Source organism: Phragmites australis, chromosome 11 (genome assembly GCF_958298935.1).
Source record: "Phragmites australis chromosome 11, lpPhrAust1.1, whole genome shotgun sequence".
Lineage (NCBI taxonomy): Eukaryota > Viridiplantae > Streptophyta > Magnoliopsida > Poales > Poaceae > Phragmites > Phragmites australis.
The window spans coordinates 10,495,299-10,639,477 of NC_084931.1; the positions used below are offsets into that span (position 1 = coordinate 10,495,299).

Sequence of the window (144,179 nt, forward strand, 5' to 3'; positions counted from 1 at the left end):
TGGTATAGAATGTTTGACAGTTAATGATAAGATTCAACAAGTTTGAGATAATTCATTGGAGAGAATATCTCTTTCATTCTCCGTAAGGCCATGTACAGCCGGACGCTAACCAGAAGCGCTAGGATCCTCCGTATCCTCAAGATGTGATGGGCTGGACGGAAGGTGACTCATGCTACCGAGAGAGAAACAAATCAGGTATGTGGGCCACCTTAACAGTGTGGTCAGTCTAGCTCCACCATTTAATTATAATAATCTTTGATTAAAAACTACTCTCTTTTTATTATTTATTTTATTTTATTTGGACTCTTTATTTAGATATTTTGCTTCCCAAACCGTATGGAAATTGGACTACTAATTTTTCATAAGTTTTAATTCCGAATTTATCTATTTATTAATCGGATTTGATATATACTCTTTGGTTTAATCTAGACCATTAGATATTCATAATAATTAGTGGTCTAGATTTTATTTTCTGATTAACATGATAATTTTGTGATCTTGAGAGTAAATATGATGACTCTTTTAACACTCAAATAATAATATAATAGATTTACGGAAGAATAAAAGGGAAAGTTTGGATTTAGCTGGCGATGGAGACAGAAAGATACGGAGTTTAGCAGTCGGTACAGTAGTGATTAAGCAAAGTATAGCATTTAAAGATTGTCACGGCCCCACTGGAATGTGTAAAGGCTAAAGCGTGCAACGCCACCTGAGAACGGACAAAGGAAAGTACACATCGTGCAAAGCAGCATGTTAACATCATGGATTATTTTTCTGTAATCCTTGGCGTTACACACTTACACGCTTGTGTTTCTTTCTGAAACAATGGACGAAAGAAATTGATCAGCAACAAGCATGTTGCTTTAACATGGTTGCAACTGCAGGGCCTTTGGAGAAATTAACAACGAACATGTGTTGCTTTAATATGGTTGCAACTTCTGCCACTTTGGACGAAAGAAATTTGGAGGAAGATGGTAGCAACTCGAACAAAATGGTGATTGCTCCGTTATGATATTTTACTGCTGCAGCTGGAAGCCATGGTGAAGGATGTGTTCATGTTGCCCCTCTGATCACCGGCAATGGCTCTGAACGGACTTTCAGAGTGGCTAAGACGAGCGAATCCGGTCGGTCTCTGAACTGCCAAAGAGCAGTTTGAAATTTTGAGCCTTCAGTTGTTCAGACTTACGTCTCGTTTGGTGGAGCTCTGAGAGCTGATTTCGTGCTAGAATTGTTTCTAACGTTGCCAAACGAGATGGTTGGGGAGTGATTCCGCGCGATAATCACTTCCCGTTTTGTATAGCGATGTGAGAATTGAAAAAACTAGTTTTCACCTGATTCCCGACTGATTCTCCTCAATTTCAACACAATATTCTCTCAAAAATCACTTCCACCACTAGCATATCAAACGATTTTACAAACAGAATTATTTCCACCACAAAATCACTCCCACTCTACTTCTATTGTAGAATCACTCTCACCACAAAATGAGGTAAAACCTTATTTATCAAATTATACACTGTGGAAGGCACTATGATTCATAAGATTACTAGTAACAAGCAAAAGAAGAGGCTAGATTGGCATGGTAAGCTTCACCGTGTGGCTGTATGCTCGATCTAATGGCTAGGGATGTGACTCATCGTGAAACTAACAAAAACATGTCAACTTGCAAGAAAAACAAGAAGCTAGATTAGCATGCGCGGCAGCAAGGTTTCTGTGCGTACGTACCTGAATCCGGCAGATGTAGTATTCGTCGCCGAAGAGCGCCCTCAGCCCGTCCACGGGCTTCCGCGCGGCGCTCCGCGGCGTGTACGCGACGCTCAGGGCCACCAGCGCCCGCACCCTGTCCGGCCGGAAGAGGCACAGGCTCCACGCCGTGAGCGCGCCCCAGTCGTGCGCGGCCACGAACACCTGCTTCTCGCCGAGGGAGTCGATGAGGGCCACCAGGTCGCCCACCACGTGCAGCGCGGTGTACTGGTCCGGCCCGCCTGTGGGGACGTCGGAGTCGCCGTACCCGCGCAGGTCGGGCGCCACGGCGCGGTACCCTGCCGCGGCCAGCGCGCGCATCTGGTGCCGCCAGGTGTACCACACCTCCGGAAAGCCGTGCAGCAGCAACACCGTGGGGGCACCCGTGGCCGGGCCGGCCTCCGCCACGTGCAGGCGCACGCTGCTGTTCAGCTCGACGGTGCGGTGCGTGATGGTTTGGTCGGCGTCGGCGGCCATGATCTCTTTCTTGGGCTTGGCGCAGAGGCAGCAGCAGGAGCAGAGGTCGCGGAGACAGGCTATGATGACCATAGACGGGCCGGCCTTGAGACGCTAGAGAACAGCTAGTGCGTGCAAGTGCGTTTGTTGGGGCGCAGGAGGGTACAGTACAGATACCGCTCTTGGAGGGGGGACCGGCGACGTGACGTGACGATCGGCGAGGGGCCGGGTGAGCTCGTCCTTTCATTCGCCTTGCTTGCGTGCAGTGACGGATACAGAAAAGTTACGGAGGAGCTTATCTTCTTTTCTCTTCTCCTCCTCTACCTCACCGCTCCCTCCTTTTTCAAAATACGGAGAGATTTTTCAAAATACGGAGAGAGATCTTGAGGGGTCGACAAAATCCAAAATTAAACAATATACGTGACCGTATTTATTGAAATAGATGATATATCGTCGTATTTATAATTTTAACGTTAGTATTCGGCACTGTATTTACCGAAAATTGATTTTCGATACATCGTACCTCAAAAATATCATATTTAGCACATAATGTGCCGAATATGATACTATAGCACCGTATTCGACATGTGCCGAAAATGGGGCTACATGCTAATATTCGGCACACCTCGCGCATGAACAATAATATCAGTGCGTTTGAATTTCGCTTTCCTTCTTCTTCAAAACGGTGGTCTTCTGTTACTTTAAAAATTTTAAAACTTTTTTTACGTGTTTCATAATCCATATGCAACCCATTTTAATTGTATTCACTGAAAAATCCTTTGTATATTTTAAACTAAAAATCTCAAAAATACTATTTTTATAACTTTTAATAATTGTTAGTGTCTCAAATAAATTCTCAAAAATCTAGAAAAATTCACTAATATTCTTCTTATGTGATGGAATAATTTCTAAAATTATTCACAGTCCTAAATTATATGATGAAAAGTGAGTTCCTTTGTAATGCTTTATTTATATAACAAATGATAAAAATGCATATAAATGGAGCATTACAAAGTAACTCACTTTTTTATCATATAACCTAGGGCTCAAAATAATTTTAGAAATTAGTTGATCATATAAAAAGAATATTAGTGAATTGTTTTAGATTTTTGGTAATTTATTTGAGACAATAATAATTATTACGAGTTATAAAAGTAGTCTTATTTGGAGAATTTTAGTTTAAAATATACAAATGATTTTTCAGTTAATCCAATTAAAATGGGTTGCAAATGGATTATGGAACACGTAAAAAATATTTTAAAATTTTTAGAGTAACAGAAGACCACCGTTTTGAAGAAGAGGGAAAGCATAATTCAAACGTGCTGATATTACTGTTCATGCGTGACACTGTTTATGATAGAATATGGCACTGTGCCTCGTTTTCAGCACACCGTGTGTCGAATACGGTGCTATAGTGCCATATTTGGTACACTGTGTATCGAAAATTAATTTTCGGTAAATAAAATGCCGAATACGAATGTTAAAATTATAAATACGACGATATATTATGTATCTCGATAAATATGATCACATATATTATTTAATTTTGAATTTTTGCCTGAGGAGCTATAAGAGAGTGGCAGTCGCTCCTTCTCTATCTCATCTCCCTCTTCTTCTTTTTCAAAATACGGAGAGAGAACTTGAGGGATTATAGGGGTGTGGCGGTCGGAAGGGCAGCCCCACCCGCCCCTGAAGATCTGCCGCTACGTGAAATGGAACTCGCTGTCAATCACCGGTGATGCACGTGTCGGTTGCAGTTGGTGGCTTGGTGCCGGAGCCGTGTCCGCCACTGGAAAGCGTGTTGCACGTGTGGGCAAGTCCGCAAGTGTGTGTTCAGCTGCTAGTTTGGTTGCTGCTCTGAATTTCGATGCTCAGTTTGTTAGGGCAAAGTGTTATAAAAGAAGCCGCTACTCGCAATTTGACTGCGACTTTTTCATTTAAAGAATATATTTTTAGGTACAAGAGACTCATACACATCCATGGAAAAAAAATTCGGTCGATTTTCGCCGAAAATCAGCAATTTTTGGTCCTATCGGCCACCCTCGATATTTAGTTTACCGGTCGAAATATTCAAATTTGATCTAAATTTAACAAATTTGATTCAAATTTGACCCGAAATAAGACCGAAATTTCCTGAAAATCAAAGATATCGGCATTACCAATGGGGTCCTTTTTTTTAAATCTGAAAGTCTGAACCATGCACATACCACACTCACATAATATGTACACACATGCGTGCGTGTCCATCACACGTTAAAAAAAAGATTAGGATGCTCAAGATCTCCAGTGCGTAGGAACGTGCAGTATTACTGAACACACACTTATGTACTCTAACGTAACCCGAGCGCAAGTGCGAAAGCTAGGAGTCGAACTCCTGACCCAACGGCTCGCACACTGCCAGCGAACACACGCTCGAAGTGAGTTCGTATTTGAAAAAAATGTTTGATGACAACACAGGACCACTGATAACATGTGCTAATTTCGTCTTATAAGGAAAAGAAAACATATATTTTGTTCCAACGATGAGAAAAGCATCTCTATGCTAATAAGCAATTCTAAGTGGATAGGAAACTTGAGCCTTGGATTTGCTAACAACTCTAAGTGGATAGGAAACTTGAGCAGTTTCGAGGGCAGCTAGGAGAAGAACATTTTTTTTCAAGCCGCGAGCCACCGTGCAAGCCAGGCTTAATTGATGGGAAGGGAAATATTTTCACATGATGTACACGAATGATTTATCATAATCGTTTATTTATATTAAAATTTATACTAGTGAGATAGATGAAAAAATCATAAGATATATGATAGAATTAATGAATGGATAAATATTAAATGAGAGAAATAGACGAATGAGATTAAATATGCGTGTATAAATAAATGTGGAGTTACATTTCCTCTGAGAAACTGCATATGTTCTTTGCTTCCAAAATAAGATTGTAAAATATCTCAAGTTTTCAGCATCTCCAAGTATGAAAAATATAAAAGTTGCATCGGTTCCTTCCTTCGAGCATCACGAAAGCTACGATCCCGCTTAACGTCTTTATCTAACATACATCTCGGTTAAAGTCTTAAAAGCTGGTAATGTGCAAAGGTATAAGTGTTTGCTGATGGTGTGTAATACTTGGTTTCTTCAATAACGTCTTTATCCAACATACATCTCGGTGGAATAGATCAATATCATTTTCTTCATATGGATTAAATCACACGTACGTCAAACTGACATCATGGCATTTTAAGTTGATTGTTTAATGTGACAGCCTAATTTTCCTCTCCTCTCTCTCACTTCCAAGTGGGCCCAACCGTCAGAATCATCTCCCCTTCATTTTTTCTGTAGCGCCGGTCACCGAATTAAATTCCATTGAGACCGCACCCCAATCAATACCTTTAACCGTCGTTTGAATGCACAGATGGTAACCGGAGCCACCGAATTGAAGAGGAGCATCAAAATAACAAAGGAAAGAAGACGGAAAAAGAGGAAACGAACCTTAATCTTCCGCCCGCCATTATTCTCCCGATCAGTTGATTCAATCTCCTCCTCTTTGTCTATAAAACTCACGATTGAACCCCGCCGCACCCAAAACCCCAAGTCTCGTTGTCTTTGCACCACCTGTGAGCACTTGTGTCGTCGCCGAACTCCGCCGAGCCACCCTCGTCATCGTTGGGTTGTTCCACGCCTCCCTGACTCTGATCGAGCTCACAGCATCGTTCGCCAACCACATCTCGTCGTATGTGACTGCTCACCGTCTAGTCTCATCGCCGCCACCAAGCTCACGTCGCCGTCGAACCATCACAGAGCTCTATCGTTGACGCCGTGCTTCTCCGATCTTCCCTCCCACATTCGAGCCATCAAACGGGGTTGCCCGCCTCTTCTCTTCTCGTCTCCTTCTGCCACCCGCCGTCGACAACCAAGCCATGCTGCGGCGTCTCCACTCCGCTCTAACATCGCGCCGCAGCCCAAACTCACCGTCGACTTCGATCAGAGCCGAAGCTGAGGTTGATACCCCCTTCTACTGTCGGATATGATGCATCCAGTTTGCATTAGATCACGCGTACCATTTCATGTGTGGTCGATCTCGTCCGTCCGATTAGGCATCTAGGGTGTACATTTTTGTGTGACATGGCAGGCCAAGTCAGCAAACTAAGCCAGTTGGTGTCCACGTTAGCGTGATGATGTCAACTTACACAGTAATAGGATTTTTTCTTTAGAAAATAATTCACGTAAATTTGATATTTCGAAAATAGGTTTTGTTTTAATAGAAAAATTCCAAAAAATAGAAAATAATTTAGATAAATATTTTTATATGTTTTTAGCTCTATTTTTATTTTTGTAAATGCTATTTAATGTTTTTCTTGTGTAAAAAATATTGCAAAAATGTTAGAATAAATGTTTTATTTTGGAAAATGGTTTAAAAATATAGATTAATTTTGATAATTTTTAAAAATATTTTCTTTGATAAAATAAATGCTTTTAATATATTTTGTTGCATATAAAATTAGTTTTAATTCTAGAAAAATGCAAATAAATTCTATAAAATAATTTTGGAAATTTTAAATAAATTTTTTATACCTTTTAAAAATTAGGTTTAATTCCAAAAAATAGTGTCGTCATTTTAAACCGTTTAAAAATTTGTTTAGCTGTAGTTTTCGCATCGTGGCTCCTTTCATTTGGCTTTGTTCTTAGTGTGTTGTTCTCTCCGCGTGTAGACGATCTTGTCCAGGAGCTGTTCGAGAATTTTCAAGATCAAGACTTTATTAACTTTTAGCAGCACTTAGGAGAAGGCAAGTGTCCTTGAACATTTTATGCCTATTTTTACAAAGTTTTGTTTTACAAATTTCATGCTGGTCAAACATGATATTCCATGATTATGGTTTACTAGTTTTCTCTAATATTTCTTGTAGCCGTAGTTTTGGTTACAATGTTATGGGTAGATTATGCTTAGTGTGGCTTATTCATGGGCAACATAGGCAAATGATGACTTTTGATTAATAATGTGAATCATGATGATAACTTTGGTAAAAATATTTAGTCTTGGAAAGTAGGGTCTAGGTAAGTTAGCATGTTGGTTGGCCTGTGGATGTGTTCTAGGCAAGACGGTTGGATATTAAGATATTGGTTATCTCTTTGTGTTAGATGATGGTAGTCTTGCTTAGACCATGTTAAGGATCAGTTCGTAGAGCGACCACCCATAAAAATAGCACAACCACGAGGCTTATATGAGTACGACTTGGTCAAGTAATTAGAAGTTCTTCCAGTAGTGTATGAGCCAGATGGAGGTGTAGGGACAAAAGGGTTACTCACGAAACTACCAGGCACAAGAGGGGGCTTCTGGAGTGGAGGTTTGTCACACCCGGTTTTAACGGCCAAAACCAAGTGCGGCTTATGTGTACCCAGGAAGTTTAACACACGTAAGGACGTCATAGGTGAAGTAACAAAAGCAATACTTTATTTAATTAAATGTTCACTTCTTACAAAAAAAAGACTTCACCTAAGCAACCTCAAAATTAACCTAAACGACAACATCTAAACGACGGCAGCGGGACGAAAACATTGGTGACTAATACTCCACAGGCACTGTCGGTGAATCAGGAACCAGGGGTCCCCGAATCCCGAGGCCAGGCCAGCAATCCGCCAAGTGGCGCCATCCCGCGGGGTCACCTCCGCGAGGTAAAAAAGACTAAGTCCCGAGAGAGGGCGCTCGGGGCCACAGTCAGTGGTCTCCGAGTACCCGGGTTCCCCGATGATCTGCGAAGACTAAGTGACCGGGAAAAAAGTGCTCGGGGAGGTGAATAGTGACCCCCGAGCACCCAAGTCCCCCGACGACCAGGAGAGCCGAGTGCCCCGGGGACCCAACGAAGGAAGTTCCGGGAGAGAGTGCTCGGGGCTGCGAGCAGTGGCCCCCGAGCACTCGGTTCCCCGAGGATCCGTACAGTCAAGGCCGAGAGAAAGTGCTCGTGCCGTGAACAGTGGCCCTCGAGCACTCGGTTCCCCGGGGACCAAGAAAGGGCGTTCTCGGGAGAGAGTGCTCGGGGAGGTGAACAGTGACCCCCGAGCACTCGGTTCCCCGACGGCCCAGGAAGCCCCTCTGTCAGTGGCCCCTACAGGGGTCCAGCGATGAGGTGTCAGCTAGTGAAACGCCCGAGGCCGTATTTAAGAGCGCACGTGGCATGTCACCTCCAACTGCTTCTGCCACGCTCGGTGTCAGTTCCTGCCATATTCTGGCTGAAGGGCGTGGGGACATTTAATGCATGGGTCCCATCCCGCGCTATCCGGCTCGCCTCGGGATAGCATCGCGAGGCGCGAGGCGTTCCATCTGCCGCGCTGCTGAGGCAGGCGAACAAGACGGGGCGGGCACGCTGGGCCGCTCTGCGGCTGCCCGGTGGGCCCTCTCTATGGCGCCCGTTGCCAGCGCCATCATGACGACTGAAGATCGGGCACGGGGCGTGTTTTCAACCCCAGTCACTTCACACAGAGACTATGATGACACCTTTTCCATTTATGGCACCTTGGAACTCGTGCCCTCCCATTCGGGGCACGCTACCACCGGCGGGTATTTAAAGCGGCCAGCAGCGTGGACAAAGACAAGCTCGGAAGGTCTGAAGTCTGAGAAGGGCGAATTAATTGATAGGCAACGCTCGAACTCTCAGACAGGCACACACAGAGTCCAACAGAGATCGAAGAACACCTTCGTACGAGCATAGGAACCGAAGAGCAAGGAGCCCCAGGCTCTAGGATAGACAAACATTCTTGTAACCAGCACATTCCTGAGAGACATTCTCAGGGCATTTATAGCATCCACACAGGAGTAGGGTGTTACGCGCAGTGCGGCCCGAACCTGTATAAAAATCCCCTAGCGCATTTACTCTTTTCTGCATTGGATCATTCCTCACCACCTGCCATTGCATTCATATCCATTTATTTCTCCAGCAAACACATTCAGAATCATCCCCCCGGCCGAATATCTAAAAAGGGGTCCCTCAGGATCCCTGCGATAGGAGCTAAACCTCCGACAGCTGGCGCGCCAAGTAGGGGGGTTGCATCCCTGAATTTGTTTTTTTGTTTTCTCCTACAGAAAAAATGGCTGGTGGCCATCGTCTCCAGCTCCAGCTCCAGTGAAGAAATGGAGCCCCTCGCTCAGGAGGCCCCAGTCGCTGCTGCTTCCCAGCAGCAGCCACGATCTGCACGCACGTCGTTCCCCTCTCAGGGGGACCATGGCGCCGGGCCCAGCAGGGCAGCCACCGCCGTCGCCGGTGCACCATCCAACCCCTAGCAGGTGGCCGAAACTCCTGCCGCCAGATCCATGTCTGGACAGCGTCGGGCACTGCTGCGGCATAGGCTTGCCTTCGGTGAGGCCAGTCCTGGGAGTACGCTGCTTGCGGCGCAAACCCTCCTCAGGCACCCGCCAGTCCAGGTGGCGGGGGAAACCCCGGAAGGCCGCTGGCTCCAGGAGGTGGCCGCCTTAGTCGGCACGGCCCACCGCCAGGTGCTGGCCGAAAGTTCCCACGCTACCTCACACCGCGGCGCAGCCAAGACCGGCCCATCATCAGGCGGCGACCGCACTGGCCGGGGGGCCTCCAAGCGGAGCACCGCCCCCCTGGCCACTACCGGAGCTCAGGACCTCCACTTACACCTCAACGAGCGGAGGGGCATCGAAGACGCACACGTCACCCTCGAGCGCCAGCGGGAGACTCGGCATGAGGCTGAAGCCGAGGACCAGGCCTCCTCCTTGCCCGCCCATGATCGCCGGGGCTCCCTGGCTCGCCGGCGTTAGCCACCTAAGGGCGCTTCCTGCGCCGTAGGGTACGGCACAGGCTGTCGTGCCTTCACCAGCAAGCTCCGCCAGGTCAAATGGCCCACCAAGTTCCGGCCGAACTGTCGGAGAAGTACGACGGGTCCATCGACCCCGTCGAGTTCCTCCAGATCTACACCACTGCTGTCCAAGCAGCTGGCGGTAGTGAAAAGGTGATGGCCAACTACTTTCATGTCGCCTTGAGGGGCTCTGCCCGCTCTTGGCTTATGAACTTACCCCCAGGATCCATCAGCTCCTGGGATGATCTTTGCCACCAGTTTGTGGCTAACTTTCAGGGCACATTCACGCGCCCCGGCCTGGAATGCGACCTCCACGCCGTCAAGTAGCAGGAGGGGGAGATGCTGCGATGCTTCATACAACGCTTCAGCCAGGAACGTAACACCATCCCGCGGATAACCCCCCACGCTATCATTGTCGCGTTCCGGCAGGGTGTCCGCGACGAGCGGATGCTCGAGAAGCTGGGCACGCATGAGGTTGAAACCACCGCAGAGCTTTTCGCGCTGGCCGACAAGTGCGCTAAGGCGGTGGAAGCTCGGGCATGGCATGTTCCGCGCCCTGAGCATCCCGCCGCCGATCAGCTAGGTCCTTCCCGCTCCGACAGGCGGGAAAAGAAGAAGAGAAGGAGGCGGGAGGCTGTCCCCGTCGAGCCAGTCCAGGGCCCCGCCCGTGGGCTGGCCCAAGAACCCGACCGCCGGCAAGCACGCCGGGCGGCCGTCGACAGACGGCCTGCGCCCATGAGGGCTCCGGCCCGAGCCTCTCCTAGGGCTCCGGCTCCCGCAAGGGCTCCCGCTCTGGCAAAGCCCCCCGCTCTGGCAAAGCCGGGGAAGTGGTGCCAGATCCACCAGACCAGGTGGCATGACCTCACGGAGTGCCGTACGGTCAAGGGCCTCATCGAGCATCGCTAGAGGGACCACGAGGAGCCCCGCAGGGGTGGCGACGATAGAGCCACCCCCAACAACCAAGAGCTTGGTTTCCAGGAACCCGAGCACACCGTCGCCTTCATCGACGGAGGCGCATACACGCCCTCCTCCCGCTGTAGTGTCAAGACCATGCGGCGCGAGGTGTGCTCGGCGACCCCGAGCGAAGAGGCCGCAAGGCCCCTGAAGTGGTCGGATGCCCTGATCACGTTCAGCTTGGCCGACCACCCCGCCAGTACTGCAGGCGTGGGGCGACTACCCCTGGTAGTGTCCCCCACCATCTGCAATGTGAAGGTCAGCAGGGTGCTGATCGACGGGGGCGCAGGCCTTAACTTCCTCTCCAGGGAGGCTTTCGAGAAGCTGCAGGTGCCCTCCAGACGCCTAAAGCCGTCGCTCCCCTTTTACGGGGTGACGCCCGGGCACTCCCTGCCCCTCCGGCAGGTCGAGTTACCCGTGACATTCGGGAGCCGGGATAACTTCCGGACGGAGAACGTCATCTTCGATGTCGTGGAGCTCCCCCTCCCCTACAACGCCATCCTCGGGCGCCTGGCGCTCGCTCGGTTCATGGTGGCCACGCACTACGTGTACCTCACGGTTAAGATGCCGGGCCCAGCGGGCCCCATATCCATGTCCGTCGAGACCAGCAGCGCCGTCTCCTACGCCGAGCAGTTATACTCGGCCTTGGTCTTAGCTCGAGCCGAGGTCGAAGGTCATCCAGGGGGCCCGGGACCCTCTTCATCCAAACCCCGACTCGCTGCCGACGCCTCCGTTCCTACGAAAGAGGTCGTGGTGGGCGAAGACGCCTCCCAGGTCGTCCGAATCGGCGGTGACCTGGGCGACAAATAGGAAAGCGCGCTCGTCGCCTTCCTCTGGGTTAACGTCGATATGTTTGCATGGCAGCCGTCCGATATGCCCGGGATCCCTAGGGAGGTGATCGAGCACCACCTGGCTGTGCTCCCGAACGCACGCCCGGTGAAGCAGAAAGTCTGGCGGTAGACGCCCGAGCGCCAGAAGTTCATCCGGAAGCAAGTCAGTAAGCTCCTTGACGCCGGATTCATCCGAGAAGTCCTCCACCCCGAGTGGCTGGCGAACCCAGTCATCATCCCGAAGGCCAACGGCAAGCTCCGCATGTGCGTGGACTACACCGATCTAAACAAGGCTTGCCCAAAAGATCCTTTTCCTTTACCCCGCATAGATCAAATTATGGATGCAACCATGGGATGTGATCTTTTATGTTTTTTAGATGCAAACTCTGGTTATCACTAAATTCGCATGGCCATAGAGGATGAAGAAAAAACTTCTTTTACCACTCCGGTGGGGACTTATTGCTATGTATCGATGCCTTTTAGTTTGCGCAACACTGGGTCTTCTTTCCAGCGCGCTGTCCGCATCACCCTTGACTTGCAGGTTGGCCGCACTGTCAAGGCCTACATCGACGATCTCGTGGTCAAGTCCCGAGACCGCGCCACCCTGCTTGAAGATCTTGTCGAGACTTTCAACAGTCTCCGCACTACCCACTTGAAGCTCAACCCCGAGAAGTGTGTCTTCGGGGTACCTGCGGGCAAGCTCCTCGGTTTCTTGGTCTCCAGCCAAGGGATGGAGGCCAACCCAGAGAAGATCCGGGCCATCGAGCAGATGTGACCCCTGGCTCGACTCAAGGAAGTGCAGCATCTCGCCGGCTGCATGGCGGCCCTCGGGCGCTTCATCTCCAAACTTGGGGAGCGAGGACTCCCCCTCTTCAATCTCTTGAAGAAGACCGATCGCTTCGACTGGACGCCGGAGGCCGAGCAGGCTTTTCGCGATCTAAAGAAGTATCTCACCTCGCCGCCCGTACTGGTGGCCCCCTCCGATGGCGAGCCACTACTGCTCTATGTATTGGCCACTCCTCAGATCGTGAGCATGGTATTTGTGGTGGAGCGCGATGAGTGCTCAGGGTAGGGTGCTGGGTCCCAGCTCCCGACCGCCCCCGAGCACTCCCCGGTCCTCTTGGCTCCCCCCGAGAAGGGGGTCGAGCCCGAGCACTCGGCTCCCCCCCCCGAGCAGGGTGTCGCGCCCGAGCACTTGGCTCCTCCCGACCAGGGAGTCGAGCCCGAGCACCCGGCCAGCCCCAACCACGTCACCGAGCTCGGGGGCTGTGACAGGCCCTCGGATGAAGCCGCAGTCCGGGCCCGCCGTGTACAGCGACCGGTATACTTCGTCAGTGAAGTCTTCCGAGATGCCAAGACAAGATACCCCCAGGCCCAGAAGCTGCTCTACGCCGTGCTCGTTGCTTCCCAGAAGCTGCGCCACTACTTCCAGGCGCACAAGGTCTCGGTGGTTACCACGTACCCACTGGGGCCCATCCTCCGGAACCGAGAAGGCACCAGGCGCGTCGTCAAGTGGGCGGTGGAGCTGGCGGAGTTCGACCTGCACTTTGTCAGCCGACAGTCGATCAAAAGCCAGACGCTCTCTGACTTCGTGGCAGAGTGGATGCCCGTCGCCGAGGTCGACCAAGAAGAGATTTCTGCATATCCCGGGCACGATGCGCCCGGGTACTGGATTATGCACTTCGACGGTTCCCTCATGCTGAAAGGCGCGGGGGCCGGAGTGGTTCTCACCTCCCCAACGGGTGAAGAACTCCGGTACGTCGTGCAGCTGCAGTGGCGGAATATGAGGGCCTCATCGCTGGCCTCCGGGCCGCGGTGGGCCTCGAGATTCGTCGTCTCCTAGTCAAGGGAGACTCCCAGCTGGTGGTCAACCAGGTATCAAAAGAATACCAGTGCACGGATCCTCAAATGGCGGCGTACATGGCGGAAGTCAGGAAGCTGGAGAGGCACTTTGACGGCCTGGAGCTGCGGTACATCTCTCGCCGCAACAACACTCTGGCCGATGACCTCTCTCACCTAGCCTCTTCCCGTGCGCGTGTCCCTGCCGAAGTCTTTGAAGAAAGACTCACATAGCCTTCCATCCTGCTTGTCGAACAGGACGAAGGGAAAACCTCGAGCCCAGTTCAGGGGACCCCGGTGGTGCCTTTAGTGGGAAGCCCCGACAGGGTGCCGCCGCCTGGCGAGTGCGCTGTGTTTGCTGGCCGTTCTCAAGATGCCTCGTGGATGGACGAGATCCGAGGGTACTTGAAAGAAAAGTTCCTCGCCGGGGATGATGCCTCTGCTGAAAGAATTGCTCGGCAGTCCAAACACTATGCCGTAGTAGATGGGGATCTCTACCGGCGCGGCGCAGGCGACGTCCTCCTGAAATGCATTACCCGAGTAGAAGGCGGCGAGCTTCTCACTGAGGTCCACGAGGGCGAGTGCGGTGGCCATGCATCGTTCCGCACGTTGGTCGGGAAGGCCTTTCGGTAAGGTTTCTACTGGCCTACAGCCCTCCAGGATGCTTCCGAGTTGGTTCGGCGCTGCAGGATGTACCAGTTCCATGCAAAGCAGATTTACCAGCCAGCTCAGGCTCTTCAAACCATCCCCCTGTCATGGCCCTTCACGGTCTGAGGGCTAGACATTCTGGGTCCATTCCCCCAAGCAGTCGGGGTCTATGAGTACCTCTATGTCGCCATCGACAAGTTTACCAAGTGGCCAGAGGCGGTTCCAGTCATCAAGGTGATCAAAAACATGGCTCTCCAGTTCATCTGGGGTTTTACCAGTCGCTTCAGTGTCCCGAACCGGATCATCATCGACAATGGCACCCAGTTCACAAGTGCCCTGTTTGGGGACTACTGCGAGGACCTCGACATCAAGCTCTACTTCGCCTCTGTCGCTCATCCTCGGAGCAATGGGCAGGTCGAGCGCGCCAACGCAGAAATACTGAAGGGGCTCAAAACCCGGACCTACAACGTGCACGCAAAGCACGGGAAAGGGTGGATCGACGAGCTGCCTGCCGTGCTATGGGCCAATCGGACCACGCCAAGTCGCGCTACTAGGGAGACTCCTTTCTTCCTTGTGTACGGCGCTGAGGCGGTCCTCCCCTCCAAGCTCACTCTTGGCTCCCCTCGGGTGCATGCCTACTCTGAAGGCAAACAGGAACAGCGAAGGCGCGACGACGTCAACTACTTGGAAGAGCGCCGACGGCGTGCCGCCGTCCGAGCAGCCCACTACCAGCAAAGTCTGCGGCGCTATCATCAGCGTCACATCTGGGCCCGGTCTCTCGAGGTGGGGGATCTAGTTCTCCGACGCGTCTAATTGCGCGAAGGAAGGAATAAACTGTCCCCTATGTGGGAAGGCCCCTTTACCGTGATCGGTGTCCCGCGAAAAGGCTCCTTTCGGCTGGCTGCAGAGGACGGGCAGCCACTCTCCAATGCATGGAACATCGAGCACCTGCGCAAGTTCTTCCAGTAGATGGCATGTATGCGTGCTCAGGCCAACCAGGCCAGGGGCTTCCCCCCCCCCCCGCCCAAGTTGGCCGGGGGGGGGGGGGGGGGCGGGCTACCACTAACCGGGTAAGTCACCCAGACTTGTAAAAATTGTCAATTATCAAGACAATATATATGTTATCAATGTCCAGTTCTTATGTCAAATTTTATTTTTTCTGGAAACGATATGTTTAATCTGTCTGGTGAGATGCTCGATTGTGCTCTCTCCTTTTCCCCGTTGATAAAAGAATCCCGATCAGTATGCGCGCGGGCAGTTGCCACTGACTTATGTCTATCGTGGTAGGCTATGGTGTTCGGTGTCGTGGCAGTCCCCCGGGCATCACCGAGTCCCTGGGGTTCTCGGGTAATCCTATCGCTCGAGCAAAGAGTAGTCCGGAGCCTAGGCCCCAGGGGCGGGCTGTCGGTGCTCGATTTGGTCTGTCATACCCGGGCGCCATCGAACCATAGGACCTCTGGGTTATGCCTCTGCCTGTATAGTTCGCCGGTCCGGGTATTCGAGAGGTCTCGGGTCGAAAATGAGAGCAGCCTATAATGAGTACCGCACTAACAAAGCGCGCCAAGCAAAGAATCTTTCTATTTTCTCGAATCACAGATCAACAATCAAGAACAAAAGCAGCTTGACCGCGAGGGCCTCAGCGCCCAGGTCGCTGCTCGGGCCCGGGGGTCCTCGGGTGGTCCTACCGCTCGGGCATGAGTGGTCGGGATCGCCTGGTCCTGGGCTCCCCATCACGCTCCCCAATGCTCGGGCACTCCAGCCGAAGGGACCAAGGTCCCGGACACCCCGAGCTCGGTGCGCATGCCTCTCCTGTATCGGTCGGCCGAAAAGCTGACAGCTGTCCGGTGAGTGGTTAAATTCATACGAATTTACATTCATTAATATATCATTCCCGAGTTATCCTCGGGGTCCTCATATTCTAATCTGTTCGGCGAGATGGTCTCCTCGCACACAAAACCCTGCCCACGTGTCCGCTTTTCCCGGAACGACAGAACAGACAGTAGAAAGGTGTACCGTACGAACAACGATGTTTGACCGAAGTCCTTCATGGTGGTCGTGGTGTTCAGTCTGCTTAAAAGGCCCCGGGCACTACCAAGCCTCTAGGGTTCTCGGGTAATCTCACCGCTCGAGCAAAGAGCGGTCGGGAGCCTAGACCCTGGGGGCGGGCTGTCGGTGCTCGGTCCGGTCCGTCCTAGCCCAGGCACCACCAAACCGTGGGGACTCTTGGTCGCATTTCCGCCTGCACGTGTCTCCAGTCTACCTGTTTGAGTGGTCGCAAAATGGGAAAGTCTTCACTGGTCGTGGCGTGCTCCGTGCTGGATCGACCTATCTCCCGAGCAAGGAAGTTCGTGCCTTTGTCTCTTGACTTAGCCGCTATGGACTCGCGAGGGCTCGGGGGCTGAACGCATGAAGAAGGCCTCATTACTCGGGCGTTGAGTGGTCGGGGCAGCTTCGTTCTCAGGGAGGGAAAGGTCAGGCTCGGTCTGACTGAGTACTCCTCGGGACATCAAGTGAAAAGAACAGAGACTTCATCAAGCACTTGAAAGAACACTGGAGTTGCGACCCCAAGGAAAGGCTTCCATTATATTCAAAAGAAAGGATAGCTATTCTGAGGGATCACTCCCATATTTACATCAAGTCCAAGAAAAAGAAAATTACAAAAGCCTAATCTAAGTCTGAGTCGTCGGGCTTGGAAGGTAGCGGGGACTCCTCGCCGCTGCTGCCCGGGTCCAGCGGCGGCGGCGGCTCTCGCATGAAGCAAGCCGCCACCTCGGCGGTGACACCCCAGACAGCTTCCCGGGCGGCCTCCTCCTCGGCCTCGACCACCCCTTCTCGAGCTGGCTCCAACGAGAAGTTTGGGTCCCGGCTTCGGTAGTAGGCCAGGACGTGCTCGGCCATCGCTTGGGCCAGGCCACGCCCTTCCTGGGCAGCTAGCTCCTGCATGGCCTGGGGAAGTGCCTTGAGTCGCTGGCTAATCTCCTCGAAGCCGAGGGCGATGTGGCCGATGGTAGCTCGCTCCATCCCCTTCTCGCCCACGTGGACTCGCCCGAGCCCGGCCACCCTCACGGACCTCCGTGCCTGCCAAAGGATGTCTCCCATCATCAGCTTCACATTGGTCCATTCAGCGCTGACGGTCTCGAGCTCGTCCTTCAGGATCTGCAGCCGCTCCTCCAAGCTCAGTCCCTCGGCCGTGCTGGTCGGGACGGCAGCGGGCGCCGAGACTTCTACCTACTTCTGCTTCACCTGCTCGGCGAGGGCAGAGAGGGCCTGCTCCCGGGCAGTCAGCTTTGACTCCCACATGGCGGCCCGCTCCTCCCAAGCAGCCAAGGCCGCCGACGCCTCGGCAGCCTCCGCGTCCCGGCGAGATAGTAGCTCCTCCCAGGCGTCCAGAGCCATCGCCGTGATGCCAACGTCGGTCTCGCGAATCGTGACGTCCTCCTCCCAACGCTGGAGCTCGGTGCGGCTCTGCTCAACCTCGTCCTTTTGGCGGGCTAAGTTCGCCTGGGAGGCCTCCACCGCCCTCTCGAAAGACAGGATCGCGTCCTTTCGAGCCCGCACCCTCTCCCTGGCGAGTACCTCGGCGGCCCGCCGCCACGATGTCTCGCCCAAGCGGGCGGCCTCTTCTTGCTCGGCGACGGCCTCCGTGCGTATTTCCTCCAGGGCCTCCCGCTCTGCCTCTATCATGCGCCGCTCATTCTCGTGGACGGCATGCGCTGTGGCGACGCGGGCCTCCAAAAGGCGGTTTTTCTCCGCCAGCCTTTCCCTCTCCTCAACAAGGGCGGCACAGTCCGCCTCGAGTTGGGTCCTCTCCCCCGCCACAGCCGCCTCCAACCGTTCGATCACCTCCCGGGCGCTTCCTAGCACGTCCGGGAGGGGTTCTGCAGGCCGGCTGGACGACGGCCGGGCGCTGGGTCCCCTGCGAGCCCTCTCTGAGGGGCTTGGGGTCCCCAAATACTGCCGCGCAGGCACTGCCCTCGACGAGGCCATCCGTCCTACACTCGATGTGCTCGGGCGCGGCCTCTGCCATCGATTCGGGGCAGGGCGGCGCCTGCGGCTCTGGTTCGGCCGGCGCGCTCTGCGGCTTCGGCTTCGGCTCCACCAGCGCGCTCAGTGGCTCCAGCTCCACCGGCATGCTCGGCTCGGGGGCTGGAGCCGGCCTCGGTGCCTCCGGCTGTCCTTGGTCTCTGCCGGCGTCCTTAGGCGGCCTGAAAAAGAAAATAAAGGTCAGTCTCCGAACTCACTCCGGGCAAGGCATGCTCGGGGAAAAGGGAGAAACTTACTCAATTTTCGGTCTTCGGTATTGCCATCTCGATTCCGGGATCTTGTACTCCGGGCCCGACGGCTTTGGCTCGGAATCCTCCCTCCTCCTTTTCCGCGGAGGGCTCTGCGGGGCCGCCGCGGGGTCCGTCTCTGGCGGTGGGCCGGTTTGGGCACTCGCTGTACGCGTGCTCCCGTGCCGGCCTTGGTCTCTGGGCTCCGGCGCCCGGGTGCCCCTTGCCGACGGTGGGTTGGCTTGGGCACTCGCTGTAGACCCGCTCGAGCGCCGGCCTTGGTCTCCGGGTTCCAGAACCGCAGATACCGCCTCCGTCGTGGGCCCCACACTGGACCGTTGGCCGCCCCGGCCTTGGTCTCCGGGTTCCAGAACCGAAGAAGCCACCTCCGTCGTGGGCCCCGCACCGGACGATGGGCCGCCCCGGCCTCCCTCCTTCGCGCCGCCCCTCTGGCGACCGCTGCCGCGGAGGCGACGGCGACGACGAGGATGTCGGCGTAGGAACGAAAGTCTGGGGGCTGCCGGTGCTGTCGCTGCCCCACTGCCGGTGGTGCCTCCTCCACCGGCCTGGCGGCTGCTAGCTACGGCTTGCCGCCCGCGGCGCCCGCACTGCTGTCCTGCGGCCTGCCGCCCGCGGCGCCCACGCCACTGTTCTGCGGCCGGCTACCCGCGGCGCTCGTGCCACCGGTCTGCGTCGGGCCGCCCGCGGCCCCCTTGCCGCTCTTCTGCGGCCAGCTGCTTATGGCACACCCGCCGGAAGCACTCGGAGTGTGGCCGGTCGCCTCATCCACCCCGGGCCCTGGCCAGTCGACCAGCCCCTGGGCGTCGAACTGGGGCAGCGTCGCTTGCAGCGCCCCCCGGTTCGGGTCAGCGCAGAGCACCAGCTCCTTCCAGGGAATCTCCGACCGGGTCAGGTCATTCACGTCGGGCCCACCCGGAGTAGGCCCCTCAGCGCCGCATCGTCCAGATCCCACTCCGCGCCGATCTGGGTCCTGGTGATGTCCTGGGGGCCCGTGTACACCCAGCAGGGTCGAACTCGCTCCCGCAGAGGTGTCAGGCGGTGGCACAGGTAATTCGTCACCACCATCACCGAAGTGAGGCCGGCCTGGCGCAGGAAGTCGATGCGATCAAGGACCGGCTCCATCCGCTTGTCCGTCTGCGGTGGCACGTCCTAGGTTGACTTCTGGGGCTCCGCCGCCATCTCCGGCAGGCACCGACTGGAAGACATGCTCCTTAGAACACCAGGTCGTCGTCTTGGAAATCCTCAAAGTCTTCCACTGAGTAGCATATGTTTTTGTAGGAGAAGGCAAGGGTGAGCACATAAAGTACTTAGCAAGTGTGGGAAAATAATGACATACAGGCTTATATCAAGAATAGGCTGACACATGGTATATTTGCGTAAATGTGAGTAATGATAACACATTTGGACTCAAAAGCATTAAACAAATATTGAATGAATGTAACCCAAACAATCCATCATCTAGCATACAAAGTTCCCCACCCTGCATACCACAACCATCCAGTACTCCCTGTACTAAGACCAAAACCACACCATCTGGCACTCCCTGTACCAGAACCAAAACCATCCACCCTCTAATCATGTGAGGATCCAAGTCTCTCATATCCGTGAGCACGGCTGTTATAACAGTTTTACACTTTGCAGAGGTTGTCCAACTTTCCCCACGAGTCAGTGAATTCCATGTTGCCGTGTTTGCAAGACACTTAACACACGCCAGTGGTGTACCGCCAAGAATCACTGTATGACACTTTCCACTAACCAGAGACTAATCCAGTGTATGTCTTCCCACTAGGTTTCACCGCCAGGCTTTACGCAAGCAAAGCTGCTACCCAGAAGCCCCCTTTTGTACTGACCCAACGCACACTGGACAGACTCTAATCAGTATGTCACGCCTTACCCATATCAGCCTCGTGGTTGGTACGTTACTTCTTGGGTTGTTGCTCCACGAACTGGTCCTTACTTAGGTTACTTGAGCAAACGCTAAACCAACATCATAACCATGACCACCATCAAAACTACTTTGCTCAAGACCTAATGTTCCATGTTGCTAGACCATCAACATATTAACCATCATTACTGCATATGTTCATTAGTCAAGATTATGACACTTCCTAATATCCCAAAAGCAAGGCTAAGCAATCTACCCATAAAAGACTCCTAACCAATAACCATCTAGGTTCCAAGGGATGATAAGGGAAAAATCTAGGGAAAACCCTAACATAGGTGACTACCCATCATATTGACAGACATTGCATGTAATTTTGTAAAACAAAACATTTAAAAACATAGGTTCAATATGATCAAGGACACTTGCCTTCTCCTTGCTGCTGCTCAGTGTATTCTTGCTCCTGGTCTTGATGTTCCTCAAATTGATCCGAGACATTGTTGGCTAATCGCACAATAACTGGCAAACAACCAAACAAGATACACTAAGAATAGATCACAAAACAAAAGAACAACGAGATAAAAACTGGTTAAAAAGAAAGAGCACTGAAAAACGAATCCATCGGCACAAGAATCACTTAAATCAGAGCTACGATGAAAAAGTTAGGGCTAAAACAAGTCTAGGGTTAAATCTGGAAAAAGGAAAGGGCTTATATTGAATTCAACAGAAAGTTCAGGGACCTTTTTGTAAAAATAGAGGGACCTGAATGTAATTATGAAAAAGTATAGGGACCTAACTGCAAAAAGATAGGGCTCTTTTTGATATTTCAGAAAAGTCCAAGGGCTAAATTGCAAAATTCTCAATTAAAGGAATTATTAGATTTATATATACTGAAAAAGGCTTGAATTACTGACTGGGCTGCTTTGGCTGACGTGGCATGGTGATAGGGGCGACACATCAGCAGAGAGGGCTAGGTGGCGGCTAAGGTGGCTGGATGACATGGCATGGCGGCTGACTGGGTTAAGTGGCAACACGTGGCAGCCTCGGGTTGGTCAGCGAAGGGGTATAGATGGGATCTAATCTGGGTCGTGGGTTTCAGATTTGACGGCTAAGCTTAAAGGGGATGGTCAGCAGGGTGGTTCTCGGCGGAGCCGAGCTCGGGCACGGCAACGACTTACCGGAGCAGGGGAAAAAGGTCATCGCCGGCTTCAATCATCGATGACGAGCGGCAGAAAAGGTTCGGGGAAGTGCGGGGTGTCCGTTTTGAGCCTTACCGGAAGCGGCGCGGCACGGGAAGGCGGGCGGCAACAGAAGGGGCGGCGGAGGCCTCTGGATCTCGTCGGGAAGGGCTCTCCGGTGACGCAGGGACCAAGGCGATGGCGGGGAAAGCTTCAGCAGGGGCAGGCGCACGTGATGGTGGGCTCGGGCTGCTCTGTGTGGCTCTAGAACGGCGCGGCGGCGAGCTCGGTTGAAGCGGCGGCAATGGCGGCTCGGCAAGCTTCGAACTTGACCACTAGGGCTTGGGTTTCGGCGATTTTCGGATGAGATGAGTTCAGGGAGGGGGGTTCTACTTAAATAGGTGGCTCGGGACATCCAGGTCATCGGCGTAATCGACTCGGACTCCAGGGCGGCGGCGCAGCGCGTTCGACTCGGACACGGCGGCAGAGTCCGGGTTGAAGACGATAGGTATGCGGCACACGGGAAAGCGGCACGGCATGGGGTGTCTTCGACGTGCTGGCTGGCGCGCGCGAGTGGGCCGAGGCAGGTGCGCGGCCCCGGTGGGAGGAGAGGCTGGCGCGACTGCTGGGCTGAGGCCGGAAAGAAAACTGGCCGAGAAAAAGAAAAGGCGGTCCGCGAGAGGTTTTAATCTTTTTCTTTTTCTTTCTAAATTCAAAATCAACTTCAAATTCAAAATCAGAGCAAAACTCTTCAAATAAATTTCATCAAAAACCAAATAAAAATCCTATTTGCCTAATTCAGCATGAATGCAAAATAACCATTTATATCCTATGTCAATTATACATTCTTTCATATAAAATAGGATTTTCTTTCTTTTAAAATTATTTAAACTCATTTTAAACTTTGGCAAATTTTGAGAATTTTTAAAAATGGAAAAATTAGGGTGTTACAAACCTACCCCCTTGGAATGAATCTCGCCCTCAAGATTCACCTGGAGCAAAGAAGAGATGAGGAAACTCCACTTTCCGATCTTCTTCCCTTTCCCAAGTTACTTCATCTTCCGAGTGGTGGCTCCATTGCACTTTGCACATTGGTATTACCTTCGTTCTGGTTACTCTTTCTGATCTCTCAAGAATCTTCTCAGGATATTCTATATAGGAGAAATCTTCTTGAACATCCAGTTCCTCCATGGGTAATTGTTCTTCCAGTACTCGAAGACACTTCTTCAACTGGGAAACATGGAAAACATCGTGCACATCTGATAGCTGAGGCGATAATTCCAACTGATAAGCCACCTCTCCCCTCTTATCCAATATCTTGAAGGGTCCAATGAATCTTGGCGATAACTTTCTTTTAACCTTAAATCTACGAAGACCCCTTATAGGCGAAACCTTAAGGTAGACGAAATCTCCAATTTCGAAAACCAATTCTCTTCGCATATTATCAGCATAACTCTTTTGTCTAGATTGTGCAATCCTCAGATTTTCTCGGATCACCTGGACTTGTTTTTCTGCATCTCGTAGAACCTCTGGGCCAAAAACCTGACTCTCTCCCGTCTCATTCCAGAACAGTGGTGTTCTACATTTCCTTCCATACAAGGCTTCAAACGGAGACATTTGGAGGCTTGTCTGATAGCTGTTGTTATACGAGAACTTGGCATAAGGTAGACTTTTGTCCCAACTCTTTCCATACTTCAGAGCACACGCTCTCAGCCTATCTTCCAATATTTGATTTACCCTTTCATTTTGACCATCTGTTTGAGGATGATAGGCAGAACTAAAATTCAACTTTGTGTCCATAGACTCATGTAGCTTCTACCATAACTTAGAGGAAAACTGAGTTCCTCTATCCGAAACAATCTTCTTTGGTACTCCATGCAAACATACTATTCTTGACATATACAACTCTGCTAGTTTAGCTCCACTATGTGTAGTCTTTACTGGAATAAAATGGGCGACCTTAGTCAAACGATCAATTACCACCCAAATAGAATCATATCCATTCTGGGTACGGGGCAATCCAACAATGAAATCCATACCGATCTCCTCCCATTTCCATTTAGGTATCTTCAAGGGTTGCAGTAAACCTGCTGGTCTCTGATGTTCTGCTTTGACTTTTTGACAAGTATCACACAGAGCTACGTATTCTACAACTTCTCTTTTCATTCCATACCACCAATAACGAGCCTTAAGATCATGATACATCTTGGTACTCCCAGGATGAATGGAATATGCTGATTCGCAAGCTTCTCTCAGAATCATCTCTTTAATATCCTCCCGGTTGGGTACGCAAACTCTCTTTTTGAACGATATTGTACCTTGACTGTCCTCCGTGAAACCTGGAGCTCTATCCTCTTTAATAAGCTGTCTAAGCTTCTCGTCCTCCAGTTGACTTTTTCGAATTTCTTGTTCAAGGGTACAATCTAATTCCATGGTGGTTGTTTCCATGTCTGCCACAAATCCAAGGTTGAGCTTTTCAAACTCTTTCCATAACCCAGGTTGACTATCTTGAACCATCATCGAATTGCTGTAACCTTTCCGGCTCAAGGCGTCGGCCACAACATTTGCTTTTCCTGGGTGATAGTGAATCCCCACATCGTAATCCTTAATTAACTCCAACCATCTGCGCTGACGAAGGTTTAGATCCGGTTGAGTAAAAATATACTTCAAACTCTTATGATCCGTGTATATTTCACATCGTTTTCCAATGAGGTAATTCCTCCAAATCTTCAAGGTATGAACCACAGCTGCTAGTTCTAAATCATGTGTAGGGTAGTGCTCTTCATGCTTCCTTAATTGTCTTGACGCATAGGCCATGACTCGACCTTCTTGCATAAGAACACATCCAAGTCCTTGTCGCGAAGCATCACAGTAGATGTCAAAATTCTTGCTAATATCAGGTAAAACTAGTACTGGGGCCGTAGTCAATCTCTTCTTCAATTCTTCCAAACTTGCCTGACAAGCAGGACTCCATTTAAATACCACATTCTTCTGAAGAAAAGAGGTAAGAGGTCGGGCTATCCTAGAGAACCCTTCTATAAAGTGGCGATAGTACCCTGCTAATCCAAGAAAACTCCTGATTTCTGACACGTTGGTCGGTGGTAACCAATTCAATACATCCTTTACTTTACTGGGATCTACCGCTACACCTCCAGCGGTTAAGATATGGCCAAGGAACGCGACTTGGTCTAACCGAAAATCACACTTGCTAAGCTTGGCATACAGCTGATGTTCTCTGAGTGTCTGTAGCACAATTCTCAAATGTCCTTCGTGTTCTTCTTTGCTTCTAGAGAAAATTAGAATATCATCAATGAACACCACCACAAACTTGTCCAAATAATCCATGAATACCTTGTTCATGAGATTCATGAAATAGGCTGGGGAATTGGTTAATCCGAATGACATAACAGTATACTCGTATAGCCCATATCGGGTACTGAAAGCAGTCTTTGGTACATCTGATGGTCGAATCTTTAGCTGATAATATCCTGATCTTAGATCAATCTTGGAGAACACTCGGGCTCCTCTCATCTGATCAAACAAATCCTTAATCCGGGGCAACGGGTACTTGTTCTTAATGGTTACCTCATTAAGTGCTCTGTAATCTACACACATCCTTCGGCTACCATCCTTCTTATCTACGAAAAGAACTGGGGCTCCCCAAGGTGATGCACTTGGTCTAATAAAACCTTTGCTTAACTGCTCTTGAATTTGCTTCTTTAACTCGACTAGGTCGTTAGCCGACATCCTATATGGCCTTTTTTCTGTAGGGGTCGTACCAGGTACCAACTCAATGACAAACTCGACTTCTCGATCAGGTGGCAAACCTGGCAATTCGTCGGGGTAGACATCAGAAAACTCACAAACTATCTTGATATGCTCAATGGTTGTTCCTTCAAGCGAATTGAGAGACCGATCCTCTGCTGCTGGTACAGTGGCTACGAACTCAGCCTTGGTACCTTCTCCATTGGTTAGGTGAAGTGCCCTTCTGACACATTCTATAATTCCGTTGAACTTGGCTAACCAATCCATTCCAAGGATTACATCTATGCCATTGGTTTCCAAGACTATAAGATTCACGGGGAATTCTACCCCCCTTATGCTAAGCCTCATCCTAAGACATATATATTTTGCCTTCAAATTCCCTCCAAGCGAGCTAATAAACATATTATTCTTCATCATAACCATAGGCAATCCATGTTTTGCAACATACTGAATGGTGATAAAAGAATGCGAAGCTCCAGAATCAAACAAAACAGATGCAAGTCGGGAGTTAACGAGGAACATACCGTACACCACATCTTGAGCATCAATAGCCTCTTCTGCTGTGACATGGTTGACTTTCCCATGAACATAGTTCTGTTGTTCACGATTATTCTGACTGGGGTTCTGACTTCCATTGCGTGACTGGGCTGGAACTGGAGTTGTCCTTGGTGTGTTGTTGGTTCGGGCCAGATCCTGCATCTTTTTAGGGCATTTATTCACATAGTGCCCTTCCTCTCCACAATAGAAACATCCTTTGTTCGGGCCTGGAGTTGCTGGACTGTTCTTGGTTTGAGGAGTAGCTGGTGGGGTTGATCGGGGCATTTGATAGTTGGAGCGTTGAACGGGGGTTTGTGACTGAGTCCGGTACTAAACGTTGGAACGAAACATAGGGCCTTGCGGAGACATCTGTGTTGCTCCACGGGATCGTGTGTTGCTTTCTTGTCCCTGGAATGACATCTTCCTCTTCTTCTCCTCCAGCTGGCAGGGTTTGTGCTCAACCATTAGGGCTTTGTTTACCAATGCTTGGAAATGGGGAAACTCTTGGGGAAGCAAAGCATATTCTATGGCGTCATCCAGGCCTTCCAGAAAATGTTCATGTTTCTTCTCCTCTGTGTCCACTTCATTGGGTGCATATCTGTATAGCTGAGTAAACTTGGTTAGGTACTCCCTCATAGTCATTGGTCCTTGCTTCAAGTTCATGAACTCCTTCTTCTTCAGATGAACATCTCCAGAGGACAGGTGATGGGTGCGGAAACTAGATTTAAACTCCATCCATGTGATAGATGCAGGATTTTCATGTGCAGTGCAGTATGCTTCCCACCAGTCTAGGGCTTGACCAGTGAGTTGATGTGAGGCGTATAGAACCATCTCCCTATCGTTGCACTGAGCAACATGTAGCTTCGTCTCTATATCCTTCAGCCAATCATCTACGTCCATTGGTTCCACTACATGATTGAAGACTGGGGGTTGAGTTCGTTTGAATTCTCCAAGTCTTGATGGTTGATGCGGTTGAGGAACATGGTTTGGCTGTTGTTGTTGCATATGCACCATAGTTTGAGCTAAAGCTTGCAAGATTTGAGTCTGCATAGCCATCTATTGCTCCAAGGTTGATGGAGGGGGCGGGGGTGGATTCTGGTTGTTGTTGTTCTCCTCTTGAGTGTTAATGCTCCTCCTTGTGTTAACCATCTGGTTAGGGTTGAAGAAGGGAACAGAAGTAGATAAGCAAGTTTGGAATAGTTTAACTAGAGAAACCCATCTATATTATATTATATAGAAATAAAGATGCGTCTGTGGACAAGGTGCCAAAGCATTCCACAGCTCGCATCAGCACTCAACCAAAAACTCCAACTTGCACACTTACCACCATAACAAAGCTCACACTAACATTATTATTACCCTTAACGATTACATCGACGCTAGGTTCTAACAAAGATTAGACTACCTATCGAAAGACCACACTACTGGGACTCCTCTCTAGTGCGAGACCCTAAGGGGGAGGAATCAACTGATCCATCCTCAAAGGTGGCGGGGGTGTTGAAGCAGATCCTCTTGCGCGGGGGCGAGTGGATAGACAAGTCTTATTCGTCATCTTCAGATCCTTCTTGGTTGGCATCTTGTTCATCCTCAAGAGAAGCAATCTGAAATATTGCGAATTGAATTCAAGCACTCGAAGTCGGGGTTCCACGAACACTTGCGGCGGCCTAGTCGGTCCGGAACAAGAGCGAAAATCTCACAATTCGTGTGTAGATCAATATCTAAGCAAAACCTAACTCTAATTAGGGCAGCGGCTACTGTATATAAAGAATTAGGGTCGGCCAAGGACCCCTGGACGCATCCCTAATGGACTCCAACACGATACACGGGCCAACGGCCCAAAAGATGGTGGCGCAGCACCCTGATAGATTCTGGATGTCCACTTGTTTCGACGATTCCTGTTGACTCAGAAAGAATTTGGATATGGGACCAGTCCCGTTGGAAAGCTTATCTCCTTAGCTTTCCAACCATGTGTAGAACGTCAAAAACGGAGTCCGTATGCGTCCTGGACGACGCTTTTAGTGCGGACTGGTCCTAGACTCCGAAACGGACTCGAACTGGATTGGGCCTCCACCTTGGCTTGGGCGCCCTTGCTGTTCTTGTCCCGTGTTTCTAAGTAATAATACATCACAATTATTCAGTAGCATCCCATCCTCATCAAAATATAAAGGAACACTAAGGAACGAGCTCACCTCATGATTTAGTTGACGTGCACGAGCTCGTGTCAATGGACATATTGTTGGAGGAATACTCGGTGTGTGTGTATCCGAAAGAGTGATGTCCTCATCATCCTTCCCCTCTTGAATTGGAGTCGTCCTCGACGCAATGTCATCTTCTTCTCCCAAGTAAGGCTTTAAATCTGAAATGTTAAATGTGGGACTAACCCCATAATTTGCAGGCAACTCAAGCTTATATGCATTATCATTGATCTTTTCCACAATTTTAAAAGGACCATCAGCTCGAGGCAGCAATTTAGACTTTCTCAAATCAGGAAACCTATCTTTGCGCAAATGTAACCACACAAGATCACCAATTTCAAAAGTAATATGTTTCCGACCTCGGCTACCATAAGTTCTATACTTCTCATTCATCTTTTCAATATTTTCCTTAGTCAACTCATGCATTTTCAGAATCAAATCAGCACGTGTCTTAGCGTCAAAATTCAATTTCTCGGATGCTGGTAAAAGAAGTAAATCAATAGGGGCACGGGGGTTAAAACCATACACTACCTGAAACGGACTTACCTTGGTGGTGGAGTGAACTGATCTGTTGTAAGCGAACTCAATATGGGGTAGACACTCTTCCCACATCCTCAAATTTTTCTTCAAAATAGCCCGCAACATGGTGGATAATGTGCGGTTCACAACCTCTGTTTGTCCATCAGTTTGAGGGTGACATGTCGTCGAAAACAGCAGTTTTGTCCCAAGTTTATTCCAAAGTGTCCTCCAAAAGTGGCTCAAAAATTTTGCATCACGATCCGAAACAATGGTGTTAGGCACTCCATGCAGGCGAATGATTTCCCTGAAAAACAAATCAGCTATGTTTGTAGCATCATCGCTCTTGTGACAAGGTATAAAATGTGCCATTTTTTAAAAACGATCCACAACGACAAATATACTATCCCTCCCCCTCTTGGTCCTAGGCAATCCTAAAACAAAATCCATAGAAATATCCTCCCAAGGCACACTAGGAACAGGAAGAGGCATATAAAGTCCATGTGGGTTCAAGCGAGACTTAGCTTTATTGCAAGTAGTGCAGCGTGCCACGTAGCGCTCGACGTCGCGCCTCATCTTAGGCCAAAAGAAGTGAGTAGCCAGCACATCCTCGGTCTTCTTCACTCCAAAATGTCCCATCAAACCACCTCCATGCGCTTCCTGCAAGAACAATAGGCGAATAGAGCTAGCTGGGATGTATAGCCTGTTAGCACGGTATAGCAATCCATCATTCAGCACATATTTATTCCATGTTCTTCCTTCTTTACAATGTTCGAGAGCATCTTTAAAGTCCAAATCAGTAGCATATAATCCTTTAATTGTTTCTAAACCAAAAATCTTATGATCGAGTTGGGACAACATGGTATAACGTCTAGATAACGCATCTGCAATGACATTGTCTTTACCTTTCTTGTGTTTAATGATATAAGGAAAAGACTCTATAAATTCAACCCATTTAGCATGACGTTTGTTCAGTTTGGCTTGGCTTCTAATATGTTTCAAAGCTTCATGATCAGAATGAATAATAAACTCCTTAGGCCAAAGATAATGTTGCCATGTTTCTAAAACTCGCACTAAAGCATACAACTCCTTATCATAAGTCGAATAATTAAGAGATAGCCCATTCAATTTCTCACTAAAATAAGCAACGGGTTTACCTCCTTGTAGTAGCACTCCTCCAATTCCAATGCCGCTAGCATCACATTCTAACTCAAAAGTCTTACCAAAGTCCGGAAGTTGGAGTAGAGGTGCATGCGTAAGCTTATCTTTCAGCGTATTAAAAGCTTGTTCTTGTGCTGGCCCCCATTGGAACGGAACGCCCTTCTTTGTCAACTCATTGAGTGGGGCAGCAATGGTGCTGAAATCTCTTACAAAACGCCGATAGAACCCTACAAGTCCATGAAAGCTTCTCACCTGTGTGATAGTCCTAGGGGTCGGCCAGCTCTTGATGGCTTCAATTTTAGCTTCATCCACTTCAATTCCCTGTGGAGTAACAACATAGCCAAGAAAAGCAACTCTATTCATGCAAAAGGTGCACTTGTCAAGGTTAGCAAACAAACGTGCCTCTCTCAAAGCAGTAAAAACAGCACGTAGATGATCAATGTGTTCTTCATGTGACTTGCTATAGATCAAAATATCATCAAAGTACACCACCACAAATCTTCTTATGAAAGCACGTAAAACCTCATTCATCAATCTCATGAAAGTGCTAGGTGCATTAGTTAAACCAAAAGGCATCACTAACCACTCATATAGACCGAACTTAGTTTTGAAAGCAGTTTTCCATTCATATCCCAATTTCATTCTTATTTGGTGGTAACCACTACGCAAGTCAATCTTTGTGAAAATAATAGAACCACTCAACTCATCAAGCATGTCGTCTAGCCTAGGATAGGGTGACGATACCTTATTGTGATATTATTAATGGCTCTACAATCAACACACATGCGCCATGTGCCATCTTTCTTAGGAACCAAAAGAACAGGAACAGCACAAGGACTAAGGCTCTCTCGTATGTACCCACGGTCCAAAAGGTCTTGGACTTGTCGCTGAATTTCCTTAGTCTCCTCCGGATTGGTCCTATATGCAACGCGGTTTGGCAATGTAGCTCCCGGGATCAAATCTATTTGGTGCTCTATCCCTCTCAATGGTGGCAGCCCCGGGGGTATCTCAGCTGGAAAGACATCCTTATACTCCTGCAAAAGGTTAGTGACAGCAGGAGGCAAAGAGCTAGGTATATCATCAATTGAAAATAAAACCTCTTTGCATACGAAAGCATAGCACAAAGTATTATTATCTTGAATTTCAGCAAGGTCAGTTTTAGTAGCAAGCATAACACCACCCTTTAACTTAATGCCTTCGGACCTAGGTGTGTTCTTTTCTTTCTTAGGTGGAAAAACAGAATGAGCTACTTGCTGATTTTCAGATTTCAAAACACGTTCTTTCTTTTCTTTTTCAGCTAAAGCTTTATCACATTGCACAATTTCAGCAGGTGTTAAAGGAAGCAAAGAGATTTTCTTTCCCTTGTGCATGAGAGAGTATTTATTACTTCTACCATGGTATGTAGCATCGGTATCAAATTTCCAAGGACGGCCTAACAAAAGTGAACATGCTTGCATAGGCACTACATCAAAATCAGCATAATCATGGTAGGAACCAATAGAAAAATGTACTCTCGCAGATTGTGTTACCTTAACCTTACCACTGTTATTGAACCACTGAATGTAGTATGGATGAGGATGTGCACGTGTTGGCAAAGAAAGATTCTTCACAAGATTGGAGCTCAAGAGGTTGTTGCAACTCCCGCCATCAATTATGGTACGAACATGTGCATCTTTGACAATGAGGAATGTCTGGAATAGATTATGGCGTTGTAGCTGCTCCGCTTGCCCCATTTGAGAACTCAAAACTCACTTCACAATGAAGGTGCGTGCTGCATAACTCTCCGTGGCAGTGGTACCACTAATCTCCTCCCCCTCACTATCCATGTCATGATCAGCTGCAAGATTAGCTTCAAATGCATAGTCTTCCTCGACATCACTATGACTAACATATCCACCATCTGCTGTTGCGGAGTATGCTCGCTGGCTTGGGCAATCCTTCATGACATGGACAATACCTTGGCAGCGACGGCACACAATGCCCGTTGTACGACCCGTGGTAGCTGCACCTGAAGAAGAGCGTGGCATTGGATCCTGCGAAACAGTAGATTTACTCACCTCACGTGATGGTTGTGGTGCTCCTGCTGAACGCGCCCGAGTGTTGGAGGAGGGGGCAGCAGATCGTGTAGATGTAGAAGGGAATGTTGTTGCTTGTCCCGGTGGTACTCGTGAAGTAGATGTACTCCCAAAATTGTTCCGCAATTTCTGCACCTGTTGTCGACCCTGCAGTTCTTTTTCTGCCAAGATAGCAAAATGGAACAACCTATTGGTAGTATTGTAATCTTTATAATCAACAAGGTCCTGAATTTCACGTCTCAACCCGGAGTAAAAACGAATCATGGTATCCTCATCATCCTCCTGTATACTACAACGAAGCATAGCAATTTGAAGCTCTTGATAGTAATCATGCACAGATTTAGAACCTTGATTTAAGCGCTGTAATTTTTTTTTCAATTCACGTGTATAATCAGGAGGAATAAATCTATTGCGCATGGCACGCTTTAGTCTAGGCCATGATTCAGGTTCTAAGCCACTAGAAACTAGACCATTCCACCAAATAATAGCATAATTCGTGAACTCACAAGTGGCTAGTCTAACTCTATGCATTTCAGGAACCATATGAGAACTATACTTTTGATCAACCGTCATTTCCCAATTCAAATAAGCATCATCATCATATGCACCATCAAAAGGAGGCATTGAAAACTTAATCTTAGAATAAGGATCATCGCGACCGATGCGATTAACATTATTACCTCCATTACCTCCATTACCTTGACGACGTTGTTGTTTGCCATGACGTAATTGTTCAGCATGAGGATGTTGCTCAGCACGCGCATCTTGCCCAACAAAAACCTCACCATCTTCTTGGTCACCATCATTAGTATCATCATCATCATCATCATGTGAATGGTCATCATCCTGTGGTGGTTGTCGCAACTCAAGGTCGTTGACTCGCGTGACGAGGTTAGCAATACTTGTTCTAATGTCTGTCAATAGCCTAGTATGCTCCTGTAAGGCTTTGTTGAGTTCTTCCTTGGACACACAATCCTTAAAATCCGATGGAGAGCCATCACCTGACATGGTTAGTAGAAAACAAAGGATAACAAATATTATCCCTATCAACTACTAGGTTGTGGAAGGTGGAATCACACACACTCAAGCGTCTTACCACGCTCTTACAAATGTTCTTACCAACGCAGCAAGGAGGAACAATCGTGGAAGCGTGGGATGATTGCAAGAGTGAACCTATTCGGATCAAAGGAGGTGGAGCTTGGAAGGCACAATATGGTAGCAAGGATTAGCAATAATTGTAATCAGAAGAGCAAAGCTAAATAAGTGTCCAAAGTATGAATCACAGTTGCTGGTCTATCACGTGTCCCTAGTCCTAGCACAACAGCTGAAACAAAGGTAAAAAGGATGATCAGAGAAAGACACAGCAAACAGCACAATTATCTGGGTGTTCTCTATGTGCTCCTTTTTTTTGTCTTTTAGCACTAGTAGGAATCACGATTTTTTTTCGTATTTTTCTGATATTTTTTTTTCTGAACTAGGAGCACACAAGCAACAACCATAGAAATTTTCAGCTCAAACGGATGCAAGATGTGGCCTACAGAAAATCAAGCACGTTCTCTGAAAAGCATGCGGAAACTTCGCGGCTCGAATACTCAATCTTCCAAGCCGAATTTGGGAAAAAAATTTCGGCGGAACCCGGCAAGGCCGGGGAGCAACGGATGTAACTCTTTCTGTAGATGTCCGTGAAAAATTTTTTTGCCTGATTCCGAGTCCGTATGAGAAAGTTATGGCTGTTTTACTGAATCCCTGTCGAGTTAGGGTTTTTTTTTCAAGCAACTCTTGCAGAAATTGACCTTTTTAAAGTATTGCAAGCAATAGGATCGCGAGATGAACAAAGATGGCTGCGGTGGCAGGGCAATTGATACAAGGCGGCTTGCGACCTATCTAGGGTTGGCGTGGCGGAAAGTAACACAAGGAGGTTCGCGGTGGCAAATCGAGTAATGTGGTGGCTCGACTTGTTGGTGGGGATGGTGGCGATGGGATAGCGGCGTGATCAAAACAGCACGGAGCGTTGACTAAAAACCAAGAACACGACTCTAAAACCAGCAACAAGACTCGACCACGGACACAAACTCAACAACGCGCAACTGAAAACAAAAATTGCAAAGGCACAAAGGGTTCTAGGGCAGCGGAAATTGACGGAATTTTTTTGGCTTTTTCTGGACTCTAGGTAATGAAAAACAGACTAATCTAAAGGGGAAAACGAAATTACCTAACGGGCAACCTGAAAATCTGATACCAGTTGATGAGTAATGTTTGGCCTGATCTTCCGATAGGTAGTGATAAGTCGGTGGGTGGAGAACTCGACGTTGATGATCCAAAGGCTTCGACCCGAACAGATCGTCTCCCTTGCAACCACTACACCACAGCTCCGATGGTTATCAACCGTGTCGCGCGGTTGACCTCGCCAAGAAGGCTCAATCCCTGCAAGCGTACCGAGAACACAAGCAAGAACGTAGAAGATGTAATCTGAAATATTGCGAATTGAATTCAAGCACTTGAAGTCGGGGTTCCACAAACACTTGCGGCGGCCTAGTCGGTCCGGAACAAGAGCGAAAATCTCACAACTGTGTGTAGATCAATGTCTAAGCAAAACCCAACCCTAATTAGGGTGACGGCTACTGTATATAAAAGACTAGGGTCGGCCAAGGACCCCTGGACGTGTCCCTAATGGACTCCAACACGATACACGGGCCAACGGCCCAAAAGATGGTGGCGCAGCACCCTGATAGATTCTGGACGTCCACTTATTTCGACGATTCCCGTTGACTCAAAAATAATTTGGACATGGGACTAGTCCCGTTGGAAAGCTTATCTCCTTAGCTTTCCAACCATGTGTAGAACGTCAAAAACGGAGTCCGTATGCGTCCTGGGCAACGATTTTAGTGCGGACTGGTCCTGGACTCCGAAACGGACTCAAACTGGATTGGGCCTCCACCTTGGCTTGGGCCCCTTGCTGTTCTTGTCCCGTGTTCCTAAGTAATAATACATCACAATTATTCAGTAGCATCCCATCCTCATCAAAATATAAAGGAACACTAAGGAACGAGCTCACCTCATGATTTAGTTGACGTGCACGAGCTCGTGTCAATGGACCTATTGTTGGAGGAATACTCGGTGTGTGTGTATCCGAAAGAGTGATGTCCTCATCACAGTATGCATAAGGAGAGTTGTCCATCCTGCTGTTGTATTGATCACCAACACGGGATATGGCTTGACAAGCTGCATCTCGAACACCAGCAGTGAAGGTTGCTCTTGGGACCATTGCTGAGTGAATGCCCACCACTCTTCGAACTTCCATACCCTCATCTTGACTTCGCTCGTAATCATAAATAGTGACTTCAACCTTCCATTCCACATATCCAGGGTATTGTTTCTTCACTCCCCTGTAGACTGGCTTCTGAGTATGTCCAAGTCTAGAAAGTATCCCCCAAAGGAGGCGCGGAAGGTGTCCAGCATGAAGGCCATCACTTTCATAAACGTTAGGAACGGGATCCATATTCTGGAAGGTGGGGTCATCAATCTCCTCTTCAGTTGGCACACGTTGTAGAATGGGTGGACGTCCTCCGGTTGACTTGCGGGCAGTAAATAGCTGGTGAACCATCTAAAAAGGAAGAGATGGGATATAAGAAATAGTCTTATGGATGGCAAGAGACAGGTTTGAGAACTATGGAAAGGCATGGATGGGTTTAGACAACTAGGTAATTCCTTAGGACGGCCATTCTAGCTAGGCTTACGATCCTACAGTCAGTATGGCTCTAATACCACCTCTGTCACACCCGGTTTTAACGGCCAAAACCAAGTGCGGCTTATGTGTGCCCAGGAAATTTAACACACATAAGGACATCATAGGTGAAGTAACAAAAGCAATACTTTATTTAATTAAATGTTCACTTCTTACAAAAAAAGACTTCACCTAAGCAACCACACAATTAACCTAAACGACAGCATCTAAACGACGGCAGCGGGACGAAAACATTGGCGACTAATACTCCACAGGCACCAACTGGAAGACATGCTCCTTAGAACACCAGGTCGTCGTCTTGGAAATCCTCAAAGTCTTTCACTGAGCAACATATGTTTTTGTAGGAGAAAGCAAGGGTGAGCACATAAAGTACTCAGCAAGTGTGGAAAAATAATGACATGGAGGCTTATATCAAGAATAGGCTGACACATGGTATATTTGCATAAATGCGAGTAATGATAACACTTTTGGACTCAAAAGCATTAAACAAGTATTGAATGAATGTAACCCAAACAATCCATCATCTAGCATACAAGGTTCCCCACCCTGCATACCACAACCATCCAGTACTCCCTGTACTAAGACCAAAACCACACCATCTGGCACTCCCTGTACCAGAACCAAAACCATCCACCCTCTAATCATGTGAGGATCCAAGTCTCTCATATCCGTGAGCACGGCTGTTATAATAGTTTTACACTTTGCAGAGGTTGTCCAACTTTCCCCACGAGTCAGTGAATTCCATGTTGCCATGTTTGCAAGACACTTAACACACGCCAGTGGTGTGCCGCCAAGAATCACTGTATGACACTTTCCACTAACCAGAGACTAATCCAGTGTATGTCTTCCCACTAGGTTTCACCGCCAGGCTTTACGCAAGTAAAGCTCCTACCCAGAAGCCCCCTTTTGTGCTGACCCAACGCACACTGGATAGACTCTAATCAGTATATCACGCCTTACCCATATCATCCTCGTGGTTGGTACGTTACTTCTTGGGTTGTCGCTCCACGAATCAGTCCTTACTTAGGTTACTTGAGCAAACGCTAAACCAACATCATAACCATGACCACCATCAAAACTACTTTGCTCAAGACCTAATGTTCCATGTTGCTAGACCATCAACATATTAACCATCATTACTGCATATGTTCATTAGTCAAGATTATGACACTTCCCAATATTCCAAAAGCAAGGCTAAGCAATCTACCCACAAAAGACTCCTAACCAATAACCATCTAGGTTCCAAGGGATGATAAGGGAAAAATCTAGGGAAAACCCTAACATAGGTGACTACCCATCATATTGACAGACATTGCATGCAATTTTGTAAAACAAAACATTTAAAAATATAGGTTCAATATGATCAAGGACACTTGCCTTCTCCTTGCTGCTGCTCAATGTATTCTTGCTCCTGGTCTTGATGTTCCTCAAATTGATCCGGGATGTTGTCGGCTAATCGCACAATAACCAGCAAACAAACAAACAAGATACACTAAGAACAGAGCACAGAACAAAAGAACAACGAGATAAAAATTGGTTAAAAAGAAAGAGCACTGAAAAACGAATCCATCGGCGCAAGAATCGCTTAAATCGGAGCTACAATGAAAAAGTTAGGGCTAAAACAAGTCTAGGGTTAAATCTGGAAAAAGGAAAGGGCTTATATTGAATTAAACAGAAAGTTCAGAGACCTTTTTGTAAAAATAGAGGGACCTGAATGTAATTATGAAAAAGTATAGGGACCTAACTGCAAAAAGATAGGGCTCTTTTTGTTATTTCAGAAAAGTCCAAGGGCTAAATTGCAAAATTACCAATTAAAAGAATTATCATATTTATATATACTGAAAAAGGCTTGAATTACTGACTGGGCTGCTTTGGCTGACGTGGCATAGTGACAGGGGTGACACATCAGCAGAGAGGGCTAGGTGGCGGCTGAGGTGGCTGGATGACATGGCATGGCGGCTGACTGGGTTAAGTGGCAACACGTGGTAGCCTCGGGTTGGTCAGCGAAGGGGTATAGATGGGATCTAATATGGGTCGTGGGTTTCGGATCCGACGGCTGAGCTTAAAGGGGACGGTCGGCAGGGTGGTTCTCGGCGGAGCCGAGCTCGGGCACGACGGCGACTCACCGGAGCAGGGGAAAAAGGTCGTCGCCGGCTTCAATCGTCGACAACGAGAGGCGGAAAAAGTTCGGGGAAGCGCGGGGTGTCCGTTTTGAGGCTTACCGGAAGCGGCGCGGCATGGGAAGGCGGGCGGCGATGGAAGGGGCGGCGGAGGCCTCGGGATCTCGTTGGGAAGGGCTCTTCAGTGGCGCAGGGACCAAGGCGACGGCGGGGAAAGCTTCAGCAGGGGTAGGCGCGCGTGATGGTGGGTTCGGGCTGCTCTGTGTTGCTCTGGAACGGCGCGGCGACGAGCTCGGTTGAAGCGGTGGCAATGGCGGCTCGGCAAGCTTCGAACTCGACGACTAGGGCTCGGGTTTCAGCGATTTTTGGATGAGATGAGTTCGGGGAGGGGGTTCTACTTAAATAGGTGGCTCGGGACATCCAGGTCGTCGGGTACTCGACTCGGACTCCAGGGCGGTGGCGCAGCGCGTTCGACTCGGACACGACGGTGGAGTCCGGGTTGAAGACGATAGGTATGCAGCCCCACACGTCGGCTACACACGGGAAAGCGGCACCGCGCGGGGCGTCTTCAGCGTGCTGGTTGGCGCGCGCGAGTGGGCCGAGGCAGGTGCGCGGCCCGGGTGGGAGGAGAGGCTGGAGCGGCTGCTGGGCTGAGGCCGACAAGAAAACAGGCCGAGAAAAAGAAAAGGCGGCCCGCGAGAGGTTTTAATCTTTTTCTTTTTCTTTCTAAATTCAAAATCAACTTTAAATTCAAAATCAGAGCAAAACTCTTCAAATAAATTTCATCAAAAACCAAATAAAAATCCTATTTGTCTAATTCAGCATGAATGCAAAATAACCATTTATATCCTATGTCAATTATACATTCTTTCATATAAAATAGGATTTTCTTTCTTTTAAAATTATTTAAACTCATTTTAAACTTTAGCAAATTTTGAGAATTTTTAAAAATGGAAAAATTAGGGTGTTACAAGGTTGTACTCCCACGGCGGTGAAACCTCAGTGTACACATGCTGGGAGAATCTTTGGAAAGGTCTCTAGTGATCTCTGACGCACACATTGAAAGTGTGTAAAGATATCGACGGGTATCAGTGAAAGAGTTGATCATGGCTTGTGAGTAAAATGTTCAATCTTTGTAGAGTAAAAACTGATGTATTAGCCGTGCTCATGGTCATGAGTGGCATGGACTTCTCGCATGATTAGTCGGATGGTTTCGGATGGTTTAGATGGTCTTTGATTGGTTTGAGTGGATCACAGTGGTGGGAACTATGATTCAACCTTGATTTTGGTTAGAGGTGGATGAAACCTCAGAGGAGGAGCAAGCTAGTTGGAACCTTGGCTCAAGTTTTAAAAGATCTTTTACATAGTAAATATGTTATTTTTATAACTATTTTACTACTAAAATGACATTTATACAAATAAACTCCTGAGTTAAGTCTATCTTGACTTTAGCCTACATATCATATTTTCCCATACTTGCTAAGTATTTCGTGTACTCACACTTGCTATACCCAAACAATATTACCCAGTCAGGGAAGATTTTGAAGACTTTGCAGAAGATGGCGTATTCTAGGGTGTGTTCTCTGTTGATTGCCTGTGGTGTCGCCCGAAGGTTGAAGACTATGCTTAGTTTCGTTGTATCGCTAATCTCTTTTGTAAGAACGAAGGTATATTTAAGTTAAGGATATTGTTTCTGTTATTCACTTATGACACCAATATATATATAACTTGATTCTGACGTACATATAGTTTATATTCGGTTTAGTCTTAAAACCGGTGTGACATTTAATCAACAAGAATCATTTTGTCTCTGGCATCAACCAAGCTTAAGCTGGTACAATGTGATTATACATCTCACTTCCAAATACGGCTACTAGAGCACAAATATAATCATGCAGATACAATAGCACCCAGAAGTTTGAGTGGTACAGCATTTCCATACAACGTTTTCATAACCTGACCCGGGCTAAGGGCTGTGCTCCTAGCCTGGCTGTCGACGTTATCTATACTTAGTATGTTATCAGCTACTGTTTTAGTTCAACTTGTCTACTTAGTCAGCTCATTAGTAGTGCCCTGTGCTGCAAAATTATCAGCCACCCTGAAGAACTATCAACAGAATTACAGAATGATTTATCCGGATTTGAGCAGCCTTTCTCAGATGAGGAGATTGAAGATACATTACTTTTCCTACCAAAGGATAAGGCTCCAGGGCCTGACGGTTTCATCGATTTTTTAATACGTCACGCTGAGACATAACTAAAAAAGGACTGATAGAAGCAATCAATCAACTTCTCCACTTACAGACCATCATTTTCAGTTAATGAACAATGCAACCATCAAGCTTATACTGTGAAAGGACGCAGCGTGCAAAGCGACTGACTATAAACAGTTAGCTTGATGCACAGTTTTGCAAAAACTGTTGTTACAAAACCGCTTGCGAACTTATTAGCTTCACACATGCAGAGCCTAGCATCGGTCAACCAAAGGGCCTTCATCAGAAAGCAGAGCATTCGTGATCACTTTTTGTTTGTCTAATTTTTTTTCTTAAACACGTAAGAGAGTTGTGCATCATTACATTAAGAAGAAAGAGTGATCCAGTTTATAAGAAAAATCGGATCCAAAAAACCTTAACAATCATAACATTATAACCCGCGGAGCTCAACTCACGCACAAGATACAGAAGAAAGAAAGAAAGAAACCCCCAACCCCCTAGAACAACCGAACGACGAAGTTACAGAAAGCAGCTACAACCCGGCAACCATACAACAAACAACACCGACCAAATGACGCTACACCGCAAGCACTATGCACAGCTAGCACCTCAATCGGGATAGCCTGACAACTCAACAAGCGGAGCCCTGCTCCCACGCCTGATTACCCGACTTGGTCAGCGGCTCCCACGCCAGACCACAAGCTCAAAGGTGTGTCCTGAGACATCGGAGCATAGCCACTGCCGCAAAGTGTGAAAGGTGATGGGAAGACCCCATCGAACATGAGAGGGGTGGAGCAACGACGGAGGATGAAGTGCCCTACAAGGAGTGCCGCCAGCCAGACCACCGAAGAACAAAGGGAATCTCCAAAACGATGCCTTCAGGAAGGTAACTGTAAAGGAGCCGCCGTCACTAGTCCTTGAAGTCGAACAGGGTTTTCACCCAGAGAGATCCCAAGGGAAGCTTCAACCCGATGCCTCCATGGAGGTAATGATGCCCGCGAGCGCCATCGTCGTTGACAAGGCATGATGCCTGTCAGGACTTACGCCCTTAGTTCTCCCAAACCACGGCACAAACCTATGAAGGCAAAGCTCAATGAGTCGACCGGGCCAATCACCTGCAAGAAAATAACCAACAGCACAAGAGTACAACGCATCCGCAAGAGACGACCGGGGACGATGCCCCAGCCCGCAACAACATATGACATAGCCGCTGGGGTAGCACCAACATCGTCTTCAACAACATTTGACCACCTCAAGGAGCAGGCCGGCTGACCTAGCCAACCAAACCAGAGGCGGCGAGAACCGGCAGTAGAACCAACAGAGAGCCAACCCATCCCCGCAAACCAGCCGAGGCAGCAGGGGGTCGACGCGGCCGGCCTCCACACTGCAGCCACACTCCACGAGGACACCGCCTAGAGGCAGATAGTCAATGCACAAAGCGGAGGATGTGGCAAGTAGAGAGGCCGGAGAGCCGGTGGCAAGCAGAGACGACGCAACCAGCCTCCACACTGCAGCCTCACTCCACGAGGGCTCTGCCTAGAGGCCAATGTGGTGACGTCCAAAGCAGACGACGGGCACCGGTGATGGACAGAGCGGCTCCGGCTTCGACGGCCAGAGCGGGCACCGCCGGCCCCAAAGAATAGATCTGACACCGCAGGAAGCAGATCCGGGCCAAGGAACCCCAGATCTGGCCGACCGGAGACGAGAACGGCCAGAACTACCACTGGAGAAGAACAACCTTGGGGGGAGGGAGGAGAGAAAGGGAGAGAGCAGCGGGGGAGAGAAGAAACCGCGACCGCCGCTGACTTCGGAGACGTTACTGGCCGCCACCACCGGCGTTCGGCCACCGGCAGCGGCGGCCGGATCTAGCTTGCGAGTGTGGGTTTTTGGGCTAAGTGTGGAGTCGCCCCCCGTGTCCGTTTATCCAAATTCAATCAAAGACCTACACGAAAAGAACTATATTTTATTCATGAAACCGGACATGTTTATGTGCTTCATTATTTTCAGTGCAAAGAGAAGACCATGCTTATTGTAAACTCAAATTACTTATGGCATCTAAAACAACCATCACACTTCCTATTGATTCGGCGTAGCCGCAATAGAAGGGAATCGGGCGTTTTTCTTATCAAGATCGTGCTTATTCTTTTTGCTAGGAATTGAGGGTTTGATATCATTCACTTGCGGTATCGTGGATTGTTCTGTAAAGCGTGTGGTTGGGCTAATTCAAAGAGGTGCAAGTCCTTGCGTTGGCACGGGTGATCACCTACGGTTTATCGGATCTCACGTATTATTTTCGATCCTACGCCGCGAAGATTAGGCAACGTAGGAGACCAATCTAGCATGCAAGAATTAAGGGAACTGGACCCACTTTCTCCCTTTCCATCTTGGCCATCAACCCATAAAAATGGGAACTGATCAAACATCCTAAAGGTTTTCCTTGCGGGGAGATTGAAACCGAGGGTCTCACTCTATCAATCTCTCATCAGAAGATTAAGGAAAGTAGACTCACTTTCTCCTCTTCTTTTCATCTTGGCTATCAAACCGCTCTAGAGAATCCTAAATGGCTACTGAACAAAGCATCCTTAAGCACCGGTGGGGGAAGCAAAAACTGAGAGTTCTATACTGATGATGCAGCGCTCGTCGTGCACTCAGATAAATAGAAATAAGAGCGAATCATGAAATATTGAATTTGTCGGTTAAATCAACCGACTTAATTACAGACCTTGAGAAGATAGAGATATACCTTATCAAATGTCAAGACTTTGACAGAGATATACCTTATCAAATGTCAAGACTGACAGAGATATACCTTATCAAATGTCAATTATCAAATGTCAAGACTTTGACAGAGATATACCTTATCAAATGTCAAGACTTTGACATAGATGACATTCTTCAACACTTTCCAGCACGAAGATTGAATTTTCCATGAAGATACCTAGGCCTTCCATTACACGCACAGAAAAGTAGGCAAGTGGAGATACCTCCTATTGATAAGATTGGAGCAAGATTGCTAGGATGGAAGAGAAAGCTTCTATCACCTGCAGGAAGAGACAATAGTGAAGTTCGTGCTATCCTCTATTCATACATACTTCCTAACCATTTTGCATCTGGCGGCTTAGGCTTCAAAAAGAAGAGATCGGATACGAAGGGCCTTCCTATGGAAAGGGAACGAGCCAGGCAAAGTCAGGGTAGGTTCTTGTCAACTGGAACACGGTCTGAAAGCACAAACAGATGGGAGGAGTGCGAATCAAAGACTTAACCAAATTCAGTAGAGCGTTGCATCTGAGATTGTTATGGTATGAATGGGATATAGCACAAAGACCACAAAAAAGGCACATACATCTCCTGTGCTCGAACAGATCGAGCTTTCTTCAACAGTTCAATGCCTCAACAAAAATCATACTTGGCGGGGAAAAAAATATCTGAGGTCCATTCTGTACAAGCTTGCAACATGGAAGAAAAGGACAGTTGCTTAACAACTGGAAGATGATAATTGGATCTGAGCTATGAAACCACTCTAAAAAAATGGAGCAGATGGTGGAATTGATTATGCTCCACAACCTTTTTCAGGACCTCCACCTTGAAACCAAGGTCCTGGATCATATACGGTAGAATGGAATAACAATGGTGAGGATACCACCAGATCCGCAGTTGGCTCATACGTGAAATTCAACACTAAATACATTTGGAAAGCACAAATGGAGAAAAAGTGCTAATTCTTCGTATAGATCCTTCTTTACAACAAAATTATGACTGCAGATAATCAAGAGAAGAGAGGATGGCATCACGAACCAACGTGCCCTTTTTGCAAAGCCGCCCCTGTTGTGCTTTTGCCAAGCAAGTCTGGACTCAAGTGGCACAATGGGAAGGATATCATGTTGTATCCTTAACCTAGTTGATCTCGATTTGGGGATCAACAAGTGGATGAGTTCATCGGACAGCAATGGAGATCGAGATATATATATATATATATATATATATATATATATATATAGAGAGAGAGAGAGAGAGAGAGAGAGAGAGAGAGAGAATTGGGGATGAAGAAAGAGATTTCTCTTTTCATTACTTGAGCCTCCCGTTACACAGGGGCACCCCTTTTAAATAACTCGTTTTGGTATTGTTGAAATATGTGTCAAATATGTGTACATGGTTGGTTACGGATAGACTTGAGTTATAATTGGGTAAAACTAAGAATAGAGTTGTAGTTAGACTTCTATTTCTGGACCTATAAATATTGTGCACCACCATTGTAATCGCAGATCGACGGAAATAGAATATGGAGAGGAGCGTCTGGAGTCATGCTCTGAGGATGTAGGCAAGATAACCGAAACTCGTTAAAAAAAACATCATGTCTCGTGTGTTGATTTTGTGCTTGGCTTGTCGATCCTGATGATGCTTCCGCTAAAACCCTAACAGGTATGGCCAGGTGGGTGACATATCAGCACACCCCATCGCAGTAAACCATGTGTCTATTTATTCTTCCCTTCAGTAGTGCATCAAGCACATGGCCAAAGTCCGCGCAATAGTAGCCGAGGAAGCCCAGCACAGAGGGTTTCTTATGGAATACCCTGAGGCGACGGAGGAAGTCGAGTTGGTGACGCTTCCAATCCATGGCTTTCAAATGATGGAGGCATGGAGGAGGAAGGATGGGTCGTCTTGTGGGAGGCAGATGAGGATCTCAGCAACTACGTCGTCCAGGAAAGCCGGCGCCACCTTGGTGCTTGGTTGAGGCAAGTAAGGGTTGGGAGTGATATGGTGGCAAAATTTGCTAGGTTCAGCCTCAACTTGCGTCAACAAAGATAGGGGTGGCTGTGAGAGTTGCAGCGGCGGAGGTGCAAAACCTAAAGAGAGAGGCGGTCTCAGTGGTGGCAGGGGTATAGAGGGAGCCGACGCTTTCAACTGCTTGCTTTCCGATAGAGGCTTGTCTCTAGGATACGGTGACGACACGGGAGAGGAGGCTTAGGCTTTTCTAGAGGAGGAAGGCGGTAGCGGAAGGAGGCATGTTGCGGCACGATCGCATGTTGGAAGGTGCACGCATGACGGGCCTTTGGAAGGTTGCGGCCATCTCCAACAATATAGATAGTTGTCATTTATAAGAGTTGATATGTCACTAAAAGATAACACAATATACAATCTTTCAATAGCTTAGTTATAGCACTATTAACAAAATTAATATAGGACTACATATAATAGCCTGCAATATTATTGTATTTAGTGAGTAGATGATCTATGAATTATAGTTAGCTATCTCTCTTTATGTTCTCTCTCCACCATGTAAGCAAAAATCTATTGTGGACAGTTTATTGGTATCTGAGGTGTAATGCTGGAGATGCCCTTACTTACATTAATGATGTCCTGCAAGTGCGTGGGATCACTGTAGCACTTTCCCCCAGGAGTATTTCTAGGTTTATATCGAATCCACAGGAAGTTTGCTATGTGGTGAATCGTGATTTGAGTCGTAGTGTAGAGATGCAATGCAAAAAAATAATAAAGATAATTGTAGGAAAATGATCGAAACCAGGTCATCCACGTACCAGGCAGCTTTGCTAGGACTTTAGAGATTTCAGATCATGGGTAGGTGTAGATAATTATAACCGGTGTAGTGGTCACTGGATCCATCTCATAATTATAGGCATGTTACCCTTAAACACCATTCCGCTCTTTGCTAGGGTCGTCATGGCTTTGATGTCCAACCCTCACTCCCACAGTCCGGGCGAGCAAGTGAGTAGACGTTAGTCAGATCATCGCATTAATTTTCGTGGCAACATGTTGTTCCTCAAATCATGAAGGGTCACAATTGTCCCCCGGGCCTATCACTCGACGGGTTCTTCTGGCTCATCAACACAACAAGCGATTGTTCCTGTAGATTGGGATAATAATAATAATAATAATAATAATATCCTAGATCAAGTTTCCGGGATCCCTATGGGGACTACAGGCATTAGACTCAACATGCGTAATCAACAATTCAAGTTAGCTAACGTATCACAATATAGAAATAAAGCACTTAATCCTTTCTACACTATTCCCCTATCCACTTCATCTCCTTATCCCCAAACGAGTTACTTACTCATTAAGGGATTTATAGCCCCAAACGGACTACTCATTAAGGGATTGATGCAAGATACAATAGAATTTATATGCAATTCACACTACTACATAATAGTATATCACTGTCGGCTCCAAAACCCCATTCACTGCCGATTTTGGAGTCGACAGTGGGTAACGGACAGTGATAGTTAGAGACTATCACTGCCAGCTCCGTGAACCGACAGTGAAAGGGCTTATCACTGCCGGCTGAAGGATTCGACCGGCAGTGATTCCATGGGTATCACTACCAGTTGGTGGTTTCAACTGGCAGTGTTGTGCCCTCCCCCTTCTACCTCGGCCCTGTCCTCCTACTCTGTCCTCCCTCTCTGTCCTTGATCTCTCCGTCTCTCTCCCACTCAATACATGCATACAACGAGACATGTAATGTAAATCAATAATAAAGGCACATTCATTAATACATAGTAATTCATATAACACATATATACATAATATGTCTCACAGGTCACCCCCGAAAAGTTAGTTGAGTTGAGCCAGTCCAGTATCTCTCTACCTCTCTCGCGATGAGGATTGTGTCTCCGCACGAATGGCTGACGGCGTGTGTACATGCGGGGACGCAGGGGGAGGGGGGGCGATGGTGGTGGAGCGGAGGACCCGGCCATGCCTGATTGACCGTAGCATCGCCTAACCTCCAGGCTCACCGGCATGTCAAAGACATCGAAGTCCGACTCCTAAACGCTAGTACGTTTTGAGCATTCGGCCTCCTCCGCAGCACACTGACGGGCCACCCTCCACCCTCTCGTCGCGTCCTCCTGGGCACGCTTACGGGACGCTGCTTCTTGCTCCTCCGTAGCGCACAACTGACGAGCCAACCTCTCATCCTCCTCCTCTTAGGCACACTGACGGGCCACGGCTTCTATCTCCTCCTTCGCATCATCGTTAGAATGCCAATCTGTCGAAGAGTCGTCCGACGGTACCAACTCCGAAATACACCTTCATTAATATATAGTAATTCATATCTTATATTAATACATAGTAATTAATATCCTTCATTAAAATGGTGTTATTTGGTGATATATAAGCCGTCTAACCCTCTGGTAGACTTCCTCCTTGTCGCATACTCTGTACTAGAAAACAGAAAACGAGTAAGAAAACAGTGCAGTTAAGATATGTAGAAAGAGATACAACTTTAATATAAAATTGATATGCAGACAAGGTCATTAACAAGGCTCCATAATCTTCATCCCATCAGATGTTCGATCAAGAACTCATACCAGTGTTTACCATTTATACCAACATTTATATCCAACAATTTATACCAACATTTCTATCCAATGATTAGCACCTTTCAAACTCATACCAGTGTTTACCATTTTATGGCTATCACCCTAGCAATCAAAATATGAAACTAGCCATGAGGAATTCTTATCCAGATAAATAATAATATATATCGCATTACAGTGACAAGCATTCCTCATCCAAAGTTTCAAACTACATAAGCCAAGGTTGATTGTCTTTGACCGAAACACCTCCTTTTTTTTGAGCTGGTCACTTGTCAGATCTAATCCTAAATGCATGATCGATGATCTACACATACCATTCCCGTCCTTCCTTTTGCATGAATTGAAACAAAAGAAAGAAAAATTGGCAATATAATCCGTTCATGGAGTAGAGGTAGGATAGCTGAGAATCTCGTTTCGCTGTGCGTACACTGCAATAATGCAGCAGCAATGCAAGCTCCAGATTCAGATCGGCATTATATTGTGGGCGATGTACGGCCAGTAGGTCACAAGCGTATCATACACAGATATATAGCATGCTCCTTCCTTTGGAACGCAGCAGCTATGCACTCTCTAGTCCCGAGTAAGTAAATATATATGGACAATACATACATATCCGATACTATTCCAATTCAATTCCTAATACTGAAATCTACTTATTGTGTCTCAGCTCTGAAGTTGGTCAGTATTAAGAGTAAACAATGCAGTGCTAGGCACCCACAAGTGGCTCTGAACATGGAAGAGAGGTTGTCCAAGAACCATCTGCCTCTCAAGTCCAATGAAACAGCTCAGGGCGGCAAATACCGTCACAACTTTAGGAACTCCCAAAAAAAGAAGAGAGGAAAGGAGAGGAGAGGAGAGGAGAGGAGGATGGCGGGAGATGTCATCACTAATCTTGGGACCTCGGGGCTCCAGAACGGGGACGACGGGCTCTGGGGACGGCGGGGCTCCAAGACGGGGATGACGGGGGCTCCAGGATGGGGACGGTGGGGCTCCGGGACGGCGGCGTCTGGGCTCCGGGAAGGTGAGGCCGGGGCTCTGAGACGGGGACGGCGGCGTCGAGGGAGGCTACGATGAAGGGCAAAAATTTTCTAACTGTCAGAGGGTGTGAGGCGTCGAGCAGTTTTATAGGGGAGGCCATTCACTTTTGGCTAAAGAAGTCCATCGGCAGTGAAAGGGGACCTTCACTGCCGGTTCAATAGGATAACCGATAGTGAAAGGGGTTTCACTGCCGGCCCAAAGTCCACCGGCAGTAAAAGTGGTTTCACTGCCGGTCGAATATGTGCATTGGCAGTGAAACCCTTTCACTGCAGGTGCGGGGAGAAAAAAAAATGATTTGGCGCGCCGAGACTCGAACTCACGACCTACTCCAAGTAAAACCGAACAAACCACTATGCTACTCAAATGTTTTTGATTGAGTTTGTACTATATATCGTATTAACATTTTAGTAACCTAAAATCCTAATACATATGTCACTGCCGGCCCAAGTAGTCGACCGGCAGTGAAAGTTATTTCACTGCCGGTCGAATATGTCCACCGGCAGTGAGGCCCCTTTCATTGTAGGTGCAAAAAAAATTTGATTTGGTGTGTCGATACTCGAATCACGGCCTGCTCCAAGTAAAACCGAACAAACCACTATGCTACTCAAATGTTACACCACTGCGCTACTTGATTGTTTTCGATTGATTTTTTACTATATGTATTTATTAATATTATGTTAACCTAAGATCCTAATACATATTTATTTAAATTACAAATTGAAGCTTCCATAACATAAGTGAGGTATAATTGCATCTAAAACAAATTCATACATAGTAATTAATACAATTTAGCTACTTTGGACGATTTTCCCTTTATTATGATCACGACGTACATAGGGAGGTTCGTTGGTGTCTTCCATAGGATCTAGGTCGACGTCCTCTCTGAAAGGAGGTAGCATGTTGAATTGATTGCAGTCTTCCTCGTCAACAACATTCTCACTCCGACAATCCTTCTTTTTCCTTCAAGAACCACGTGGCACTCATTCTTGTTAGCCAGGTTTGGATCCTTTACATAGAAGACTTTCTTAACATCATTCACAAGTATGAATGGTTCTTCTCTGTATCCAATGAGTTTTTGGTTCACTGTAGTCATACCGTACTTGTCAATTTTCACACCCCCTGGGAGTCTGACCCATTGGCACCGGAAAAGAGGAACCTTTAACACTCCATAGTCGAGCTCCCAGATCTCCTCTACGAATCTGTAGTAGGTCTCCCTATTTTCATTGCAGTCATAGGCATCTATACGGACACCGCTATTTTGGTTGGCGCTCTTATTATCTTGAGCTCTCATATAAAATGTATAGCCATTTATGTTGTAACCTTAGAATGTGAGGATTGTAATTGACAGTTCGTGAGCCAACACATTCAACTGTGCATACTCTATCTACTTATCCATCACTTGTCTATGTAACCAGGTGCCAAAATGATTCCGGTGCTCCCGTGTGATCCAAACATCGTACTTCCCTAGATTTTGGTGTGTAGCATGGTCTGTTGTTCTCGATATACAGGTCCACTATAACTGATTATTGCAGAACAGTGAAATGTGCTTGTGTGAATGAAACGGGGTCGTCAGTGCGGAATGAGTTTGCACCTATCGTCCCTTTCCCATGTAGCCTCCCCTCATGGTGAGATACAGGCATACCAATTGATTTGAGATTCATGTAGTTGACGCAGAAATCAATGACCTCCTCGGTTTCCCAGCCCTCGGCCATGCAGCCTTACGACCGATTTCGGTTACAAACATATTTCTTTAGAACTCCCATGAACCTCTCGAAAGGGTACATCTGATGCAGAAATACAGGTCCAAGAATCCGTATCTCTTTCATAATGTGAACAATGAGATGCACCATGATATCAAAAAATGATGGAGGGAACAACGCCTCAAGCTGGGATAGTCTCGACCACGTCTTCCTGCAGCTTATCTAGCTTGGTCGGATCGATGGCCTTCTGTGATATCGCGTTGAAGAATGAACACAGCTTTATGATTGGGTTTTGGACCTTTGGTGGCAGAATACCTCTAATTGCAATTGGAAGCATCTGTGTCATCATTATATGACAATCATGAGATTTCATGCTAGTTAATTTCAAGTCTTTCATGTTTACTAGTCTCTTTACATTGGTGGAGTAACCGGATGGAATTTTGATTCCATGCAAGCACTTGCACATTGCAATTTTCTCCGCCTTGCTCAGATTGTAGCTAGCGGGGCCAAGATATTTGTTGCCTTCTTCCATATATTCGGGATGTAGATCCTATTTGAGTTTCAAACATATCAGATCCTTCTGTGCTTGGAGTGTATCATTTGTTTTGCCAAGTATGTCTAGTAACGTACCAATCAAGCTATCACACACGTTTTTCTCAATGTGCATGACATCGATTGCGTGTCGAACCACCAAATCCGGCCAATATGCTAAGTCATAAAAGATAGATTTGTTTTGGAACATAGGAGCTCTAAGATTAGATTTCGGAACCGGTGTACTCCCGCGTCCTTTTCCAAGGATAACCCTAAGTCCCTTTACCATCTCATATACCTATCTCCCAGTGCGATGCTTAGTAAGTGATCGAGTCTCAACTTTCCCATCAAAAGCTCTCATGTTGCTGCGATACAGGTGATCCTTGCGAATAAATTTACGATGACTTAGGTACACCATTTTTCGGTTGTTCTTCAGCCATAAGCTCTTTGTTTCATCCAAGCAATGCATGCATGTACAGTAACCTTTGACAGTCTAGCCCGATAGGTTGCCAAGGGTTGGCTAATCTTGGATTGTTACGAACAACATTACGCGTAGGGTGAAGTTCACTCGTTTGTATGCATCCCATACCTGCACACCATCGTTCCACAGTATTACAAGATCTTCCATTAATGGTTTCAGGTAGATATCAATATCGTTGCCAGGTTGCCTTGGCCCTGGTATTATCACCGGTATCATAATATACTTCCGCTTCATACGCAACCAAGGAGGAAGGTTGTAGATACATAGAGTCACAAGCCAAGTGCTATGACTACTGCTCATGTTGTCGAATGAAATTCATCCCATCTGTACTCATCCCAAATCTTATATTCCTCACATATTCTGCAAAGGGCTTCTTATATTTGCTATCGATGTTTCTCCACTACGTAGAATCAGCGGGGTTTCTCAGCATTCCATCATCCTTGCGCTCATCAGCGTGCCATCGCATCAGTTCGGTATACCTTTTGTTCGCAAATAAATGTTCCAAACGGGGGACTATAGGAAAATACCACATCAGCTTGATAGGACGCCTTTTCTTCTTTCCTTAACCATCAATATCATCACCGTCACACTTGTACTGTGCGGCACCACAGAGGAGACACGCTTGCATGTCTGCATGCTCTCCGCGATACAACATGCAATCGTTTGGACATGCATGTATTTTTTGTACTTCCAACCCCAATAGGCACACAACCTGCTTAGCCTGGTATGTGTTTTCTGGCAGCACAATTTCCTTTAGAATCAATTTCTTCAAGAACAGTAACAACTCTGTGAAGCTTGTGTCAGACCACTCGTTGCTTGCCTTCAATTACAGCAGTGAAAGCACGGTACGCAACTTTGTGTGCTCCTTCTCACAGACCAGGAACAATGGTGTTTTAAAGTCCTCTAACATACGCTGGAACTTTTCAAACTCTCTTTCATTGGTGAAGTTCCCCTCCCCATCATGCAACATCTGCTCCTAATCATCGACGTCGGCGTCGGCCAACATCTCCTCTAGATCATCATCGGCCAACGTATCTCCGGCAGGCGTCATATCGATATATTCGTCGACCGATATATCGGTGCACATGTCTTCATCTTCTCTTTCAATGTATTGCCCTTCATGTACGATTTCAGCTTCACCATGCTCGGTCTAATGGGTATAGCCAGACATAAAGCCCCTTGGTATCAAATGGGAATGTATCTGCTGGATGGTGGAGAACGGCTTCTTATTCTCGCAATCGACGTTGTCACCCTCATGAACTCCTTCAGCGGTGGTTTGACGCGCTTGGCCACGCTTGGGGATGTGCGTAGCCTGAGAGGACTGCGATGAAAACTGAGCAGGTGGTGGCCTTAAAATGGTCACCATGGCTCCCAGCTTCGGATATGGGCAATCCTGAGCATAGTAGCCGACACGGCCGCAGTTGTAGCATGGGCCGCCGGGGCCACCTGTCATGCTCACTTGGGAGCCATTGGGTCTTGCAAGCTGCCCTTGTGGAGCAGAGAAAGACGGGCGCCGCACCATCCACATCGGTCATGGAGCTATCAAGGCCGACATGTGAGATGGTGGAGATGGATTCTCCGTGCGAGCATGTTGAGAGCTCCCGCCCACGAAAGGCGACGGACCCCTCTTGCTCTTCTTCTCCTCTTGGTGGTTCTTAAGCTTGAACTCCACTGTGAGGGACATGCTCACCAACTTGTTGAAGTCGGTGAACTCGTGTGCAGACATCCGGTCCTGCATCTTCGATTTGAGGCCATTGACAAAGTGGTATTGCTTTCGCTCGTCGGTGTCGACCTCATCCTGAGCATATTGCGCAAGGTGGTTGAACACCTACACGTACTCCATCAATGATTTACCTCCTTGCTTGAGGTCCATGATTCCCTTCTTTTGATCTCCATAAGACCCTTAGGAATGTGGAAGTCACGGAATGCCTAGCGGAACTCCGCCCAAAATACCCGATGATTGGCAGGGTGCATGGCCAAATAGTTGGACCACCACGCGCCCACCGCATCCTGAAGTTGATGGGTGGTGAAAAGTGCCTTCTCGTGGTCCTTGCACCGAAGGAAAGTGAGCTTTTGCTCGATGGTGTGAAGCCAATGGTCGGCGTCGAGTGGATCCTCAGCACGCGTGAAAGTAGGCGGCTGAGTCCACAGGAAATCTGAGAAATCATCTCGGAGCTCGGCCCCACCTCCGCCTTGAGGGGCCATGTTGTGCACGAGAGCCTCGAGGAGCGCCGTCTGAGCTTGGCGGTTTTGCTCGATTTGCATTAGGATATCTGCCATGCCCGGCGGTGGAGGTGGCAGAGGGTTGTTCTCATTAGAACCCTCGGGAAGATCTCCCAAATTGCCACGGGTTCTCATCCTGTTGTGGCGATGAGAAGAAAGAGATGTGAAAGGTTAAATTCCGACATAGGTGAAAGATCAAACTCCAACTAATGCTACCTTGCTATGTTGGACCTCACTTATTTAGATCCGTATACTACATGATGATGAAAATGCATGTTCAAAGGCATGGTGCAAAATGAACAATAGAATATGGAAATATGACCCTTATCTATACGTTTCTTTCTCGAGCACTTGTCTCCGCAACAAAAATCAGAACGCACAAGCAATTATACTTAGGGGCATAATATTGTATTTTCATACATATTGATCATGAAGAGGCATAAATAGAACTTAGTGAGTTGTTAGTTGAAGTTGACCACTTACTAAACAACATTCTAAATTATGTTTAGGATACTTAATTAAACCAAGCTCTGATGTCACACTGTGAGGAACCATCCAAACAGTATTTGAATTAATCATTAAGTCGATCATTTACTTAATCACGACTTCAACGATTAACCCGAATACCGCTCCAGTAGTCCTGGCACATATTTTGTTCCCAAGATCGGAACACATGCCTTCCAACATAATACATCACAACATAGCTTAATAAAGAGCGAGTAATTAACATTATATTACAAGTTCTTTAAACATGCAATGGTTTCCAACAATTTACAGCAAAAGGGAAACAACAACTACGCAGCGGAAGAAACCTATACAACAAAAGAGAGAGCGGTGCCACATGCCCTTAGGCACCATCCCAAAAGCACGACCTCCTAGAGTAGGATGAACTACTCTTGCCCACCATCCTCATCGGTAGGCACGAAAGTAGCCAAAGACAACCTCTTCTTTGGCAGCAGCAATACTTGCATCAACTTAAGAGCAGCACCCTGAGTATGAAGGTACTCGCAAGACTTACACAATATGGGTATATAATATTCTGACTCTAAGGATTATGCATTGAGCTGTTAGCAAGGACAGGCCATAAGGTTAAGTAAAACATATGCGGTAGGCAACCTAGACATATATGTGTGAGCACATATACTTAACCAAACGTGCCATTCTACCATGAAATAACCAATTGAACATAAATGAAACTTTAACGTAAATGTAACATACGTACTTGAACATATAAGTAAACTGAACCAACTCATCCACCACCATAATAACCGAACCATCAACCACATATCTGAACCATCACCCACAAACGAGAACTCTACGACCGGGTGCAAATGAAACAATAGCATGCTCATAACCGAGAGCGCGACAGTTCGAACTATTTATACACCCTGCAGGGGGATACTCCTGTATCGACACAACACGAGGACCATACGGCTTGTGCCACCTGCTAAAGTATACACAAGGGGGGGTACTCATGACAACCTTTCCCAACCAGTCCCAACCGTGTGGATCGTGCATCTCTCAGCACAGCGGTATTAGAACAACTCCTAGAGCAAACTAGTACCACTTACAAGCCCGTCCGCTCACACCGTCGATGTTCAGACCCACAAAGCCACAACTACGAAGGTATTTGGCTCACCTTACCATTAGATCGGCATGTTGTGAGTAAAGTAAGTGCTAAAGCCAACTACCTCGACGATCAGCCTTAAATGATGCAAGCGGTCTACGGTGCCCGTGTTCCACTCCTGAACTACCCCAGGACTTTCCTTCGAGGCAGACGTCACCCCTAACACCGCCCACATCTCGTCTCATACTCACCACTCATCCAACAAACATCCACATAACCATATACGTGAACAAGTAGTAAGCCATAAGCTCGCAAACAACGATCGAAACATTACTCGTCTTCTACTGAGGACCTATGCATTGCTAAGCATTTCGATCGACACTTAGACATTTACCAGTTACCAAGGCTACAAGGATATAGATGAACAATTCAAGGTAGGGATTATGCAATCAACATAGGTTCTACCCATAAAAACCCAACATCGACTGCCCATACATGCAAACCTATACATAAGCATAGTTTATCAATATTTAGATTTCATTCAATTCGACAAAGGTGCAATATGATAGATGCTTGTCTTGCTGCTCAGGTGACTGCTATAATTGCTCAAGCAACACTCGTAGAAAAATGGAGGATTAGAGTCATCTTCAACCACGGTCGTATCACGCTCCGGCTCCTTATTCACTAAAGAAAAGCGCATGCAATGATGAGCATGAGTGAAATGCAATAATGCATGCTACAATATGCATATGATAAATTTCATAAATTATGACATATAAAGCATGAAAACATTTTTCCTAGATAGAAAAAGTCATAAGGAGACTAGCAAAATTGGTTTCACCCATTTTAGGCTTGCGATGAATTAACAGTGAATTAATGAAGGTTTAACATAATTAATAAATCTCAGAAATTTAATTAACTATTTAATGGCTGGGGAAATTTTTAATAGGTATATTAAGTTATTATGAAACCAAAAATTTAGTTTCATAATTTTTGGAGCTACATAGAATTTATTATGATTCTTACAAGTTACAGTAGACAGTAAACTGTGCTCAAAACGGTTTTGCTGAGTTGACTGTGGTCAGACTGTCAGAAATTGCGGTCAGACCGCTAGCGAACAGAGAGGTTTGGGTTCTAATGGTCAAACCGGCCCAAGGGGTGGTTAGACTCCTGGAACGGTGGTCAGACCACCCAGAAACATGGTCAGACCACTATATACGGCCGAGGGAACTTGGTGAGCTCGCCGGCGATCATTCCGGCAATTCCGGTGGCCTTTGGGTGGGGATTTGGACCTAGAGCATTATCTTGACCTCCTCTACCACATAGGACCACACGCAGAAGCCGAAATCAACCAAAACTTCGCTATTGCTACCAAAACATCAAGAACTCATGAACTTCAACACTAGCTCCAAATTCTTAGATTTCGACCAACCAAATCGTGCATTCATGCCATGGGAGCCTAGGAGACTCACCCAAGATGTTTTGCCAAGCTTGAGAATCGTCGGTTGAAGGAGGAAACAGAGGGAAAAGCTCAGGAGATGAAGAAACCCGGTGTTCCTCACGTTTCAACCCTAAACACCAAAATACATCAAATCCGGCCCAAATCCTTTGGGAAAACGAAAATGAATTGGAGGAATGGATGGCTTATGAGCTCGTGATCGCAATGGTACCACATGCTTACCTCCACTCCTTCTCTGGAGCTCGGATTTGGGGGAGAAAGAGAGAGTTTGATAGAGAGGGGGTGCTCCTCTTGCCTTGGCCGGTTGGAGCTCGGGAGCAGGTGGGAGAGAGAGAGAGAGAGGGAGTGGGCTGCTGCCCATGGCGAGGTGGGGTAGTTGGCCCACATGTGAGGCCCACGTTTTAGATAAAAAGGGTCCGTTTTGACTGTGAATTTCATTCTTTTCCCTCCCAAATTTCTTTTTTCTCATCCAATTGACTTTTAACGAAGTGCATTAATATTCCGAATTACAATTACGCAAAATTAAACATAATGCTTAAAAAGCCTGATTATGCTCAGAACCCTGGGTCAACTCAGAACCCTGGGTCGATACAGAACTCAAACGGCGCGGAGGCCTTCCAGCCTCTGCACGACGAAGACCTTACCGCCTCAGCAGAGGATGCGGTCGAAGCCATGATCAAGCAGGCCGCCTTCTAATGGTTCTGGGTGGTCCAACCCAGGAGTACTCCCACCTGGACTTGGTCCCCAGATATCCCCTTCGACCACACCTGGGATACCCCGAGCGAGCCAACATCTTCAGAAAGCCTGTCAACCCAGCGCCCTCCTTGGGCCCCTCGGGCGAAAGAGGGTTCCAAGGAGACAGAGGGCTCCGGGGTGCGTGGACCCCACCAGCACCTTCGACGCCGCCCTCGCAATGCCAACCGTGCACAAAGAACCCCTAGTCCACCTCGTCCGGAGAGGCATAGTCAAAACCACTTTAGCCCTAAAGGCTGGTGCACCAGGCAGCCTCGATGGTCTCCCAAGGGGGAAGCAGACCCGGGGAAACCACAAGCTTCGGGACACACCGCCTTCGGCAACGACCCTAACGACAACTCCAAGCTTCAGCGCCCCCAGAGGCACACCCAGGAGTGCTCCCACCTGGACTTAAGAGTTTAGGGTCTCCCAAGGGGGAAGCAGACCTAGGGGAAACCACTTCGGCATGGACCAGGGCGTGGCCACAACACCAACGACTGCTGCACCCTCATGACCTTCCGGGAGGAATGCCTCGGAAGGCAAGCAGAATACATGACCGCAGAAAGAGCGCACGAAAGATGATGTAGGGTCCGGAGGCCTGGGGCCAACTCCCAGTCAAATCCCTGGCCCCTCAACCCTGCACCGACACTACCAACCCTACCGACGGTACCACAACCAGCAACAAGAACTGAGCCACGGACACGCCGTCATCAGGCTCCGGACAGAGTACCCCCGGAGCTAGGTAACAGCATAGGGTCAAGGGGGTCGCGGACCACCTCTCCTGACTAACCTACGACTATGCCTCCAACATGCCATCACCAGGCCCCGGTGGATTACCTCTGGGGCCGGGTAACGGCTAAAGGCTAAGGGGGGCAAGCATCGCCTCTCCCAGCCTAGCCACAGGCTTCGAGGCCACCAGACCTCGCAATAGAGGCCTTATTCCTACAAAGGTATGCCCGCTATTAACCACCAAGTAGCTTACCTAGTAATTCGTCTTTCATACGGCCAGGTCAGAGTCTGTTGGAGGCCTCCAACCTTACTGCTAGAAGTCTTTTTTCAATAGATAGTCACTAGGTAGAAGCAGTAGAACTTAAGTTACATTCTCACTTAGCATGAACAGTTATATAATCTAGCTATATTTTATGCTACAACTAGCTTCTTATTGCCAACAGTAGACTGTAAAACTTAGCTAGTATAACCATGCAAAATCCCTACACTTCCGCAGACGCATCGTGCCTAGGTCGCCTGGGGGGCGGGTCTGCCCAGGTTTTCTGGAAGGCATTGTGCGGCCTCGGAAGTGTAGTTGCCATGTATCAAGGGATTTCCTTGATAGGCCGTGTTGCGGCACCACCTGTAGGACATCTTCAGGTGGCGTGACAAGCCCACGTACCGCAGACATAGCATGCCTAGGTCAACTGGAAGGCAAGACTGCCTAGATTTCCTGAAAGGCATTGCGTAGTCTCGGTAGACAGTTAGTCCCACACACCACGGGCGCCGCTTATGCCTAGGTCACCTGCAAGGTAGATTATGCCCAGGGTGCCCTGAAAGGTGTTTGTATAGCCTCGGGTGTCGAAGCCACGCCCCGGGGGATGTCCCCGGTGGCGGAGTTACGGTGGTCCGAGGAATGCTGTCGCAAGGAATCCTCGTTGCACGACATGCCTACACACCGCGGGCGTAGCATGCCTAGGTCTCCTGGAAGGCAAGACTGTTTAGGTTTCCTGGAAGGTATTTTGTAACCTCGATGTGTGTAGATGCTGGTTATCAAGGGACTTCCTTGGTAATGTAGTTGCGGCGCCCCAAGAGGATTTTTTTCTGGAGGCGTGACAAGCCCACGCACTAGTAAGCATCGCTTGCCTAAACCCAAGGTCACCTGAAAAGGTTTCTCGGAGGGTAGGCTTTGCCCTGATAGGAAGTGGAGCCCACGCACTGCGGGTGTAGCATGCCTAGGTCACCTAGAAGGCAAGACTGGCTAGGTTTTCTGGAAGGTATTGTGTAGCCTCGATAGTGTGTAGACGTTGTATATTAGGGGACTACCCTGATGTGAGGATGCGGTGCTATGAGGAATGCTACCACAAGGAATCCTCTCTGCACGACATGCTTATATACCGTGGGCACCGCTTATGCCTAGGTCTCCTGCAAGGCATATTATGTCCAGCGTGCCCTGGAAGGCATTGCATAGCTTCGGTCATATAAATGCCACACGCCAGGGCACATCCTTGGTGGACAGTGTTGCAGTGCACCCCGGGCGTTTCCTTGGGAACACGACAAGCCTACACATCGTGGACGTATCGTGCCTAGTTCACGTGGAAGGCAAGAGTGCCTAGGTTACCTGGAAGGTATTGCGTAGCTCTGATAGTGTGTAGGACCTTCGGCAGTAATACATGCCAAGGAGTCTGATAAAAACCTCCAGCAAAAATGGAGAGTCTTACAAAAACCTCCGGCAAAAACGGAGTCTCACAAAAACCTCCGGCAAAAATGTAGAGGCTTACAAAAAACTCTGACAAAAACGGAGAGTCTTACAAAAACCTCCGATAAAAATAGAGAGTCTTACAAAACCCTCTGACAAAAATGGAGAGTCTCACAAAAACCTCCGGCAAAAACGGAGAGTCTCACAAAACCTTTGACAAAAATGGAGAGTCTCACAAAAATCTCTGGCAAAAACGGAGAGTCTTACAAAAACCTCCGACAAAAACGGAGAGTCTTACAAAAACCTCCGATAAAAACGGAGAGTCTTACAAAAACCTCCGGCAATAACGGAGAGCTTTACCAAACCTCTGGCAAAAACGGAGAGCTTTACCAAACCTCCGGTAAAAACGAAGAGCTTTACCAAACTTTCGGTAAAAACGGAGAGTCTTACCAAACCTCCACTAACAACGGAGAGCTTTACCAAACCTTCGGTAAAAACGGAGAGCTTTACCAAACCTCGAGTAAGAACGGAGAGCTCTACCAATCCTCCGGTAAAAAGGGAGAGCTTTACCAAACTGTCGGAGAAAACGGAGAGCTTTACTAAACCTCGACACAACGAAGAGCCTTACAAAACCTCTGGCAAAATGGAGAGACTTCCAAAAACCCCCACGATGGAGATGTTTCTTCGGAAACTCCGCCGGGCGAAAAGGTTCTTAAAGGACCTAACAGGAAAGGTACCCCGGCATCTTGAAGGCTAATGCCTCTGTGCCGAAGGGATACAAAACCCACTGGTCTCCAAAGAACACCGCACACAGATCAAAGAGGTATAAAGATCCCCCTCCCTACAGGGGAAGGTATGACCACGGGACTCGAACACGTATGGTAAAAGGTAAAATCATTACCCTACCATCTCCTTTAAAAACACATTTCATACGTCATTTTATGAGTGTTATACTAATATTTAATAAAGGTCCATGCCTCGTGGTACGGAAAACATAGTGGAACCCCTGACTATCCATTGCAGAGACCGCAATTCATGGAAGCCGCTAAGGGCTGAGGGGGCCGCGGACCGCCTCTCCCGCCTAGCTTTCAGCTTCGCCTCCGATGTGCTGTCGCCAAGCTCCAGACAGAATTCCTCCGGAGCTGGGCAGCGGCTAAGGGCCACAGAGGGCCATGGACCAACTCTCTTGCCAAGCCTTCGGCTGCGCTTCCGACACATCATCACCGTCATCCCGGATAGTCGCTAAAGAACCCTAAGGGTCAAGGGCCACCTCCGGAGTTTGTATCTAAAGGTTCCAGAGGGACTTCGCTGAGTTGGAAATCTGGAACAAATTAGGAAGGAGGCTCTATGAAAGTGCATCTAGTCCCCTTAAGTGGGTTTTGGCTTATTGATGACAAAACGATTAAGGGACTAATGAGTTTATTGAAGCTATGAACAGGTTTTAGTTCCATTGGTGAAGTTATACAACGTTGGCGTCCCTCAAAAAGAAAAGAGAAGCAGTTTGTAGTACTCAATAGAATTTAATTTGATTTTATCTTTGAAATTGAGTTTAGGAAAGCCGTACTATCAAGAGGGTTGTAATTGATAGTTTTGATGGTGTCTCAGTGCTTAAAATTACCTCTTAGAACCAAATATTGAGCGACACATTCACCCACAGACTAAATCATTTGTCTCCTTAATTTTCGTGCAAGTTTTACAAGTTCTTGTAGTTTTGGGAATTTTCCAAATCCTATTATTCGTAAGTGTTTTACTGTAGGGTATTGTTGATAAAGTCGTTTTACACCTAGTAGAACCTGTGGTAACACTTAGTCTCTAGTAGATTTGCTTAGATTCATTTTGATTTCGAAATCCTGTATAAGCCTGTCCGGAGTATCCGAACTTCACCGGAGTATCCGGACTCTGTTAATCCGCTGCTGAGTTTTTAAATTTCAGAAACGCCTATTCACCCCCCCTCTAGGCGACATTAAGTACATTCAATTGGTATCAGAGCCAACCCTCCTACAAGGCTTCACTGCTTGGAGGTTTCTCGATGTCGACATCCGGGGTAAAAGGTCTGAAAGACGACAGGAGCCCGAAGTCTCCCATAGATGATCCGTCGAAGAACGGCAAAGGTAGTGGTATTGGTAAGGGAAATAAAGTACCTTTCAATTATGATCGTTTAAATTTTTCTAATTCTTATATCTCCGTACCTTCCAGGTGTGCACCATATTTTGATGATACACATTATGCCGCTTGGAGGCATAAAATAAAATTGCATCTAATATCTCTTCATCCAAGTGTTTGGAAGATTGTTTGCACAGGTTTTGAGTTATCGGATGAAGACCAAGAGCTCACTCCCGAACAAGAGCAAAATCTTCATCGCAATGCACAAGCCGCAAGTGTGTTGCTTGGTGCCTTGAGCCCCGAGGAATTCAATAAGGTTGATGGGCTTGAGGAGGCCAAGCAAATATGGGACACTCTTCAAGTTGCTCATGAAGGCACCACTAGCGTGAGAGAGTCCAAGATTGAATTGCTAGAAGGCAAGTTGGGAAGGTTCGTTATGGAGGATGATGAAACTCCTCAAGCTATGTATGATAGAATGATAGTGCTTGTGAACAAGCTAAGAGGGCTTGGGAGTGAAGATATTGATGATCACAAGGTGGTGAAGAGACTACTTAGAGCTTTTGCTCCTAGAAATCCCACCTTGGTGACACTCCTCCAAGAAAGAAGAGATTACAAGAGGCTCACACCAAGTGATGTGCTCGGGAGGATTCTTGCACATGAGCTCATGGAAGAAGAAGCAAATGAAGTAAAAAGTCATGCCAAGTTAAGCTCCACCTCCAAGAACAAGGAGATTGCATTCAAGGCAAGCAAGAGCAAACAAGTTCAAGAATCTAGCTCAAGCGAAGATGAGAGCTCCGAAGATGAAGAAATGGCATTCTTTGTGAAGAGGTTCAAAAAATTCATGAAGAAGAGTGGTTATGGAAAATAAAAGAGAGATATGCCCAAGAGAAGAACATCCAAGAGGGCATGCTTTGAGTGTGGCGAAGTTGGCCACTTCATTGCCGATTGCCCCAACAAGAAGAAGGGTAAAGACAAAGAAGAAAAGAAAAGCAAGCCATTCAAGAAAGACAAGTACAAGACCCACAAGAAGAAGTACTCGAGTCAAGCACACATTGGAGAGGAGTGGGATTCTAATTCCGACTCCGACTCCGATGATGAAGGGGTTGCCACAATCTCCATTCGCAAGTCTACACCAACAAAATCATTATTTGGCGCAATGAGCGACGACGACTCTCCAAAGTGCTTCATGGCTAAAGGCCGCAAGGTAAAATCACAATCCATGCTCCTAGATAGTGATAGTGATAGTGATGGTAATTGTGAGTCCTTGCTTAAAGGTTTAAATAAAAATACCATGTCTAAGCTAAAAGAATTAATGGAAACAATATAGAGTCTAGAGGGAACCTTTGAGAGACAAGAAGACTTGCTCATCCTTGAAAAGGAGAGAAACCTTGAACTCGAGGGTCTCCTTGCTAAAGAGAAGGAGAAAGAAGAGAAATTGTCCAAAGATCTTGATTTGGCAAATTCTTCAATTGCTAGTCTTGAGAGTAGCAATTTCACATTTCAAGAGAAATTGTCATGCTTGAGTCAAAATCATAAAACTCTTGAAGTGCAATTTGACACTCTCAAAAATAGCTCACCCAACTCTAATGATGCAAAATTGCTCTCTAATGCTTCCACTAGCAATGGTTGCTCTCGTTGTTTTAATGTTAATGTAAATGCTTATGCTACTAATGTTGAATCCTTGCGAGCTTTACAAAAAGAGAATGAAAGGCTTAATGCTCTAGATAAGTATGGGTGCATCAAGACCTACGAATCCAAAGATGCCTTATACAAGACCATTCAAGTCAAAGACAATAAGCAAAATAGAGGGCTTGGATTTGATCAATACACGAGCAAGCCAAATGAGCGTGTGATGATGAATGGAGTGGAGTGCCTCAAGTTTTACTACAGTTCTTGTAGTTTTGGGAATTTTCACAAATCCTATTATTCGTGAGTGTTTTACTGCAGGGTATTGTTGATAAAGTCATTTTACACCTAATAGAACATGTGGTAACACTTAGTCTCTAGTAGACTTGCTTAGATTCATTTTGATTTCAAAATCCTGTATAAGCCGGATAAGACCGGATACTCCGGATAAGACCAGATACTCCGGACACCGGAGTATCTGAACTTCACCGGAGTATCCGGACTCTGTTAATCCGCTGCTGAGTTTTTAAATTTCAGAAACGCCTATTCACCCCCTCTCTAGGCGACATCAAGTACATTCACCCTACCAGACCCAGGCCTGAGGAGTATGCAGTAACCGGGAATGACAAGGTCGCCACTGCTCCACCCGGTTCTCCTTAGTTACCCTACGTATCCATCTCCACCACATTCTTGAAGCCACCTCTCCCCGAGAAGAAACGAAAATAGCAATGATCTATACGAAGGCTCGGCGTCCTGGTCGTCAGAAAAAACTAGCCATCGCCTTCGAAAGGGATGAAGAAGTATGATTTGGAGGCACGAAAGCACGCACACATGAGGTCACCTATTCGAAAGATCCCCTCGCATCTTGATACTGAAGGAGACACGACCGTTCCCGAAGGCCTACGTTATATTATTAAACAACCAGTACATCCAGGGGATACAAACTAAAACAATCGTACAGAAATTGCCACGAAGAAGATATTTCCCTATGGAGCAAAACAAGGCGAGAAAGAGTACAAGGTGACTAAGTTCAGCTGTGACATGGATATATCACGGCATCACCAAGTACGCCATCTCGGTGACCGCCTTCACCTCCTATGGGTCTCGGTAGGGGCCACGCATGGGACGGCGTATGCGCCTTATCTGCGGCCTGCTGCTGCGGAAGCCGATATAGTAGCTGGCTCCCAAGCTATCGAAGGATGTTGAGGAGTACGAGGAGGTCATCGACAGGGCCTTCTCCCTCGCCTTCCCGGCCTCCTCCTGCTTCGCCGCCAGGCCCACAGACGCCGGCTCCCTCTCCCTTTGTAGGAGATCCCAGTCGATCTCCTCATCGTCATCAGAGATATCGATGATCTCGACAGGCATACCCTCCCCAGCCAAAGGTCAGACCGGAGCGGTGGGCAGCCGCCTCCCCTGTAGAGATGGAAGCGGCATCACCACTGGCGCCTCTACCGACGATCAAAACTGTCCAGCTCCCGAAGGAGCCGTCGAGATCATCAATGTCTCCGAGGAGGATGAGAAGGAAGACGATGCCATAATAAAGTCAAGGTTAATTGCTTGCTCGTGGGGCTATGGAGACTCCAACTGGGTAACCCTGGCTTTATACCCAAGCCACGCAGCCACGTAGGTCCGGAAGATGAAGCGGGACGAACATCGCCGTGTCCTCCCATTGAACACCTAGGGGGGGCTGTGGCCATACCCGGTTTCCCTCCAACACGTGCCAGCGCTCCACGACGAATGCCTCATTTTCTCACGCAAATGTCCTGTCACATTAATAACCCAAACCCCTTTTGGCGTGTGACAGAGTCACGGGCACAAGACCCTAAATGACCCCCCACATTATCCAGTCAGAATACGGTAGTGGCATGTCTAGTCCCGCCAGGCGAACACGTGGGATTCTCCAAACCCACACTAAACCTCTACTCTAGCGACTTCAAAGGACAGAGAATTGCCATCAGGCATCCTTAATACTATACCAGGCTGAGGTTGATTTTTCCTCTACATCCTCTCCCCTTCTGAAACATCGGGGCCCGAGAATGAGGGGGTACTATTGGGGGGAAAATAAACCAGCCTGAGGATAATGGTTGAAGATCACCATCCAGGTCCCTCCAGAGCCTTGATATCCAAACCCTTTGTTAAAAGCTTGATCTCCGATGTCATCAAATCCTTTCACGGTACCCCTTCGTGCCTACGAAGCCTTCCCATGGCTCCGTCGGCTCGACCTCCTGAAGCCTCCCAAAACACGACCTCCCGAAACCTTAGTCCTTCGAAGCTTCGGCTTCCCAAAGCCCCGGCCCTCCGGGATCCCGCTTCCCAAAACCTTCACCTCCCGATTCTATGCCTCCCGAGGCCCTCGCCTCGGGCTGATCGGGTCGCCTTCCCGAAGGCAGCAGGGTGAGTCAACAGGTCTTAAGAAAGATCTACTGGAAGGCCTAGTCTAATGGACGCCACTCTGACACCCCGGCGTGATAAAGGCTATCCTGACATCCCTGAGAGTATGGCGCCAGGCCACGATCGGCGACTAGCTCGCCCCCTTTAGGGGGTAGGCACCACGATAATTACCATGGTAGATATTTATCTCCCCGATAGGGTAGAAGGTAGTTATCCAGGATAAGGCCCAGTAATTTAGTCAGATCCCGGATATTTGTACATTATGATAAGTTGTACGCCATGCTACGCATGACCCTATAAATAGAAGGCCATGGTCCTCTGGGCAGGGGGGAAACAGCGGGAGAAAACGAGCAAAAAAAGATACAAATGTGAAACCACACCAAGTCACGATGTGATACTTCTTCCAGAGTGATACATTTTTTTACCATCAATATACATCGTGGTGTTCTTTCCTCTCAAACTTCGTCTCCAAGCTTGAGTCTCCTCCTTAGAAGAAACTCTCGCCGTATTTGCTGGGGCAAGACGAACTCTTGCTCCAACATGCTTGATTGTGTGATTAAGGATTTGGGATGTGACAGGATCTTAATATTTTTTTTCGCTTATGCGCAGATGCCTAATGCTCCTGAGGGTCACGACAATAAGCAATCCCAGGAGCGGTATCGTGCCCGAGGTCCCTCGAAGATGCCTACGGGAGGGAGCCAACTGCACCATAGAGAGTTTTAGAGCCATACAAGTCAGTTTGTGGGATAGCTATTAAGGATCACGTGCCCATCAGCTACAGATTGTTAACTGGTGAATGAGGTGATCCGCGCGTGGTTCCTGATTCAATCAAGAATGACCTGTGGCCCAAATATGGACGTAGTTAAGCATAAGGTGTTAATGATTATGGGCTTTTTATTTAAAAATTAGAAGAGCACACTGAACAGAACCTTTGTGCAGAAAGGTACAACGCTAGATTTTAGCAAATGGTCGCAACTAGAAGATCATTGGCAAGCCTTTGCGGAGTACAAGTTATCGGAAGAAGCATAGAGGTTGAGTGAGGTGAACAAAGCAACCTCGAAGAAGAACCTCTACCCCCACAAAGTCGGCAGTTGTGGTTACGTTAGGAAAGAACAAAAGTAGCAATAACAGCTAGAGGAACTGCGAGAGAGAGGTGTCATGCTTGAGACGGAGGGCTGGAGTGAACGATCGACGCGCTTCCTTCTTGGGAGGGGTGCTTCTTACTCGTCTAATGAAAACTTATACTTTACGACCTCCAAAGGCCAGGAAGTGATGCAAACTCTTGCCAAAAAAGCTTATGAAAGCCCATGAGCAGTCTGCACAAGGCTTTTTCAAGCTAGACAGGGATAAGGATGAGCTCACCTTGGCACTAGAAAACAAGGAACACGGTGGTCGTATACGAGGCGTTGGGGTGATGGGTTGGAAATATGGATTCTCAGGCGACGTCAACAGTTACAAGTGGTCGCACACGAGGCGTTGGGGTGATGCATTGGAAATATGGATTCTCAGGCGACGTCAATAGTTACAAGAGTTGAAAGAGATCCCAAGCAGAGCGAGATGCAGAACGAGAGGCGCAACAAGCTAGGATGATGGAAATGCTTGAACAAGTGCTACAAAAGGAGAGAGAATATACAAAGAAAAAGATAGCACAAGAAGTACAGCAAGCCCTCATACATCAATGGGGCACATAAATGACCAACAACATCTCCTAATGTTGCACGCTCCAGCCCTGATGGTTGTCGGAGTAGCTGTGCATCCACGGGAGTTCCGAGAGTTGACCCCATCACTTATCCCGTGGACCTCATCACAGCACGGACACCGTGTGAACTACACATTGGTGCTAGAAACATTACCATCAATGTGGCTTCCTGCGTGGCTTATCCTCGCAGCTCCCATGGACATTTTCACGGACGTCCGATACCAGAGGGCTACGCCGTGGTCGAAATAGATGAGGCAGTTGAATAGTACCGTCATGTTTAGGTGGACTACCCCGCAGAGGAGGGGGTGAACATTATAGAAGAGAACGAGCACACATTAATCATGTGGGAGAATACCTACATAGTGTTTCCACTAAGGACAGATACCGAGAACCTTTACTCTCCACGACACCCCGGGCCGCCGTCACCTCGAAGATCTCCCTCTCCACAACTATCTCTTAGAAGAAGTCCACCTCCCCAGCCATCGCCTCGAAAAAGCCATGGTAGAGGTGCACCCGCTGTCAGTGCACCTGGTCCGGAGGATCCTGTTGTGGCCTTCGACCAGCTTTCGGAGTTGGTACCATCGGACGACTCTTCGACAGAATGACCTTCCAACGATGATGCGAAGGAGGAGCAAAAAGCAGCGGCCAGTAAGCGTGCCTAGGAGGAGGAGGAAGATGAGAGGCTGACCCGTCAGCTGTGTGCCGCGGAGGAGCAAGAAGCAGCGTCCCGTAAGCGTGCCCAGGAGGAGGAGGATGAGAGGCTAGCCCGTCAGTGTGTTGTGGATGAGCACGGGAGGGTGGCCCGTTAGTGTGCTACGGAGGATGCCGAAGGCTCAAACTGTAGTGGCGTTCAGGCGTCCGACTTCGACGTCTTTGACAAGCCGACGAGTCTGGAGCATAGGCGACGCTGCGGTCGATTAAGCGTGGTCGGGTCCTCTACTTCACCACCATCGGCCCTCCGGTGTCCCCAGACGTACACACACCATCAGTCGTCCATGTGGAGACGCGGTCCTCATCTCGAGAGAGTAGAGTGATACTGGATTAGCTCAACTCGACCGACTTTTCGGGGGGTGACCTGTGAAAACTATTATGTATATATGTGTGTTTGTCGATGCCCAGAACCTTCATTGTATGACATGAATTACAATGTATTAATAAGTGTGACTTTATTATTGATTCACATTAAATATATGTTTCATTGTATGCATGTATTGAGAGGGAGAGAGCCGGAGAGATCAAGGAGAGAGAGGGAGAACAGAGAGGACAGGGAGGAGAGGGGAGGAAGGCCGAAGAGGCAAAATACTGCTGACTAAAGGCTCTAGTCAACAATAATGCTTTGGGAATCATTGCCAGCTGAAACCACCAGTCGACAGTGATTTCTGGGCATCACTGCCGGCTGGAGCCTTCAGCCGGCAGTGAAAACATCTTTCACTACCAGACCGGTAGTGACTATCACTGCCTGTTACCCACTGTCAGCTCCAAAACTGGCAGTGAAGAGGATTTTAGAGTCGGTAGTGATAAGGGGTTCTACAGTAGTGACGAGACTAATCGATCTCAACGGAGCGTTATATTTCTGTTTGTTTACATGTCTTTGTAAAGTTGTTACGCTTTGAAAGGAGATTTCCCAATGCAATAATTTTTTAGACACCTAATTTACTGAAATAGTGTGGATTCACCCCAAGTTGTGACATTTTCGTTCATCGAACTAGTTGCACGTTACAATGATGTGGTATTAACCCTTAGGGGCTAGAAACCATGAAATTGGTTTGCAATAGCGGCGCAGAGAAAATTCTCTAAAATGAGAAAAAACAAGGCTAGCTAAATGCTTCCATTTTGAAGAGCCGCATAATCAAGAATATCGTTGCTAACAAATGGAGCGCAGCAAGGTAAGAACAATACGTAATGATCTTCATATAATAGGAGAAACATACAGCGAAGCGTTGTGATGTTATCTCCAAACCAAACAAATTAAAGTACGACGCGTCCGCATGCATGCAACAAGTAGATCGAGTGCACATGCATTGGATGCTTTAGAAGGAGGGGCCGAGGACGGCGTGCCCGAAACCCTGCAGGTCTACTCCGGCGAATCCTGGAGTGGACAGCTGCACGCCGACACCGAACGCACCGACGTCAAAGGCACCACCGGCCAGCTGGGCCCCTGGCCGCCCCCTGCGGCCGACGAGCAGCGCGTCACGCAGCAGCTGGTCGGCGCTCGCCGCCACCGCGGCCTGCACGCCCATTAGCGATGCCCCGAACGCGACCAGGTCGTCATGGCCCATGGCGCACACCTCCGCATCGATCCACGCCATCGAGGGGCTCCTCGCCGCGCGCTCCTTCCGCGTCGTCTCGTCCGCGCGCTCCTGCCGCGTCTTCTCCGCATCCAGCTGCGCCCGCAGCTCGCCGTGCTGGCGGTTCAGCTCGGAGACCGCCCGGTCCCCGGCGGAGGAGAGGTCGGCTCCTGCATCAGGGGATGACGCGAGGAAGCGGTCCAGGATGAACTCGACGGAGGGGTGGCCGAAGGAGAAGGCCTTGCCGGCGGGGGAGAAGACGACGGCGGCGACCTCGGCGCCGCAGAGGATGGAGAGCTCGCTGGCCTTCTTGAAGAGCCCCGCGCGTCGCTTGGAGAAGCACACCTGCCGCGCCTCGTCGCTCTCGATGCGCCGGATCTCGATCTTCTGCCGCCCCATGCTCGGTCGCCGCGGAGCCATCGCTGCTACACCACACCTATGCCCGCCGCCGATTGCTCGGAGGAATGTAGCCTACCGACCTTCTACGAGTGCAAGCTGCCTAGTTCGTTTGGTGGATCATAGCAGTTTCATATTGGATATATATAGCAGCTTGGTAGACAAGATGAGAATGTAACAAGTTTTGCCACGCCTCTTTGGATCCATATATACATGCATAGGGGATTAACTTGCTAGTTATATATCGCATGCAAATGCAAATGCAAATTGAAGGATAGGGTGGTTAAGAGTAAGCTTTTATTTCCAAACGTAAGGAGAAAACGGTTATTACCAGTCTTATTAGGACGTCTATTAATCTACTATATTCATGGCCTTCTCATTCTATAGCTTCTAATTTGGAGGCAAACAATTGTACTGGGCTAATTATATATTGTTTATTGCTGCATGTTGGTGTGCAGGTGTATGTTCCAGTTTCTGTTTTTATCATATTCTCTTTGTGAACCCACATGGTGCTGTGTTATGGAGTATGATTTAAGAGTCAGTGGAGCAATGATAATTGCTTGGCTTGGATAACAGATAATATGTCGATTGAGCAGGCGGGACACAAGGAACACAAGAACACAGTGATGGATGTTTGGAATTAGGTCCATGGATCCAGAGGCCCGCTCAATTCTAAAAAATCCGGAGCTAGCTTACATGTTTACTATCACGTTGCTTGTGCAAGTGAACGGAAACCAATTAACCTATACTGTGGAGCTATCTCCGTTACTTAAAATTAGGTGTATATATAATAGAGAAAGCTTCAGCTAGGAATTAATATATACGTATGCCGGGGCATGCAAAACTCTCCTTTCAAGCATCAAAAGTCGCACGACCTGTGACTTGTGACCATGCTGCGTTAGTGAAACAGCCGGCTCATGACTATACTCGGGGTTTATTGTTTGTGTTTCTATCTCTAGCTTTTCTGCCGTTAGAAGTCTAAATAAATAGAATTATTGATAAATAACTTATGATTTTTTTGTTTCTGGTTTTTTTGGCTAAAATTCAGGAGCCCAAATAAACAGGATTGTTGAAAAGTAGTTTGTGAGGAGATGAACTAAAAGTTGAGAGTAGCTTTTCTGAGAAATGGTGTGCTGAAAAGTTAAAAATTTAATATAAAAACCAATAGCTAAAATCAAAAATAGATTTTTAGAAAATAAAAAACACAGCTTTTAAAAAAATCAAAAACAAAAATCTAAACAAACAGACTCTTAATTAAATTAAAAAAGTAGTTGTCGAAGATGAAGTAGAGCCCCGATGGCGGCTGCCAGTCAAACGAGCACGGTCAAGCCGGCAGCACCGAGCCCTCAAGCTTCGAGGTCCTCGCGGTGGCAGGACCAAGCATCTTCATGGACATAGTGCTAGAAATGAAAAATAATGAATTTTTTACTTGTCACTACATGTGGTCCCTCTGGCAAGTGTATAAGCTCATGGCAAAGAGTACCCTTACTTCCTAATCAGCGCCAAGTGGGATCAAAATTGGGGTGGTTTAGGCTAAGAGATTTTGTTTGTACCGGTTTTAATAGTTGGGTACCAATTTTTTTTTTAATCAGGACCTTCAATACTCAGTTTTCTTTAGAGGTTTCTAAGGGAAATTATGTGGGACAGGGGTTGGAACCTCCCACCAACTATCTTCCACCTTAGAGTTTTACCACTGAGTTAAAGGCTCATCCGCACGAGTACCAATTCTACATAGTGTTTGAGTATATGGTGAGAATTAAACTAGAACAAGAGCCCAGGATCGAAGACTAGACCGTTTCAATTAGAAAAACTTTGAACTATTCGTGAAGTCACAGAGCATAGTCTAAAAGAAAAGGCATGGAGCAAACAATACCTATTACCCAAACATGAAGATGGAAAAAAAAAACCCCCCGAAAATGCATTATCGCGCTTTGAACGCTAAGGCCCCCGATGACGAGAACATCAAATGGTGACGAGGAACAACAGATCTAGACTGAGAAGGGATGAATCTGGTTGGATAGATCGGATAGAACCTAGTGGAAGAAGTTGATGGAAAGGAGAGTTCAAGCATATTTGAACCTTACCAACTAGCTTTGTTAGGCAAACGTATTAGAGACCAGTTGATTTGGCTCTCCCTCAAAAGTATTAATCCTCACCCAAATTCTAACAAAGAGAGAACAAAACATGTTTTCTTCTCTACTAGCTTTGTTACATAAGGATGGACAAAAAATACAAACATGCCCTTCATTTCATTTGGCAACGCCTGAGAGACACAACCAGGGTTTGAAAATTCGTTGAAAACCGCTGTGTGTTCACGATATTCGGCAAATTTGGTCCGCACCGCATTTTGAATTCGACCGGTTTTCGAATTTAAATTCAAAAAAATCATAAAAAATTCTAAAAATACTAGAGACAATTCTAAGATCTTATATGATTTTTTTTTTTAAAAATTCGTTTGCTTCATATTTCATGGAGAGGAAGTTTGAAAAAAAAGAAAAATATTGAAATGGACCGTATGAACAGGATGATTTGGCCCATCACGTTAAGAAAAATCTTAACATACAAACATATATTTTTTTAGATAATATCTTAAGATGATCTTTAAAATTAGTTTAACTTTATTTAGAGTTTTATTAATTTCTCCATAATTTATACACAATTCACAAGCATAAAGTGAACATGTTAAGAAACAATATTGTAATTAACTTTTTCATGTCAACCATTATTTTTTCTATATAAATCATATTATAAGTAAACAAATAAAAGTGGTTTCACTTATTTTGGAGGTGTGATGGGTGAGTTATGAATTAATCTAGTTACAACACATTTACACAATCATGCATGTTAAATAACTATTTCATGAGTTCATGTATTTTTAAAAGACATAGGTTCATATAATAAGACTAAAAAAATTGGTTTCATAATTTTTTGATTAGTAAAGAATTAACTATGCATTTAACTAGGTTTAGAAAATACATTTTCTTACAGAAAATATTCAACTTTTTATGAGTATAAATACTTTTATCATGTATATCATGTTACAAGAAAACTAAAAAAAATTGGTTTCACTTGATTTGAAGCTAAGATGAATTATTTATTAATTTTACAAGGTTGTGTCTTTTTTTGGTTTTTTATTGAATTTTACCGCAATTCAGGAAATGCGCTTTGTAAATCGGAAAAACCGAACGGATTTCAAAGAATTTATTCGAAATGTATTCAATGTGGAAAATACGGTTGGTTTTCGGTGAAATTCGATCGGTTTTTCGGTTGAATTTGAGTGGTTACTAAATTGTCGATTCAGTCGAATTCTCACCAAATTTTACAAATTTGATGGAGTGAATTTAGCTAAATTCTCACTGAGTTTTAAACGGTTTCTCTGATATTTGCGAATTTCAAGAATTTATTAGGTCCCATTTTTTTTACTATAAAATGAATTTGTAAACTCTGGATGTAACCCATGCTCTTTTATAATTCTCTTTCTTATATACGCTGCCTAGTGGGCACCACATTGCGTAGAGATCCCATATGTCGGTTTCTCTGCCTTGCCTTCCTCGTATACTCCCTCCGTTTCGCAATATTTGTCTATGATTTTGGGAGTATCTGTCTCAAATTATTCATTCATTGTGATAACCAAGGATGCTTTATGGTCCATTTTCCTGTTATGTCCTTGAGTGCATGCATGCATTTACTCCAACGCTGATGAGTTATTTGTTCTCATCTGTGCATTGATTAGAGATAGCATGGTCATCTCTATGCATTTTTTCACTCGATTTCAGTATTTCTTAGTTTATACGTAATGATGGGTGTGGATAAACATTGTGAAATGGAGGAAAGTACAATTTATACAACACGATATCCCTTGGCCGTGCGCATGACAGAAAAATTCCTAAAGTAACGAATTTCAATAAAATTTCTGTGAATTTTCCCAACTCCGAATAGAGTCTGAAAATACAGGCAACCCAGAGTACCAGATCCCACCTCTCTCTCTCTCTCTCTCCACGCTCTCCATTCTTCGTTCTCCCGAGAGCTCAATTCGGCTCAGGTTCGCAGCCGCCGCGGGTTACCCCAATGGCGGAGGACTCCGGCGCCATCCTCCGCCACATCTCCTCACTCAAGGACATGCTCGACAAGGTCCGCAATCCACAAGCCTACCCCCTCTGTTCCGTACACTTGTTTGCGGCGGATTGTCGAACCAATTGACGGCGGTAGTGTCGCCGCCGCGTCGCCCAGTGGGGTGCCGGCAGGTCTCGTCCAGGACGATTGGACTCGCCTGGGTTCGATTATTGGCCCGCCTGGTATGGGATCTCCAGGCGTCCTACGCGGCGAGCCTGGGCGGCCGACTGGAGTTGGGTTTTGGTTTTAACTCCACGCTTTGAGTTGACAGGAGCTGGCTGAATCCTGCTAGAATTCAGGCTTGCGTTGTGCTACTATGTGCGGGTTTAGTTTAGTATATTCCTCCCTGTTATTCGGTGCGCGAATTCTTTGCCTATCACTGTGAGGTGAGAAATACGAGGTGGATTACTGAGAAAATGGGTGCATACAGGTTCTTTCTTGAGCGTTGCTGTCACATTTTATATGTTTGATGTGTCCTGAAACCTTTATTTGAAGCTGTTGTTTGCATCACACTGCTCCGGCGCATATTAAAAGCAAAAACTCTTCCTTAATTCTCAATCTGATTAATTGTTCAGGATAATAGTTGCCTAGGTCAGGAACATTTTTTTGGGTATTTTGATCTCATGTTGTAGACTTTCATTAAACATGAGACTGTTTTGAAGTTAGCATTCAAGGGCCATGGCTTTATGGGTCACATTTATTTACTTGTTAGTTTCAGGAATGAGTTTTAAAAATAAAAATATGGTTCCACCATTAAGTTTCTAGTTATTTATTGGTGAACTAAAGTGCATCTCTATCGTATGTGAATGGATTATTAAACTATAAACTGCACAGCTCAAAAATCATGTGCGAATGGATGATCAAACTGCAACTATCTTGTGTATGGTGCATTTGATTGGTTGAGCACCAATTCTTGGCTCCTGCCTGTACCATTTATTATGGAGTCCTGAGTGATTTTATTTTTCATGAACAAAAACTGAATGCTACTCCCTCCGATTGCAAATATAGGTCGTTCTAGCCTTCTCAACTATTCTCTAAATATAAGTCATTCTTGAACTTCTATGCACTTTTTTCTCTTTCATTCTCTTCTTGCCCTTGTTCAATAAATGTTATCACTCTCACAAATGAATGAGTTATCTTTTCCAATGCAGAATAAATAAAGAGCAACAAGGTCATTTGATCTACTTTCTTAATCCTTGTGCATAAGTCTAAAACGACCTACATTTGCAATCGGAGGGAGTATTATGTTTTAGATGGAATGTCCGGTCCTTTCAGTTAAGTGAACACAATGTGAAATAGCTGGAATGGACGATTGGACCTATTCTTTTATGATAAATCATCTGAAGTTTGACAAAAGCAACAACAATACGATATTGGTACGATGCAAGCCTGCAAGGGTGATTGATGTGGCACATGCTATATTTTTGCTGTTAGAACAAGTGTATACCCTTCGACTGTGGACTGATATCATGACTTGGTTGCAGAGAGCTGAATTTCTATTACTGATTCATGTTAAATAACATGCTTAATTCTGAGATTTAACTTCTTCTGATGCTAACCATGCTGTAACTTTTATATTACCTTCTTAATTAGGTCAATGAAGAGATTGAACAGAATATACAAAAGACCAGGGAAATAGAATCAGAAATAGTGAAGCATTCTGAAACTGAAAAGCATTATCTGGACAAGGAGTCTGAGTTAATGAAAGAAGTATCAGTTGCTGAGTTTGAACTCAATGGCCTTATGAAAGTGGCTGGTAATTATTGCCTTTGGATTCCAATTGCAGTATTGCTCTCTTTTGCAAATCAATTCTGTATCTATTATCTTTTCTTATTATTGGACAGCTTTCCTTCATATGTCATTACATATGGTGTTGCACAGATCTATGTCATGTTCTCAACAAAGCTAGGTTTGAACTCTGAAGTTCCTAAAAAAAAAAACTCCCTGTGTTCAATAATACAAGATGTTTTGGTCATCGACATTTCCAACATGTAACTTCGACTACTACTTTATATCGCGAATCTTTTAGATAAACCCCTTAAGAAATTGGAGGGCCTAGTATACGGCGATTTCTCTTTTGCTAGGCCTTTCACAACAAATCTAATGAGTACCATTTTCACATGACTAATCTAAATAGTTTTATTAAGTTTGACTGCGTGCTCTCTAAAATGTTATATATAGCTGAACAAAGGAAATTACCTTTTAATCTTTTATAGACAATACTTTAATATTTTATAGATAATACAGATATTATTCCATTCAAGTCCGTCTTTGGTCAGTGGCCACATGGTAAATCTATGTGTCTTTCATGTCTTGAAATTCTTTTACTAATTACAGTTACTATTTTGGTGAATTGTGACTGCTCTGTTAATTGCTATTGTTGTAGCTCAACGCAATCTGATTCCTGAAAATTCCAATAAGACTGCAGTTCACTTTGACAAAGTTAGATATTTGGATTAGCTAGAGAAATAAGGTTTCTTTTTCAGTGCTGAATACTCAAGAACATTGTTGATAGTTGGCTTTTTCGGTGCTGAATACTCCATTCCGGAACCAAGACTAGTGTTGTAGTTGGCTTAGACATCCTTATGAGTTATGTCCATGAGATGGTATTTACTACAGTGTATATTAGCTGTGTAATTTACAATTACTTATAAATAGGCATCATGCTTCTATTTGGTGAGTTGCATAGTGTATACTGAAGCTACTGTAGCAGTGGGCCCTGTGTATGTACATGTATATGTGTATATATATACGTATAGGTATACGTGTAATATATGTATATATGTATATATACGTATTAATTTTCTTTTTTGGAAATTCTAGATATGTAATTTTCTTTTTTGGGAAATTCTAGAAAAATGTCGAAATGAATATTAGTTACATTAATAAATCGGCTGAAAAAACTAAAATGCAAAGAAAAATATCTAAAACTCAAAAAAATATGAAACAATATTTTTTAGGTTAGTATTACTTCCACCTACATGTTAAAACTACTATGTGCATGCATAAAAGTACTATTGTTTTCTCTATAATTATTTGAATGTGTTTAACATTAATAATTTCATAAATAAATATTGAAATGTACAAAATTTGTGAACCTAATTTTTTTAGGCTTCTTTTGTCGTGCTCTACACAACAAAATAAAAATGGGCGCGCGTAGGTGCGCCAATCAGACTAGTTATCTTCATTTTTGTTTGCGAATGGGTACTTGTAAATTCTGACATGTTTTGTACGTTTTTGTTTTTCTCCATGTGATTTTGTTATGAAAACCACTGGAAGAACCACGAAAACCTTAATGTTAGTGTATTTGTGTGGTTCTAGTGTGGCACTTATCCGGAACAGAAAGGTGCTGCGGTGAACGAAGGGACAAAAATTCTGAGACTGATTTTAAGAATCAATAAGTTATTTTGTACAAGCCCACATGTAAGCGAATATTATCATATTGCAACCATCTAGTATAACCTCATTTATTCATTGTCATGTGCAAGTATGTTCACATGGTGCGGCCAGCCGGTTGCATGGGTCCAAGGTGCTGGTGCGAAGGAATAACAACAGAATGCCCAGCAGCAGCTGAACACGTCCAGCAGTTTCATTATCTTATCTTCTATTAAGTGTTATTTAATTGTTAAGTGATCTCATCTATGAGCTACATCTTATCCATTTGTTAGCTACTCCGTTAGGGGCCGGCAATATAAGGCACACGACTGATATTCTTTGAAGACAAGCACTGAAGATAAAATAATCTAGTTTCCCATCTTAAATCGCCTCTCTTATCTATACTCCCCTCATCCCCAACAAGCCGGCACCATCCGCCTAGTGGTGTTTACCCCATGATGTTCTAAGGGTCATCACACTGAAGATAAAATAATCTAGTTTCCCATCTTAAATCGCCTCTCTTATCTATACTCCCCTCATCCCCAACAAGCCGGCACCATCCGGCCATCCGCCTAGTGGTGTTTACCCCATGATGTTCTAAGGGTCATCACATTCATGTGATCATGTACAAGCTCACATGTAAGTGAGAAACCGCAAGCTAATGAAATTAATGTTTAGATGAGTCCTTTTCTACGATTTTATAGAGGAAGCTACAGCTGGCATTAATAATTGTCGAATCGAATCAGTCTTTTCTGGTCTCATTACTCTCAAAATCTTTGTGGCTCTCTTTTGTCGACAATAAAGTGTTTTCCAAATTATTTGTTTTTGGTATGTCGTTTTTCTTTCTGTAGCATATATCTCATCCCGAATGATCTTAATATTAGCATCTTACATTTCTCTTCTGATTTGTACTCAATAAGCTGTTTTTAACTTTTCAAACAGATGCTGAGACAAATTTACTTAAAGTGACAGAGGGAAATTTGGACTTCCAGAAAGTTGCTCTTGATGGGATTAGAAAAAGATTGTCTGATAAGATGTATGGTTTACATTTAAACCATTACTGATCTCTAATGCTTTACTGTGCACTTAATCATCTTGGAAAATTGTTCCCTAATATTGGAGTATGTGGACCATTTTGACACGTTTTGTTTTTTGTTAAGTCAAAAACCATTTTAAAGTTTTCTGTGTGTAAAATGGATATGAAGTATCAGTCCATTTCCTGAACGAACTCTGGGTATCGTAGTTGATTGACTCTCACTACCCTGGCAGATTCCGGAATTACCTTTAATTGGTTCTCACTAAATTTTAACTTATTCCAGAGAGGGAGTGTAAATATATTTTATTTTTCCAGTTACTTTACTTCTGCACATAGCACAGAGCAATAAATCAGTGATATGTTTAGAGGTATGTATTGTTTCTGACGGTTGATGTTCTGTGTTATCAGGGAAAAGTTCATCAACGAATCTATGGGGTTTCAAACTAACATGCTCGGAGGTTCAAATGAGGATTTAGTTCTCTTACTGAAGGAAAAAGGTTCACTAGAGGATGAGAGTGACAACTTGAAAATGAAGATAAACACTATACATGGTTCATCCAAGGAATACATTGCAGAGATTCTTGAGGAAGTAAATACAGAAAATTCAGGTAAGTGACAGTATGGAAAGTTGTTTCAGTTGAAAATTCAGTTTTCATTCTTTCTTGTTTTACTGGTATATTTTGTTTTAGTGTTCAACGTTCTGCTATATAATCATTGGCTGTATTTCTTGCATTTCATTCAATTGTGGCCACCAGCTTCTTACCAAGTAATCCACAATTTGGTCATCTGGTACTTAAGTGTAGAATGTTCTGAAACTTTCTGGAATTTCCATGACTTTTTTGTGCGTTTCAGTTGTTATAAGAATTTAAGAAGATGAGTAGTACCCTTGACTTCTAAAGCACTAGTGTGATATAACCATGCACATTTCATGTGGTTTATTGTCTATTATTGTGCATCAGAATTTTATTGTTTCATTTGATTTAAGCATTTCTCTTATTAATCAATCTTCATGTCTGACGAGACAACAGAACATTATTAGACTTGTGTCCTCCTTTTCTGTTCTTGTATGTATTGTGTGAATTGAGGTCAGCTCATAAACTTGTTGTAATCCTCACTACTTCATCGACAAAGTAGCTGGCTATTTGCCATGAGCTATAACTATGTTACTTGTTGTCTTAAAAAACGTGACTTTTTTTTGCCACTAAGGAATTCCTAAATCCCAATTCTTCACCTTGCAACTGACATTTTCACACTTCTCTTTTTCTTTTGCACTCTTGCGTCAAGGTTCATGATTTTTGCCATTGTTCTCACACAATATGGTCAAACTCATTTGACTAAGAGGGGTTTGTTTGTCAAATTTTCCTTTGAAAGATATTATACCCTCTAGTTAGAAATAAACCCTATGAGACCTCCCATCTCCGCACACCTGCTTGGATCTCTACTAGATCATGACTCGTGCCAAAAGAAACGAGGTTGCCGGTTTAATCAGCCGAATGTCATGAGATCGAATTAGTCCAGCTATGATCTAAAGGTGAGGTCTTCCCCTCTAGTTAGTGTAGAGTGAGTCACTGAAGCCCTGGCTCCATATTTCAGACAAGAGGGTACGGGTTAGTTGTGCGGCTGTGAGCCTGAAGTAGGAGCCGGGAAGCCATCTGGTTGGTGGGGTGAGGCAGGTGATCTCGGTGAAACAATGCGGGTCTTGCAGGCAGCATTGGGAACCGGCTGATTGTGCTTTGTTGTTTGGTCGATGTTGCTGCTTGCCAGATGGAAAGAAGAATGAGGAATCAGACTTCCTCAGCAGCAAGCCGAGGCAGATATGCTTTGACGGTGACATGGGAGCTGGGAAAAGATCATTTTCCTGATTGGTACTTGGCCAAAATAGTGACAACATAATTGCGGAAGAGTAACTACAATGAGAATAGCAGAACTTCAGCAGCGAAGTAAAGAAATTAAGCTTTTCTTAGTGGCAAAAACAACATTTTTCAACCAAAAAAACTATTTTACATGTCCAGTGACTTATCATCCATCGTACTCCAGAGTTTTACTATCCTCGCGCCTTTCACTATATACAGTTGATTGGTTAATAACTTGTCAGTAAAAGTGCACCTGCAGATTCTATTTGGATATACATTTGACTATCATATTCTACCTGAAGCTAAGCCTCTTGTGTTCTTGACTGCTGCAGTTCTGGAGTCTGAGATACAGTACAAGATTTCGGAATATACGGATATTCTAAAGGATATAAACAACCTGAAGATTCTGTTTAGTTCATGCAGTTCATAACACTCTGCGCCATTGCAGGTATATTTACTTTGGCTTAACAATTGTCCTTCGAGCAGGGCATCGAGTTTGTTGTTTGATTTGTTATCATTTAGGTAGCCTACCTCGTCATGACGAAAACACAGACAAGATTGCTGCGGCCATCTGGATGAAGGGAATGAATACCGGATTCTTTAGTACCTTAATAGGAGTAGCTTGTATAGGCTTCTTTTATCGATTAGAGAACACAAAAACAGAAACAAATCAATGAGTTTGAATACTTATCTGTCTGCTAAGAAACATAAAAATATTCAAACCCATTAGCAAGTTCGTAAATTTAGCTACTTTCGCAAGATTCCACCACACATCCACACAGAACACGTTAAGAAAAAGCACAGAAGGATACGCGCATGTGAAAAGGCAGAAGCTCCAAACTAGGGAGAGAAAAAATATATAGTCATGCTCAAATTACTGCCTTATCTACATGTATTTATTCCCCAACAATTTCTCCTTTCTCATGCACTCAGAGCCTCCTCATCGTCCTCAGCTCTCATCTCCCGCTGCCCCTCCATTATCAACTTCATTAAGATCTCACTAGGTCTCACTCTTTTTTCCTCAACAATGGCTATCTACCGCGCGATGGAGCTGGAAGACATCCACCGGTGTCTGCCACTGGAGATCCTTGAGGACATTGGCATTGTGCCAATGAGGTGCGTATCATGGCTGCCGTCGATGAGCTTGCCTCTCGTCTCAATGCCGTCCTCGGTAACGCCATGAAAAGAAGCCAGCGCCATACTCTACCTCCGGGGAGGGTGGTCGACTCCTACCAGACCCCACAGCCACAGGTTTATGGTCTGGACAGCCGGGTCACATCCCCGGTGGCGGCAGCGGCAATGTGCAGAGGCCGAGAGCAGAACCGCAGCCGTTTATTAGCAACGGAAGGACGCTTGACCTCGCCGTTAGTCTGCCGAGGTTTGCTCCAGCTTGGCCGCCACCAGCGGGGGCTGTTCTGACGCCGGCGAAGCGGAGCGGCGCTGGCACCAGAGTTTTCCTGCCGCGCACCAGGGCGGCGTACCACCACACGGCCAGGGCCACTAGGCCTTTAAGGAATGGCCGTGCAGAGTCGCATTACAGCCAGCAGCCATGCCGGCAAAAGCATCGGCAGCGCGGCGAGGAGGAAGAGGCGAGGTGCAGGCAGCGGCAGCAAGTTCGTTTCCATGCCCATGCCGACGCGATGGCCGCCTCAGAAATCTTGGAGCAGCAGCTACACACGAAGACGACAGCTGCATCCTTTAGTTGCCACAATGATCTCACCCTCCCACAACAACGGATCTATTGACAACATACGTGAATTATGTTGATGAATGTAGGAGCCAATGATAAGAAATATCTGTAACAAGTACCTGTTGTAATTAGCTCTTGGCCTTGGCCGTTAACAATCTATATTGTAATTAGCTTTCATGCCCTTTCCAAATCGTTTCGCAAAAAAGAAAAATACCGAAAACTGGATTTCATATTGTGGGGTGCACCACTATTTTGTATGCTATCAAGAACGAAGTACATGAAACCATATAATCAAATTAAGGATGACGAAAACCACAATGGTTTAGCGAAGCTGACCCAAATCTATGAGCAGGGCACGGCCTCAAAAAGTACGATTGCCGCTCTCTCGCAACCCTATAGACAATTTTAAAACCTTGAATACTTGCCCTATCGATAATTTTTAAACCGCGAATACTTGCCCTGCAGACAAATCTAAAGCTAAGAATCTCTTTGCGATCGTAAACTTTTGGACTTCCTTTGGATGAGGTCCATATTTTTTTTTACAGGATCCTTGACTCTGAAGTGGCACAAATGCTCGGTCCTAATGGGCCTAGTAGGCTGTTGCCGATCCTACTTCAGTTTGGGCAAAGTGTCCACACCATTGGACCCCTACAAGAGATGACTACCGAATCACGATTTTTTTTATATAACTCGTAGGTCTAACCTATTATCGCTCGTTTAATGAACGGAAATAAGATCTCATCAATTAAACAGACGAGATTTTGTGAGCCTCAGCAGTCAGCAAATTAAATAACTAGAGGGAGGAAGATCTCGCCCGTTCAGTGGACGAGAAATTGACCTTCGTGGCGTCTCCGTCGCATGGGTGTTAGGAACGGTACCATCCTAAGAGGGGATGAATTAGGACACTTAGAAACTACTCGGTTCCAAAATAACATAAGATAAACCTATCTCAAATTCTATCTAAATGTGTATAGGTTTATCTAGTGTGTCTACTCTACTGTTTAGGAAGATTATAACCTACTCTAGCAAGGTAAATTGCAAATAAGTAAATACAAAAATGTAAATAAGGTAGAGAGATAAACTTGGCACAAGCGATTTTTATCTTGTGATATCGATGGCATGAATACCACCTCTAGTCCAAGTTGAAGCTCTACAAAGGATATGCTCCCGGTTAGCACCCGGTCACGACTATTGAGCCACCAAGTTACAAAGGCAAGGTCTTAATCTAGATGAACCACCAAGACAAAGTCTCACAACTAGCCTCTCTTCTGGTCACTTGCCGTCGTGATCACTTTGGAGCTTGAGCTACCAAGGCAAGGGTCTCCGCATCCACGTACACGTATCTTGCCGTCGTATCACACCAAGTTGGAGGGTCAACAAGCTTGATCCACTAAAGCCTAAGATGTCGATGAGTCACCAAAACTTCAAGGCACCGACATACCACTTGGTACAAGCTATGATCACTCCTTGATCCCTTCTTCAAGTTTCAGCACCTAGTTCTAGGCCTATAAGCACTAACCACTTCTCTAATCTTGTGCTTAATCGTCTTAAATGATCACTTTAAGCAGTTTGGTGGCTTGAATATCTTCTCAAGTATGTATGAGCTTCCTCTAAACTCCAGCAGCGTGCCACCCATTAGATGACCAAGTGGAGGGGCATTTATAGCCTCAAACCTGCTAACTAGCCATTTTCCTAACAGCTCAGAAAAGTTGTTAACACCGGATCATCTGGTGAGTACAAACTCAGAAACTAGCTGTTGAAACTCCACTCAAAGCTTCTATGGACACCGGACATTCCGATGTGCCTTCAAATCCATCATCGAACCTTCCGGTGAGTTGTCTTGAGTCAGATCGCACCACTTCTTCTTTGTGTAAAATGCTCCGGTGCATTCATCTCTATGATCACCAGACTATTCGATGAGTTGATCTTCATTCTTCAGCACTTGCAGTCGCCTCTGCAAGAAATGCTCCAGTGCTATATTGTGGCGTGCAGAAACTTAGCACCGGACCTTCCGGTGGGTTGATCTTTAATCTTTGCACTTGCATTCTTTTCTACAAGAAATGCTCCTGTAATAGCCTAAAAGGCTTGCATATCATTAATCATCATAAACATCATTGGCATCATATTTAATTGTTTTGGTGATTTATGAGCATGCATTTTCAATTAAAAAATTGTAAAATCAATGTTAATTGATGCATTGTTAAGCAACTCACAATATTACTATGCAACATAGGGCTGGAAATAATTTTAGAAATTAGTACATGACATGCGGGGAATATAAATGAATTTTTCCAAAATTTTAGGAATTACTTTGGAGGCATAAAAATTACCACAAGTTAGAAAATGTTGCCACTTTAGAGAATTTTAATTTCAATTTGGCTCAGGCTTTTTGGGTCAAATGAGTTAAAATGGATTGTACATGCATTATAGAATCCAGGAAAGTTGGCCCTTGAATTTTATGATGACTTTTGGACCACTAGAGAAATTCGAGAAAACAAATAAGAAAATGAAGACACTAGTACAAACTAACACCAAACTTTGCTAGCTTTCTTCTTTCTTGGTTACTGTTCATGGCCACGGCTGTTCTTCGAGCGACTTCCTTCCGGCTGCCACCGAGCTTGCTTCCAGTGGATTCGGCCACCTTCTGGCTGGTGCCGTTTTCCTTGACTTTAAGCCCGACCGATTGCCTGCTCTCTCTCTCTCTCTGATATTTTCTTGCACAGCATGTGCAGCATGCTATCTCTCTCTCTGCTCAACCGAACACAACAGCAGCTCAGCAGCAACAGCCATAGCTCTCTTGTGCTCTCTCTCTCTCTCTCTCTCTCTCTCAGCAAAACGATGAGCAGCTCATCCCTCCTGCTCTCTCGGCCATGCGCAGCTAAGGCTAGCACCTTCTTCCCCGAACCGGCGCTGCAGCAAGGCTCCACCGCCGCCGAGCGAAGTCCATTGTTGCCCAACCACTCCGGACCTGCAGGAGCTTGGAGCAGCCTCACCGGATCGAGCCACCTCGAGCTCACCTGCCACGGCGCCGACCGCCGGTTCTCCAACCTCATCATCGATCTTGCTGCTTCTAGCCCTCCCTAACCCGTCCAATCCTGCGGTGAGCTCCCCCTCGACCCCTTGAAACCTTTGCCCGCGCTTTTTCAGCCTTGGCTTGTTGCCGGCGCGGCCGTCCGCGCAGGACCGAGCACCGCCGCGCCATGGCCCTCGCCGCTGGTTGTATTTCAGTCGGGCCTGCAAGCTGAGCTATGCTCCGGCGAGTTCGCGTGTGCGCGCTGACTCCCCTGACGTGCCTCCTTTGCCGGACGGCGCCGCCATTCGCCGCCAGCGAAGCCAACCGAGCCGGCCGGCCGTGCGCCATGGCCTCAAGGTCATGATTGACCTGAGTCAACTAGTCCGACCCCACTAGTCATGGCTGTGGCTAGCTCAGCGTGGGTAAAAAAGGATTTAGAGCATTTAATAATCCAGTTAATTCAAAAATAGCGAAATAGATTTGTTGTTCAGTTGATAAATCAGCTGAAACATTGTTTAATGTGTAGAAATATAAATATATCTCCAAAATTTGTGAAACCAATTTTGTTAGATTTGTATGATTATTATCTACATGTTAAAAATACTGGGAGCTATGAAATGTGTATTTAAATTGCATGGGTTAATAAAATAGTTTTGAGCTTCATTAATCCATAATTAAATATTGGTAACTCCAAAATTGATGAAATCAATTTGGTAAATCTTATTAATTGATTCCCTGCTTATTAAAAATAATCACCCTCATGTTAGACATGATTAAATCCCTATTTAGGGTTAAGTCTTGTGTTAAGCTTAATTAATCTAGGAAAAGGAGTAGATGCTTAACATTAATCCAAGTGAAGAAAATCTTGAGGCTTTGAACTCATGTCATGATGCATTGCATCTCCACCTTGTCATGCACTGTGGAGCACTTGTCATTGCATGTCATTCATGCTCATCATTGCATGCGTTCTTTAGTAGTGAACGAAGGTCCAGACCGTGACGCGAGTGTGATCATAGGTGACACAGAGGCACACCACTTCTGCGAGTTCTGTTCGGGAAGTATCAGGCAAACCCCAGAGCAGCAAGGCAAGCATCTAAGCATACTGCACCCTTTGTTCAAATTAAATGGAGTCTAAAATTGATAAATTATGCTTTATGTATGTTTGCATGTGTTGAGTCCAGTGTTGGACTAATATGGGTAGAACTTATGTTGATGCATTATCTCTACCTTGAATTATTTATGAATCCTTATCCTTGTAGCCTTGATGATATAGTTGGTGTCTAGCTTCAAAGTTTATTCGAAATGCTTAGCAATGCTTAGGTCCTCGGTAGAAGTCGAGCGACGGTGCTACCGTTGTTCGTGAGCTTCGGGCTTAATCACTGTTTACAGATACGAAGATAAGGTTGAGATGAATGGTTGAGATGTGAGATTGAGACGAGATGTGGGTGGTGTTAGGGGTATCTTCTGCCCAGGAGGAGTCCTCTGGGTAGTTCGGGAGAGGAACCTGGATGCCATAGACCGCTTGCATCGTTTAAGGCCGTTCGTCGGTACAGTTGGATCTAGCACTTACCGTACTCACCACATGCTAATCTAATGGTAAGGTAAGCCTATTATCTTATACCGTGCCGACACTTGCCTTGCGGCTCTATGACGCGTAAGAGAAAAAGAAAAGGAGAAGCAAGGTGGCGGGGAGCCGGAGGTGTCCGGAACATGCTCGCGGTAACCCCGGTGCCATAGGGGCATTGCAAGTGGGTGGTTCCGGTATGAGAAAGGTTACTCGAGTACCCCCTTGTGTGTGCTTTCGTGAGTAGCACAAGCCGAATGGTCCTCAAGTCATGTGGGTAAAGTTGTACCCCCCCTGCAGGGTGTAAGAACAATTCGAATTGCCGCGCTCTCAGTCATGAGCATGCTATTGTTTCATTTGTATCGGTCGTAGAGTTTACGAATGTGGGATAAGGTTATGGTATGATGGTTTTGGTTGGTGGTTTGTCGATGAGGTACCATGGTTACTATACATACATGTTCAAGTTGTAGTCTACAGAGTAGACAGGTAGTTGTTCTTGGAGTTAAGTATAGTTGCTCACACATATGTGTCTAGGTTGCTTACCGCATATGTTTTACTTAACCTTGTAGCCTACTTTTGCTAACAGCTCAATGCATAATCCTTGGAGTCGAGCTAAGTATATGTGCTCTATATGGATTAAGTCTTGCGAGTACCTTCGTACTCATGCCTGCGCTTCCAGGTTTTGCTGGTGAGGGTGATGCGTTGTTTGGCTACTTCGTGCCCGCCGATGCAGGTGGTGGGCAAGAGTAGTGCATCCTACTCTGGTGAGGCGTAGCTTTTGAGGTGGAGCCTAAGGGTATATGGTTCCACTCTCCTTTTGCTGTTGTTAAAGTTCTTTTTTCCGCTGCGTAGTTTCCATTTGTGTAAACTGTTGCAAATGATTGCATGCTTAAGAACTTGTAATATAACTTTAATTACTCGCTCTTTATTAAGCTATGTTGTGGTATGCTTGTTGGAAAGGCATATGTTCCGATCTTAGGCTTAAACATGTGCCGGGACTACCGGAATGGTATTCTGGTTAATCACTGAGGTTGTGATTATGAATAATGATCCTCCTAATGATTAATTAGAATACTGTTTGGACAGTTCCTCACAGCTCCGGTACTATCTAGTGCAGATCACCTGACTATCTGGTGAGGTCTTCAGCCTTCTCCCCTTTGTCAGAAACGCTCCAGTAAGTTCAACATACAGAGCACTAGACTATCCGGTGAGGCTATCAGTCTCTGTGCACAATGCTTCGGTGAGTGCAAACTCTACTACACCAGATTATCCGGTGAGGTCAATTCACTTAGGACTTCTCCAATTTAATCAAACTTTGTCCCGGCTACGGCGGCTTCTTGATGTATTACATATGAAACCTACTAACATATATCCTTAACAAACATATTAGTCCCAATGACTATGTTATCATTAATCACCAAAATTATAATCATGACCTAATAGAGTCATTTTCACTATAATCTCCCCCTTTTTTGTGATTGATGACAATACAATCAAAGCAAGTAGCAAATAATAAAAAATACCAATCGTAAATAGCACAAAGCCTTACCACATTGCTTAGATGCATGCTATTACTATTTAGTCCCCCTTTGTTGTGGCTCCCTTTTCTCCATTACCACTATCTCCCTTGATTGACTCGTGCAAGAGCTTTTCCCTCTTTGTCAACCTAGGTGTCTTATGTTGCTTCTTGTATCTTCTTATTCTCCCATTTGTTAACTTCGGCATTCCTAAATATCTTGTATCTTGCTTCTTACTTTGGTCATGAAGCTTTTGTCCCTTTGTCAATAATCTCAAAAAAAGGGCTACAAACATATGTAGAACTTAAGGAAGAGCGTTAGAGCACATGGGAGAGAGCTTCATAAATCATGATTAAATGAAATGATACAAATTGAAAAGATATACTAATTGTAAATATATAATTCATGATACAAATTGTGAGAATAGGAGACCTTGATATCAATTAAAAATGATAAGCAAGGATCATAATCAATGAAACTCACATGATATAATCTAAACTCCCCATTTATATGTGCATACATATAATGAGACCCACTTATGAATACCACTTGTAGGAATGTAGCAATATATGCATATATAGACAATTAGTATAGGTAGGAAGTTTAAGTCATATCATGTATGAAGGTAGCTTAAAAGTAGAAATGAATTGACAATGATATCAATAGAAGCATTTAAGCATTGCATACCCCTGAGTATGTATTGATTTCTGCATGAGACTACAAAAGATACATCTAGTAACATATGTTAGTCTCAAAATCACAGTTCATAGGATATACTCCCCCTAAAAGTGTGCATACAAGTTTTGAATACTTGTGAGATATATACACTTGTTATTAATAATAATGGGAATGGTACACTATGAATTGATTTATGGAACATAAAATATATCAATTGTGAAACTAATCCCATGAAAGGGATCTACAACTAATAACTATGTAGGTTGCTCATAGGTTAGAGATAAGTACAAGCAACTTACCATATGAAAACCTATACTAGGTATTGCAATAAATTGAAATATGCATATACAATCCTAGACAAAACAAATGTGCTAGATGCAAAAAATAAATAAATTAAAGTCTAGTTACTATTTACCTTTTATACCTTTGGATGGGGATTTAGGTATATGATGATCATGATCTTCATCAAAGCGCCCAAACTTATGTACTTGGCTTCTTCGATTGAAACCTCATTTTATCTTATGAGCCAAGTCTCCAAATTCCTGAGCTAACTTGTGCTTCAAGTCTTCTTTATAACCCAAACCAATTAGGGCCCCTTCATATTGGTGATTACTTTCTTGAGCATCCAAATGGGCTGGTTCCACCCCTAGTCATTTCTCCCAACTATTTGTGCAACAACTTTGCCTTTTTTTCTTGAGCTGGTAGTGGTTGCTCTTAATCTTGTTCTTATAGTTGGTCTTGGTGTAGATGTTGGCGGTCTTGTTGGAGAGGTTCACTGCTTTCTTCTTCTCCTTGGTCTCCTTCTTGACTTGCTTGCATTGGAAGGACTTATAGCCTTCTTGATTACATTTGAAGTATGTCACGGTGGACCCCTTAGCAAGTTTATTTACCATGGTTGTACGTTACCTTAAGGAGATTGGACATGATTCTTGCCCTTTAATCTTGCCAAGTCCTTCTTGAGCTTTTTCACTTCTTATTTGAGCTCATCATTTTCTTGTGCAATGAGTTCATTAAATGGTTCTACAAGAACATTCTCAACACACATCTCATTGCAAGGGGGTGAGCAAGAAAAATCAATTAAATCATTGCAAGAAGTAGAAGCATCTATCTTAGGACTGAATTTAAATAGAGACGTAGATTGCTCCAAAGGGATCTTAGATTGAGATTCAATATACTCAAATTTAGCCTTAAGCTCATTATGCTACTTGTTTAGCGAATTGAATTTGCTCAGTAATTGCTCATAATTAGAAACAAAGGTAGCATGAATATCGTTGAGGGCATTGAATTTCTTAAGCTTTTTTATTGTTTCTTAAGGGCTCTTTGTTGCTCATTGATAAAAAAAAGGAGTTCATCATAGGAGGGAGAATTCTCATCGGATTCATTATCACTCACATCGCTATCCATATCTTTGGCCATATGACACTTGTGAGATGGCTTGCGTGTTGACTTGTGTGATGATGACCTTAAGGAAGAGCTTCTCTTAGAGGAATGGGTGATGAAGCTCTCATCACTTGAGCTTGAATCATCATCTTCACTCACCCATCTTCCCATACTTGCAAATACTTTGGCTCTTCCCCTTGTCTCCCTCTTGCTCTTGATTTTTTTCTCCTTCTTGATATGATCAATAGTTTTGACCAAGTCTTTCATGCAGATTTGATGATCAATCTTGGTATTGATCTTCTTGATGTTCTTCTCCACTTGAGAGATGAGCTTGGTGACTTCGAGATTCATTTCTTGATCACTTGATGTGCTTTGCTCGTCATCTTTATTACTCTCTTCATCTTCATCTCCATCATCTTCGCTTGAGCTTGACTCTTGATCTTGTCTCCTCATCTTCGCCTTTATGTGTGGACATGGTGCGTGCTTGCTTGTGAGAGCAAGGTTCTTGGTGTCGGATGAGGAAGAAGCTTTAACCCTTATGTTTATGGTCATCTCATGGGCGGTGATCTTGCCGAGCACTTGACTTGGAGTCATCTTCTTGATGTCATTGTTATCGTAGATGATGTAGACTATCAACTTGTACTTTGGAAGAAGAGCTTGAAGTATTTTTTTCATCACTTGATCATCGTCAATTGGCGTCAAACCTAACCCATTGATCTCATTGACAAAAATATTCAAATGTGAGTACATGTCATTAGCACATTCATGGGGTAGTTGTTTGATGCCATTAAACTTAGTCACAAGCACATGATATTTCTCATTATGCACATCCTTTGCGCCTTCATGTATTTCAATGAGACTATTCCAAATATTATGCGCATTGGTGAGAGAATAAACATGATTAAATATATCAACATTTAAAGATGATAAAAGGATACCCTTCGCCAATGCATCTAATTATCTTTTCTTGTTGGTGATGCGAGGTCTCATCCATTCCTCGATATTCTCCAAACATCTAGATCTTTAGCTTGTAAATAACAAGATATTAGAATATTTCCAACAGGAAAAATTTGTGCTATCGAAATGTGGAGCACTATGGGTATCCATACTAACCCTGGACATCACAACTCTGGGCGATTAAACCTATCAAGAGCACAATGCTCTGATACCAATTGTGAGAAACGGTGACGTTCTAAGAGGGGGTGAATTAGGAAACTGTAACACCCTAATTTTTTCCATTTTTAAAAATTCTCAAAATTTGCTAAAGTTTAAAATGAGTTTAAATAATTTTAAAAGAGAGAAAATCCTATTTTATATGAAAGAATGTATAATTGACATAGGATATAAATGATTATTTTGCATTCATGCTGAATTAGGCAAATAGGATTTTTATTTGGTTTTTGATGAAATTTGTTTGAAGAATTTTGCTCTGATTTTGAATTTGAAGTTGATTTTGAATTTAGAAAGAAAAAGAAAAAGATTAAAACCTCTCGCGGGCTGCCTTTTCTTTTTCCCGGCCCTTTTTCTTTTCGGCTTCAGCCCAGCAGCTGCTCCAGCCTCTCCTTCCACCCGGGCCGCGCACCTGCCTCGGCCCACTCGCACGCGCCAGCCAGCATGCCGAAGACGCCCCGCGCTGTGCCGCTTTCCCATGTGCAGCCGACGTGTGGGGCCGCGTACCTGTCGTCTTCAACCCGGACTCCGCCGCCGTGTCCGAGTCGAACGTGCTGCGCCGCCGCCCTGGAGACCGAGTCGAATACGCCGACGCCCTGGATGTCCTGAGCCGCCTATATAAGTAGAACCCCCTCCCTAAACTCATCTCATCCAAAAATCGCTGAGACCCGAGCCCTAGTCGTCGAGTTCGAAGCTTGCCGAGCCGCCATTGCCGCTGCTTCAACCAAGCTCGCCGCCGCGCAGTTCCAGAGCAACACAGAGCAGCCCGAGCCCACCATCATGTGCGCCTGCCCCTACTGAAGCTTTCCCCGCCGTCGCCTTGGTCCCTGCGCCGCCGGAGAGCCCTTCCCGACGAGATCCTGAGGCCTCCGTCGCCCCTTCCGTCGCCGCCCGCCTTCCCGTGCCGCGCCGCTTCTAGTAAGCCTCAAAACGGGCACTCCGCGCTTCCCCGAACCTTTTCCGCTGCTCGTCGTCGATGATTGAAGCCGGCGACGACCTTTTTCCCCCCTGCTCCGGTGTGTCACCGCCATGCCTGAGCTCGGCTCCGTCGTGAACTCCCTCTCCGACTGTCCCCTTTGATCTCAGTCGTCGGATTCATCATCATCGGCCCAGATTAGATCTATTCTTACCTCTTCCGCCAACCAACCAGAAGCTGCCACGTGTTGCCACTTAACCCAGTCAGCCGCCAAGCCATGTCATCCAGCCACCTCAGCCGCCACCTAGCCCTCTCTGCTGATGTGTCGCCCCTGTCACCATGCCACGTCAGCCAAAGCAGCCCAGTCAGTAATTCAAGCCTTTTTCAGTATAAAAATAAATATGATAATTCCTTTAATTGGTAATTTTGCAATTTAGCCCCTGGACTTTTCTAAAATAACAAAAAGAGCCTTGTCTTTTTGCAGTTAGGTCCCTATACCTTTTCATAATTACATTTAGATCCCTCTATTTTTACAAAAAGGTCCTTGAACTTTCTGTTTAATTCAAAATAAGCCCTTTCCTTTTTCTAGATTTAACCCTAGACTTGTTTTAGCCCTAACTTTTTCATCGTAGCTCCGATTTAAGCGATTCTTGCGCCGATGGACTCGTTTTTTTAGTGCTCTTTCTTTTTAACCAGTTTTTATCTCGTTGTTATTTTGTTTTGTGCTATGTTCTTAGCGTATCTTGTTTGTTTGTTTGTCGATTATTGTGCGATTAGCCGACAACGTCCCGGATCAATTTGAGGAACATCAAGACCAGGAGCAAGAATACACTGAGCAGCAGCAAGGAGAAGGCAAGTGTCCTTGATCATATTGAACCTATATTTTTAAATGTTTTGTGTTACAAAATTGCATGCAGAGTCAATATGATGGGTAGTCACCTATGTTAGGGTTTTCCCTAGATTTTCCCTTATCATCCCTTGGAACCTAGATGGTTTATGGTTAGGTGTCCTTTGTGGGTAGATTGCTTAGCCATGCTTTTGGGGTACTGGGAAGTGTCATAATCTTGACTAATGAATATATACAACATTGATGGTTAATTTGTTAATGGTCTAGCAACATAGAACCTTAGGCCTTGAGCAAAGTAGTTTTGATGGTTGTCATGGTTATGATGTTGGTTTCGTGTTTGCTCATGTAACCTAAGTAAGGACTGGTTCGTGGAGCGACAACCCAAGAAGTAATGTACCAACCACGGGGCTGATATGGGTAAGGCGTGATATACTGATTAGAGTCTATCCAGTGTGTGTTGGGTCAGCACAAAAGGGGGCTTCTGGGTAGGAGCTTAGCCTTCGTAAAGCCTAGCGGTGAAACCTAGTGGGCAGACACATACTGGATTAGTCTCTGGTTAGTGGAAAGTGTCATATAGTGATTCTTGGCGGCACACCACTGGCGTGTGTTAAGTGTTTCGCGAACACGGCAACATGGAATTCACTGACTCGTGGGGAAAGCTGGACAACCTCTGCAGAGTGTAAAACTGTTATAACAGCCGTGCTCACGGACATGAGAGACTTGGATCCTCACATGATTAGAGGTTGGATGGTTTTGGTTCTGGTACAGGGAGTACTAGATGGTGTGGTTTTGGTCTTAGTACAGGGAGTACTGGATGATTGTAGTATGCAGGGTGGGGAACCTTGTATGCTAGATGATGGATTGTTTGGGTTACATACATTTAATACTTGTTTAATGCTTTTGAGTCCAAATGTATTTTCATTACTCGCATTTATGCAAATACTACCATGTGTCAACCTATTCTTGATATAAGCCTGCATGTCATTATTTTCTCACACTTGCTGAGTACTTTATATGCTCACCCTTGCTTTCTCCTACAAAAACATATGCTGCTCAGTGGAAGACTTTGAGGATTTCCAAGACGATGACTTGGTGTTCTAAGGAGCGTGTCTTCCAGTCGGTGCCTGTGGAGTATTGGTCGCCAATGTTTTCGTCTCGCTACCGTCGTTTAGATGCTATCGTTTAGGATAATTTTGAGGTTGCTTAGGTGAAGTCTTTTATTTGTAAGAAGTTAATGTTTAATTAAATAAAGTATTGCTTTTTCTACTTCACCTATGACGTCCTTATGTGTGTTAAACTTCCTGGGCACACATAAGCCGCACTTGGTTTTGGCTGTTAAAACCGGGTGTGACAGACACTTAGTAACTATTTGGCTCTCAAAAATAACACAAGATAAACCTATCTCAAATTCTATTTAAATGTGCTCTAGGTTTATCTAGTGTGTCTACTCTGCCGCTCAAGAGGATTACAACCTACTCTTGTAAGGTAAATTGTAAGTAAGTAAATGCGGAAACATAAATAAGATAAAGAGACAAACTCGGTACAAGGGATTTTTATCCCGTGGTATCGATGGCATGAATACCATCCCTAGTCCACGTTGGAGCTCCACAAAGGATATGCTTCCAGTCGGCACCCGGTCACGGTTATTGAGCCACCAAGTCACAAAGACAAGGTCTTAACCCGGATGAACCACGAAGCCACCAAGGCAAGGTCTCACCACTAGCCTCTCTTCCGGTCACTTGCCATCGTGATCACTTCAGAGCTTGAGCCACCATGGCAAGAGTCTCCATGTCCCCGTATACATGTCTTGATGGCGCTCCACACCAAGTCAGAGGGTCAACAAGCTTGAACCACAAAGGCCCAAGATACCGGCGAGTCACCAAGACTCTAAGGCATCGACGTACCACTTGGTACAAGCTAGGATCACTCTTTGATCCTTTCTTCAAGCTGCAACACCTAGCTACAACTCACTCTAGGCCCATAAGCACTAACCACTTCTCTAATCTTATGCTTAATCGCCTTGAATGATCACTTTAAGCACTTTAATGGCTTGGATATCTTCTCAAGTGTGTATGAGCTACCTCTAAACTCCAGCAGCATGCCACACGTCAAATGACTGAGTGGAGGGGTATTTATAGCCTCAAACCCGCTAACTAGCCATTTTCCCAATGGCTCAGAAAAGCTGTTAACACCGGATGATCTGATGAGAATAGTAGTACTAACACCGAATCATCTGGTGAGTACAAACTCAGAAACTAGCCATTGGAACTCCACTCAAAACATCTGGATCTGGAGCCGTAAGTAAGCCCAACACGACTCTCCACCGGCAGACCACAGGAAGGTAGATGCCTCCTAGCCTTTCTCTACCACTTCCGGTGGGTGTACCTACACCTGCGATAGCCCACGGATCATCAGTTAGGATTGGTATTGAAGTTTCGTTTCCCCTGAGCTGCGAGTCTTCTTCGGGCGCGCTCGAGGTAGGATCTATAATTGGATTTGAGGACGAGTCAACCAGGGAAGTTAGCCTCGGATGACTGGTCAAGATGCTGGTAGCCTTGGTTTGCACCTCAATCGACAGTCTGCAATCAATAGAATAAGAGAAGAGGAAAAGAAACGACTACCAATCAACTAGTTGAGATCAGAATTCAGGACAAACCGCTTTGAAATCAGAAAGTGCAAAATGATGCTTGACTTTAGCCTTTTTGTGGTCACCTTCTTTGTTCTTGGTCCGGCAGGCGGAACTGGTGGAGGAGTTACACATGGACAAGGTAAAGTCAAGGCATCAGTAGCCTGCAAAGAACTAGATAATAAGAATGCATTATCGAGTGAAAGTATGACCAACTAAAGAGCGATAATTCAACTAAAATTACCTTTCCAGTCAAGTCATCAAGCATGACGGTCCCTCGAGTTGGCAATTGTGAGGACGCGCTAGACGTCCCCTAAAAAAAGCCATCCATGCAAACTCGTCATTAGTAGAATGACCGAAAGAAAATCAGTAACTCAAGAAGAGTTACCTTTTCGACCGAGTCATCGAGAGTGGCGGTTGCTCGAGGAGGCACTTGGGCTGGTACGCTCACCGTTCCCTAACAAAAGGCCACTCATCCAAACCGAATGCATTCAAGTATCTATTTGATAATTTGAAAGGAAATAAGAAGATAATAAGAACTTCAATCAGCATACACGAGGGCTCATTCGCTTGCGCTTGAGAGGGCTCGGATCCGGCAGCAGGTGAGAAGACGGGGACGATCTCTTCGATCGAAGGGACCCCTGGACCTCCTCATTGGTCTATCCTTTCCCCTTGCCAACGACGTTGGTGGAAGAAGCGCCGTCGAGATAAAAGACCTCGCTCAAAAGGATATGTTCTTGATGGAAGACTGGAGCCTGCAGTCACACAGACAAGTTAGAATAAATAGACAATAATAGGTTTTACTGTTCCATTAAGAAAATCCTTATGTCTGGTCGAGGATTCGCTAAGGAGTAAGGCGGAATGCCACACTCGGGTGCGCCGGAAGAAAAAATCTTGTTCAACCAGGCGGTGACATTCTGTGCAGGCAGGGCTGAAAAAGAGAGGAAAGGTTTACTCGATGAAGCTTGAAGATCATAGCCAAATGAAAAGGGCAAAGTGCTAACTAAGCCTTACATCCGGCCACATCCCTGGAAGCATCGTTAGCCCCACTGTACTCCCAAGCTAGGCGTGTTCGTACCTTCAAGGAACTCAATCTCTTACTTATAAAGTCTTTGGCCATATGCCACTCAGTAAGGCCAAACTGCCTCAGCATGCCAATCCTGTTGGCAAAGTAGGTGGTGTGACCAGACTCTCGATGCTCTTGTGTTCAAGAAAGATTTTGGACAGGAAAAAGACCTATATACACTAAAGGAAAACCGATCGGGTTAGGATAGGAGGCGTAAAACTAAAGTTTCTTTGAATCCTTCAACCAAGAGGAAGTTAGGGGAACCAAGATATAGGAGTTTTTCATTGCACTCCTTAATTGCAAACCACATCCCCTAACACATTTATTCTCGGTAATCCTTTTTAGTGTATAAAAATACTGAAAAAGATTCAAGCTTGGCTCGATGCCAACGAAAGCCTCACAAAGATGAACAAGAACACTCAACATGGTGACCGAATTAGGGTTTAGGTGGTGGAGTTCAATCTGGTATCGATCGAGCGCATTGAGAAGAAACTTGGAAGGAGGGATGTTAAAACCACAATGGAAGAAAGACTCAAAAACTACGAACTCATGCTCGATCTTGCAGGAAGGGAATCTCTCACCCGATTCCATCCTCCATTCAACCAAGCTGCACGATGGCACCACTCCTTCTGCTTCGAGTTCTGCCAGCCAAGTTTCTTGCATAGCTGAGGGCGTCTAGGCCTTAATCATGAACCTCGCCTCATCATATTGATCAAGCGAGGCGCCGGTGGCTGCTGCGTCCGATCACTTCTTCGGCGAGGAGGAAGTTGGAATCATCGAGGAAGAGCTAGGATCTATGGATATAAACTTCTTTCTGGCGGTGGTGCATGCTAAGGCGGAGAAAGCTGAGAGGCTTGTGTAGGAAGATTGGTGGCAATGACGAGGAATGGCCACTGCAAGTCCGGGTCTTACGGCTAAATAACCAAAAAGTTTCCGCCTCTTCAACCACTCCCACCTTTACATTGCTTCGACCAGAACAAAAAAAGAATGATGACGATGTGTGAATCTTTGCATGCCCTTCTGCCCACATTAAATGCACCTATACCCGCCGTTTCAAATTTTGAAAGGTTTTTTTTAACTCTACTCGGAGTGGGTGTTGATCAATTGAGTTCTTTAAATCTTTTTCTTCAAGTCTCGAGTGCGGTTAGCCACAAGGCGCTTGACCCGACTGAGCTTTCACTCGATACTCGAGAAAGGATCCGTCCATACTCAATTCTTTTGACTATGAGGCTGATCCACTTTACTCGACCAAGCTTAAACTTGGCAGTACTCGAGTGAGTGCTTATGGAAACCTCTCCTTTGGAGTAGAGTTAGGGGGCTACTGTCGAATATCTAACTATAGGGTATATGCGCATAAGGAGTACATCATATACAGATAGGATATATACGACGCATATTCGGTAACTCCAGATATCATGAAACCGAAGCAGCAGTACCTGATACACCCGGAATCAAGGAAGTACATACCAAGAAGGTTTAGATTGGTTAACCAACCTGATACGACTTGTGTTCAAAACAAATCTATCTACTTGGACGTCAAGGAAGACAACTCCTTTTCGACTACGGCTGGATATGAGTCGGTACTTCACCCCTTTATAAGGCGGAAAGGCTGGGGGGGGGGGGAGGACACGAACAACACGAAAGACAACAACAGAGGAGTTACTTGATAACTTTAGCCCTAGGATATATTAGATCCAATCAACTTCTTGTAATAGTCTTAGCCACCTTGCTTGTACTCGAGATCATCAATACAAGGCAGCAACACCCCACAGGATGCAGGGTATTACTCCAATCGAAGGCCTGAACCTGTATACATCATTTGTCTCGCTTCGTGATTAATCCCTAAACTCGAAGGTACTTAGTCAATTTACGATAATATGATCCTAGACATCGTCGACGAGTCAGTCATCATATCCTTCAAGCGAGGCATCAAGGACACGAATCTGGTCAGAAAGTTGACTACCCAGAAGATTCATACAGTTAAAGAGCTCTTCGAGTTGGCTGAAAAGTACGCAAAGCGTGCCGAAACCGAAGTACACGCCAAGAATCCTCAGTTTGACAAAAACAAGCCCGAGTCCTTGAAGAATGAGGGGACGACGAATAAACCTGTTGACAAGCGCAAGGGTCCAGATATGAATGTAGCCGCGCTCGATAGGAGCAAGTCACGCAACACCCACTACTACAGAAACCCCATTCACTACCGGCTCCAAAACCCCCTTCACTGCCGGTTTTGGAGCCGGGAGTGGGCAACGGGAAGTGATAGTCGAGGACTATCACTTCTGGCTTGGTGGACCGGCAGTGAAGGGGCTTATCACTACCGGCTGAAGGATTTGGCTGGCAGTGATACCCAAGGTATCACTACCGGATGAAGCCTTCAGCTAGTAGTGATTCGCTGGAATCACTGCTGGTTGAAGGTTTGAGCCATCAGTGTTTTCCTCTCGCCCCTCCTCAGTCCTCCCTCTCTCTATCCTATCTGTACCCCCTCTCTCTCTCCTCGATCTCTCCGTTTCTCTCTCAATACATGCATACAATGATACATATATTTACTGTAAATTAGTAATAAAAGTACCTTCATTAATGTATAGTAATGAACACATATTACAAGTCAGGCATCGACAAACACACATATATACATAATAGTTCTCATAGGTCACCCCCTGAAAAGTCAATCGAGTTGAGCCAATCCAGTATCCCTCTACCTCTCCCGCGATGAGGACCATGTCTTCACACTGACGACTGATGGCGTGCGTGAAGGTGATATGCCCTAGTGGCAATCACAGAGATGATTGTATCACACATCTATGTTCATGTACTACCGAATAATGTATTATTCCAAAAATGAATATCGTTTACATTTATTGGCAAGTATGTGACTTGTTCATGAAACTCTTTATTTATTTAATGATGTTATTATTAGTCACATATCATTGTGATGATACATAAGACCAGTACATGTATTGATTGATGATCACATTTCATGGATCATAGGTATAGAGATAACAGGTCAATAATGTTGACATTTATGTTAGAGAACATAATATTGGATAGATCCACCTTGAGATACTGCTGGATTGTTATTTATGATGTGCCATCAGTTGTTATCTCAAATGGTGTACCTGCAGGATTGTCAGACCTAAGATCGTCATTGATTCCCAGAATGTGTAGTGGCATACTTTGAGGCTGCCAAACACTATTCCATAATCGGGTAGTCATAAAGGTAGTTTTTGGGTTTGTCATGAAACATGTCGTGGGGTATGAGCGATCAAGATGGAATTTGTCCCTCCTTGATAACATGAGAGATATCTCTGGGCCCCTCGAGGTAGTTGGATTGAGAAAGTGCATGACCTTGCCAATATGATTAAAGAGTTAATCATGATGAATCCACTATTTGATCCAGTGAATGGTCAGGCTATCACCAGAGTGGCACATATCTCACCTTGATCTTGACTGGTATCGTGAGGTGACATGTGTATATCACGGTTTAGCTGATATGATCTTTTATGTATACTCGGGAGTCAACATGTGCTGCTAGGGACCGCTATTGATTTTGGTTTGGAAAGAGTTTTTGAGTCATAGCTGTTTGTACATGAACCTAATGGGTCACACACTTAATGGATTAGAACAAAACATGTGAATTGGATTCGTATAAGGGTTTTGATTGGATTATAATCCATGAGAAGTTAGAGTCCTAAAGGGCTTCCAACGTGGGAGCCCATTGGGGAGCTCTATATAATGAGAGGCGTGGGTAGGGCGTGATGAGGTTGAGCCACTCTGAAACCCTAACGGCAACCTTCCACACGATCTCCCAAAACCCTAGTCGCGCGTGCGGTGCTCGGCATTTTTGCCCAGTACATGTGGATACCGTAGAGGCACTGCTGCTATTGCGGCACTGATCTTCTCGATGAGTCGAACGTGAGTTGATCGAGGAGTATGACCATTTCTTCGAAGTTGGTCGAGGAGCACGACCACCTGCCCGGAGTTGGTCGAGGAGCATGACCACCTGCTTGGAGTTAGTCGAGGAGCACAACCATCTGTTCAGAGTTGGTCGAGGAGCATGACCACCTGCTCGATGTTGGTCGAGGAGCACGACCACCTGCTCGGAGTTAGTCGAGGAGCATGACCACTACTCGAAGTTGGTCGAGGAGCATGACCACCTGCTCGGAGTTGGTCGAGGAGTGTGACCATCTGCGTGGGGCTGGTCGCGGATCTGATTGAGAAGCTGCTCGAGGAGTTTGATGCACACGATGTTGGATCAGTCTACTCCAACTCTTCTTTCGCGGCACTGCGCGTCGAGTGGTAATAGTCTATGATCTCCTACTAGCATGATTTCCTGGGTGAATGCGGTAGAAATTTTTTATTTTAGGCTAGCGTAGCCTGCTCGTTCCCCAACAGTGTATATGTCCGAGGACGCCAGAGGGCTGATGGGGGAGCAGAGGACCCGGTCACGCCTGATCGATCGCAGCGTCGCCTATGCTCTAGGATCACCAGCGTGTCAAAGACATCAAAAATCTAACGCTTGAATGCCTCTACGGTTTGAGCCTTTAGCCTCCTCTGTAGCACACTGACAGGCCACCCTCTCCTCCTCCTCCTCCTGGGCACGCTTACGAGACGCTAGTTCTTGCTCCTCCGCAGTGCACAACTGACGGGCCAGCCTCTCATCCTCCTCCTGGGCACGCTTACGGGACACTGCTTCTTGCTCCTGCACAGTGCAAAGCTGATAGGCCAGCCTCTCATACTCCTCCTGGGCACGCTTACTGGCCGTTGCTCCTCCTTTGCATCATCGTTGGAAGACCATTCTGTTGAAGAGTCATCCGACAATACCAACTTCGCATCATACATAGTAATTCATATCATTCATTAATAAATAGTAATTAATTAGAATTCATTGATATTGTGTCAATTGGAGAAATATAATACATTGTCAAGCCCTTTGTAGCTGTCACGTCCCGAAATCCATAATTGTGTGTTTTAATCCTAAAACATGCAATTTCAGCTTCATGTTCTAGTTTGGGTCACTAGAGCACTTCACTTTGAGTCAATGAGGTGGGAGAAGGAAAAACTAAGAGAAATAAAGGAGCTGAAAGCAAGTCTGGACTTTCCTCTAGGTAAATGGGGCCCACTTGGGTGGAAAATATCTCTCTATAAGTGGGCAACAGCTCTCTCTCCCCTCAAACTTGCCCATACATACTCCTCACCCACTCCACCATATAAGGCTTTTTGAGGAAGCAAGTTGGAGTTGGCTGTCTCTCTCACTCTCTCTCTTAGGCTCCCTTTTTCCCCTTTGGATCCTTACCTCTGGGAGCAAGATCAAGGTACGTATGTGGTACTCACGTGACCACCAGCTCAAGGACTACTCGTCCATCCAATTCATTTTCAGTTTCCCCGAAAGAATTCGAGCTGGTTCTGAACTTGTTTGGTGTTCTTTGGGAGAAGCAAGGAAGCAGCAGTTTTTCCTCTCTTCTCCAAGCCATTTTCCGTCGTTTCCTCCTTCAACTGGCGGTCACCAACCTCAGCAAAGGACCTTGGGTGAGTCTGCTAGGCTCCCATGGCAAGTATGCTCATTTTTGGTTGGATAGATCTTGAATCTGGAACTAGGGTTGCAAAGTTCTTAAAGTTCTGCAGTCTGGGAACAAATGTGGATTTGAGTTAGGAATCATGTTGCTAGGCGGTTGAGCAAAGTCTAGACCCTGTATACCCTTCTAGGCATTTTTACTTTTGATTTAGAGAGACTCCCAGGTTAGTTTAGCCCAGTCTTTCCCTTCGTAATGGCTGCTGTTCTGGAGCTGCGCGAGGCTGATTTTACTGTAGCGCCGAGTGCTGTTCACCCGAGCACCCTGGTACTATTCACCGAGCATCCGGGTACTGTTCATCCGAAGACCCCCGGGTACTGTTCACCCGAGCACCCTGTACTGTTCACCCCGAGCCCTCCCGGGTACTGTTCACTCGAGGACCCGGGTACTGTTCACCCGAGCACCCCGGATACTGTTCACCCGAGGACCCCGGATACAGTTCACCGAGCACCCGAGCCCTGTACTGTTCACCCCGAGCTCTCCCGAGCACCCGAGCACCCCGGGTACTGTTCACCCCCGAGCACTCCCGAGCACCCCCGGGTACTGTTCACCGGAGCCCCCAGCACCCCGGGTACTGTTCACCGGAGCACCCCGGGTACCGAGCACCCGGGGTACTGTTCACCTCGAGCGCCCCCCGGTACTGTTTATCCTGGGTACCCCGCGAGTACTGTTCATCCCGGGCACCCCGAGCACGGTTTATCAGGCTTTCCTGATAGCTGATAGCTTGTAAAATTCGTAGTTAATTCGTAGGGACTCCAAACTTTTTGAGACCACTTGGAAAATGCTGGTTTGGACAGTACGATCTTGGAATAATGTTGTCATGTATTGTGGAGCATATTTTTCTTACATGGTCGCATTTCATACATGCTCATTACATTGCACGCGTTGCTTTCTGTAGTGAACGCCGATCCGTCGATCCCGGAGGCCGTGGGCGATCGTGAGGCGTCCCACCTTTCTGATCCAGGGCAGCAAGGCAAGCATCGTTCATATTGCACCGTGTCTACTTAAAAATTTAATATGTTATCTACGCTTATGTATACATTACATGTGTCGGGTACCGAGTTGGGTAGAACCTATGCCGATGCATTATCCCATTTCAGTCACGTGTCATGTGTTGTTCCTAGGAGCCTAGTGGTGTCGTCGCGGTCTAATTTTAGTTTGCTATGCTTAGTGGTACTTAGGCTTTCCGGTAGAAGTCGACGACGGCGTCCACCGTTGTCGCGAGCCTAGGACTTATTACCTGTTCACATTTGTGGTTGTGTTGATGATGAGTCGGTTTGGTGAGTGGTGAGTTGAGACGAGGTGTGGGCGGTGTTAGGGGTGTCATCTGCTCACGAGGAGTCCTCAGGCAGTTCGGGGAGGGAACCCGGACACCGTAGACCGCTTGCACCGGTTAAGCACCGATCGTCGGTGTAGTCGGCTTTAGCACATACCTTACTCACCACATGCTGATATAATGGTAGGCGAGCTGATTACCTTCGCAGACGTGGTCATGTGGGCCTCGTCATAGACGGTGTGAGTCCGGTTTGAGTCCGGGCTTTTTGCGGTATTAGTTTGCTCGGGGAGTAGTTCTAATACCGCCGTGCCGAGCTATGGTTGATCCACATGGTTGGGCCTGGTTGGGAAAGGTTGTCACGGGTACCCCCTTGTGCGCATCTTAGCGGGTGGCACAAGCCGTATGGTCCCTGTGTCGTGTGGGTCCAGGAGTATCCCCCTGTAGGGTGTATAATCAGTTCGAGCTGCCACGCTCTCGGTCATGAGCATCGCTATCGCTTATCTCCACCGAGCGACCATGTTTTGGTCGTAGAGTTTCGATGTGGGTTGTGGCATGGTTGGATTGGGTTGGTTTGGTCGGTATGTGGTTGTGGTTTGGTGGGAATGGTTTGCTTTTATACACTTGTTGTTCATATATCTGTTCTGATCAGTTGGTTGGCAGGGTTTGAGTCGGTGGTTGGTTAAGTCAGTTGCTTACACTTAGAGTCTAGGTTGCTTACCGCTTAATGAACTTAAACATGTCTTAATCCTTGCTACAGCTTTAAATGCATGATCCTTGGAGTCGAGAATATATATACTCATACTGTGTAAGTCTTGCTAGTACCTTCGTACTAAGGGGTGCTGCCCTTAAGTTGCTTTCAGGTTCGCAGGTTGGAGAGGAAGAGGCAGTGTTCGGCTACTTTGTGCCTGCCGATCAGGGTGGCGGGCAGGAGTAGCACCTTCTACTCCGAACTCCGGCGCTTGTGGTATGGAGCCTAAGGGCATACGGCTCCATATTCTTTTGTTGTATAGGTTTATCTTCCGCTGCGTAGTTGTTGTTGTTCCTCTTTTGTTGTAAATTGTGGAAGCAGTTGCATGTTTAATAATGGTAATCCAGTTTAATTATTTGCTCTCTATTAAACGGTGTGTGTGTTGTGATGAGGTCCACAGCATAAGTGATGGAGTCAGCTCCCGAAGCTCCCACGGATGCACAGCTACTTTGATGACCACCGAGGCTGGAGCGTGCACCATTAGGAGATGTTACAGGCTGTTCCTATTTGCTCACAATGGCACCCCATTCATGCATGAGGGCTTCTCGTACTGCTTTTTCTATTTTTTCTTCTATATATTCTCTCTCCTTTTTAGCGCCTATTCAACCATTTCCATCATCCTAGCTTGTTTTGCCTCTCGTTCTGCATCTCACTCTACTTGGGAACTCTTTCGACTCTTGTAACTGTTGACATTGCATGGGAATCCATATTTCCAACCCATCACCCTAACGCCTCGCGTGTGACCACCATGATCCTTGTTTCCTATGGCCAAGGTGAGCTCATCTCTATCCCTGTCTGGCTTGAAAGAGCCTTGTGCAGACTGCTCATGGGCTTCCGCAAGTTTTTTGCAAGATCTTGCGTCAGTTCTGGGTCTTTGAAGGTCGTAAAGGATAAACTTCCATCAGATGAGTAAGAAGCACCCCTCCCAAGAAGGAAGTGAGTCGATCATTTGCCCCAGCCCTCCATCTCAGGTGTGACACCTTTCTCTCATAGTTCATCCAGCTGTTCTTGCCACTACCTTTCATTCCTCATATACCCATGATTGCCAGCTTTGCAGGGGTATAGATTCTTCTTTGAGTTTGCTTTGTTCAGCTCACTCAACCTCTGTTCTTCTTCTGACAACTTGTAATCTACAAAGGCTTGCCAATGAACTTTTAGTTGCTGACATTTGTGGAAATTTGGCATTGTACCTTTCTACACATACGTTATGTTCATTGTCCCCTTCCAGTTCTTAAATGAAAGCCCGTGATTGTTAGCATCTTACACTTAACTACTTCCATATCTATCTCTTTAGGGAAGTTGAACTTCTCTAATATCTTGGGCCACAAGATGTCATTCTTGATCGAATCAGGAACCACATGCGGATCACCTCGTTCACTAGTTCACAATCTATAGCTGATGGGCATGTGATCTTTAACAGCAATCCCACAGACTGACTTGTATGGCATTAGAATTCTCTCTGGTGCAGTTGGCTCCCTTGCTAGTGAGACCTCAGTGATCACAAATCGTCCCGTAGGAATCTTCGAGGGACCTCAGACATGATGTCGCTCCTGGGATTACTCATTATCGTGGCCCTCCAGAGCATCAAGCATCTATGCATAAGTGAAAAAATATTAGGAACCTATATGATAATATGTAGAACAGATGCATTCATCTACTTATGAATTACCTCATCGCCTCCACAGGCGTCTGTTTGGTCCAGGTTGAGGTACCTTCTTCAATGTTTAACGGTGACACTACATCTCCTTTGAGAACCTGGGCTGGATCAGCGGCTGGTGATGCCATCCTTTCCTGAGAGTTCTGCATATGATGACGATGAACGGTTGAGTATTTTACATATAAAGAGCAGAGGAAGGAGGGAGATAGAGATAAAACCAACGAGAGAGAGAGAGCCGACGAGGTTGTTGAAAGAGTGAGATAACCATGAAGGAGTTGATAGATAGAATGCATCTACATATAATATTGTAAACGAGTAGGTTACGACCACATTTAACAAAAATAAGTCACATCTTACATAGCAAAATAGGCATAAAGGTACTGACAGTTGACACATTGATCTTACAAGTCACATCATCTTACATAGCAAAATAATGATGATTACAACCAGAACTAGGATTAGGATTATGACATCTTTACACGTGAAATCACACTTCTTATTTTTTAAGTTTGCCAATTTTAGCTCGGCTTGGATGACTTGACTGTTGTATGATGCAACAGCTTCATGTTTGGACTTGTATCCTTTGTAACATGCTCTTTTGAATCCTCCCAACTGGAGGACACACCACTTTGCTGACCACGATGAACAATATACCATGTCATAGTAGTCCTAAATTCCATAGAACATGCAAAAATGATATACTACAAACCATACTAACACCAAAGAATGTTCTTGCAAAAAACTATTAGGCATAGTGGATCTAACAAATGGCCTTATTAGGACTTCAATACTGATTACCTGTTTAGAGAGAAAGGATTCTTCTTAAGTCAGCATTTATGTGCCAGTCCTACTACTTCAGAGAGCAACTTCTCTCAAGACAAGTTAAATGCCCTATCTGAGGTTGACCTCAACAGTTTTCTTTTAGGTTGTCCACTTGGGCTAAAAGAAAACTCTTGAGGTCAATCTTAGATAGGGCGTCCATCTTGTCTTGAGAGGAGCTACTCTTTGAACTAGTAGGACTGACACATAAATGCTGACTTGAGAAGAATGCTTCCTCTCTGAACAGGTAATCAGTACTAAAGTCCTGGAATTAATAAAGAAATATGGCCTCGAGCCATATCATCATCGCCACTATTTTATTGTACTTAAAAAGAAATGTTTGCTTCTCCATAGAGAGTATTACCTAAAAATGGTGTATAACAACTCAATATTAATGTAAAATCTAGAAACCTAGCAGCATTTGCATTAGATTATGGAGATAATTATCTCCTTTCATCATTTGCTCATCTAACAATGAATAGCAGAAGCTAACAAAAATCTATAGAATAGGCTTCAGCAGTAGGATCATAATCACCCTTATACATGGTCCAATGTTCTCAGCTGGAATTGGCATCAAAGTGCTATTACATTAAAAAACTACAGAAAAGATCAATCTACTAGAAAATGAATCATCAAAATCTGCGTACTGTGACAGCATATAGTATTACCACTGTGAAACAAAAACCATGCATACAGAATTCTTGAGCCATAAATTCTAATTCTAAAATAACCTTGAAACAATGTAGACAAGCGGGAGTCTATATTAAAAACACATTCATTTAAGTTGGCTATATCCATACATGCTGAACTCTCTTTTGGATTAAATCAACAAATATATTGCATTGGTAATATGCATGTGTAATTACATTGCAATATTGATTTACATTGCCACATGATTGATTCTATTAAACACATGAACTCTCTTTACAACTAAATAAACCAATCTCTGTCCAGCTGGCAATATCCACACATTATTTGTCTTTTCGAATGTGTCAATGATCTACCGATGCTATACTATTTCATAGCACATCAACAAACTTGAAACTAAGAAAGATGATTCAGTTACCCCAACAATCACCATTGGAACCCCCTCTTCTCTCCTCCTCTAATCCAACATTCCAAACTAATGTGGTCCTCATGATCAACCAATTACCCCAACAATCACCACTGGAACCCCCTCGGAGCTCAAATCGGTCAAATGCAACACACATTTAAAGCTTAGAACGGCAAATACTTGCAAGACGCCAAGGGTCTGGGCGGCGGGGTGCATGGGCTAGGCGTCGAAGAGGACAAGAATGACGTTAGGGAGGAGGACAGTGATGGTGCTGGGGAGGAGGACGACGGCATCGAGGAGGACAGGGGCAGCGGGCACGGGCTTGTCGGTGTAGGCTCATGGTCCTCCGGCAGCGTGGGCTCCTCGGCATCGGGAGGCATTTCAGAGGAGGGCCCAATATGTCTTCCGGCAGTGAAACCCCTTTCACTGCTGGTGCCACAGGGTTCAAAAAATTTGTTTTAGCTTCGCGCGCACGCAGAGATTCGAACCCATGACCTGCTCCAAAATTAAGTTTTGTATATATCTAAATTTCCTGGTTCAATTTTCTAATTCAATAAAAAATTAAAATAAATATGTTCATACCGAAGTTTCTATATTGGGCTTGCTAATTAATTAAAAAATATAATCGGAGCTTCCTATATATCTTAATTTCATCGATAAATATTTCGAATCATTAAAAATTGAAAATAAATCTACTCATAACTATAGGTAATTCATTAAAAAATAAAAATAGTAAATATTGCTAGCTTGTGCTATTGCTAATTCATTATTAAAAATCAAAAATCAATATGCTCAATAATAAAGACATCTTCCACCATAAACTACAAATTGAAGCTTCCATAATAAAAGTGAGGTATAATTGCATCTAAAATAAATTCATAAATAGTAATTAATACAATTTAGCTACTTTGTCTTATCTATTCGTCCTTCATTATGATCATGATGTACATAGGGAGGTTCGTCGGTGTGTTCCGTGAGACCTAGGTCGATGTTCTCTTCGAAAGGAGGTAGCGCATCGAATTGATTGTAGTCTTCCTCGTCAACAACATTGTCCACTCCGACAATCCATCTTTTTCCTTGAAGAACCTCGTGGCACTCCTCCTTGTTAGCCGGGTCTGAGTCCTTTACATAGAAGACTTGCATAACATCATTCACAAGTACGAATGATTCTTCTCTGTATCCAACGAGTTTTTGGTCCACTATAGTCATACTATACTTGTCGATCTTCACACCCCTTGGGAGTCTAACCCATTGGCACCGGAAAAGAGGAACCTTTAACACCCCATAGTCGAGCTCCTAGATCACCTCTATGCATCCGTAGAAGGTCTCCCTATTTCCATTGCAGTCATAGGCATTTATACGAACACTGCTATTTTGGTTGGCGCTCTTATTACCATGAGCTCTCGTATAAAATGTATAGCCATTTATATCATATCCTTGGAATGCAAGGATTGTAGTTGACGGTCCGTGAGCCAACACAGTCAACTGAGCATACTCTATCTGATTATACATCACCTGTCTACGTAACCAGGTGCCAAAATGATCTCGGTGCTCTCGCGTGATCCAAACATCAAACTTCCCTGGGTTTCTGGTGCGTAGCATCTTCTGGTGTTCTTCGACATATGGGTCCACTACAACTGATTGTTGCAGAACTACGAAATGTGTTTATGTGAATGGAATGGGGTCGTTAGTGTGGAATGAGTTTAAACCTATTGTCCTTTTCCCTTGTAGCCTCCCCTCATGTCGAGATACATCCACACCAATCGATTTGAGATTAATGTAGTCGAGCAAAAATCAATGACTTGCTTGGTTCCCTAGCCCTCGGTCATGTAGCCTTTTGGTTGATTTCGGTTACGAACATATCTCTTCAGAACTCCCATGAACCTCTCGAAAGGGTACATCTATGCTGAAATACAGGGCCAAGGATTCGTATCTCTTTCACAATGTGAACAATGAGATGCACCATGATATAAAAAAAAATGATGGAGGAAACAACACCTCAAGCTGGGATAGAGTCTTGACCACGTCTTCCTGCAGCTTATCTAGCTAGGTCAGATCAATGGCCTTCTGTGATATCGTGTTGAGGAATAAACATAGCTTTATGATTGGGTTTCAGATCTTCGGTGACAGAAGATCTCTAATTGCAATTGGAAGCATCTGTGTCATCATCACATGATAATCATGAGACTTCATGCCAGTTAATTTTAAATCTTTCATATTTACTAGTCTCTTTATGTTGGCGGAGTAATCGGATGGAACTTTGATTCCATGTAAGCACTGACACATTACAATTTTCTTCGCCTTGCTCAGTTTGTAACTAGAGGGACCAAGACATTTGTCACCTTCTTCCATATCTTTGGGATGTAGATCGTGTTTGAGTTTCAAACATTTCAGGTCCTTTCATGCTTGGAGTGTATCTTTTGTTTTGCCAGGTATGTCTAGTAACGTACCAATCAAGCTATCACACACGTTATTCTTAATGTGCATGACATCGATTGCATGTCGAAGCACCAAATCCGGCCAATATGCTAAGTCATAAAAAATATATTTCTTTTTGAACATAGGAGCTCTAAGATTAGATTTCAGAACCAGTGTACTCCTGCGTCCCTTTCCAAGGATAATCCCAAGTCCCTTTACCATCTCATATATCTGTCTCCTAGTGTGATGCTTAGGAGGTGATCGAGTCTCAACTATTCCATCAAAAGGTCTTCTATTGCTGCCGTACTTGTGATCCTTGTGAAGAAATTTATGATGACCTAGGTACACCATTTTTTGGCTATTCTTCAGCCACAAGCTCTCCGTTTCATCCAAACAATGCACGCATGTACAGTAGCCTTTGACAGTCTAGCCCAATAGGTTGCCAAGGGCTGGCCAATCCTGGATTATTACGAACAGCATAACACATTGGGTGAAGTTCTCTTATTTGTATGCATACCATACATGCACACCATCATTTCACAGTATTACAAAATCTTCCAATAATGGATTTAGTTAGACATCAATATCGCTGCTAGGTTGCCTCGGCCCTGGTATCAGCACCGGCGTCATAATGTACTTCTGCTTCATACACAACCAAGGAGAAAGATTGTAGATACATAGAGTCACAAGCCAAGTGCTATGACTACTGCTCATGTTGTTGAATTGGATTCATCCCATCCGTACTCAACCCAAATCTTATATTCCACACATCTTCTGTAGAGGTATTCTTGTATTTTCTATCGATGTTTCTCCACTACGTAGAATCAGCGGGGTGTCTTAGCATTCCATCATCCTTGAGCTCATCGGCGTGCCATCGCATCAGTTTGGCATGCCTTTTGTTCATGAATAAATGCTCCAAACGGGGGACTATAGGAAAATACCACATCACCTTGATAGGAGACCTTTTATTCTTTCCTTAACCATTGGTATCATCATGGTCACGCTTGTACCGTGATGCACCACAGACGAGACACGCTTCCATGTCTACATGCTCTCCGTGATACAACATGCAATTGTTTGGACATGCATATATTTTCTGCACTTCCAATCCCAATGGGCATATAACCTGCTTGGCCTAGTAAATGTTTTCTAGCAGTACATTTCCCTTTGAAAGCAATTTCTGCAAGAACAGTAACAACTCTATGAAGATTGTATTAGACCACCCTTTGCTTGCCTTTAATTGTAGCAGTAAAAACATGGTAAGAAACTTTGCGTGCTCCTTCTTGCAGCCTAGGAACAATAGTGTTTTAGAGTCCTCTACCATACGTTGGAACTTTTGAAACTCTCTTTCATTGCTCTAGATCATCAGCATCAATGTCGAAGTTGGCGTCAACCAACATCTCCTCTAGATCATCATTGACCAACATATCTTTGGCAGGCGACATATCGGTGTATTCATCAGCCGACATATCGGTGCACAAGTCTTTGTCTTCCCTGCCAATGTATTGCCCATCCTGTACAATCTCAGCTTCATCGTGCTCGGTCCAAGGAGTATAGCAGGCACAAAGCCCCTTAGCATCAAATGGGAATGTATCTCCTAGGTGGTGAAAAACTACATCTTGTTCTCGCAATCGATGCATGGACATCACATGTATTGAGACTGTGTATTTGACTTGTACACCGCAGCTTGTACCAAGAAGCAATCCACGATGTTCTTGTACTATGCGCTCACATGACTCACATAATACATCCATCTTTTGTCCATCTACAATTATATCATTATTGTAAATCTAAATCTATAACATCTAGAAGATTTTGTGATCACCAACAAATAAATTACCTCGTTATCTCCTATCAGCAATTGGCCCGGGTCGGAGGAGCCTCCTTTTGCATGCTTTCGCGTCTGCTTCCGATGAGTATTTGTTGATGCCATCCCTAGAAATTTTCTTTATTATTTAACCCCTTATCTATGAGGCATTAAGGAAACATGAAAAATAAATATGCTCGTACATAAAGTTTTCTATATTGGAGCTTGCTAACTAAATAAAATATCAAAAATACAATTGAATCTTGCTACATACCTAAATATCATAGCAAAATTTTCTAATTCATTAAAAATTGAAATAAGGGATACGATCAACTTTGGTTTTTAAGGTAACATTTTGAGTTAAAATGCTAAATATAGGATTTAACTTGGGGACTTCATCTTACTTGAGCCCAAGAGGCTCCTAGAAGCTTGCTTGCTGTTTGGGAAAAATCCAGGGTTCACTTGCCCAAAAAATGAAGAAAATACAAATGAGCAAATGGAGAGAAAAGAAGGGATTTTGTTTGGATAGCTAGAGAGAGCTCATCTAGACCTTCTTTACCAGAAATGAGCTTGAGTGGTGGGGGAATCAAAGGGGGAGAAGGAATGAAGTGGGTGCTATCATGTGAGAGTTTGTGAGGGGGAGAGAAAGTTGTAATCGAACTGTGTGTTACCTCGAGCTTGGAGAAGGTGGGGAAGGGGGGCATCATTGCTGGCTCATTTAACCAGCCGACAGTGATGTTATGCACTATTGGTTGGTGGATTAAGATGACAATGATGATGAGGCAAGGCATCACTGCCATCTCAATCCATCGACCAGCTGTGATGACAATTATCACTACTGGTTCATAAGCTGTAATGGCTGATTCTTTCCGCGCGGCTTACGGACCAGCAGTGATGCCACATCACTGCCGACCCATTAGGAGCAGGCAGTGATGGGCCATCATATAAGCTTGGTTTTGTAGTAGTACCCAAAGATAACAAATGCCTAAACCGAGGTGGCGAGAAGTAGTGTTCTATCCTTCAGACCAACCCATAGAACTTTGACGAATGCCATGTCATTAAATAGATGGTCGATGATAAGCTCAAGACTGCTATTGCTGAGTATCACAGCAAATAGGCCAAGCCAAATGCTAAAGATGATGAGCCCAAATTCCATAAGGCCGATCAGAGCTTGGCGCGCATCTTCAGAGGATCTACCTTGTATGAGTCCAAAAGACAGTACAAGACAGTCGAAAGGGAGGTGAATCTAGCATTGACCGGGCCTCCTTGGTACCTCAAGTGGTCAGAAGTCAAGATCACCTTTGACTAAGGTGACCATCCAGCCGTAGTTCCACAACTGGATCAGTATCCAGTTGTGGTCCAGCCGACTATCCTCAACATCAAAGTTTCTCAGACCTTGGTTGACAGGGTAGTTCATTTAACCTCATCTTTGCCATGACCTTACACAAGATGGGAGGTCGAAAGGAGCTGAACCCTTCCATGGTATAACTCCAAACTCATCGACCATGCCCCTTGGCTAGATCGAGGTACTAGTCATGTTTGGTGATCCCGAAACTTTCGCACAGGTAAGTTAACTTTCAATGTCATGCACTTCGAGACAGCTTACAATGTGATCATAGGCCACCCAATGATCGGCAAGTTCATGGATGTAGTACATTATGCATACCAGACACTCAAGATTCCGAGCCCCAAAGGGGTTATAACCACCAAGGGAGACCAACGTGCAGTAGTCAAATGTGACAAGCAGAACTTGGATATGGTCAAACATTTTTGCCGAGCGGCAACCACTTTGAAAGGTGTAGAGTCCAAGTGCAAGAAGAATCAAGCTGCTGCTAAGATCAAGGACTCCAAGCTTGTGAGCCTCACAAAGGCCTCCCTGTCCAACAACATCGCCAAAGGAGAGAACACCGATGGTGCTAATGACAAGAAGGCAGGTGGTGGCATCAAGGTAGTTCCCCTTGACCCATCTGAACTAGCCAAGGTGGTCAAGATAGGGGTCAACCTTGATCTCAAATAGGAGCTCAAGCTCATCACTTTCCTCCAGGAAAACCAAGATATGTTTGGATGGCAATCGTCTGATAGGCAGGTGATCGAGCATCGACTAGCTGTGAAACCTGACACCAAAGCTGTGGTGCAGAAGCAGCGAAGATTTGCAGAAGACAAAAAGCAATTCATCTAGGAGGAGGTTGGAAAACTCCTAAAAGCGGGCTTCATTCGAGAGGTTCATCATCCTACGTAGCTCATAAACTCTGTCCTTGTAAAGAAAGCCAACGACAAGTGGAGAATGTGCATCAATTTCACTGACCTCAATAAAGCTTGTCCTAAGGATCCTTTTTCTCTTCCTCGCATCGACTATATTGTCGACTCTACGACAGATTGTGAATTGCTATGCTTTCTAGATGCCTATACGGGATATCCCCAAATTAGCATGAGGATAGAGGATGAAGAGAAAACTGCTTTTATTACTCCTTTTGGTGTATTTTTCTATGTAAAGACGCCTTTTAGTTTAAAGAGTGTTGGTGCTACTTATCAACGGTGTATTCAGAATTGTTTACAGCCCCAAATCGGGTGCAACGTTGAAGCTTGTGTCGATGATATTGTCGTCAAGTCTATAACCAAAGATGCATTGATTGTCAATCTCAAGGAAACATTCGACAACCTCAGGAAATACCGTATGATCGTTAACCTTGAGAAGTGCACATTTGGCATTCCCTCCGGCAAGCTTCTTGGCTTCCTTGTGTCAAGTCATGGCATTAAAGCCAATCTAGGCAAAATTTAGTCTCTCGACCAGATACGGTCACCTCAAACACTGAAGGAAGTTCGAAAATTGATAGGATGCCCTTAGTCGATTCATCTCCAAGATGGGCAAGCGAGGGATGCCTTTCTTCAAACTTCTGAAGAAGAATGACTGGTGGACGGAAGAGGCATAGAAGGTGTTTCAAGACTTAACAAAGTATTTATTGCCTCCATTGATTCTAACCCCGTCTAACAAAAAAGTGGAGCTCTTTTTATATATTGCAGCATTGTCCTAGTTGTTGAACAAGAATGCCCCGAGAACAAGGCCAAGATCCAGAAGCTGGTTTACTACGTGAGCGAAGTCCTACATGATGCTAAACTACGACACCCGAAGTGCAAAAGTTGCTATATGCCGTCCTAATGACTTCTCTAAAGCTACAATACTCTTTCCAAGCGCACAAGATACTTTCATGATGACATATCCGCTGAAGGATGTTATTACGCAACAGGGATGCTACTAGACAAATTGCGCAGTGGGCAATCGAGCTCAATGAATTCGAGGTAAACTATGCACTGCGTACGAGCATCAAGTCAGGAGTATTAGCATAATTAATTGCCAAATGGACAAATGTTGAGGAAATAAAGCCAAACATGGTTGAGGACCACTGGACTCCCTTCTTTGATGGATCGCTTATGCTTCAAAGCTCGGGGCTAGCATTGTACTCAAATCTCAAACGGGCAACTAACTTAGGTACGTCATTCAATTAGAATTTAAAGCTTCCAACAATGCTGCAGAGTATGAAGGATTTGTAATCGGGCTTCGCATAGCTATATCGCTTGGAATCAAGTGACTACTCGTGAAAGAGGACTCATAGCTAGTCGTAAACCAAGTGTAAAAGGAGTACCAATGCTTAGATGACAACATGATGGCTTATCTGACTGAGGTATGAATTCTCGAGCAACGATTCAAGGGCTGGAAGTCACCCACATCCGAAGAAGTAACAATTCCACCATTGATCAACTCACCAGGCTCGCTTCATCCTGTTCTCCAACACCTATAGGAGTCTTCATCGAGAAACTCTTTAAACCATCTATCTCGATAGTTTTGAGCTCAGATGCAGCCCAACTCGGCCAGCAGTTTGGTTAGGTCATCGAGGTAGGATCCGCATACACGGTAGCTGCACTACTCGAACGCGAACTGACTTGGATGATCCATTTCGAGCCTATCTCGAAGGTCGAGAGATCCTTGACGATGATGCTTCTACAGAGAAAATTGCTCATAAGTCCAATCTATAGCTTTGGTAAATAGCAAGCTCTACCGAAAGGGGAGTAACAGAATCTTGATGAAGTGCATCACTCAGGAAGAGGGCAATAAGATATTTCTCAATATCCATAGAGGCATGTGTGGTAATAATGCATCTTATCACACTTGGGTCAGAATGGTTTTTTGCCAAGGATTCTTTTGGCCGACAGTCCTCCAGGATACTTCCGAGCTTGTCAAAAAGTGTGAAAGCTATCAATTTTTTGAAAGGCATATCACTCGTCCAGTCTAAGCTCTGTAATAATTCTTCTTTTTTGGCCTTTCTCTGTCTAGGGCTTGGATATCCTGAGACCGTTCCCAAGGGTCCAAGGTAGTTTCAAATTCCTATTTGTGGCTATTGACACATTCACTAGGTGGATCAAGGCCGAACCCGTGGGAAAGATAATCGCAAAAGCCACCAAGAAGTTCATGAGGAGCATAATTACTTGATACGGTATTCCACATTGGATAATTATAGATAATGGTAGCCAGTTAAAAAGCGGGACCTTTACTGCATTCTATGAAGAATTTGGCATAAAAACTTGTTTTGCTTCAATAGCTCGCCCTCAAAGTAACAGTCAAGTTGAGCGCGACAATGATATAGTCTTGTAGGGTATCAAAACTCGGGTTTTTGATTGGCTTAAAGCTTACTCGAAATGCTAGGTGAAAGAGCTTCCCTCAGTGCTATGGGCCATTCATACCTTGACTAACAGGGTCACTGATGAAACTCCTTTCTTTTTTAGTCTATGGAGCAGTGGTAGTGCTTTTGACTGAATTGCAGTTTGGATCACCGCGAGTGGAAAGTTACTCAGAAGAAGAGCAAGAGCACTTAAGAGCAGAAGATATCAATCTACTCGAGGAGTACCATGACTGACCATCCATTCGAGTAGCCAAGTATCAACAAGCATTGTGCAGATAACATAGTTAGAAAATCTAGGCCATGAAACTCACTGCTGGGGACCTTGTTCTACGAAAAGTGCAAAAATAGGCTAGACGCCATAAGTTATCACCTAAGTGGGAACGACCCTACATAGTAGTCGATGTTATTTGACTTGGATCAGTACAATTATCTACTCCAAATGACAAGATACTCGAACACTTGTGAAACATTGACCAACTCTGACAGTTTCATTCATAGTTATGGCAACTCAAAGAATGGATCCACCTAGCTCTTGTGAATAGTTAAGATCCACTTCTTCTAAGAGTTCAGAAGTATGTGACCCCTACTTGCCCTCGAACGAGTTGAGCAACCTTTTTTGCTCCTCTTTGGGGTGGCAGCTGATCACCCCGAGGACTTGTAGCCGGCTAGTCTAAGGGCTAAGGAGAGTGGCCGATGCAAAGGCCCTACTGGAGCTACTGACCGGCACTGGTGATGCTGAGTGGTCATCTGCGGGGTGTGAAGATGATCTGGCGATTGTCGATGGAGAAGACGACCGTGCTTTCTTCAACACCGGAGGCTCGAGGGCTCTATCACCGAAGACCTTGTTGGAGACCTAGTCAGTGATCTCATCAAGATCACCACCATTTTCATCTCCCTCCTGTGTGGCCCATGTTGTTGATTCCTGTGCCACTCATTTCGCAATGTCAGTGTCAAGGAAGTGCAGGAGGTGGCAGGTGAAAGGTCGATGACCTCCAACAGACAGTCTATTCCCTCTTCATATAGATCTTTCACTCAATTCCTCCTCATCAGAGGAAATGATGATGATACCAAGTGAAACCATGGTGAGAGGCCTTGGGGCGAGAGGTCCTACTCCTCTAATTACTGGACATGGCTCAAGAGATGACGGTGGAGTGGAGGCCTTGGTTTAAAGCTCTACAAGTTTATACTAGGCAGTGTGTAAGAAGAAAGGAAGGAAATGGGGTGAGAATAGACAACCTCAATTTTCCTTATTTATAGCTGTGGAAATGAGTCATATTGTGGAAACGGTGCTATCAAGATCCAATAGCGCTAGGCATGATGATGAGGTCACTTTGGTCGCACAATGCGTTTGGCGGAAGTCAAGCCGTCGCTGAGGCATTGCGACTTGTCTAATCTCTGCAAAGAGGGGTTTGGTATCATTATGACGCGTCAAATCAAAGGTTACGGTGAAAACAAACACAAGCAGGAGTGGGTTTTTAATATTCACCTACTCGATTGATCGCATTTATTCGATGACTTCAATAAAATTGCAACCATATGCTCGAGGGCTGACGCCTTTGAGCATGTGGTCGAGAAGAAGGAATCAATGCTTATGCTATACTCTCCACTCGATTCAGTCATCGAGCAGAGAGTCGGGGGCTATGTCGTATATTTTAATATTTTTATGCTTATACTTCACTCTCTATTTAACTATCATGTTAACCAGAAAGGGGCGTTATGTTGTTTAATGCACGTGCTTGTGCTCTACTTTCTACTTGAACTTGGTTATTGAGCAAGCCAGGGACCACGTTGGGTACCTTTGGATGCTACAACTCTACTCTCTGTCTTGATTATCACATCAAATAGAGAGTTAGGGGCTATATGGCATACTTTTGATGCTACAACTTTACTCTCTGCTCAATTCAGTCATCGAGCAGAGAGTCAGGGGCTGCATCATATATTTTTAATGGTACATGTATGTTCTTTCTTACACCCTGATCGAGCATATTGCTCCTCGATCAGAGAGTCGGGGGCTACATAGTACTACCATATTCTGTAAATACATGTTTTTTGCAAAAGTTTATCTGGCTTTGTGTCGACTGCTTTGGATAGAGCTAACAGTGGCATGTGTTGGGTTTGATAACAAACAACTACACCTCATAAGGTTTTGAAGTTCTAGTTAATCCCATATGTGTTTCCTACCGAGTTCATGCTCGTATGTTGGTCAAATACACAAGTCGATGAAAGTTTGAAGAAAAGGGCATCATGCTAGTTCTTTTTCTAGTTGTGTACTAGTCTCTTTTCTGGTTCTTTCGGTTGCTTGGAGTGTATACTTGAGGACCAATGCATCTAACGATTTGTCTAGTTGGGTTTTCAGGCATCAACATATATTCAATCATCAAGTCTCGATGATGGTTATAGCATGTACTCATCAGTTTTTGTATCTACTTCTGCTAATTCTATTTCGTCAACAAAGGAATAGTAGGTAATAGCATAATAGATAGGTAAAATATCAGTACTATTACAAACATTCCAAGACCACGAAACAATTTCTAAATGTTTTGAGTCAAACAGACCATCAACTTGAGGGATTTTCCTCACTGTCATCGTCAGGCAGGCTGAGCCCTAACAACAAAACAAAGGCATTAACTACAGGCTTGACACTGAGAATAAATTCTGCTGCTTCCTCTGCAGTGCAGTGAAACCCCTCTATCACTACTGGTGTGTTGAGTGTAGGGTAGTGGCTCTTGAGGATACCAAGTATTGTTTTAGTGCTTACGGAGGACGATTGGTTCATACAATCGAGGGTTTGCTCCTTCAGCGTCTGGAGTGTTGAGACCGCAATGTCTTGCTCGGCAATAGCAACATTTCGCTTGACAACAACAGTGTCTCATTCGGTAGCCATGGCATTTCGTTCAGCTCTCACTGTCTTCACATCGTTTTGGAGCTTTTCCTGATATGTGGAATTATTGTCGATGGTTTTCATTGCATCTTTGCTGAGGGCCTCTTTGTTGTTCAAGGAGGACTAAAGAACTGGAGAGGCAAATAGAAATTGAATATCATTAGTTGCCCAATGATCTAATCATATACTTGTGATCTGGGAGTGGACTTACATTTGATTCTTTCTTGGTTGGCATTAAGCTCCTTTTAGCAGTCGGTGTTGTCAATCTTCGAATACCGGGCCTTGGCAGTAGCTGCTTGAGCACCTATGGTCTTGAGGAGAACATCTATCGCCACCGAAGGGTCATCACTTGGGATCAATATCAAGGTCTTAGCTTTCTTAGGTTGTGGGTCTTCTTCAGGTGCGTCCGAGGCAGGATCTTCCACTCGATGAGCTGCAGGCAACATAATAGGAGAGGTCGACGTCAGTTGGCTAACCAACCTGCTTGCAGTTTGTTCTGTTGCTTTCTCTGGAAGTGACGACTGCAATTGATAGGATGAGGAAGGGAAAGGAAAGCTGCTAGTCAAGATGAATATTCAAGCCAAACGTCTTGGTAATCGGAAGGAGGAAGACAATGTTTGATTTATGTTTCTTAATGGTTATTTCCTCCACTTCACACCCGTGACTGGGGCTGGCTGTGTCGAAGGATGGCCTGGGGATCAGACAAAGTCAAGGGAGCAATCACTTGCTAGAAATCAACAATAGTAATTCATCATCCTAGACTTATCGAGTGAATACTAAAAAAGAATGACCACTGAAAGGGTGATAACTCGAGGCAAGTTACCTCTTTGGCTGAGTCATTAGGCGTGGAAGTCTCTCCAGGAGGCGAATGTGGGGTTGCACTTGTTGTTCCCTGAAAGAAGGCCACCCATGTAAACCAAGCATTAATAATCATTTGCTCAATAACCAGGAAGGCGGATGCACAAGTAGTCATTGAAAGACTCGATCTCAATACCACTGGACTTTTTCCTCGCGTGTGTTTGAGGGGAGGTTGGAAGGATGGCGAAGAAGATCTCTTGGATCAAAGAGACCCTTCAGCCTCTTGACTAGTCAGTGTATTCCCCTTGTTGTCGGTGCTAGAGGAAGTGCCTTCTTGGTGGAAGTCTAGAATCTGAAATAAAAAAGACAAGTCAGGTCGAATAAGCAATAATTAGTGCTTCTCTCCTAATCCAAGAAAATTCTTACTGGTGGTTGAGGATTCTTGAGGGAGTATGGCTGGATAGAGCACTGTTGTCCCTCCTTGACAAATAGCTTATTTAATCAAGCAGTGGTGTCTTGTAAAGACAGAGCTAAAGAAAAGAAGAAGTCACTTGACAGAGATCAATTGCGGCTACAAAGAGCATTAAGGGCTAACTAAGTCTTACATCTGACCGTGTCCTGGGAGCTATCGCTATCTTCAGCGTATTCCCAAGCAAAGTGATCCTGTATTTTCAAGGGGCTTAGCCTTTGACTGATGAAGTCTTTTGCAAAATGCCACCTTGTTAAGCCACCCTGCCTAAGTTCACCAATCTTTTTGACATAATAAGCAATATGGTCAAGCTTGTGGTGCTTCTTTGACCAGGATGGATTTGGGTGGGGCTGAAGACCTCTATAGACCAAGGGAGAGGCGACAGGGTCAGGATTGGAGACGTCAAACCAAAGTTCTTTCCAATCTTTTTGCCAGGAGGAGATTAAAGCAACCGGGATATAGGAATTCTTCATTCCGTTCCGTAGTTGGTAACCACGACTCCCAACACATTTATTTTCAGCATTCTTCTTCAGATGGTAGAAATACTGAAAATGATTCAAACTCGGCTTGATGCTAAGGAAGGCTTCACAAAGATGAACAAAAACACTAAGCATGGTGATTGAGTTTGGGTTCAGGTGGTGAAGCTCGATTTGGTGCCAATCGAGTACATTGAGAAGAAACTTAGAAGGGGGAACATTGAAACATAGCGAAAAAAGGACTCAAAAACCACGATCTCTTGTTCAAATTGGCAGGATGGGAATTCCTCACCCAATGCTGGCTTCCAATTGGCCAAATTATGAGGAGGAATGATGCCTTCGGCTTTAAGTTCCTTGATCCTTGATTCTTGCATCAACAAGATCACCCAAGCCTCCATTAGCATTCTCATCTCGTCTAATTGCTTGAGGGATGTGTCGGCAACCTTCGAGTTGGAGTCTTTCTCCGGCGAGGAAGGTGAGGTGGTGTTCTCGGAAGGGCTGGAGGCCATGGGGTGGAAATTTCTGTATGGCGGCGCGCGTTTGGGCGAAGAAAGGAGAAGGCTTAATTGAAAGAACTGGTAGCGTAAGGGTGAAGAATGGCTACAATCCAGGTTTGTACGGATAAATATTTTAGAGTTCAAAGTTTTCTTTGGTAACTACTTCTATCGTTGTGGCGCATTGTTTGGTGTGAAAGACGGGATGATGATGTTGTGCGAATCTCTACACACTCATCCGAGTGCATTGAATGCTCCTATACCCAACAATTCAACTTTTGAAGATGTTCTTTTCAACTTTACTCAGAGACGGATGTCGGGAAGTTGAGTTTTCAAGCCTTTTTCAAGTCTCGAGTGCAAACAACAGCAGGATGCTCGACCCAATAGCGTTTTCACTTGATACTCGGAATAGAGCTTTTCCTTGCTTGATTATTTTGACTGCAGGCTTGATCTACCTTACTCGACCAGGTTTAGACTTGGCAGTACTTGAGTAGACGCTTGTGGAAATCCTCCTTGCTGAGAAGAGTTAGGGGGCTACTATCGAATATCTAACTATAGGGTATATAAGCATAAGGACTACATCATATATGGATAGGATACCTTGTTCACATCTTTAACGACTTCAGATATTACAGACCCAAATCTGTGGGACCTCGTATACTCGGAGATCACAAAAACACATACTAGGAAGGTCTCAATTGAGTAAACCGGCTCGAGTATGGCTAATATCCAAGCTGAATTCGGCTGCCTTGCCTTGATCGACAAGATTGAGGACTCCTCATCAATTATGGCAGGATTCGTGGTAGTGCCAGAGCCTATATAAGGCGGGGACCCAGACCCTTGAAAGGACAACTTCTACAAAACCCCACAACTTCGACAACCTATAGTAGTTCAATACAACTCAACTCGATGCAAGCACCAAGACCATAGAAGATACTCGATGACTTCAACTCTAGTTTAGTTTAGATTCGATTTACTCCTTGTAATAGGTCTAGTCACTTTGCTTGTACTCAAGAGAATACATATACATCAATCTCCATACAAGACGTAGGGTATTACTCCAGATGGGGGCCTGAATCTATCTACATCGCATATCTCGAAGGTTCTCGATCCCTGATCTCAAAGGTACCTCAATCTAATTATGGACATATTATCAGGAACAAATATTCGATAGTGTGCATACAAGTGTTGAATACTTGTGGGAGACATAAACTTGTCATTGATAATAATAGGAAATTTATCCTATAGATTGGACTCATGGCACATAAAGTATACCACTTGAAGAAATATGCCATGTAAAGAACCTAAAACTAATATATCATGTAGGTTGCCCCTGGGTTATAGAGAAACACAAGCAACCTACCATATGAAAGACCTACACTAGGCATTGCAAGGAATGAAATATGCACATACAGTCCTAGACAAGGCAAAGGTACTAGATGTAAAACAAAAAACATGAACAACAATTTAGCTACCATTACCTCTTTTACCTTTGAATGGGGATTTGGGTATATGATGATCAAGGTCTTCATCAATGCACCCAATCTTGTACACTTGGCTTCTTTGCTTGAACCTTCACTTTATCTTGTGCGCCAAGTCTCTAAATCCTCCTAGCCGATCCATGGACTTCAAGTCTTATTTGAAACACAAACCGATTGGGATCCCTTCTTGTTGGTGATAATTTCCTTGGGCACCCAAAAGGGTTGGTTCCATCTCCGGTCCTTTCTCCCAACCATTTGTGCAACCACTTTATCATTATCCTTCTTCTTGAGCTTGTAGTGGTTGCTCTTGGCCTTGATCTTGTAGTTGGGCTTGATGTAGATGTTGGAGGTCTTGTTTGAGAGGTTCATCACCTTTTTCTTCTCCTTAGTCTCCTTTTTGACTTGCTTGCATTGGAATGACTTGTGGCCTTCTTGATGACACTTGAAGCATGTCATGGTGGACTCCTTCACAAGCTTATTCACTATGTTGTCATGGTTATCTTGAGTACGTTGGGCATGATTCTTGCCCTTCAATCTAACTAAGACCTTCTTGAGATTCTCCTCTTCTTGTTTGAGCTCATCATTATTTTGTGCAATAAGATCATTACATAATTCTATAATAACATTCTTAACACATATCTCATTGCAAAGTGATGAGCTAAATAGATCAATCAAATCATCACAAGAAGTAGAAGCATCTACCTTAGGATTAAAATTAAAGAGAGAGGTAGATTGCTTCAAAGGGGTCTTAGACTGAGATTCAATACTCTCAAGTTTTGCCTTAAACTCTTCATGCTCCTTGTTTAGTAGTTCAAATATGCTCACTAAATTTTTATAATTAGAAACAAAGGTAGCATGAATGTTATTAAGGGAATTGAATTTCTTAAGTTCTTTAGCTTATTTTTGTAAGGACCTTTATTGCTCATTTATTAATCCAAGAAGTTCTTCTTGAGAGGGTGAATCCTCATCGGATTCAACATCACTTACATCACTTTCCATAACTTTGGCCATAAGGCACTTGTGTGATGATGACCTTGAGGAAGAGCTTCTCTTTGAGGAGTGGATGGTAAAACTCTCATCACTTAAGATTGAATCTTCATCTTCACTTACTTATCTTCCTATACATGCAAATGCTTTGCCTCTTCCCTTGGTCTCCCTCTTGTTCTTGGTCTTCTTCTCATTCTTGATATGATCAATTGTGTTAACCAAGTCTTTCATGGAGATTGGATGATTAATCTTGGCGTTTATTCTCAGGTCCTTCTCCAATCTTGAGATAAACTTGATGATCTTGGGATCCATTTCTTCATCACTTGAGGTGCTTTGCTCATCTTCTTCATTGCTCTCTTCATCTTCATCACCATCATATTCTCTTGAGCTTGACTCTTGTTCTTGTCTTCTCATCTTCTCTTTCATGTGTGGGCAAGGAGCTTGCTTGCTTATGAGGGCAAGATTCTTAGCACTGAATGAGGATGAACTTTTAACCTTCATGTTCATGGTCATCTCATGGGCGGTGATCTTTCTGATAACTTGGCTTGGAGTCATCTTGCTAATGTTTTTGTTATCATAGATGATGGACACAATCAACTTGTACTTTGAAAGAAGAGTTTGAGGTATTCTTGTCACCACTTGATCGTCTCTAATTGGCGTCAAACCTAGCTCATTGACCTCATTGATAAAAATAATCAAACGTAAGTATATGTCATTAGCACTTTCATGGGCAAGTTATTTAATACCATTGAGCTCAGAGACTAGCATATGATATTTCTCATTTGCCTTCATATATTTCAATGAGGTTAGTCTAAATATCATGAACATTGATAAGACAATATACTTGATTGAATGCATCAATGCTTAGAGATGATGAAAGGATACTCTTCGCTAAAGCATCGAATTGACTTTCCTTGATTGTGGGATGTTTCTTCATCCCTTCCTTAGTGACTCTCCAAACACCTAAACTTTTGGCTTGCAAATGACAAGTCATTATAATTTTTCAACGGGAGAAATGAGTGCTGTCAAAATGTGGAGCACTACAAATATCCATCCCTTCCCTAGACATCATAACGCTCTAGGATGTCAAGCCTATTAAGAGCACAAGACTATGATTATCAAATGTAGGGTTGAGAGAACCTACTCTAATACCAACTGTAGGGATTAGTGATGTCCTAAGAGGGGGGATAAATTAGGATATCAAAATCTAATCGGCTCCAAAACTTCACAAGATAAACTTATATCAATTTCTATCTAAATATGCTCTAGGTCCATCTAATGTGTCTACTCTACCACTCAACCTATAGCCAATCCTAGCAAACTACTCTAGGAAGGTAAACAAGTAAAGGTGAATTGCAAGTATGTAAATATGGAAACATAAAGATGGTAGAGAGAGCAAACTCGGTATGAAGGATTTTTATCATGTGGTATCGATGGCAAAAATATCACCCCTTGTCCATGTTGGAGCAGCCACCTAGGCTATAGCTCACGGATGGCACCTGGTCACGGCCCTTGAGCCACCTAGGCCTCAAGTAGGTTGAGCCACCAAGCCACCAAGGTAAAGCCTCACCACAAACCTCTCTTCTGGTCACTTGTTGTCATCTTCACTTTGGAGCTTGAGTTACCAAGGTAAGGGTCTTCGCATCCCCATACAAGCATCTTGCCACCACTCCACATTAAGTCGAAGTGTTAACAAATATGAGCCACCAAGGCTCACAATGCCGGCGAGTTACCAAGATTGTAAGGTGCCGACGTACCACTTGGTAATGGAGGATCATTCTTTGATCCTCTCTAGGTAGCAACACCTAGCAACAACTCTCTCTAGGCCTATTAGCACTAATTACTCCCTAATCTTCTGCTTAATTGCCTTGGATGATCACTTTTAGCACTTTGGTGGCTTGGATGTCTTCTCAAGTGTTTATGAGCTTCTCTAGACTCTAGCACAGTCAAATGCCCGAGTGGGGGGGTATTTATAGCCTTAACCCTACAAACTAGCCATTGCTCCAATGGTCAAAAAAGACTGTGAACACTAGATGATCCGGCGTCAACAGTAATACAAGCACCGGACCATCCAGCATGTACAGCAACAAAAACTAGCCGTTAACTAGCCATTGGAACTCCACTCAAACTCATTGTGAACATCGGATGTTCCGATGTTATCTTAAATTCCATCACTTTTGGAGCAAGAGTTCGTCTTGTCCTAGCAAGTACAGAGAGAGTTTCTTCTAAGGAGGAGACTCAAGCTTGGAGATGAAGTTTGAGAGGAAGGAACACTAGAAATGTATTGATAGTATTAAAATGGATCAGTCTGGGGGGAGTATCATAGCGTGGTTTAGCGATTGGGCACCTTTGTGTACTGTGTGTTGCCTTGAGCGTTCTCCTTGTGACCTTCTTTCCAGATGACCACAATCCCCTATTTATAGGGTTGTACGTAGCTTAGTGTACAAGTTATCACGATGTACAAATATCTAGAACACGACCAAATTACAGGGCCTTATCCCGGATAAGTACATTTTACCCTGCATAAAGGATAAATATCTACCATAGTAACTATTGTGGTGCCTACACCCTGAGGGGTGAGCCGATCACCAATTGCGGCCCGACGTCACGCTGTCAGGGGTGTCAGGATAACCTCCATTGTACTGGGGTGTCAGAGTGGCGTCCACTAACCCAGGTATTTAATGCCGGTCACTTCCTTGCAAGCAAAGGATGACTAGTGTTCCCCTTCTAGCTGATCCTTCTTGAGACTTGATGACTCACCCTGTAGCCTTTGGAAAGCCTGCCTGAGCACCGGAGATGGGGGCTCCGGGGGAGGCATGGCTCCAGGAGATGGAGGCTTCGGGAGGCATGGCTCCGGGAGATGGGGGCTTCGGGAGACATGGGTCCGAGAGATGGAGGCTTCGGGAGGCATGGCTCCGGAAGATGGGGGCTTCACGAGGCATGGCTCCCTAGGCAAGGGCTAGCTGAGCCATGGGGCCGTCAGGGGTCCTTAACAACGACCACCAATAGTAGACCTTTGCGAGGGTAGCTAGCGGAGCTATCGGGCCCGTGGTTCTCTCAGAGCAGGGCCTCCGGAGGTCCCTGCCTTTACCGTTGATAGTTCATGATCCCTAGTATCACTTTGCTTGTCTTGGAGGATTCGATCCACTTGATTTGAACTGTCAGTTTGATGACGTTGGTGATAAAGGGCATTGAATGCACCCTGTTGAAGAAAGACATGATTACATCTTGTCAGGCGGACGTGGTACGCATGGCGTCTTATGGTTGGGGGTCGTGGGGTGCGGTTCCACTCCCCCATGATCGTGGTCTGACAGGCGAACAGACAGGGCATGCGCCCGGTTTTCTATGGGAGGTAATCTCTCCCTTACCTTTATAAGGAGAGTGATTACCTTGAGCGGCCTTTTCTCTTGCGCCTCATTCTCGTCTGCCCTTTGCCTCCAGTTGTTCTTGCTTTGCGCGTGCATCTATTGGTTGATGTTCTTCTTTCTTTCTTGCCATCCAGTGCCCTTTGCCATCCTCCTGCGATCCGTATGGCTAGCTTGAGTGTCCCGGGCGGAGCTGGAACTCAAGTGGCCGTGGTGGGGGGCCCTCAGGTGGCACCAGTTCCTCCATTGCTGATGAGGCTGCCGTCAGAGGTGGAGCTCCACCGCGCCCGCAGAAGTCATCCCCAGGAGACCACCGTGCTGGGAATGTTTGCCATCGATGACGAGGAGCTTGATCGGATGGTTAAGGAAGGGAAGATCTTTCTTGAGGGTTCATGAATCACCCTGTAGCCTTTGGAAAGCCTGCCCGAGCCCTGGAGATGGGGGCTCCGGGGGGGCATGGCTCCAGGAGATGGGGGCTTAGGGAGGCATGGCTTTGGGAGATGGGGGCTTAGGGAGGCATGTCTTTGGGAGATGGAGGCTTCGGAAGGCATGGCTCCAGGAGATAGGGGCTTTGGGAGGCATGGCTTTAGGAGATGGAGGCTTCGAGAGGCATGACTCCGGGAGATGGAGGCTTCGAGAGGCATGGCTCCGGGAGATGGGAGTTTCGGGAGGCATGGCTCCTTGGGCATGGGCTAGCTGAGCCATGGGACCATCGAGGGTCCTTAGCAACGACCCCCAACAATCATCGAACTATCTGGCACGTAGACTTGAGCCAACTGAGCAGCTTCTCATTGAGCATTGCCTAGCATGTAGATCTTCTGATCGTCGGATAATCTGGCGTGTATAACCACACAAAAACTTGTTGTTGCAACATCTTCTAGAAAATACTCCGGTGTAGCCAAGCTTCATTGCCAAACCATCCGGTGTATACAATCTTTGAACCATATTCTGAGAATGCTCTGGTGTGTACAAAATTGTCGAGGAAAATGCTCTGGTGTGTACAAATGCCTCATCGTCGAACCATCTGGTGTGTACAATCTAGAACTTATCCAATTCAATCCAATCTTTGTCTTAGTTCGGTGGCTTCTTCATGTATTGCATCCATGAGACCTACAAAAGCATATACTTGACAAAAATGTTAGTCCCATTGACTATGTTATCATTAATCACCAAAATCATATACATGCCTAAAAGGGCCATGTTCGTTGCATCAGGACCTACGAAGCGTCATATGCTAATTTTTCACATTTACTGCAGGCCATTGCTCAAAGGAACCCAAGGACAAATTACGACATTGACAAGTACCCATTGCTATCCAAACCTTGCAAGTATGTCCTGAAGCGATGCTTCTTCGCTTTAGGACCATGTATAAAAGCTTTCTAACATTGTCGGCCTATCCTCTGCATCTATGGTCCATTCCTTACCGGTATGTACAAGGGACATATCCTGACTGCTACTATGGCTGATGGGAATAACCACATGCTACCATTAACATTTCATTTATGGAGAGTGACAACACGAGCAGTTGGTATTGGTTCCTGTACCATGTTAGGATGATAATTGTTGGTGATCAACCAAATGTGTGCCTTATACATGACCGGCATGCTGGGATGCTCATAGCAATTCAGGATCTGCATAATGGAACAGACGATGGCGTGATGGAACCTATGTGGCTAGATCTGCAGAGTAGGTGGTGCATGAGGCATTTGGGTGCAAACTTCTTCTGCCAATTCAAGAACAAGAACCTCATGAATATGTTCAAGAGGCTATGCGATCAGAACAAGCTGTGAAAGTTTGATGCTCTTTTGAAGACACTGGATGAGATGGTGAAGAAGCAAACATAGGAGTGTGCAGGGAGGCCCATGAGGGGAACAGAGGAAGAACCAGTACCTCTTAAGTTCCTACCAACAGATAATGAAGCTGGCATAACGCGGAGTACTGAGTCATCTACCAAGTCATTTAGCTAGTGGATTGAGAATGAGCTGAAGGGGAAGTTGGCTCTTCTCTACAACACAAACGGGGCTAGGTATGCCATTATGACTATAAATTTAGCAGAGATTTACAACTAGGTGATGAAAGGTGTGAGGGGGTTATCGCTTGTGGGGATTGTAGAGTTTATACTTCAAGGGACGTGCAAGTATTTTAGGGAGCGTTATGCAATAGCGCACCTGGCGCTAAATGATGATCGTCTAATTTATTGCACAAAGATGACTAATTACATGAAAGACAAGACAGAGAATGCAAAGATACACCAGGTAAAGATGATGAGTATTGTATAGCACAGATATGAAGTTCTATGTAGGGATAAAGAAAGGAGGGGGGGCAAGAATAAGTTATCCACGAGTGCACCATCTTTGATGATAGGTGTGTTTGCACCTGTTACAAGCCGATGCTACTATAGAAGCCATGCTCACATGTGATTGTCGTGTGTGCTATGATGGGGATGAGAACTCGGAGATAAGTCTCTGACTACATCAAGAACAAAGCTATGTTCGACACCTGGAACCATGAGGTCTATGGTTATGGGATTTATGGTTCTTTCACGAAGGAACTTGGGCCCAATTGTATTTTCATTCCTGATCCCGACAAGATAAAGCAGAAGAAGGGATGGCACAAACTATGAGTCTGCTTAATCACATGGACGAAGCAAAAGCCAAGCATCGTGTGAAATGGTGCAGCAAGTGTAATGGAACAGGGAACACTTACAAGAAATGCACCGTTGATGTCCCAATTGTGAACCTCATGAAAGCAGGTCCTTCTGGTTTTGCTGCAGATGAGAGATGTCCTCATGGTCATCAATCATTGGCTTCATCGACTCATTGAGTTCGATTAATATTCTAATTCATGGTGTGATGGATATTCACGTGCACAACATTGTAGTTTAGTGTTGTAGTAGTGAAACTATCACAATAGTTGAGGTTGTAACATGTTAAGTTGTGATTCGTTAACATATTTATGTACATTTTGAGCAATCTATTATGTCATGTTATATGTTGGACGCTTACTTCTTACTCTGAGTTTGCTTTTCTAATAAAACTATAAATAACTTGTGAACATGCCGGTATGGTGCAGCTAAAGCTAATTGACCCTCAACTCGAAGTTAGGCACTATTCATACCGCATCACCATGCAAGTTGAGGAGTTCTCGATACTACAACTCCCTTTGCCGAATAAGCTCATGAGGATTGACGAGTGCTGGATCCCAAAGTTTGTGCAAATTCAATTTAACGTTTTATATGCCTTGTTATCAGTATTCGTCGCTAACTATATTCTGTTTGCATGTTACATGCTGCTGGGCTACTTCCACTATGTCGGTTTATGGACGTGGACGTGTTGGTGGGGGGCTCAGAGGTGGCCACATAGTTCTACTATAACAAGGCCCTGCTTGCTCCCTTGTTGACATGTAGCATCCCAAGACGCACACGTTCCACCTCCCGTGTGATGAGATGACGCCCATGCTCGAGGACATCCCGCTCCTGATGGGTCTGCCTTGCACGGGTGCTGTTGTTGGGGCTAGGGACGTGGGCATGGGCATGGGCTAGCACGACGACTTATTGGGATGCTTCTCTGTCGTTGAATGAAGGGATGTCCTAGCCTCGTTCAGGTCTTTTCCAGGGACCGAGAAGCACGGCTCGGTGAAAGCCTTTCTCGTTAAGTTTGTAGTACACGTGTCTTGTACTATTTTGTCATCTCCTTTATGTTACTAACAGATAAAGATACTTTTAATTGTTCCTTTTTTGATAGACAGACAACATCTACCCGCTGGCAGACGACACGGATGTCTCCCTCCCTGGAGGCATATGTCTTGTGGTTGTTTAGGTGGGTCATATTCACTGAGACCCACGACAACACGATCTCAAGGATCATGATACCCTACATCAGAGAGGTTGCGGATGTGACCTGAGGGAGGTCCCATAATACATGTGGGCTTCTGTTGTGCTGGCTGCGATGTACCGGGCACAATCCTCACCAGGTGTCCCTTGCTGCTTTAGATGTGGTTGTATGAGCGCATTGCCATTGGCAGGCATGTTGTCAACCATAGCATGTACCAATTCCTAGCGGGCGGCGTCGACAGCTCGACCATGAATCGGTTGTGGTGCAGACGTAGGGTAAGTGCTATGATATTTGTGTACGTATATTCATTACTTCCTTTTTTGTTTATCTAACTTACTTTTGTTGGACAGCCGAGTTAGTCTAGCGTGGAGACACACCACGTGTACCCAGACTTCATTCACTAGTTCGATGAGCTGACGGTGAACGATGTCCGCTAGAGGCTGTATACGGAGGACGAGGTACTTCGACGCTCTCCACGTACACTTTTGGTGCTCTACTTACAGGACTAGGAGTACTGGCTCATGAGGTACGCCCTCATCTGCTACATCTATGTCAAGGAGTACTCACTACATCGCGTGATGCGGTAGTTCAGGAAGTTCCAGGAGTTCCTACTACAGCTGATTAGGATGGTACCTATCAACATATACAGGTGCGTAACGGTGTAATTACATTTCATAGACACTGCTGCACCTTTTTTCATGTCCATATGTTTTTGCAGGTTGATGCACAAGGGGGAGCATTCCACAAGCATGTTTGTGTCTCGTGTCCAGACGTGGGTTGCCGAATGGGACCAAGCTGTCAAGCACATCGTGGATGAGGATTGGCCATACTCTGAGGAGGGTATGCAGACTACCTCTCCTAGTTCATGCTCGGACGTGGATCCAGGTAACATACACACTGATTGAACTTCCGCTGCATGAGCCGGACGTGCGCGACATGTACCCGACGCATAAGGACCAAGTGCGCTCGCTTGTGGTACAAATAACACTATGCAACTCATCATTTACTACAATTTTTGGTACAAAAAATTGTGTAATCAAATTAAACTTTTCTTTGTAGAGGGACATATTGTACCAATTAGAGGTCGAGGCACGGGTGACCAAGGTACAGATTGATAGTAGCCTCAAGCTCCCTAGGGGTGAGGTAAGCTCAGTGTTAGGACACATTATCTGGTAGGTGAACAAGGTCTTTTGCACGCTCAGATGTAGTTCATCCTCGGACATTACGATGGAACCAAGAGCATTGACTTCTCTCTTGGCACGCACGTCTACCACATTGACTAAGTTGTTGCACCCACTGGTACATCTGACCTTCAACGCTGAGCTGTTGAGGGTGTCTTCGACCTCAACTTCCTCTTCCATACCTACTACGGCGAGGCAGTCCTTCACTGGGGTTAGTGACCCTCACTACAGTGCATGTGGCCTCGTCTTTCGTTCTCCAGCACCAGTGACCCCCGCTACGATATCACAGTGTTGAGGCCACTTCTATGCCGGCACCAGGGCCACGCACCATTCCTCCGTGGACCCAGGTCCTTTGAGTTCTCGTGTCCCCGGTTCAGGTATAACTCTCTCTTCATGTATAACTAATTGTTACGTATGCCACGCTTTATCCGTGGTAACATATTTTTTTTGTTGTTCCATGTGCAGAGATCGACGATCTCTAAGACATAGAGGTGCAAGGTAGCTACATGGAGTTGCTTACCAGTGATGGTAGTTAGGTCCATGTGTACTCCTACATCTTTGGACATAGAGATGAGCTCGGTGCGTCACAACTACCTAGTAGGCCACTTACGGGTACACCCTCCCAGGACGAGTACGCCACTCCACCGGCTGTTGGACAAACTGAGTGGCCGATCATTCCACCAGACCACCTGACGTACTCAACTAACCAGGTGAGAGTGAGGAGGCATAGGGTCCCGAGGCTGGATGCGACTAGGGGGTCATCCCCAAGAGTGGACGTAACCTATAGGTTACTAGGTTATTGTTAGTTTCATGGTCTTATGCTATTGTTGGTGTTATGGTACTATGTTACTGCAGTGTAATGGTACTTTTCATTATGCTACTATATTATTGTTACTGTCATAATATCTTTCATGTATGTGTTTTTGTTTTGTAATTCTATTTGAGCCTACCACGACCATTCTATAACAATCATAATAAACATGTCGACCGAATGTACAATGGCATATATGATACCCCTATTGGTGTACCAAAGTTTGGCTAACATGCCTTGGGGGAATGTAAAAAGGGCGAAGATGATGGGACGATACACAAATTACAACGTCGTCCTAATAGTGGTTCTAATCATACTAACTTATAGTGAACTGCAATGAGGCTCCTGTGTCCCAATAATCTCCAGCACCATATTGCACTGACGGAGGAGGAGGAGCACGAGGTGGAGGAGGAGCATCTCTATTGTGGCACGGTAGGTGCACCATTGATCGATGCATACAGAAGTGTCCTCTAAGCGTATTACAGAAGGACTTGGCATGTTCTCAACCTCCCTCTGCAAGTTAAAGATTTGGTCTCGCAGGTGGTGGTTGTAATCTTGGATATGCTGTAGAATAGGAGGATCAACACATCTCGTGTATTGGCAGTTGTCAGGGTCATTGTTGGAGGCCTACAGAAATATGAATGTCACAAAGTATATGTTTAAAAAGAAAAGGATACAGATGGTCATGGAAAGAATCAACACCCCCCATGAATGCTCCCATTGTACATCTGAACGACGCAGTCATAGCTATGGGAACACTTGGGCCAGGGCTTATTCGAGTGCTCGTAAATCCTAAGGTGACTTGAAGGAGGAAAATCACTCCTATCCCGCAAAGGGAAGTTGTACAGAAGCTCCTCATTCTCAGCTGGACCAAACGAACCCTCCCATCTCACTATTAACCTCCCGCCCCCTTCTTTTGTGTTACTAAAACATGTACTCCATTTAAGACATAGCATTTTCAGACCTAACCATTTCAGACCAAGATAACAATTATCTTTTCTTGCCACCTCCAAACAAGTCATCATGGATTCCTAGAGGAACCACCCTATGGGAGTGCTACAATGGCACGAGCGTCCATTGTGTGTTCAGGTCTTCATGGATTTTCAGACCTCGAAGGACCGTGAATGTCGACGTCCCTCGAGGTCTAGACTTTTGGTAGGAGGTTCTTTATATGCCTGGAGTTTGACGACAATTTCATGGTGCGTTTCTCTCTTTGCCTTCGTCTCCACCTCCTAACTATACTTCGACTATATCACTTCTAACTCCGGGTTTATTATGCTAAGCCTTGTCATTCCAAGAAATGGATTGACCATGTCAGGCCACCATACTCTAGGGGATACATTAGAGAGGCTAAAACAAAATGTGAGTACGAGATTGGGATGGAGGAAGCACGGCTACGGTAGGAGGCAAGGCACAAGCGCTAATAAAAACATCAATACCAAGAACAAGAACACAAGCGACAAGTCGAAGAACTTCAGAGGTGTGCGGAGAAACATCTTCTATGAAAAGATATTATGAGGTAGGTGGCTGACCTTCAAAGGTGTGAGGAACACCTACAAAGGCATAAAGGACATCAACGAAGGGAGAGACATCCTCGGTCCACCCAGTAGAAGCCTTTTTCTTGTCCGCATCAATGAAATACCCCCGCATACATCCAACCGTGAAAACAAAATTGATAGCTTCTACTACAACTTTTCACATTAGTAAACATGTACTTCATTTTCAGACCTACCCTTTTCGGACCTAGCATTTTCAGAATTAGCCTTCTCATTAATAGTCTTTTCAGAGTAACCTTTTCAGACCTAGGCTTTTTAGAAGTAGCCTTTTTTAGACCTAGTCTTTTCAGACGTAGCCTTTTCAGAAGGCCTTTTTCAGACATAGCCTTTTCAGTTGATATGATCACACCTTACTGCATAATCAACTGCTCTCCATGGCCCAATTTTGTGGACTTAGTCCATGCACCATCTCATGATTCTGTTGTATAAATACATGATACCCACATCTAGAACCAAACCACTAGCCTCAACCTCCATAACTCCGACAAAAATGGCATTCGATCCTTTCCCCAAGAAGTACTCCGCCTGATGGGGTTGAAGTGCCCATGTGCTGGTGTGGAGATATTTGTAGGGTGATGAAGTCCTTCGAATTCCACCTCAGAGAAGCACTAATGTTGGCTCCCACCTCTCGGTAATAACTTCTTGCCAAACTACTACAAAAAAAACTAAGATTTACCACTTAACATTTTGGTCTTCATTGTAGTCACTGCCACCACTATGTGACCTCTTACAGTGGCTGGATACTGAGCAGTCGAAAGCAGATGTGTTCCTCCTTCACGCTGAGCACTGTGCCGCTTGGAGATGCTTCCATGAGATGGAAGCCAACGAGAGGAGGGAGGATACACAAAAGTGCATTTAGGAGGAGAAGCAATAGATGAGGGAGGAGCATAACCGCATGATGGTGGAGGCCCGTGTGGCGGAGAGGGAAAGGAAGCGCAAGAGGGAAAGTTGGGCGTGTGATGCAGGATCGAAAGCGACGAGTAAGGGAAAGTACCCACGTTGCTCTCAGTAGACCACATGTTTTAATAATGTTGTTTATATCCCCAAAGACATGTTAGGTTTAGACACACTATTTGTTTACATCATAATGATTATGTACCGTACATGCCAATGCCTATGTATGATGTCGTTGTTTCCATTAAAATCACCGTGTTAAGACTTTTGTTCATGTCAAATCCGGGTATCCAAAATATCGTACAAAAATCTAATAGCACTTGACAATTCGACAACAAAAACAAATTGCGGCGGACAAATGCCTATTCTGTAGCAAATTTAATTATTTTGGCCAAATCAAGGTGTCGCCTCTTCATAGGGAGACACCTTGCTGTCGCCCATAGGGATACCTTGCTGTCGTCCATTTAACAGGTGAGACAAAGGTGTCGCCTTTTTACCGAGTGATAGCAAGGTCTTGCTCGGTGAATGGGTGACACGTTACAATCACTAGCTTTTTAATTGCCTGACCGCCAAGGCCTATAAGGTCTCGCATGTTTATTGGGCGAGACCTTGCTCTTGCCCGATGAACAGGCGGCGGTAGCCTATTCTTGCAAATTTTCGAAATAGCCATGTAATTTTACAAATATTACTATATATATATATATGTGTGTGTGTGTGTGTGTGTGTGTTCTATTTTACACCTGGGTGTAGAATAACTATTTTACACCATGGCTCAGCCCAACTACGCGCATGCGCCTGCCAGCCCAGCCACGCCAAGCCACACCGCACCGCACCACGTGACCACGCGCCAGCCGTGCCCAGCCATGCCAAGCCATGTGGTCATGCTCCTCAGCCCCCTCGTGCCCGTGCCACATCCAACGTGCCACGTGTCCCCACGTCACTCACATCACTCGCCAACGCGCATGCCCATACCGCACTCGCCACGTGCCGCTCAACCTGTGCCACCCGTTAAGTAGTTGACCAGTAGCTGTCATCCAACAATTCTTCAGTTGTGTCCAGTAGTTGTCATCCAGAATTTCTTCAGTAGATGTTAGTACTTCTGTTGTCCAGTAGTTATGTAAGTAGCTGGATAACTATTGCAAATTGTTCAATAGTACCAGTGGTTCAATATTTGGTAGTTCTAAGTCATAGTAAAATAGTTCAGTAGTTGCCAGTAGTATCAGTAGTTTGTTTAGTAGTGTTAGTACTATGACTTAGAACTACTGAACACTAAACTACTGGGCATATTGGGTGCTTAGTAGTGTTCAGTAGTCCAGCATTGTCAGTAGTGTTCAGTAGTTTGTTTAGTAGTGTCAGTAGTGTTCAGTAGTTTGTTTAGTAGTGTCAGTAATATTGGAAAACTACTGACACTTATTGGGCAGGAGCGGACGCACGCACGAGGCGTGGTTGGCGCTCCACGTGGCGAACGTTGGCACGGGCGTGGGTGCGCGGAGACACACGGCGCACTCTACTGCACGTGGGCGGGCTAGACCGAACGGGCAGGTGTGGTGCGAGTAGGTTAGAGGGGTCCGGTTGGGTGGGTTGGGTACTATTCTACCGTGTATATATATACACTAATTTATCACTATGAGTATACTTATATACTCATTCTAGCTTACTCCAATGTGAACTATATGAAAAAATTAAAAAGAAGTCCATCAATTTTAATAGATTTTGATAATACCTTTATATTTATACATAAAATGTAATATACTCAAAAAAATATGTGCAAACCACCGAAAAAAGTATACATATCACTTGGATGATCTTATATACTCACATGCTCCATATACATAACATTTATCATATGATACTCCTTATGTTATGAGATACGTATGAGGGAGTATATATATGAAGCATATTTGATATAACCGTGCGTCCTATATATGTGTAACTCGTTAGCTAGTTTACCACAAAAAGCTAACGAGTTACAATCAGTTACAATTAATATAACTATAAGGACCGGAGTTACATTTGAGATTGATTACAATTACAATCATATTCCTAAACAAGGAATTCGTTAGGAGTTACGTTCATCCATAATGTAATAGCAACTCAAATGTTTTTTATTTACATCTGGTTGTAACTCAATGTCTCGCGGATTATAACTCTACTATTTTTTGGATTGTAACTGGGGTGACACAACAGTAACTAAAGTTGAGACTAGGCAGATAATATATATGCATATCATACCTTATCTATATTTTTGTATACCATCTATTGTTCCACTGTTCATACAACAACAGTTCCTCACAGTACCCCTCTATAGTACCTTGCTGCAGTACCCTTGCAGCAGTATCTGACAAACAGTACCAGCTACAAACATGATGAATAGTACTGAGCTACACAATATGTATATGTATACATACATACATAAATATATACATATATATTGCATATTACTATATATAATATATACGCATATTTGTATACATGAGTATAGCATATTATATCCATATAGTATGATGGTATAATATATATGTATTGTATCCATATTACCTAACACAATATATATACATATATATATATATATCTGTGTGTGTGTGTGTGTATGTATAGATACATATATATACATAGATATTGCATAATATGCGTATGTATGTATACTAACATATATGTTGTTGTACTCATGCTCTTAATGCCATGGGCTCTGAAGAAACCACTCTCATCAATTTTCTATGGCAACCAATACTACATATGTTATATGTTTCGTAAATGCAACACAAAATGTCTGATACAATACAATTCTCTTACATTTTAATATGCGCTACCAATCTATAGATCTTCTAGCTCTATACAAGCTAATCCTCATGGTTTCAAACTATGCTCTCCAGCCGATTTCAACTACCATCCATATAACATATAATACAGTACCATAACCCATATATAATGTATATATTAATATATAATATATTACTAATATATTGATATTACATATACCATATGTTATGCACGCATATAACAATTACATAATATATATATACACCTATAAATATGCGCATATATATACAAACATATAGTATAGCACACCATATAAAATGTATACATATGTGCATTGACTATAGTTCATACGGATGTACTAAAACGTACGATAGCATAACTATACTATATATATGTGCATACTATTAATATATATGTATATGATGTTCATATATAGATATATATATATATATAGGAACTATATTTGGTACTCCCAGGAGTATGTACTCCCACATACGTATCTCATAACATAGAGAGTATCTCATGTGATAAATGGTATATACATAGAGCATGTGAGTATATAAGATAATCGAAGTGGTATGTATATATTTTTAGGTGGTTTGCACATTTTTTTAGTATATTACATTTTATGTACATATATAAAGGTATTATCAAAATCTATTAAAAACGATCGATTTCTTTTCGATCTTTTCATGTAGTTAACATTGAAGCATCTTAGAATGAGTATATAAGTATACTCATAACGATAAAGGAGTATATCTAGTTTATTTATGTGGTATATCATAGTAGAGAGTATGTACTCCTGGGAGTACAGACTAGTTTTCCTATATATATAGTTGGGGCAAGAGTTCGTCTTGCTCCAGCAGGTATGGCGAGAGTTTCTTTTAAGGAGGAGACTCAGGCTTGGAGACAAAGTTTAAGAGGAAGGAACACAACGAATGTATTGATGGTAGAAAAATAAATCGCTCTGGGAGGAGTATTACAGCATGACTTGGTGTGTTTTCACCTCTGTGTCTTTTTCACTGTCTAGTTTGTCTTTTTCTCTCTTTCTGCCCTCCTCCTTCCCCAGGCTGCCATGGCCTTTATTTATAGGGTCGTGCGTAGCTTGGTGTACAAGTTACCATAATGTACAAATATCTGGGATCCGACTGATTTACTGGGCCTTATCCTGGATAACTACTTTTCTACCATACCTGGGAGATAAATATCCACCGTAGTAACTATCGTGGTGCCTGCCCCCTGAAGGGGGTGAGCCGGTCGCCAATTACGGCCTGGTGCCACACTGTCAGGGGTGTTAGGATAGCCCTCATTACGCTAGGGTGCCAGGGGGGGTGCCCATCAGCCTAGGCCTTTAATGCTGGTCACTTCCTGGCAGGTAAAGCACGACCGGCGCTCGAAGTGCCGCTGTGAGAACATCACGTTCCCTAATCCTGGTGAAAGAACCTTGGCTGGCTTCGGCTGCCTTTTCTTTGACTTTTTCTGCGACTGCCTGGGTTTCGCTGTTTTTGAATGTGATTTTCCCGCTTTCGGACAGCTCACCCCTTGCACGCAAATATGGCCATGATTGTTCTGGGAATTAATTCCAAGGATTCTAGCAGCCTCCTCTGGCTAATTTCTCGTCCTCTACCTACCATTTTGCCCTTTTCCCAGCATACCCGGCTATTCTGGTCCGGTGGTCATGCTTGTTCTTAGCCCGAAGCTGCTTCTTTTCCTCACTCTCCTTCTTGAACTACTTTGAGTTCTTCATCTGCACAAAATCATCCTAATCTTCCGGTTTCAAGTGCTTGTAGCCCTCGAAGGGTGTCACCCCTTTTGCTAAGTATCGATTCACAAGCTTGCTCTTAAAGCTTCGGTGAAGTTTCGTGATCACTTTCATTGCTACATTGACCACGGTGTTCTTTTGACACTCGCTTATGTTTCTAGGATACTCCAGATACTCTCCATGACTATATTATTGAACAAGTCCCGCTTCACTTCATCACTGAGGTCTTCGAACTTAGACGTTATCAGCACCCTCTCCCTAGCAATGAGCCCTATGACCCTTCAGAATCTATTCAGGGTCATTTCATCCGTTGGCAGCCCATCAGCATCAATTCCCATGACGGTAACCTTATCCGTTGGCCATTGTGTTTGTGTCTTTGGCTTTCGGGCTCGTGCAACACTACTAGCTGCCTAGTTTGGAGACTGTGCTGCCGCCATCTAGAGAGAAAAACGTGGAGTTGACATAAACAAAGAATATTCCTCCATTCAACAAGTATAAAATGTATTGACTCACTCTCATCGATACCTCTTTGGGGGGATTGTATTCTCCATCACTTGCCTGATGTCGGCTCTCCCGATTCGGTGATGGGTCAGGGCCCGAGCTATGATACTGACTTTCGCTGCTATCAGAGGAGGACGCTGGGTGCGAGCTTGGGCTCCTATCCGCCCCATCATGTGTTGGGGGGCTGATAAGCCCATGGCTCCTTCGAATATGATCAATACCACCAATAATCCTAAAAACATACAAGGTCCAATTACAAGAGCACGTGAACGACAATTAGACCACCAGGCGAACTCTTTTCTCGTTGTTCATGCTTCCTTAGATGGATTACTATTAAATTCTTGTGATATATTATTGCTTAGGAACATGAGAGGAGCACTACAACCTTACCTAGATATCACCCATCGAAGGCCAAGTCTACTCAGACTTGAGGCTGAGCTCTAGTCAAGGTTGTGGTCATGGTCGAGTCTTAAGACAACACATTAGTAAAACGAGCATAACTCTCTCTTTCGAAGTCTGGTTTAGGCATTCTTCGACTTGCTTGAAAGCTTATGTCGAGCCCTTTCCAATGGATCTATGCTTGACCAAATATTCCTTATATTTTAGTCAGAGTCGAATTAATAAGGTGCTGCATCACCGTTCTGGACCCTGTTGGGTTTTGTAATCGTGTCGAGGTCAGAGTTCAGGTTGTGCATACCTCTTTCCACAGTTGCATAACCCTAGGTTGACCCCCTATAAATATACAGTAACCATCATAGTTTTGGCTCAGGTTTATCTTAGATTATTCTGTTTTAGACAGTTTCACAGTTTATCGGTTTGTTGAACCCCAAACTCGAGTACTTCATTGGTAATTAACAATATTCAGATTGCATCTACTTATTCTTGCTTGTGTTCATGATTCACTTGCAGGAAAAGCCTTCTTGGCGAGGTCAACCGTGTCTTGGCACGGTTGATAACTACGGAGTAGTGGTGTAGTGTAACACCCTGATTTTCAGATTTCTCAAAATTCTAAAATTTTCCAAGATTATTGAATAGCTTCACCAATAGAATAGGTTTGAAACCTATTTTCTTAATAAATCAATCAATATAGGTTATTATTTTGTGTGCATTGCATGTTGAGGTTTTCTAGGAGCCAGGTAAATGCATTAGAGTTCTTTTTCTTTTTCTTTCTCTTTGGTGTTTTGAGTGAAAAAGATTTTGAAAAGTTTTTTACAAAACTCAGTAGTGAATAAGTTAAGGATCTTAATGGTTGGAATTCAAAATCTTTGAATTCATCATCTATTCAATCCTTGATCATACCTGATCCTTTTCTACTTCAATTCAAATATTATACAAATTCTTATTTAAAGTCAATCTCTCCTCTTTTTCAAATTCTACCTAAATTCAAATTCAAATTCCTTATCTACTCCTATTCTTGTTCAACCTCATTTTTCGTTTCTTTTAAATTCACTCTGAACTCAATTCAAATTCAAACCCTATTAAAATTTCTCTGCAAAAATCTCTTTTCCAAACCCTAGATATACCTAAAGTGTATTTGGGCTCCATCTTGCTCAAGTCAAAACACTTAGCCAAGTCATCTAGAAGGCCCAACACAAAGGATCTATGAAATCTGTAAATTTTTGTAGAGTTCTGGACAGCCTCATCTTCCCATGAAGTTTTGGAGTTCAAAACGGCCTCAAATGCAAATCTTGACAATACCAAAGTTGTAGGTCTCACCGAGAGCTTCGATTTGAACATATGGAAGTCCCATTTTGAATAATAGAGCTAGGAGTTATGGCCTCTGAAATCAGTGCTAAGCAGATAAGTTCTAGTTCAAACAGTTTATCTTGTGGTATATTTTTGGAAATCAAGATGGTGTTTTCAGAATTTTCAATGACTACCAAAGATGTAGATCTTTTCAAGTACTACAATTTAGAATAAAAACCGTCCAATTTGGATTCCAGACGATGGAGATATCATCCTCGAAATAGAGAGCTACGAAAAAGGAAACGGTGACCGACTCGAACTCGAATCCGATTCGTGTTTGGTTTGGACTCCACCTCAACCAGCTGCTCCTAGCCCTATAAATATGATTTGCACACCCTCTCCTATCCCTATTCCATGCCACAAAACCCTAGAAGTCGCTACTGCCCAGTCCGTGCGCCACCATTCGCCGTCGTCGCCGCCGCCCGTGATGCTCTACCTCGTCGTCTTCTCCGCGAATCCTCCTTCCTCAACCATCAAAGCAAAGTGAGGACCCCTTATTCTCCTCCCTTACTATTGTTTTAGCATCATACTAAGTCCCTAGCTAAGCCCTAGCCCCGGCCAAAGCCCGAACTACGCCGCCACGGTCGTTGCCGTCGTAGACAGCCGCGCTGTAGCCGATTGGCATCGACGTTCCCGACCGACCAGAGGTAAAATCACCAAGCCCTTTCACCTGTGCATGTCCCATGATGTTCACCACACCCTCACCAACTAGGTCGGCCAGTAGTGCAGCCAAACCACTGTAATCAAGGTCGACATACCGCTGTCCAGTTTTTGGACGCGTTCTGCACACGCACTGGATTTGCATTCGAGTTCCCCGTCAATTCAAAAGTCGTATGGATGCACCAACCACGTCACGGTGTGTCCCATGGAATCTTCTATGTGACCCTAGGAGCCCATCCCGGTTTGTGCAGTGACACGACCAGGACGCCATTACCAACTACAGCACATCGTAGCCATCACCCGTCTCATCTATGCTGATCATTCTTCCTCTCAGCGGATGATCTACCCAAAACTATGCTGTAGCATTGTATTCCCGGGATATATGAGCATCTCTGTTCAAACGGTTTCCCAAATTTCGAAGCCAATCTCTCGGAACACGAGCGTCTTCATTCCTGCATCTGTTTGCGGTCACCACCAAACCTAGAAGCAGTCATCGCTGTTTTGTCGCTACCTTGCATGACCCCTTCCAAAACCAACCATACCGCTGAGTTAGTCTTTCCACATTCTATGCCATGCTTCCCTCATTTCACTGAAATGCCATTGAAGCCCAACATCGATGTCTGTGGCCACGCGCCCGATCGCCATCTACGACGAAACCCGAACCACCACCGCTACATAGAGCCACCATTAGTATCATTAACCTAGAAGCGCAACCTTCGGCCTTTTTG

General features: G+C 45.3%; 3 protein-coding genes across 5 annotated transcripts in view; 1 reads left to right on the top strand and 2 right to left on the bottom strand.

The window, feature by feature from the left end:
- LOC133885219 (uncharacterized) overlaps nucleotides 1-2,362 on the bottom strand; it is a 3,945-nt gene extending 1,583 nt beyond the window's left edge. The window contains exon 1 of the mRNA XM_062324893.1: nucleotides 1,726-2,362. Within this exon, the coding sequence (XP_062180877.1) occupies nucleotides 1,726-2,292 (567 nt within the window). The 5' untranslated portion in view covers nucleotides 2,293-2,362. The remainder of the gene's footprint in view (nucleotides 1-1,725) is intronic.
- A 17,151-nt stretch (nucleotides 2,363-19,513) lies between these two features.
- LOC133885521 (uncharacterized) lies at nucleotides 19,514-82,213 on the top strand. Of its 3 annotated transcripts, none has more exons than XM_062325246.1 (6): nucleotides 19,514-19,518; nucleotides 73,912-74,058; nucleotides 75,634-75,796; nucleotides 78,358-78,451; nucleotides 78,860-79,059; nucleotides 80,637-82,213. In XM_062325246.1, the coding sequence occupies exons 2-6, from the start codon at nucleotides 73,996-73,998 to the stop codon at nucleotides 80,732-80,734; spliced, it is 618 nt and encodes a 205-aa protein (XP_062181230.1). In that variant the 5' UTR covers nucleotides 19,514-19,518; nucleotides 73,912-73,995; the 3' UTR covers nucleotides 80,735-82,213. The 3 variants fall into 3 exon arrangements, with proteins under 3 accessions (XP_062181230.1, XP_062181231.1, XP_062181229.1); XM_062325247.1 differs by lacking the exon at nucleotides 19,514-19,518 and having other exon boundaries at nucleotides 73,821-74,058; nucleotides 80,637-80,752; nucleotides 80,831-82,213; XM_062325245.1 differs by lacking the exon at nucleotides 19,514-19,518 and having other exon boundaries at nucleotides 73,822-74,058; nucleotides 80,637-80,752; nucleotides 80,827-82,212.
- On the bottom strand, nucleotides 69,274-69,954 carry LOC133884008 (agamous-like MADS-box protein AGL29). Its single transcript, XM_062323415.1, has one exon. It carries the CDS (start codon nucleotides 69,949-69,951, stop codon nucleotides 69,274-69,276), a length of 678 nt encoding a protein of 225 aa, XP_062179399.1. The 5' UTR covers nucleotides 69,952-69,954.
- Nucleotides 82,214-144,179: the final 61,966 nt, after the last annotated feature.

What these genes read in the sequence shown, in the direction of transcription:
- LOC133884008 (XM_062323415.1), bottom strand. Translation starts at nt 69,951, where the DNA reads ATGGCTCCGCGGCGACCGAGCATGGGGCGGCAGAAGATCGAGATCCGG.
- LOC133885521 (XM_062325246.1), top strand. Translation starts at nt 73,996, where the DNA reads ATGGCGGAGGACTCCGGCGCCATCCTCCGCCACATCTCCTCACTCAAG. An exon ending in TGGCCTTATGAAAGTGGCTG is followed by an intron (nt 75,797 to 78,357) that starts GTAATTATTGCC and finishes CTTTTCAAACAG; the next exon opens with ATGCTGAGACAAATTTACTT. An exon ending in AGTAAATACAGAAAATTCAG is followed by an intron (nt 79,060 to 80,636) that starts GTAAGTGACAGT and finishes TGACTGCTGCAG; the next exon opens with TTCTGGAGTCTGAGATACAG.